This window comes from Emys orbicularis, chromosome 4 (genome assembly GCF_028017835.1).
Source record: "Emys orbicularis isolate rEmyOrb1 chromosome 4, rEmyOrb1.hap1, whole genome shotgun sequence".
Taxonomy (NCBI): Eukaryota; Metazoa; Chordata; order Testudines; family Emydidae; genus Emys; species Emys orbicularis.
In genome coordinates this window covers 48,576,561-48,720,739 of record NC_088686.1, presented here as the reverse complement: position 1 = coordinate 48,720,739, position 144,179 = coordinate 48,576,561, and the positions used below count along the sequence as shown (strand labels likewise).

The 144,179-nt window shown below is 43.4% G+C and overlaps 3 protein-coding genes across 4 annotated transcripts; all 3 read right to left on the bottom strand.

Moving 5' to 3' along the window:
* Nucleotides 1–57,129: 57,129 nt before the first annotated feature.
* SPTSSA (serine palmitoyltransferase small subunit A) lies at nt 57,130–64,807 on the bottom strand. Its single transcript, XM_065402981.1, has 2 exons — nt 64,631–64,807; nt 57,130–58,172 (listed from the first exon to the last, which is right to left on the bottom strand). The coding sequence occupies exons 1-2, from the start codon at nt 64,731–64,733 to the stop codon at nt 58,069–58,071; spliced, it is 207 nt and encodes a 68-aa protein (XP_065259053.1). The 5' UTR covers nt 64,734–64,807; the 3' UTR covers nt 57,130–58,068.
* Nucleotides 64,808–77,259: 12,452 nt separating this feature from the next.
* EAPP (E2F associated phosphoprotein) lies at nt 77,260–85,977 on the bottom strand. 2 transcript variants are annotated; one of them, XM_065402703.1, is made up of 6 exons: nt 85,837–85,977; nt 84,331–84,512; nt 81,774–81,872; nt 80,888–81,011; nt 79,794–79,910; nt 77,260–77,867 (listed from the first exon to the last, which is right to left on the bottom strand). In XM_065402703.1, exons 1-6 carry the CDS (start codon nt 85,908–85,910, stop codon nt 77,591–77,593), a joined length of 873 nt encoding a protein of 290 aa, XP_065258775.1. In that variant the 5' UTR covers nt 85,911–85,977; the 3' UTR covers nt 77,260–77,590. The 2 variants fall into 2 exon arrangements, with proteins under 2 accessions (XP_065258775.1, XP_065258774.1); XM_065402702.1 differs by lacking the exon at nt 85,837–85,977 and adding an exon at nt 85,622–85,823.
* Nucleotides 85,978–93,333: 7,356 nt separating this feature from the next.
* On the bottom strand, nt 93,334–139,021 carry SNX6 (sorting nexin 6). Its single transcript, XM_065402617.1, has 14 exons — nt 138,977–139,021; nt 138,841–138,888; nt 131,767–131,871; nt 131,007–131,117; nt 124,845–124,966; nt 122,076–122,199; nt 120,326–120,421; nt 117,577–117,682; nt 112,585–112,660; nt 111,873–111,912; nt 110,369–110,455; nt 109,286–109,445; nt 106,086–106,171; nt 93,334–94,026 (listed from the first exon to the last, which is right to left on the bottom strand). The coding sequence occupies exons 1-14, from the start codon at nt 138,980–138,982 to the stop codon at nt 93,973–93,975; spliced, it is 1,221 nt and encodes a 406-aa protein (XP_065258689.1). The 5' UTR covers nt 138,983–139,021; the 3' UTR covers nt 93,334–93,972.
* Between the last annotated feature and the right edge of the window lie 5,158 nt (nt 139,022–144,179).

Below are 144,179 nucleotides of genomic sequence, written 5' to 3'. Positions count from 1 at the left end.
TAGCCCCCCTCTTCCTTCCCTCCCCCCAACACAGCAAGCAGGAGTCTCAGGGAGCAGCTCTAAGGCAGAGGGCAGGAGCAGCACATGGCAGTGGGGGGAGGGACAGCTGAACTGCAGGCAGCTGCTGCACAGGGAACTTAGGGGAATGGGGAGCTGATAGGGGAGCTGCCGGTCCACCCTGGTTCCAAGCCCTCACCAGCTCGTTCCTACGGGCTGCTCTTCCTGCAAGCAGTAGACAAAGCAGGCGGCTGCCAAATGACGTTAGAAGGGAGCATTGCACAACTTTAAATGAGCATGTTCTCTAATTGATCAGCAACGTAACAACGAAACAACGTTAACCAGGACGACTAAGTGAGGAGTTACTGTACAGAAAATAGTTGCCCAATGCTAGGGCAACTATTCAAGCAGAATCTTAGAATTTAGAAGTGGGATCAAGCCACAAACCTTGGTTCTAAAAATCAAATTTCTCCAAAATGTGGGGGGAATCAAATCCCAAGTTATGATTTGGACCCATCTCTGTCTGGAAACAAGATAATCTAATGATCTTGAGAGAATTAAATCCGTTTATGAGTCACTGTGTCTGTAATCTCAATTTGTCTAAGATGATGTGCTGCATAGGACAAGCTCATAAGGGACACCAGATTTAAATTAAAGCTAGAAAATTGACAGAGGGGAACCTCGCGTTCCTTATGCTGTGGAGTAACTAGGGAAGCCTTATGGTGGATATTGCTTCAGATCATAAGCCTTTGCTGCGACAGATCATATTACATGACAACTACTAGCGACACTCTGGGCAGTAGTTAATTTTAGGTTTTGTACTCTCCTGATAGCTTATTGTTTGCATATGTCATAATTTTGAATTATAACACTAGAACACAAGAAAGCACTAGCACTGGAATAACACAAGCAACTTCTACACAAGCTTCTCTGCAGAACTCTACACTGCCCCTCCATCTCAGGCTGAAATTCCCCTGCTGTTCCTGAGCAGAGGCTGCCAATTTCATACAACTTCCTGCTGTTTATGTGACCTTTCAAAGATGTTACAATTGAAGTGAATTACAGAATAGTTCACTATGCCTCAAAGATTCAGTGGGAAGAAAGCACAGTTGTGTGGGTTGTTCAGGCTAGAGGAAAGGACTATTACATAGCTGCCTTGCTGGAAACCATCCCCTCATTTTTCTTTAACAACAGGACCTCCTATTCTGTGTTCACTTCTGTAAGGAGTATTCATTTTGATTGATAACTCCTGTATAAATAGAAAAAAAATCCTTCTTTAGTTTTGTTTTGTTTTTTTCTGCCAGTGCCTTTTGTGTGTGTGGCTTTGTTCCTCTGTTGCCTTAAATCAATTTTAGTACTATGTCATTTAATCAAAGAAGTGCTGAGCCTGATGGGGCTCCATAGCAGGTTATCTAGTCCACAGACTTTTTTTTTCCAGATATCTAATAAGTACCTAAAAACAGAGTACAGGCAGGAGGATTCCTTTTTCCTTTAAAGGACTCAACCTTTCTACTGTATTAGTTTTCTATATATTCTATGTATTGCCTTTCACCTGCTAATAAAGGTACCACTGCAAAGTCTGATGGTAAACGGGGACTATGCTATTATGAAAAATGCTGGAAAATGCATTCCTCTCTTCCCAGAAATGTATATTTGTACCTACTCCACCACAGAGAATATGTGATGATGTGATTAGGGTGCTTTGCCAGTCCACTACAGAGTACGCATCACAGCTAAATAAAGTCTTTGTATGTTTAGGCATCTCTTATGCATGTGTGTTGCTAAGGATAGAACTATGGTATAGGTCAGGGGTCGGCAATCTTTGGCACACGGCTCACCAGGGTAAGCACCCTGGCGGGCCGGGCCAGTTTGTTTACCTGCCTCGTCCGCAGGTTCGGCGGATCGCGGCTCCCACTGGCCGCGGTTCGCCACTCCAGGCCAATGGGGGCGGCAGGAAGTGGTGGCCAGCACATCCCTCGGTGTTTTCAATTACTGTATTTTTACATTTGTAGGGTGGCATACGCTGCAGATATGCAGACTATATAGATTAAAGGGAAAAGATTTTTGGGAAAATATCAAAATATGTTTTAAGAATGGGATTTGTTAAATAATTTGCTAAACACTTTTAGGTCAGTTAAGGATTGGATTGTCACTACTTACAGGAATTTCCCACATGTGCACACCAGAGGGCTGTCTAGGGCTTAGCAGAGGTTGGAGTTACAAGAAACAGACTTCTGTATAGTTTCCAGTTGATGGATGAGAATTTAATGCTGCTGGAAGAAAATGATCTTGAATGCTTATGGCTCAATGTCCTAATAGATAAAATATAACATGGGGTATTAGTGTCTGCTACAGACTACCACATCACACTATGGATTGAATGACCAGCTCCTTGTGAACTTACCAATAATGGAGGGAAAAAAGCTGTGTGATCATGGGGGACTTCAAGTTGACATATTTGAGGTCTCATGCTGCCAGTACTAACACATCCTTGGCATGTCTAACAATTATAGATGACAATTTTCTGACTCAATAAGTTTTGCAAGCAGCAAGGGGAAATTCTATATTAAACATCATCTTGATAGATCAAGAGAAACTGATCACAGAACTAAAAATTAATAGTAGCTTATGTACAAGTGATCATGACTTGATCACACTTATGTGCAAGCAGAATAAAGTCCAAACCCTTAATATATACAGTTGATGCCTTAAAAGGGCTAATTTCACAAAGCTAAAAACAATTGTGAAACAAATCAGCTGGGAGGAAGAATTAATTAGAAAAATGTGAATGATAATTGGGAATTGTTTAAGAACACTTTACTAGAGGCCCAAAAAGTAACTATCAAGGAAGAAGTCCTTACGTATTTTTTTTTTTTTAATGGTTTACAGGGGAAGTGAAGGCAGGTATAAAAAAAAAGATTAACAAAATGAAAGAAAGGGAAAGGGAAAGCTGATAGTAATGAATATAAATCAGACACTAGGAATTGTAGAAAATAGATAGGGGAAGCCAAGGAACACAAGGTTCTATGGCTATGTGATGGGGCATCTGCCCCACACGGGCCCATAAGGAGTTAGGTTAATAGAGCCCTAGGGAGGCTGCGCAGGAGGCAGCCAATCAGAGGCTGAAGGGAGAAGACAATCAGGCCCATATAAAAAGGGATCTGCAGGGCAAAGGAAGGCAGTTCTCCCCTGGGAGTTTAGGGAGGAAGGACAGTGTCTCTGGAGGGCTGAGAGAACTGCCAGCACCCTGGAAAGAGCAATGCTGCTAGCAGGAACTGGGGGAGTGAGAGACAGCTCATGGCTAGCTGCTGGGGTTTGCAGGCTGAGACCCTGAGGCAAGGGCAAAGAGGATGCTGGGGCCATGAGGAGGTGGCCAGACAATTCGCTGCACTAGCCACTAAGGGAAGTGGCTGAACAGTGGACTGCAGGTCCCCCGGAAGGGGGGAGCACAGTGTGTGGCATGGCTGAAGAGCTGTCACTGAAGAGGACGCCACGGTCCTTGAGAGACATGGGTCCTAGAGCAGGAGTGATGGCAGTGAGGCGCCACCGAAAGAGGGCGCACTAACATGCAGAGCTAATTCCCAAGACAGCCAGCAGGAGGCGTCAGAGTGGTGAGTCACGCTCCATTATAGGCTATTAGAGTTAAGGACAATAAGAAGGAAGTTTTTCAAGTATATTAGAAACAAAAATAATCCTGATAATGGTACTGGTCCATTGCTAGATGGAAATGGTAGAATTATCAATAATAATGCAAAAAACGCATAATTGGTGCAACTGCTGCCAGAATACTACGTCCACAATTCAAGAAGGATGTTGATAAACTGGAGAGATACAGAGAAGAGCCACAAAAAAGATTAGAAAACTCCCAGTAAGAATTATGGGGGCAATCAACTTAATTAGTTTTAAGAGAGAGCTGGACAAATTTGAGCGTAATTGTATGATGGGGTTGCCTATGATGATAGGGGGCAGGGCTCAACAGCCCTGGGGCTCACTTCCAGTTTGTCCTATTTTCCTAAAAGTTCAAGCTTCAGGGTTTCAGTTGGTCAACTGCAGGGATCAGGAACCCAATGTGTTCTGGGAGGGTGTTTTTTAATCTCCTTAGTCCTTCCTCTGAAGCATTAGGGAAGGTCATGGTTAGAGATGGGACAGTGGACCAGGTGGACCAGGGCTCTGAGGTGGCCTGAAAATTCTCTCTCAGGTGCTTGGTTGGCTAGTTCTTGCTCACATGCTCAGGGTCTAACTGATCACCATGTTTGGGTTTGGGAAGGAATTATCACTCAGATCAGTTTTCAGCATGGAGAGAGGTAAATAGTGGTGTCCCCCAGGGGTCTGTACTGGGACCAGCACTATTCACCATATTCATAAATGATCTGGAAAAAGGGGTAAACAGTGAGGTGGCAAAATTTGCAGATGATACGAAACTACTCAAGATAGTTAAGTCCAAAGCAGACTGCAAAGGGCTACAAACGGATCTCACAAAACTGGGTGACTGGGCAACAAAACGGCAGATGAGATTCAATGTTAATAAACACAAAGTAATGCATATGGGAAAATATAATCCCAACTATACATATAAAATGATGGGGTCTAAATTAGCTGTTACCACTCAAGAAAGAGATCTTGGAGTCATTGTGAATAGTTCTCTGAAAACATCCACTCAATGTGCAGCAGCAGTCAAAAAAGCAAACAGAATGCTTGGAATAATTAAGAAAGGGATAGATAATATGACAGAAAGTATCATATTGCCTCTATATAAATCCATGGCACACCCACATCTTGAATACTGTGCAGATGTGGTCGCCCCATCTCAAAAAAGATATATTGGACTTGGAAAAGATTCAAAAAAGGGCAACAAAAATGATTAGGGGTATGGAACGGCTGCCGTATGAGGAGAGATTAACAAGATTGAGACTTTTCAGGTTGGAAAAGAGACAACTAAGGGGGGATATGATAGAGGTCTATAAAATCATGACTGGTGTGGAGAAAGTAAATAAGGAAGTGTTATTTACTCCTTCTCATAACACAAGAACTAGAGGTCACCAAATGAAATTAATAGGCAGCAGGTTTAAAACAAACAAAGGAAGTATTTTTTCACACAATGCACAGTCAACCTTTGGAACTCTTTGACAGAGGATGTTGTGAAATCCAAGACTATAACAGGTTTAAAAAAAAACTAGATAAATTAATGGAAAATAGGTTCATCCATGGCTATTAGCCAGGATGGGCAGGGATGGTGTCCCTAGCATCTGTTTGCCAGAAGCTGGGAATGGGCGACAAGAGATGGATCACCTGATGATTACCTGTTCTGTTCATTTCCTCTGGGGCACCTGGCATTGGCCACTATCGGAAAACAGGATACTGGGCTAGATGGGCTTTTGTTCTGACCCAATACAGCCATTCTGATGTTATCAGATTAGCAGTGACCTTGGGTGGTTTTCTCCTTCCTCTGCAGCATGTGGGTGTGGGTCACTTGTCAGGATTACCTGGGTATATCTCATTTAAATAATTTCCCCACCATTGTAGGGCCTCAAGCACTAGTGCACCTGTCATAACTATAAAGGGAAGGGTAACAGCTCTCCTGTGTACAGTACTATAAAATCCCTCCTGGCCAGAGACTCCAAAATCCTTTTACCTGTAAAGGGTTAAGAAGCTCGGGTAACCTGTCTGACACCTGACCCAAAGGACCAATAAGGGGACAAGATACTTTCAAATCTTGGGGGGGGGAAGGCTTTTGTTTGTGCTCTTTGTTTAGGGGGTTGTTCGCTCTTGGGACAGAGAGGGACCAGACATCAATCCAGGTTCTCCCCATCTTTCTAAACAAGTCTCTCATATTTCAAACTTGTAAGTAAAAGCCAGGCAAGGCGTCTTAGTTTTACTTTGTTTTCTCAACTTGTAAATGTACCTTTTACTAGAGTGTTTATCTTTGTTTGCTGTACTTTGAACCTAAGAGTAGAGGGGAGTCCTCTGAGCTCTTTAAGTTTGATTACCCTGTAAAGTTATTTTCCATACTGATTTTACAGAGATGATTTTTACCTTTTTTCTTTAATTAAAAGCCTTCTTTTTAAGAACCTGATTGATTTTTCCTTGTTTTAGATCCAAGGGGGTTGGATCTGTATTCACCAGAAGTTGGTGGGAGAAAGGAGGGGGATGGTTAATTTCTCCTTGTCTTAAAATCCAAGGGGGTTGGATCTGTATTCACCAGGAGTTGGTGGGAGAAAGGAGGGGGATGGTCAGTTTCTCCTTGTTTTAAGATCCAAGGGGTTTGGATCTGTATTCACCAGGGAATTGGTGAAAGGTTTCTCAAGGCTTCCCAGGGAAGGGAATTAGTTTTGGGAATGGTGGCAGCAGACCAGATCTAAGCTGGTAGTTAAGCTTAGAAGTCTTCATGCAGGCCCCCACAGTTGTACCCTAAAGTTCAAAGTGGGGATACAGCCTTGACATGGTGGCATAGCGGTGGGAAACATTTTAAACTCAAAAGCCAGTAAGATTTTTTTTTCCTTCTAGCTGCTTGGAAAGCAGAGCTGAAGGTGGATGCATATCTTATCTCTCCTTGCCTGAAGGCAGAGGTGTTAAGTTTTTTTAACAAGGGCCTTTGTTAAGAGAAGGGTTCAATTAATGAGCAAACGACTGGTAAAAGGAATTTACAAGCTGAATTGTTTTTTTTCTTTTTACATCCTCGGGAGTAGCTAGTTAGAAAGTCTCTGTTAACTCAGCAGCAGCCTGAGCTGAGTACATCCCAGTTTCAGTCAACTGCAGAGGGGTGTGACCCAGCACAAGAAAACAGGAAAATGACTACCAAAGAAGTAGCTAACAAAATAGAACTGGCCAGACTAGAAGCAGAAGAAAATGAAAAAAAAACATCAGAGACTGCTTCAATTAAAAAAACTCGAGATAGAGCAGAGAGAAAAAGAAGAGAAAGCCAAAGAGGAGGCTCACAAGAGAGCTATGGAGCTAGAAAAAGCCAAAGAGGAGGCTCACAAGAGAGCTATGGAGCTAGAAAAAGCCAAAGAGGAGGCCCACAAGAGAGAGATGGAGCTGAAAGAAAAAGAGATGGAGGAGAGAGAAAAAGAAAGGAAGCATGAACTGGAAGTAGCAAAGGCTAGGCCGGAAACACCAGCCAATCCTAGCAACTCCTCTCCAGGTACCACTTCCCATCCCAGAAAATTCCCCACCTACAAGGCAGGCGATGATACTGAGGCCTTCTTAGAAAATTTTGAAAGGGCCTGCCTTGGATACAGCATCACTCCAGACCAGTACATGGTAGAGCTGAGGCCGCAGCTCAGTGGACCCTTAGCAGAGGTGGCGGCTGAAATGCCTAAGGAACACATGAACAGTTATGAACTTTTTAACAACAAGGCCAGAATCAGAATGGGGCTAACACCTGAGCATGCCCGTCGGCGGTTCAGAGCCCTAAGGTGGAAACCCGCTGTGTCATTTACCCGACATGCCTACCACATTGGGAAAAATTGGGATGCCTGGATATCAGGAGCAAATGTTAAATCTACGGAAGAGTTGCCCTTCCTAATGCAAATGGAGCAGTTTTTAGAGGGTGTTCCTGAGGAAATAGAAAGGTACATCCTAGATGGGAAGCCCAAAACTGTAACTGAGGCGGGGGAGATTGGAGCCAAATGGGTGGAGGTGACAGAAAAGAAAAAAACTAATAGCAGTTGGAGCGAATATCAGAAGGGGCAAGCCGAAACAAAACCTTACCACCGGGGACAACCCAAGGCCCCACCCACATCCCAAGGGAAACCCCAGACGCCTTCTCACCCCACCACACCAGTCTCCACCAACCAACATCGCCCCGGTGATACCTTAGCAGGGCGATGTTTTAAATGTAATGAACTGGGACATATAAAGGCTCACTGCCCCAAGAACCCCAACCGATTACAGTTCATTACACCCCAATCACACCAAAGATCCCCAGACCCAGATGCCTCTCTCATACCCTCGGAGCGAAGGGAAACTTTGAGAGTGGGCGGAAAGAAGGTTATCGCTTGGAGGGACACTGGGGCACAAGTGTCAACTATCCACCAATCCCTAGTGGACCCCAAACTCATCAACCCGGAGGCTCCAGTGACAATTCAACCCTTCGTGTCACAGTCTGTAACCTTGCCTACAGCCAAGTTGCATGTCCAGTACAAGGGCTGGTCAGGAATGTGGACTTTTGCAGTCTATGACAATTATCCCATTCCCATGCTGCTGGGGGAAGACTTGGCCAACCATGTGAAGCTAGCCAAGAGGGTGGGAATAGTCACCCGCAGCCAGGCTAAGCAAGCTTTCACCCCCATCCCTGTTCCTGAGCCGTCCACCAGGGCCCCGTCTGTGTTACCAGAGACCCAAACAAAGGTGGTGGAACCGGATCCCCTGCCAACGACTGCAACAGCCGTAGTGGATCCAATCCCAGAGACCCAGCCAAAGCCAGTCCCAGAACCGGAACTGGCAACGCAACCAGCACCAGAACCATTGCCAGCACTGAGTCCAGCGCTTGCCAACCCGTCTACAACTCCAATGCCAGAGGGCACCAGCGAGCCTGAACTGGCGGGAGCAGCAGATAACCCTACCCAAGAGGCCCAGCCAGAGCCTGAAATACCACATAGTGCACCAGCGGACAGCGGTTCACAGTCAATGGAAACAGCCCCAGCACCTGCATCGCTTCCAGAGGGACCAAGCCCCAGTCCACAGTCCAAGGAGGAACTGATGTCTCCAGCCTCAAGGGAACAGTTCCAGGCCGAGCAGGAAGCAGATGACAGCCTTCAGAAAGCTTGGGCGGCGGCACGGAGCACCCCACCGCCTCTCAGCTCTTCTAACCGATCCCGGTTTGTTGTAGAACAAGGACTTTTATACAAGGAGACTCTTTCTGGTGGACACCAGGAAGACTGGCATCCTCAAAGACAGTTGGTAGTTCCCACTAAGTATCGGGTAAAGCTCTTGAGCTTAGCCCATGATCATCCCAGTGGCCATTCTGGGGTGAACAGAACCAAAGACCGGTTGGGGAAGTCCTTCCACTGGGAGGGAATGGGCAAGGACGTTGCTAATTATGTCCGGTCTTGTGAGGTGTGCCAACGAGTGGGAAAGCCCCAAGACCAGGTTAAAGCCCCTCTCCAGCCACAACCCATAATTGAGGTCCCATTTCAGCAAGTAGCTGTGGATATTCTGGGTCCTTTCCCAAAGAAGACACCCAGAGGAAAGCAGTACGTACTGACTTTCATGGATTTTGCTACCCGATGGCCGGAAGCAGTACCCTTAAGCAACACCAGGGCTAAAAGTGTGTGCCAGGCATTAGCAGACATTTTTGCCAGGGTAGGGTGGCCCTCCGACATCCTTACAGATTCGGGAACTAATTTCCTGGCAGGGACCATAAAAAACCTGTGGAAAGCTCATGGGGTGAATCACTTGGTTGCCACCCCTTACCACCATCAAACCAATGGCCTGGTGGAGAGGTTTAATGGAACTTTGGGGGCCATGATACGTAAATTCGTAAATGAACACTCCAATGATTGGGACCTAGTGTTGCAGCAGTTGCTTTTTGCCTACAGGGCTGTACCACATCCCAGTTTAGGGTTTTCACCATTTGAACTTGTGTATGGCCGCGAGGTTAAGGGGCCATTACAGTTGGTGAAGCAGCAATGGGAGGGGTTTACGCCTTCTCCAGGAACTAACATTCTAGACTTTGTAAGCAACCTACAAAGCACCCTCCGACACTCTTTAGCCCTTGCTAAAGAAAACCTAAAGGATGCTCAGGAAGAGCAAAAGGCTTGGTATGATAAACATTCCAGAGAACGGTCCTTCAAAGTAGGAGACCAAGTCATGGTCTTAAAGGCGCTCCAGGCCCATAAAATGGAAGCATCGTGGGAAGGACCATTCACGGTCCAGGAATGCCTAGGAGCTGTTAACTATCTCATAGCCTCCCCCACCTCCAACATAAAGCCTAAGATATACCATGTTAATTCTCTTAAGCCCTTTTATTCCAGAGAATTAAATGTTTGCCAGTTTACAGCCCAGGAAACAGATGACGCGGAGTGGCCGGAAGAGGTCTACTACGAAGGAAAAAAGGATGGTGGCGTGGAAGAGGTGAACCTCTCCACGACCCTTGGACGTCTGCAGCGACAGCAGATCAAGGAGCTGTGCACAAGCTTTGCACCAATTTTCTCAGCCATTCCAGGACGGACCGAACGGGCATACCACTCCATTGACACAGGTAATGCTCACCCAATTAGAACCCCACCCTACCGGGAGTCACCTCATGCCCAAACTGCTATACAAAGGGAGATCCAGGACATGCTACAGATGGGTATAATCCGCCCCTCTAACAGTGCATGGGCATCTCCAGTGGTTCTAGTTCCCAAACCAGATGGGGAAATACGCTTTTGCGTGGACTACCGTAAGCTAAATGCTGTAACTCATCCTGACAACTATCCAATGCCACGCACAGATGAGCTATTGGAGAAATTGGGACATGCCCAATTCATCTCTACTTTAGACTTAACCAAGGGGTACTGGCAAGTACCACTAGATGAACCCGCTAAGGAAAGGTCAGCCTTCGTCACCCAGGCAGGGGTGTATGAATTCAATGTACTCCCTTTCGGGTTGTGAAATGCACCCGCCACCTTCCAAAGACTTGTAGATGGTCTCCTAGCGGGATTGGGAGAATCTGCAGTTGCCTACCTCGATGATGTGGACATTTTTTCTGATTCATGGACAGAACACCTGGAGCACCTGGAAAAAGTCTTCGAGCGCATCCGGCAGGCAGGACTAACTGTTAAGGCTAAAAAGTGTCAAATAGGCCAAAACAGAGTGACTTACCTGGGGCACCAGGTGGGTCAAGGAACTATAAATCCCCTACAGGCCAAAGTGGATGCTATCCAAAAGTGGCCGGTTCCAAAGTCAAAGAAACAGGTCCAATCCTTCTTAGGCTTGGCCGAATATTTTAGGCGATTTGTACCACACTACAGCCAAATCGCCGCCCCGCTGACAGACCTAACCAGAAAGAAACAGCCAAATGCAGTTCAGTGGACTAATGAGTGTCAAAAAGCCTTGAACCAGCTTAAGGCGACACTCATGTCTGACCCTGTGCTAAGGGCCCCAGACTTTGACAAACCATTCCTAGTAACCACAGATGAGTCCGAGCGGGGCGTGGGAGCAGTTTTAATGCAGGAAGGACCGGATCAAGAATTCCATCCTGTCGTGTTTCTCAGCAAGAAACTGTCTGAGAGGGAAAGCCACTGGTCAATCAGCGAAAAGGAATGCTACGCCATTGTGTACGCGCTGGAAAAGCTACGCCCATATGTTTGGGGACGGCGTTTCCAACTACAAACAGACCATGCTGCGCTACAGTGGCTTCATACCGCCAAGGGGAATAACAAAAAACTTCTTCGGTGGAGTTTAGCTCTCCAAGATTTTGATTTTGAAATACAACACATTTCAGGAGCTTCTAACAAAGTGGCTGATGCACTCTCCCGGGAAAGTTTCCCAGAGTCAACTGGTTAAAAATTGTTCTTGGACTGGAACATATTGTTAGTTTTTATATAATCAGTAGTATGTCTAAAAGTACATGTGTCTTATTAACTCTGTTTTCTCCTAGAGCTCCAGGAAGAAATCACAGCCAGTGTGGAACCGGACGTCCAACACTATCTGTGATTTGGGGGGCGTGTCATAACTATAAAGGGAAGGGTAACGGCTCTCCTGTGTACAGTACTATAAAATCCCTCCTGGCCAGAGACTCCAAAATCCTTTTACCTGTAAAGGGTTAAGAAGCTCGGGTAACCTGTCTGACACCTGACCCAAAGGACCAATAAGGGGACAAGATACTTTCAAATCTTGGCGGGGGGGGGAGGCTTTTGTTTGTGCTCTTTGTTTAGGGGGTTGTTCGCTCTTGGGACTGAGAGGGACCAGACATCAATCCAGGTTCTCCCCATCTTTCTAAACAAGTCTCTCATATTTCAAACTTGTAAGTAAAAGCCAGGCAAGGCGTCTTAGTTTTACTTTGTTTTCTCAACTTGTAAATGTACCTTTTACTAGAGTGTTTATCTTTGTTTGCTGTACTTTGAACCTAAGACTAGAGGGGAGTCCTCTGAGCTCCTTAAGTTTGATTACCCTGTAAAGTTATTTTCCATACTGATTTTACAGAGATGATTTTTACCTTTTTTCTTTAATTAAAAGCCTTCTTTTTAAGAACCTGATTGATTTTTCCTTGTTTTAGATCCAAGGGGGTTGGATCTGTATTCACCAGGAGTTGGTGGGAGAAAGGAGGGGGATGGTCAATTTCTCCTTGTTTTAAGATCCAAGGGGTTTGGATCTGTATTCACCAGGAGTTGGTGGGAGAAAGGAGGGGGATGGTCAATTTCTCCTTGTCTTAAAAATCCAAGGGGGTCGGATCTGTATTCCCCAGGAGTTGGTGGGAGAAAGGAGGGGGATGGTCAATTTCTCCTTGTTTTAAGATCCAAGGGGTTTGGATCTGTATTCACCAGGAGTTGGTGGGAGAAAGGAGGGGGATGGTTAATTTCTCCTTGTCTTAAGATCCAAGGGGTTTGGATCTGTATTCACCAGGGAATTGGTGAAAGGTTTCTCAAGGCTTCCCAGGGAAGGGAATTAGTTTTGGGAATGGTGGCAGCGGACCAGATCTAAGCTGGTAGTTAAGCTTAGAAGTCTTCATGCAGGCCCCCACAGTTGTACCCTAAAGTTCAAAGTGGGGATACAGCCTTGACAGCACCTCAGTTCCTCCTATTTTCTACCTGTGGCACATAAGAGTCTAGTTTTCTGTGGGCTGTAATACTTTGGTCTAATTTTGGTTGTTGGATTTAGTGTGTGGGTGCTGGTATACAGGAGGTCAGACCAGATGACCTAGTGATCCCTTCTGGCCTTAAACTCTATGAGAAAACTTGCCTTATAGTTATAGACTCAGAGAGCTCAATCTATTTAGCTTAATAAAGAGGAGGTTAAGAGGTGACTTGATTAAAGTCTATGAGTACCTACCAAATATTGAATAATGAGCTCTTCAATTTTGCAGAGCAAAATATAACACTATCCAATGGTTGGAAGTTAAAGCTAGACAAATTCAGACTGGAAATAAGGCGCATGTTTTAACAGTGAGAGTAGTTAACCACTGGAACAATTTACCAAGGGTCGTGGTAGATTCTCCATCACTGACAATCCATCGCTTAATTTTTAAATCAGGATTGGATGTTCTTCTACCAGATCGGCTCTAGGAATTATTTTGACGAAGTTATATAGCCTGTGTTGTATAGGAGATTAGACTAGATGACCACAATGGTCCCTTCATAAATTCCAAGGGCAGAATGGATCATTTAAAGACTGATCATTGGTACTAATGAAGTTAAACTAAATTAACTGCTCTTAGTGCATCTGGGACCCATAAGCCCCTCAATGCCAAATGGCAAGGGAGTTACAAGAATATCCTGATATGTACATTCTTATTCACCAAAGAATATCATGTGAGGTGTTATGTCACTTTTGAAATTTAAAAAATAATCCTTGCTATTATAACTCTGGGTATTCTCATTATACATAGAAATGTCCAATCTTTTTTTGAACTCTGCTAAACTGTTGGCCTGAATGGGCGTCTTGAAGGGGCAGCTGGCGGTGACAGTGCTAAACCATATTTTTGTATAGATGAGAGATGATGAGTAGGGCAGAGAGGGACAGACAGGAGAGAATGGTGGTCTGAAGAAATTCTGAGACAATAGAATGGTTTGAGGAAAGAGAAAGGGATAAGAATTCAGGCCCACTGCTACAAATATATATATATATAGTTGGAGAGAAAATAAAGGAAGAAGGAGAAACCTAAGGTTAAAGAAAGGATGTGTGATGGGAAAGAGCTTTTACCGAGAACACATGCAGTTCATTTCTCACTGTAAGGAAAGCAAGACCTCTTTCCTGGCAACATCATCTCCAATTTCCTAGTGGAAATGTGTGGGGTTTCCCGTCAATACTGGACTTAATTTTCAGTAGCCCTAAGCCTACACGCAAGGGAGTAGGGGGATATAAGGAATTGCCTTGCTTCCTTGTGTAGGCTACCCACTGCATGGCGTGGCAGAGCTGGCGGGGAAGCAGGCTCCACAGAGCCACTACTAACCCCCTCTCATATAGCCAGTGTGGGATACACCAGTTATAGGCCTGGCACAGTTTATTTCGTCCCTGGTGGAGCTAAGAGGTGGGAAGGAGATTGACACACTCTGACAGTCACAAGCTGCTTCCCCAGCTCCATCTTGCTAAGATAGATTGTAAAGTGACCATCTAGACCAGGGGTCGGCAACCTTTCAGAAGTGGTGGGCCGTGTCTTCATTTATTCACTCTAATTTAAGGTTTCGCGTGCCAGTAATACATTTTAACATTTTTAGAAGGTCTCTTTCTATAAGTCTACAATATATAACTAAACTATTGTTGTATGTAAAGTAAATAAGGTTTTTAAAATGTTTAAGAAGCGTCATTTAAAATTAAATTAAAATGCAGAGCCCCCCGGACCAGTGGCCAGGACCCGGGCAGTGTCAGTGCCACTGAAAATCAGCTCATCTGCCGCCTTTGGCACGCGTGCCATAGGTTGCCTACCCCTGATCTAGACCACAGTATGGGTGAGATTTTGAAAAATGCTCTATGTTGACCTAACTCTGCTTCCATTGAAGTAAAATGGGAGTGTTATTGACTCCAATGGGAGTACAGTTAGGCCAGCTCTGACCTTATAAGTACAGTCAAGCCCATTTCACTGCTTAAACTATTCTGAACACCAGTCCTTCTTGTATTGCCCCAAGGCTATTGCATCCATTTAATGAGTTGACATTGCATCGTTTCCCACCTAATGTCACGTGAAAGCACAGCTAAGCTCACTCAAACAGCACTATTGTCAATTGTCATATGGAGCTTGAGTGAGATTTTCAGTATTTTGTAGCAAGGAATGTGGCTAAAGCCTGTTCTGTCATTTGAATTCAGTGTTTTATGTTTATATGTGAACTTTCAAACCTGAGTTGATGAAGTGAATGAATGCTACTGTGGCTTGCTTTGGATGCAGTCAGTCAGGAAATACTGCTCATCCACTTGTGTATCCTGGCAGGAGCAGACAGAATTGTGCTAAGCCAAAATGTTTCAAGAGTCATTGCACTGGCATCTGTTCATTCTCTCCAACAGGTTGGACAAGTTCCAAAGGCAGGGCTGGCTAAAATATTGGTTCAGCCTTGTGGGTAAACAGCCATCCTACAGTTTGCTAGAGGCCTCTTAACTAGTCCACAAATTCTGAAGTGGGAGGTGGGAAATTGTGTGTCCTCCCCTCCATTTTATTTCCTAAATGACAATAGCACTAATAATAAGCAGAATCCTGCCATTGAAGCGAATGAAGAGTCCTTTTAAAACTCCAATGCATGACAGCCCCATTTGCTTGCAGATCACTGGGTTTCCTTCCAAGTATGGGAATGACTCTCAGCCTTGGACAGCTTCTCCACCAATGCTTTCCTATGGTTCTCACCCTCCTTTTCAGGACTTGCTTGTGCAACAGTGCCATTCTGCCTCTCCTCAGCACTTAGGCCTTGGAATATGACATTTTAAAATGTCCAAAAAGACATTGGAATGCAACTTTCCCACCGTACCTTGTTCGCTCCCCAGCCCAACCTCACGTCTACCATTATAACTTTTGTAGCTCCACTCTTCCCACCTCTCCTCAAAAATGTTTCCTGCCCGCCTTGGCTTCTGCTCTCTTAGGTCCCACATCTCCTGGCACTAGGACCTCTTGGCTCATAGTAGTAGTAAATGGTATAAATGCCAAATATATGGTGAATGATTTGTTCATATGCATGAAGCAGTAGAGAGTACACTGTAAGGCAGTGTGATGAACAGAATGACTTTTCATTATGTTGCAAAAATAATTTTAGCAAAACCCGGCAAAGTAGCAAATAGTAAGATTTGCTGTTAATAAAGCAACATAGTAGTTTGTTTTATATGGCTTAGATAGGAAGCTGTGCTGAGCTGAAGAGTTTAGCTCTTTTTAGGTACCTCCGACATCCAGATTTTCTACATTAATTTTTATATGATGCTCTATTCTGAAGCTACACCACCTCCAGGATTATGTAATAGGTCTACTATCACTTACACATTATAAGGAAGGTGTTGCTGTGTCTGGTGTTGGATAATATTCCTGGGTGGTGATATTTTTAAAACATAAACACATGTGACTATACCATAACAAGATCAGCAACCTGCCCCCAGGATTGTCTTCTTGTGACACATGTAGAGTAGGAAGGAAAGCCATTTTCATTGCGTGGGTTTAATTAGCACTTTGCTAATCCTTCCTAGAAGCCTGTCTGCATGTTTTTTCTCCCATTAAATCTAGTTTGCAGGCTATACAATTTAAAAAAGTGAGCATAAGCACCAATTATTTGGGCAGAACAAGCTCAGATTTTACATGTTTGAATTTCATTGTAAACCCATAAATACATACAGGTCAAGTGTGCAGGCTACAGCACCTCACAGTTTTTTGGTCCATGCTCTAGTACAGGGGTCGGCAACGTTTGGCACGCAGCTCGCCAGGGTAAGCACCCTGGCGGGCCGGGCCAGTTTTATTTACCTGCTGACGCGGCAGGTTCGGCCGATCGCGGCCCCCACTGGCCGCGGTTCGCTGTCCCGGGCCAATGGGGGCGGCGAGAAGCCGTGGCCAGCACATCGCTCGCCCGCGCCGCTTCCCACCGCCCCCATTGGCCCGGGACGACAAACCGCGGCCAGTGGGGGCAGGTTCGGCCAGTGGGGGCCACGATCGTCTGAACCTGCCGCGTCAGCAGGTAAATAAAACTGGCCCGGCCCGCCAGGGTGCTTACCCTGGCGAGCCGCGTGCCGAACGTTGCCGACCCCTGCTCTAGTAGTTTTTCCCTCCTCATATGGCATTCCTATGCATATCTCCTCACTTTCTGGCCTGCTATGGCCCCTCTACATAGAAAGAAATACACAAAGACACAACTCGCCCTCTATTGTCAGTTACAAGCATCTTAAGCCTGTCCTCTTTACTAGTTTCTGAACCTCTCTACAGCCCATCAGTGACAAACTCTTCATTCCCCTAAGTTCCTAAACACTTCCAGTCCCCAGAAATATACTACATGGCTTGCAAAAGTCTGTGGGCCCTCGGCACATCTTACTAGGGCCAAACTGGCATGAGCTAGAACTGCTGTGCTCTCCATTGCCTCTGGGGTTTGCATGCATTTGCACATGTTCAGACAGAATTTATTTATATAGTAAGTCACTACCAGCAAGATACACCATGACTCTCAGATGTACTCTCTGTGTGGAGCTGCTGCACATGAGAATTCAGGGAAATTTTGTCTTCTAAAGCTATAATACTAATATATGGTATGCAGCTAAAATGGTTTTCACTGATTGAACTGATAATTATTTCCATAATAAAGGGAAATTAAGGTGCTGTGCCTTTAAATCCTTCATTTCTATTCATCACTACATGATTGTGGTGCTCAGTGCTCCAGTGAGTGCTACATCCTGTCAGCAGCTGCCTCTTCCACTGTTGTCAATTGTAGTGATTTTTATCCTAAGTCTTGTGATATTTGGTGTTTTTCTTAAAGTCTCTGGTCCTGGAGTCCTGTGATTTTTGTGAGTATCTCAGCTTTCATTTTTAAAAAGTAAGTTTTTAGTTCTCATGATAGTAGAGAAAAGCCTGAAAATGTGACCCTTAAAGGCTCAAAAACCAGAAGGCAAAAAAAATATATTAAAAAAATGTTATCTTTGGGGGGGTCTGACTCATGATTTTTTAACGCTTGGGGCTGACAGTACTTCTCTTCTGCTCTTCCCCTGCCACAGCATTGCTGTTCTGCTCTTCTCCCATCTGCACTTCACCTTTCTCTTCTCTTTCAGCTTCCCATCTTGGCCTCCTCAGTTTGTTCCACCATGATCGTTTCCCTCTTGGCTCCACCAAAACTCCCTGGTTCATCCTATCCCCAAACCTTGGGGTTGCGTCTCACTATAACTGCCCCCTTCTCCACTGCCCCATGCCCATCCACACATTTCTTTCAATTTCCCATACCTGCTGCTCAGCTGTCACTTAGGTCCCCTTGCTTCCCATTCCCTCCCCCCCATATGCCTCTGACTCCAACTATCTCCCTTCTCAATTGTCACTAATTCTTCATTTTGCCTCTTGCTCCATCCACACACTCCCCACACCACATCCATTCCTCCAGGTAGCAACAACATGGAGTCATCTTTTGCTAAAGTAATTTAGGCAGAAGACTCAGAAGGCTTGCAGGCATGAAACAACATGAACTGGGGCTGAGGGAGAGAGATGGCAGCCATTTTCTGGGAGCAAGTTTTTAGCTCACATTCAGCTGAGCCGCTGCTGTAAACAATTGTTTATCCCCACTGTGAAAAATCCCAGAAAATACTCAGACTAGAGCAGTTGGAAAGTGTGCTGTGCATGGATGACTTCAGTGGGGCTCCACATGGGTCGAATATCATGATCAGTGAAACTGGGGTCAGAGGGCCCATGTTCACTCGAGGGACTGTTGTTGAGGGGACACCAGGAAAACATGGAATGTGAGGAGTTGGGCTGGAAGTGACACAGCCAGACACAGACAGAGCAGCACACAGGGTTTAATAAAGTTCCACTTGTTCAACTTAACCTGCATTCCATTTCACTCTTTGTTAGTAAACCATGGTGGCATTGTCGGAGCAGTAAGTTCTCTGAAGTGCAGCAGCTGGCAACATGAGCCGCAGAACTTGATCTGAAGAGCCTCCTACCCTGGAGCCCTGAATTTTGCAGACACAAACCTAACCAAGCAATGGACTGCTGGAAGTAGTAGTTCCATCTGTACGCAGACCTGACTGAGCAGGAGGTCAACAACAGCAGGATAGTAATATTGTTATTTTATCTTATCAAATAACAAGGCAGAGAGGTCTGCACCACTTTGAAGCTCACCACTGCCTCACGCCTCACAGCTGTCCTAGGACCCCTGGGGACCTATTGATCCCAAAAGCAGAATTAAACTGGAGTGACACAGGTTTTTCACTAGAGACCGTTCTGAAGGGGAGGGGACAGACCCCTATGTTACTACCTTACGCATTGGCTGCTACATGCAATTTTGGGGACTTGACAGACTCCCTGATTTGGGACAGGATAGTCTGTGGCACTTGGGATCCCCACTTGTGGGAGCAGCTGCTCCGAGAAGGTGATATCACAGTAGACAGATGCTTAGACATGGCAGGTGCAGCAGAAGCCTCAAGAGAGAGGATGAAAGCCCTGGGAGGAACACATCTCCAGAAGTACATGCAGTGAGACCACAGCAAAGAAAAGCAGGTGGCCAAGGTTCCAGACCCATAGTGAGATGCATTCACTGTGGGAGTGGGTAAAGGAGAAGTTCCCCACATATGGGGGGTATTGCAAAGAATGGGGCAAGTTGAATCATTTTAGCAGGGCCCTCAAGAGCAGAGGAAGGTCCCAGAAAAATTCAATCAGACTTATACAAGAAGAGGATGACACCCTGACTCTCTCCTGGAATCTGAGAGCATATCAGTTTCAGGCTGTTGGAATAGGAAAACAACACCACAATACCAACTTTTGTGCTCACAACACTATTATTAGGGAAACACCCTGTGCAATTTCAGTTTGATAGTGCGACCTCCTGCAATGTGATTCACTGGGGGGTGAACTGGACTCGAACATTGTCATTGCAAAGAACAATCAGAATCTATTAACGTACAATGAGAGCATAATACAGCCCATAGGAAAATGTGACCTCATAGTAATTAAGCTGAAAAATAACAGACAATTGAAGTTTGCGGTGGTGGATGGTAAGTACCTGTGGTGGGTTTTGTACCTCGTCGACCCCTTGAGTCGGGGGAAGCGAGAGGTTAACCCCGCCTCTCTACGCCTACGTCTGTTTTTACACCACCACCCCCGGTAGTCAGCACAGTGTGGCCCAATGGTCAGGGTCTGTATACTGCCTCTCCCTGAGTGGGGTAATGCGGCCTAGGGGCCGGAGTCCATGCAATATGCCCCAGGGCAGGGCGGCCCAATGTCCAGAGTCTGCCTAATTCCCCCTCCCTTAGTGGGATAGCACGGCCTAGCGGCTGGAGTCCATTCAGTGTGCCCCTAGGGCAGTGCAGCCCAATGGCCGGAGTCCGTCTAATTCCCCCTTCCCTAGTGGGATAGCACGGCCTAGCGGCCGGAGTCCACGCTGCCCCCTTTGGAGGCAAAACAGGGGATCAGGTAACTGGGGGCCATCGAAAGGGGCGGCGGCCCCTGGTAGGGGGGCCCGGGCCCACCCAACTCCACCGGGCCCCGACCCAGGACCCTGCCAGTGGCGGAGCAGTCCGCCATGGGGTCAGCGGGAAATTCTCCTGAAACATGCTGACCTCATCATGGTGGGAGGTACCACTCCCCTACCTTCCCTGGATCACTTCCTACCAGTTCTCCGGCAGCAGTAGTCCATATGGCATTGGGGTCTCCAGGTTCCCCAGCACCAGACACTCCCTGGGGTTCCGATAGCTGCAGGCCTCTGATCCAGGTTTCTGGCTCTTCAGCTCCAGGATCTCTCTCCAGGCTCTTCAGCACCTGACACTCCCTGGGATTCTGATAGCAACAAGCCTTTGGTCCAGGTTCCTGGCTCTTCAGCCCTCGTAGGTAAGGGCTGTAGCGGCTCCTGGGCTGGAGCCTCTGCCGAGCGTCTTTCCTCCTCAGCAGCCAACCCTGACTGAGAAGCTCTGCAGGCTTTTATACCTGACTTCCAGTTGGAGCACGCCCAGCAGAGCCTCAGGGGCGGGGCTTCCTCTGCTCGGAGGGAAGGGTTAACCTCCTCAGTACCAGTGCGGGGCCGATCCGCCCTGTCACACACCCTCCCCCTTAAAACGGTCACCGGAGCTTCCACAGAACCGCCCTCCTCCCGGTCTTCCTCTTCCCCCACCTGGGAGAAAAAGTCTGCATTTCTGTGGGCCTTACCTGGCCTATGCAGCACTTGAAAGGAATAGGGCTGGAGGCACAGGTACCACTGCATGATTTGGTCATTCGTCTCTTTCATGTTGATCCAGCGAAGGGGGAGGCGTGGTCACTAAGAAAAAGTGGTTCCCCAATAAGTAGTACCGCAATGTGTCGACTGCCCATTTAACCACGAGGGCCTCCCGTTCTATGGTAGAGTAGTGCGTCTCGTGTGGGAACAGCTTCTGGCTGAGGTACAAAATGGGTTGTCCCCCCCCTTCTCTTGTGACAATACGGCTCCTATTCCTACTCCTGACCCGTCAGTCTGGATAATGAAGGACTTCGTAAAGTTGGGTTGGCCTAACACAGGCTCCTGGGTCAGTTGTTCTCGGAGTGCGTGGAAAGCGTCCTCGCATTCTTCCATCCATTGGACCTTCTGGGGCTGTGTTTTCTTCATTAGGTCTGTCAGGGGGGCGACCAGTGTCGAAAAATTAGGGACAAACCGCCAATAATATCCCGCCAGCCCTAAAAACTGCCATACTTGCTTTTTTGTTTTAGGGGTGGGGTAGTCCCTTAAAGCCTGTACCTTATCTATCATGGGGCGTAATTTCCCCCGCCCTACCGTATAGCCTAGATAAGTGACTTCTCGTTGCCCTAAATTGCACTTGGCTGGATTCGCCTTGAGACCTGTGTCGCCTAGGGCCTTGGTTAGATGCCATATGTAGTCTTCCCAGCTGGCGCTATAGACAACGATGTCATCAATGTATGCTGCGGCATATGAATTGTGGGGGCTCAATACCTGGTTCATGAGCCGCTGGAATGTAGCTGCAGCCGCATGTAAACCAAAACACATCACTGGAAATTGGAAGAGGCCAAACGGCGTGGGAAAGGCTGTCTTTGCTTGTGAGGTAGGTGTCAGGGAGATCTGCCAGTATCCCTTGGTCAAGTCCAGGGTGTAGATAAATTCTGCGTGGCCTAGTCTCGCCAGTAACTCATCCACCCGTGGCATGGGATAGGCATCAAAGCAGGAGATGGCGTTCACTTTACAGAAGTCGATGCAAAATCTGTACCGCTGCAGGCTTTTATACCTGACTTCCAGTTGGAGCATGCCCAGGAGAGCCTCAGGGGTGGGGCTTCCTCTGCTAGGAGGGAAGGGTTAACCCCCTCGGTACCAGTGCGGGGCCGATCCGCCCTGTCACAGTATCACAGACACCTCTTGGGGAATATAGCCACGCAAGTCACGGATCTGATCAGAGTGCAGCATCAGAATTTTATAGCTACAGGGCATGAAGCAAAAAGAGGAGTCTTGTGGACAATGGAACATATGGGGATGTTTTCAAAAGCAATGGATGCCTCAAAGGAAATCTCAGACTGGAAGTAGACCCAGAATGGAACCTGAGTGCTTACCAAGAAGGAAAATTCCAGTGGCATTATGTAATCCGGTATGCAACGAGCTTGAAAGTCTGCAGCGCAGGAATATTATAGCACCTGTAGAGGCCAGTACAGTCTGGGTAAGCAGCATGGTGTTGGTAAAGAAACCATGAGGCAAATTATGCATCTGCATAGACTCGAAGCCACTGACTGGGGCATTGAAAAGATGCCACTATCCACTGCCCACAATTGATGACTTCCTGCCAGAACTCTCCAAAGCCAGAATTTGTATTGTCTGTGACATGAGACATGGTGTCAAGGCTGTATCCCTACTTTGAACTTTAGGGTACAAATGTAGGGGCCTGCATGAAAACTTCTAAGCTTATCTACCAGCTTAGCTCTGGTCCGCTGCCACCATCTTAAGAATTCCCTCCCTGGGAAGCCTTGAGAAACCTTTCACCAATTCCCTGGTGAATACAGATCCAAACTCCTTGGATCTTAAACAAGGAGAAATTGACCCTTCCCCCCTCCTTCCTTTCACCAACTCCTGGTGAATACAGATCCAAACCCCCTTTGGATCTTAAAACAAGGAGAAATCAATCAGGTTCTTAAAAAGAAGGCTTTTAATTAAAGCAAAAGGTAAAAATCATCTCTGCAAAATCAGTATGGAAACTAACTCTACAGGGTAATCAAACTTAAAGAGCTCAGAGGAATCCCCTCTGTCTTAGGTTCAAAGTATAGCAAACAAGATAAGCACTCTAGTAAAAGGTACATTTACAAGTTGAGAAAAACAAAGTAAATCTAAGACGCCTTGCCTGGCTTTTACTTACAATTGAAATAAGAGAGACTTGTTTAGAAAGATGGGGAGAACCTGGATTGATGTCTGGTCCCTCTCAGTCCCAAGAGCGAACAACCCCTTAAACAAAGGACACACACAAAAGCCTTTCCCCCCCCCCAAGATTTGAAAGTATCTTGTCCCCTTATTGGTCCTTGGGGTCAGGTGTCAGCCAGGTTACCCGAGCTTCTTAACCCTTTACAGGTAAAAGGATTTGGAGTCTCTGGCTAGGAGGGATTCCATAGCACTGTACACAGGAGAGCTGTCACCCTTCCCTTTATAGTTATGACACATGGCTTTTGGCACATAAGCCTGGATAAAGAATCCAGCATGGTGACAACCTTTGCAAAATCATTTGATCACTACAGATGGCTGTGAATGCCGGTGGGCATAGGCATAGTTCCAGGGAAGACTCACCCAAGTGTTGGAAAAACTGTCTGGGGTGAAAATAATTGTAGATGACATTCTCATTGTTGAAGGGTGCAATGATACAGAAGCTGAACAAGACCATGACAGAAAACTAAAAGCTTTTCTACAGCAATGCAGGGACAACAACATAAAAAACAACCCAAAAAACATATGATTCAAACAGTGTAAGGTCACATTGGACATCTGCTCAAGGTAAAGGGACAGAAAGCAGATCCCAACAAGATCATGCCAGCTCCAGTGGATGAGAATGGAGTACATTTCATAGGGATGATAAATTTTCTGTCCTCACCTACTTGCTATAGCAAAACCCACAAGTCAGCTCAGAAGGCAGGATGTTGAATGGGACTGGGCAAGTTCCCAACAGCAAGTATTTGACACTCTGACACAAATGACAATGAATGCCCTGGTCCTGAAGTACTACTAGCCAGGAGAGCCACTGACATGGGGGTGCATCGGAGAAAGGACTGGGTGGGTAGCTCTTTTGAAGGAGCAACCAGTCACTTAAGCCAGAAAAGCCCTGTCAGAGACTGAAGAGGGGTATCCCAACATAGAAAAAGACTTTCTGGTTGTGGTATTTGCAGTAAAGAGAGTCCATTGGTACACCTATGGCCACCCAGTAATAGTGCAATCAAACTACACACTCTTTCAGATAATCACTGCAAAGCCCCTCTTTAGTGCTCCAATGAGATCACAGCTTGTGTTGATACAGCTCTAGCACTACCAGGCAGAGATCAGATATTGTCCAGGATGATTACTGGTGTTATTGTTGTGAGCAGTCCAGAAGAGGTGAGTTTTCAGGAGGGACTTAAATGAGGTGAGGATACGCATTTGGCAGACCAGAGCAGGGAGGACATTCAGTGCATAGGCACCAGCATGGAAAAGGCACAGAGTTGCTTATGGGAAGGCAGGACAAATGTTGTGTCAAAGTTAGTATCATTAGTTGAGTAGAGGAGGCAAAAGGGTGACACAATACGAGATTACATTGGATAAATACAGGAGATGAGTTCTACGGGGTCTTGAAAGCAAAGGTGAGAAATGTTTTGTTGAAATATTTCCCTTGGTTTTAGATTGCTGAGTCTTGCTGGAGGGTAGTGGACACAAGTTGGTGGATCCATTACAAGCAATTCCGTGACAGTAGTGCAGATTGCAATCAGACCCATCAGCAGCTCCATACTCTTCCTGGGCAGCTTGCTAGCGATGCGCTGATTGTGAGGCCTACTTTAATCAAGATAATATATGCCATCACTCTTGGTTTCTTTTTTACAATATTAAGAGAGAGAAAAGGGAAATAGGATGGCTCAGCTAATCAGTAATGGGATACATGGACTTTCACTTCTAGGTCACTGATTCAAGTCCACAACAAATCAAAAGTAGAGCGGATTGGGAATTTTTCAACAATATGTTTTTCCATCAGAAAATGCCAATTCAAAAATACTTACGCAAACAAATTTCAGTCTATGACTAGCTTGCTTTAGCTATTCACTGTTTGTTATGTGATTTAGTTATCTAAGTCATATGATATTGTTTCAGACTGGATCACAAATTTTCTAAACAGGAGAATAATTAAATAATATAAACAAATAGTGAATATTTCTATTTGTATGTGAAGATAAGGTATTCATACAAAGAATAGCCCCAAACTCTTGTGCAAATACCCATTCACTGAAGTGTTCATGAATAGTGAATAATAATCTTATCCTGGAGGAATCTTTAGAAGACAAAGGCATAAGATCCAATGTCTGAAATTTGACAGAGTAAAATCCAAACAGGAATGAAGATGTACATTTTAACAGGGAGGGTAATTAACCACTGGAATATATCAAGGAATGTGGTAAATACTCCGTAACGTGGGGTTTTTAAATAAAAAAATGGATGTTTTCTTAAAAGGTCTGGGATAAAATTTTCAAACACACTTAAGTGACTTAACAGTCTAAGTTTTCAAACAGATTTAGGCACTTAAGAACCTTAGTCTTAATGAAAGTCAGTAAGAGCCTATGTCACTTAGGTACTTTTGAAAAATTATCCATCCTATAGTTCAACCACAAGTTAATGTGTTAGATGCAGGAATCACTGGGTGAATTTCTATGGCCTGTGTGATTCAGAAGATCAGACTAGATTATCATTTTGGCCTTAATCTACAAATACGGTGAAACCAAACAGTCATCTGGAATCAGAAACAGTGTTCATAAGCACTATTTTTGCCATACTCAACCAGGCCTACTAACAAATTTGGAAGCTAAATAATTAAAGTAGCTTCTTACAAATTTAAAATCCCATCTGAAATCTATAATTAGCTATAACAAGTTATGATGTGCCCTTTTCTGTGGCTTCATGCAAGAGCACAGAATAAGATTAGATTCAAAGCTGTGATAATTGTGTGGAACAGGATTTGAAATTTTAGGACTTATGCTAGATGAAATATTTGCTTTGCATACAAAGGTTTTAAACAAAATTCTAGCAGAATAAAAAGTTAATTTATCCAGCCTCTGCACACACTACATAATACTATCAAGGGTGAAAGTAGGCTGGTACGGCGTACCGGTAAGAAGTGACTGCCGGTACCGGCCCATATGCAGCCAACGCTAAAGCGCTGCCGCAGCTTTAACATCACTGCCCCTTTTGCCCTCCCCCTCCCCCTGCTAGCAGCCCTGATGGGGGTAAAAGGGGCAGCTGCCCCAGGGCACGGTGATTTAAAAGGGCCCTGGGCTCCTGGAGCAGCAGCGGCCGGAGCCCCGGGTGGCGTGGGCCAGGCAGCACAGATGGGCTGGCTGGGGGAGGCTGACCCCCCCCCTGCAGCCCCGCCTCTTCTGCCTGAGGCTCTGCCCCTTCTGGGGGCCCGGAGCTGGGCCCCCGTACCAGTAAGTCATCTGTGTTACTTTCACCTCTGAATACTATACAACATCATCCATCTGTGGGAATTGGCTTCTAAGACCAAGTTATCTCCTAATAGTAACAACATGCTTGGTCTGCTATCCAGCTAGGCAATGATCGCACGAATGGCAGTTAGTGGAAATTGCCACATCTCTGGCCCTGTAGACAGAAGACAGGCGGCAATGAAAATATTAGTTATATATCTCCTCTCTTTATTTTACTGAATGGAGACTACAAGCCTGGTTCGCCCTTATGCTGGAGGGAATCCATATTGTCCAGGGATTCACCTCTGGGGGAGGGCAGGTAGTTACCCTGAATCATTTTCCCCAAAGGGTCGCCTCTCCCCCACCCCCCAAGGAAAGAGGTTTTAAATCTCCACCACCCGTGGAAACTCCAAAAAGGAAGAACTGAGTTGGTACATCCACAATTGCTCTGACCAGTCCCCTCCCCAGGCAATGCCACCCACTTTTGGAGCTTTGTTGATCTGCTCTATGCTCTGTACAGAGAGAAGATTGTGGACACCTTGTATTTTAGGCCCTCACCCCTTGGGCAGATTTTTCACTATCAAGAGCCTTGCAATAGGGTCTGCACTAGCTTCAGAAGGCATTTGGGTACAAAGGCTAGGCTAGAGCACATGACTATAAATCCAGAGACCTGAGTTCTATTCCAAGCTCTGCCACTGACTTGTATGATCTTGGGCAAGTCACTATAGACCATATCCTCAGCTAGTGTAAGTTGTTATAGCTCTATTGACTTACATTGAACTATAAGAGCTTCAGCTTGTGTAAATTGTTGTCATTAACCACTATATGCTACCCTTTCTGCGTCTGTAACATGAGGCTAGCGATACTTGTCTTCCTTTGCAAAATGCTGACATCCACAGATGAAAAGATCTATGTAAGTGCGAAGTATTTTTTTTTTTCTTGCTGATGCAGATTCAGGACTGAATCTGACTCTACATATAAAGATAACCTAAGCCCTTTATAAAAATCAATTATTTTACCCCACTGTGGCGGTGTACGCACACCCCATGTCCTTTTTTGGCGATAGTGGGTGTGCAGACACCGCGGTTACTGTCTACCCAACTGTCTTGGGCCTCACCACGCTGAGGTCCAAGGATCAGAGTCAAGCAGCAGGTGTTGGGAAAGAATTTCAGTTATGGTTTCCATGTTGGTCATATTGGATTTAAACTTGTTGTTGGACTCCATGTTTAGCCCCTTCTTCATGCCACAAGTGGCACCTTTTTCAGAAAGAGCAGGAAAAGGGAGTGGTCATGTGACTAAAATCTGCCCAGCAACAGCAAAGTTATTTAAGGGGTGTTCACCCACCCTTCGGAGTATTTACCTCTCTGGACTGCCAGATGCAATAGACAGGCCATGATCCCTACCTCTGTGGTGCTTGATGTTCAGTGTTCGCCCACCAGAGAGAGAGAGTTTGGTACGACCAGCAGGTAGTAGGAGTAGCCCACATAGAGCACAGCTGCTGGGATAAAGCCAGAGTAGATCAGGGTTGTAGACAGGGATTGCACTATTCCACCTGATTTTTGGATCATACACACACCTGTAATATCACTTGACTCATCCGCACATCCCGCACACGACAACATGTCAAGAGCATAAGAAAGGAAGAGAGAAGACAGACCATCATCTACTTACCAAGGTCCTGAGAGTTTGATCTCCGATTCCTGGTCCTGCATCCTGTAATCCTGCTCTGAGTCCTCTATCTGATTCCTGATCCCCGTGGCATCCATCCACCTGTTTTTCTGCCATCAAGATATGGTAGTGTGGTTAATGTTGTTCCTTGTTGTATTTTCCCTAGTGTTTCTGTAAGGACTTTTGGGCTCTGGCTTCAAGCCAATTCTGTCTGTTGACAACCAAGTTTGTTTCGTCATTGTAGTTAAGTTGGGGTCCTTATCATCTGCACACGTGTGTTTTGTTAAATAAACTTACCTGTTTACACCTCACTATTCAGTCACGTCTCCTAAACCTAACTAAGTAGGCCCGTGACTAGATATGGGCAGGGGTGGAGAACCTGAGTTTGGGGCCTTCTGATATACACACACACTGTCTAGGGCTGACTGAGTCAGTCCTTACCCCAGCTCAGGGCTGCGTGGCCTAATGGTCGGAATCAATACAGCGGCCTTTGAGTTCAGGGCAGCATGGCCTAGTGACCGGCGTCAATACTGCGGCCCTCGAGTACAGGGTAGTGTGGCCTAGTGGCCAGTCAATGTGGCAGCCCTCAGGTACGCGGCAGGGTGGCCTAGCTGCCAGAATCAATATAACAGCCCTCAGATACAGAGCAGTGTGGCCTACTGGCCAATACCTGAGCAGGTTGGAGGGCCCAGGGCCACACAACTCCTGGTCCCTAACAGTGGTGGAGTGGTACACCACTGGGTCAGCAGGAAATCCCACTGAAACACGCAGACCTCACACAGATGGGAGATACCATTTGCCCTCCCTGGGTCACTTCCAACCATGCTTCCTGAAGCTGCAGTCCATTGGGAATCAGGGTCTCCGGGCTCCTCAGTACGGGTAATTCCCTGGGCTCCATTGGCCACAGATCTCCAGTCCAGATCTCGAGATCTCTGGCTCCTGCTGGCAAGGGCTGTGATGGCTCCTCTGCTGGAGCCTCCATCAAAAGTCCATCCTCTCCAGTTGTCCACCCAGACTGAGCCGGGCTGCTCCCTTTTATACTAGCATAGCACTTGGAGCATGCCCAGTATGGTCTGAGGGGTGGGACTTCCTCCACCCATAGTGTGGGGTTAACCCTTTTCAACCCAGTGCAGGGTATGCACACCCCATCACACCCAGGCAAAATCATGTGAGAATTTCAGAAACCATATTGACATCCGTTTGGTTAAATTTAAGAAGAAATCATCATCATCATCAAAACACTTAGGCCCTAGCTAAATAAGTCCCTCAAAATGCAACAAGGCAAGATTGCTGACAAGGCTTTCTAATGATTTACAAGCATGAAACACTAAAAATCTTTAACAAAAGTCCCAAAAACCCATGTTTGGAAAAAGTAGGAAGATGGAGACGTTAAGGCATGGTATTGCCCTATACTTTCCTACTAAAATGAGAAAAATAAAATTGTGACCCAGGGAGCCCCTCAATGCCAACTGGCTAAGGGCACACCACACCATAACTCACATCAGGCCTGACACACTCATTGCCCAAACACACTGTTGTCATAATCTGTATCTAAAAGCAGGGCCGGCTCCAGGGTTTTTGCCGCTCCAAGCGGCAAAAAAAAAAAAAAAAAAAAAGCTGCGATCCCGATCGCGATCTGCGGCGGCAATTCGGCGGGAGGTCGTTCGCTCCAAGCGGGAGTGAGGGACCGTCCGCCGAATTGCCGCCGAATAGCTGGACGTGCCGCTCCTCTCCAGAGTGGCCGCCCCAAGTACCTGCTTGGCAAGCTGGTGCCTGGAGCCGGCCCTGTCTAAAAGGTATCATGTGCCAACTGGTATCACACTGGTCATTAATATTATTGTGTGATGTGTATAAAGAATTATAGCTTTGCAATGGAAATATGTGCTTAAAAGGTGTTTTACAAGCAGTGCCTGCCCTAAACCCAGCTTATCCTAGACAAAGGAGTGTTGTTTTGCTTGTTTTCCTATGTTTCCAGTGTAAACTGAGCCAAGTAACACCTCAGAAGACAATGAAAAGTACTTCTACATAGAAGGTAAAAAACCCATCAAGATAAGCAAGAGAGAGGGAAAGACCACTTATCACTATGGGAGATGAAGCCCACATCCCCAGAAGCCTTCCTGGCTCTTGAAACAGAGACAACAGACTTTGGAAAATATAAGCAAAGGCAGAAAGCCATTTTGACATCCATCACTGGGCAGAGGAAAGAGACCAGAACTCTTGAAATCTGAGAACTGTGGATCCTTCAACTAAGGGGGTTGAAGTCTCTGGGAATTGACTATAGGTGAGAAACCTGCTTAGATCAAGATTTGAACTTGCTGAGGTTAAGTTTTAGTCACTAGAAAGTGTATTTTGTTTTATTTCACATGTAGCTATATCTGTCCTCTATTCTTACTTATCACTTAGATATATGTTCTTTGTTAATAAACTTACTCTTGTTTTATTATTACAAAATCCCATCTCTGTGCTGTGTGTTAAACTGAAGGGGGAAGTCCTCAGCTAAACTAACAAGCTGGTGTGTGCTCTATCTCTTTGGAGGCAGCAAACTTAATAACTTCTGTGAGTATCCAGTGAGAGGGACTGGACACTGCAGGGGAGACTTGGAGAACACTGGCCAGAGACTGAGATGACCATCATGAAGTGAAGGGACTCCTGTACCCTGGAACTTGGTCCCCTACCAGTTCGGTCCTATTGTCTGTAATATGTATATGATCAGAAATTATAAATGACAGTGATTCTGTCTGAAAATTCATAACTAAAGGCAAAAAAATGATTAAGCCTAAATTGGATGGACATGTGCCTCAGTTTCCCGTTTTAAATATCTTTGCTCCGCAGATACTGAGCCTCACAGTTGACTTGCCTTGTCCTGCTCACAATTTCAGATCTTCCACCAAAACATTCAACTTCAAGAAATTTGCTCTTTTCAAGTTCCATAGCAAACAGCCTCAAAACTAAATAAATTAGTAAAAATTAGATTCTTTTTTCTTTTTCCTTCCTGAGCTGAACCTTCATAGGAAATGGAAAAGGGTATCCAATTTCTTCATCACTGCGTCATTCATGGTTGGTGATGTGGTAAATATCATCTACAGAAGTCCTTGGGCGTGGATAATAATGATTTAAACTTCAGCCTCATTTGTCTAAATGCATGGGAAGGTTTCAACATATACATTTCAAGGCTAAAGAGTCATTATGCTGCCTGCCAGCCAAGAAAAAAAAAAGGGGGGGGGAGGGTACATAGGAAATCCACACTATAAACAATGAGGTTAGTGAGAAGGAAAGGAATTCTTTTCCTAAATCAAATAACTCCATTTTATAGACAGAGTAGATTGCCTTTTATTGCTTTTATAGCAGTGGGTCTCAAACTTTTTTACTGGTGACCCCTTTCACACAGCAAGCCTCTGAGTGAGACCCCCCCTAATAAATTAAACACACTTTTTTATATATTTAACACCATTATAAATGCTGGAGGCAAGCGGGGTTTGGGGTGGAGGTTGACAGCTCACGACCCCCCATGTAATAACCTTGCGACCCCCTGCGGGGTCCCGACCCCCAGTTTGAGAACCCCTGTTTTATAGTAACTACGATCTACACTTTTCTTAACTATTTTCTAATTACCCAAGCTCAGCAGATAGTTAAACAAGACATGTGACAGTATGAAAATATAAAGTACTCAAGTTTTAATTATGTTAATTTTAATTCATCTATAACGGAACCTTGTTATAGAGGATCTAGAATTATCAGTTATTATTGGTGCATGCCTCAGAGATATCATCACTTTACACAGCCAACAAATGAGAGACAAGCAAACTCTCTCTGGTCCTTGAGAAAACAAAAGTTATTCCCCAATCCTACCTGTCATTCAGGTTCACAACCTTGGGATTATGTTTAAACTTCCCTTGCCTTCTCTTCTCACAACTGGCTCTTGCAAAACCTTGTTGTTTCCCCCCCATCTTGCTAAAATCTTCCCCTTTCCCTTAGTCACCATTGAATCATACCATGGCTCTATCCTGCCGGGACTATTCTATCATCCTGGTGTCAGGCATCCCCAACTCTCCCCTCTTCATTCTAATCATCATGCAGCAGCTACAATTTTCTTCTGTTGCTACTTGAGCCACTTGACACTCTCCCCATCCCCACTCTCAATTCCCCGCACTGGCTCCCAGACTCCATATCAAATTCAAACTCCTTGTCCTCATTTTTAGGGTTCTGCGCCGCTCTGTTTACATCTCATGTTGCGCCCCATCTTGTCTGCTGCCCACTCTTTTTCACCTGCTGTTCCTGTCTCCCTCATCCCACTCTCACCTTCATGCCCTCTCTCATGCTGCTTTCTGCACCTGGTACAACGTGCCCATTCCTGTATATCAAGCATCCTCATTCTCCTCTTCCAGCGCACTCATGAAAACAATCCTGTTGATCCTTGCTTTCTGCCGGTATGGGTTCTTCAAGAGTTCATACTCCTTTCCCCCTGCCAGTCTCAGTCTCTATTAAAAGTGTCAGAACTTACATGATACTCTAATATGATCCATATTAATTTTGTTTGTTTTATTTTTGTCCCTCCTTTCCCTACTCTATGTTCCATACCTTTAAAAGCTGTATGCTACTTGAGGCAGAGTCTGTTTATTAGTTTCTCTAAAGCACCATGCAAAGTAGAGGAACTGTATAAATGTTTATTATTAATAGTAAGAATAACTGCAACATCCCTGGTCCTCCATGGATCAGAGTTTAGGATGCAAGCTTTGTACTTCACACTGTTTCTATCTCTCTGATATTTATAGAACACCAATCAATATATTTTCTAACCTCCCCAGATGGGATGTGTCAGCCCAAGGAACAAGAAACAAAGTTGAACCTCTGTCTCTTCATGTCTGCACAAAGCATAAGGACTAAGTTACTGAGCCATCCCAAGCCACTAGCATTGGAGTCAGTTTCTACTATCTTTGTACCAGAGGTAGTAGAAGGGACAGTAAATTAAAATAAATATTGCACAATAGGACAAAAGTTATGAGACAAAGTACCACCATTCAAGTCTTCCTGAAATTAAATATAGTTACAATGAAATTTAATTACTTAATTCATGTGCTGGCTTACTAAAAAAAAAATAGAGTCCAGGGATGAAAATAGCTTCATAAATCCATTAAAGTAATTATAATACTTTTGATATGCATAGTAGCTTTCATATGATCAAAAAGAGCAGGTAATGATCCCTCAACAAGCAATAGCCTAAGTTCCATTTCTTAAAAAGAAATTCTCACAGACTACTACAAATTTCCAAATCCAATGATGAATGTATTTCTTATTTGAACCAGCTGAAAAATAGTTTCACAAAAAATGGAAATTTCAGTTTTCATTTTGAAGGGATTGAATGGCCACATTTTTCAAAATTTGTATCAAAAACATTATTGAAATAGTTATCACTTTTTGTTTGTGCTTTTGACAAACAAAAATTTGATAAGCGTTTCAATAATGTTTTCAACTATATTTTGAACAAATTCATGCAAAATTTAACAATTTTTCACAAAATACGTTGACAACTTTTTGTGGAAAATTTTGTTTTTAAAGAAAGGCCATTTAATGATTTTAAAAATCCTTTTGGTACAAATGCCCACCAGTTTAAATGTGGGGAATTATCTGATAATTCTGGCTACAATTCAGTAAATATTTCCAAGCTATGGTATCCCTTCAGGCACTGGATTCATTATACCAAGTTGCTTGACTGTCTATCACTTTTGACCTGGTAATTATTTATTATTTTTGTTACCTTAGTGACTAGATGCCCTCTAGTCATAGACCAGGACCCCCTTGTGTTAGGCACTATACAAACAAACACCCACATGACTATGAACTTCTGTACATCCCTGGTATTATACCCACACAATCAAATTCAGAAAAAAGTGCGGATTTAAATAGCAGGTCATCTGAGGGGCTAGCACAACCCGACTATGTCAGCAAGTGTATTATGCAAATTTACATTTTCCACTGCAGTTTTACACACGGCTGGTCTGCAATTAATGAGACATGGAAAGTTGTGTGTTCTGAGCCATCAACCTTGTACTTATGGAAAACAGATTAAGCTAGAATAACGAGAGTGGGTGGGGGGGGGGGCCTTCAAAAGCTGTGGATGGAAAAGTAATAGCTACCCACTAAGGAAGAAGCAGACTGACAATTCTGACCCTGGGATTTTTTTAAATCACCAAAAAATGCTCCTAAATGGCCCCAAATCACACAGGAAATACTCCTAAACAGGAAGTACCCTTAAATTGTCAAAAAGGGACAAGAACAAACAACTTCAGGCTGATTTATTGTCCGGAGAACCTTCTGGTTCTCAAGTTATAACAACTCCTCTTCTAGGCCTCTTCTCCATTAGTAGATATTGGGATGATCTTTAGTAACAGAACCAACACATAAAAAAAAGATAGGCACGTTAAGAGTTTATTTATATTGTGTGAGGTTAATAACAACAACAACAATTTTAGTTGGTTTATGGATCAATACCACTTAGTTTCCAAAACTGAAGAAATAAGAATTAAAAAAAGAAAAAAAAAAAACCACACAACCTGCCATTGTTTACATTAAACATTCCCAAACCAGTCTGATCAAAAGTTACTGTGGAGACAGAGCAATATGGCATGTACCCTTGTGAAGGTTAATGAATGGCAACAAAGAAAAAAGAGACTCCTCAGTTAACCCATAAGACAGATGTGAGCCAACAACACAGTTCAAAACAAAACCACCCTTTTGGTGTTGCCATCACAAATATGCAGAAAATAAGGCTTGAGGGCTGTTCCCTGAGCAGTGTCTTTTCTTAGCTCCTTGATGTTTAGGGTGTGCCAATAACAGATCTACTATGCAATCTCAAATTCAGCTGTTTGTGCCTCACACGGTTATCAGACTAGCCTAAAAGTAGTATCAAGGGGTTCCAAAGAATGATTTTTACTGCCCTGCTCTACAAGAGTGATCGTTGACAGGGCTGGCTCCAGGCACCAGGCAACCAAGCTGGTGCTTGGGGCGGCACCTGGAGGGGGGCGGCGCGGCGCTCGGGCCGCCGGGGAGAGCGGGGCCACAGCCGGGCTCGCCGCCCTCCCCCCGGCGCTCTGGCCGCCCTCCCCCCCCCCCCCCCCCGCGCCCTCCCCCCGGCTGCCGGGGGGAGAGCGGCGAGCCCCTGCCGGGGCTCGCCACCCTCTCGCCGCCCTGCCCCCGCCGGGGCTCGCCGCCCTCCTCCCAGGGCTCCGGCCGCCCTCCCCTCCGGTGCCCTCCCCCCGGCGCCCTGCCCCCGCCGGGGCTCGCCGCCCTGCCCCCGGCGCTCTGGCCGCCTGGGGGGGGAAGCCGAGCCCCCGCCGGGGCTCGCCGCCCTCCTCCCAGGGCTCCGGCCGCCCTCCCCTCCGGCGCCCTCCCCCCGGCCGCCGGGGGGCGCCGCCCTCCCCCCCGGCGCCCTGCCCCCGGCCGCCGGGGGGAGAGCAGAGCCCTCGCCCCGGGGCTCCGGCCGCCCTCCCCCCGGTGGGGGCTCGGGGGCGGGGCGGCCGGAGGCTTTTTTGCCTGGGGCGGCAAAAAAGCCAGGGCCGGCCCTGATCGTTGATCTAATGTGGGACTGAAATAACAGCACTCTTAGTGTTTCATTCACTTCAACTGCACCATAATTTACACAACTTGAGGATCAGGTCCATAATGTGTTGAATTTCAACAAGTGTGTGTGGTTTTTTTCTCTCTCTCTCCTCTTGCTTCTTCCCATTAGAGAGATGAAGTTTGGATCCAGGTCTGGAATATGATTCCAGGGTTTTGATTCTTGCCCTTGTCTATTCAAACATATAATCATTACACAAAGGGCAGAGTGATCATTGTCTGCAGATACAAAGCTTACAGTGAAGAGATGAATATAACAATCCATTCGTGAGAGAATATGAAATACATGGAATGATGTAAAACAAAGTGGCATGGGGTAAAATGAGAGGGGAAACTTTCCCCCCACATTTGCAGTTCTAAATAATGTACCAATCAATCTAGCACACCCACACTGTACTGAGAAGAGCAATGTAGTGAGCCTACCTTTTAGAAATAACTAACTAATATAATGCACATGCCAGTAGTTCTAACAGCTCCACAGTAACATACACAATGACACTTTCAAATGGGGAGATCAGCACAAAGCTGCCTGTGTGTGTCCCACCTATGGAAATATGGATACGTCATTCTACAGATTCTCAAAAAGAACAGGAGTACTTGTGGCACCTTAGAGACTAACAAACTAACACGGCTGCTACTCTGAAATCTACAGATTCTATGATTTACCACTGGTGACAGTGAATGGGTTGAACCATAGCTACCATGTTATCACACAGTCCTATTAGTAAAGCTCCAACATCAAGAAATGGGAGACTGACTGCCAGCTACAAAACAACAAACAGAAACCAAAAATAAACACAGTGCTTTTACATCTGTTGGTCAAAATTAAAGAGTTCAAACCCTTCACACATTTGGTTAGTATTGTCTCCCTGAAATAATCATGAAAGGCTAAGATGCCTGCTTTAGTGGAAAATAAATGAGTGCAGTCAAGAAAAGGATGGCAAATGTGACAAGAAAAGGTATGTTCAACAGAAGGTGAATTTGTGCTTCGCTACAGATGACCACAGAGAATGAAAAATGACTTCATTAATCCCATTTTAAATGTCTCTGCGAGGTTAGGGAGAAAAGCAAGCCACAACAGGTCTCCATCACATTAAACGGATCTGTCAATCCAAGGTAGGGTTCAGAGAGGTATATCCAGTCACAGCTGATGTCAGATAAATCATGATCATAACAGCTATTGCCCTACAGTAGGGTCTTTTGCCTCAGCTGAATGGCAATCAGTGGTTCTATCTTATTATAGCAAGGTCAGCATAACTAGTCAGAAAATGAAGTTAGATAAATTCACTGACTACAGTCAAACAATAGTGCTGTAGACACAGAAAACAGCGTTGCAGAATCCAAAATTCATGGTGGACTTGCTAGTGGAGACTACTGTGTAATAGCAGGCTGTGCTGGTCAAGACACCTGTAGTTAAGATTACTAGAGCATTTTCATTGTATCTACCTAATTCCCACTGCTCACAATTTCCTGACATTTTCATTGCATGGGCTGAAATTGTTCAGGCCCTGGCCTCTGCCTGAAGGTAGAGATTTCTGAAAAGGTTGAGCAGATATGGTTGAATTGCTTGTAGAACAGGGAGGGTGAAAAAAAATGCCAGCCCACATTGCCCATTATAGGAAAATTGGGGTGACTTTCTTTTTTAAAGACATCCCTGGCACCAAACTGGCTGTGTGTAGAATGTTGATATTTGGCAGGGAAACAGCACTCACTATGGGGAAGTGCCTTCAGGGCATTCTCATTAAAGTAATTTTTTATTTAGCTGATTTACGATGTTTTGAAAGTTACTATTATGTAGGTGCAGTTGTTGAAGAAACTAGTTAAAGCACTTTTTAGCAGAGGAAAAAATAGGGTGAGAGGTTTTGTGGGGGGAAGAGGAGAGATTGGTATGTGGGTGGGAGTGGCAGGGCATGGTCTGCTCCTGTCTTCTTGCTCCACAGAAACCTGCTCAGATTCCACTGGCTGCATAGCCACACTGTGCTGTTTATTAGGTTCCACTCACCAATACCTTTCCAATCCCATGCAGCTATTTACAGTGTCCTCTGTGCTTTTCCCCAGGGCCTGAGAGAAGCAAAGGTTCCCTTTGCTGAGAACTCTGTGAGCAGGGCCGGCTCCAGGGTTTTTGCCGCCCCAAGCAGCTCTCCCCCCGCCCAAAAAAAGCCACGATCGCGATCTGCGGCACTTCGGCGGGAGGTCCTTCGCTCCGAGCTGGAGTGAGGGACCCACTGCCGAATTGCCGCGGAAGGGTCGGACGTGCCGCCCCTCTCCGGTGTGGCCGCCCCAAGCACCTGCTTGGTAAGCTGGTGCCTGGAGCCAGCCCTGTCTGTGAGATAGCTCAGCTAGCCACATTCCCCACCCCAGTCCATGCTTCCTTCCTGTGCCCTTCTTATCAGTGTTGAGCTGATAGGCTAATTGGCTCTTTAGCTCACCCACCCCTGCCTCACACCTGATTAGATAATTAACTCCAATTACCCCATTCAGCCTTTCCAGGCTACCAGTAGCAGAATCACAATCCTGGACAAATCCCCATGGTAGGAGGGACACAGTCCACTCCTGCCTTCTTGCCAGGGCCGTCCTTACCCATACGCAAAGTACACAGCTGCTGGGGGGGTGCATAGGGCACCAAAATAGCTAGGGTAGGGATGGGCCTGGCCAACACCCTTGTGCCCCCCCAACTCTACCCATGGGCTCAGGGCTTCTGACCGTGGGAAGCGTTGGGACTCGGGGGTTCAGTCCCATGCGGTTCGCAGCTTTAGCTGGTGGGGAGGGCTCCCAGCTTCTGGGGAGGGGCCAGCCGACTTCAGCCCCACAGGGGGGAGCCAGGACTCCCCGCTTCAGCACCACAGGGGGCGCCGGGGCTCGGGGCACTGGGTTTCTGATGTGAACCGCTGCTTTAGCTCCACCCTCCCCACCTGATTAGATAATTAACTTCAATTACCTCAATCAGCCTTGGGGGAGGAGAGGGAACTAATCAGTGGCAGAGTGATCAGAACGCAGCCTTACCTGTTAACTCAGGGAAAGGGTCTTGGGAGAGAGAAGAAACATTGCTGGGATTTCTGGGAAGTAGGAGACAGTTAAGATTTCACACAGACAGAAGTCAGGATGGAAGAAAAAGAGACTGAAGGATGGGGGGGGAGGTAGGATGGAAACTAGGTACAGTATGCTGTCTCAAGACTGCTGGTGAAGCACTTTTTGGAAGCTAAAGATTTCACCATAGCCTCCATAGGAGAGAAAAAATGAGATCACGGTGCAGGGAGAGTGTAGGAGAGACTGAAATGAAATGTGAAAAAGAACTTGTGAAGTTGGAAACGAGTTGTGGATGCTCTTGCAGCACTTCAGGGAGGTATCCCTACTCCCGACAACTCTGTGGGCACTGCACTAGGCCCTAGTGTTAGTCCCTGCAAGGCACGTGCCATTCCTCTTTCCTTGAGTCCTCTTTCCTATTGTGCAATAAGGAAGCCTTCACCCCCTCTATGTATATATGATGCACCTGTCAGCACAGTGCCTGAGTGAAATAGCACACTATTTCAACACACCACTTATGTCAATCTACAGTAATACAATGCAGTTCTCCCTATCATGCAACCCTGGTTAAACCTTACAAGCCCAAGTTCCTCATATTTTTATTTCTTTTCCTGTTTGAATGGCTACACAAAATGTGCATTTAACAAACTTTTTTCTTGTCCAATTTCACTAAGTTTGACCAAGAGATATTCGCATTAAAATTCATGGTGTTTTCTATCCCAAAACACCTTAAGAAACCAGCAAATGAAAATAGCCTCTATTTCCAGGCAGGCTATATGATATAATATATAGAATACAATATTAAAGTCTGTCAAGATTTATATAGCAAGAACAATTAATACCTGACAAAAAAGACTCTAACCATCCCAATCCCCAAAGACATTACAATTGGATATTGCTACAGTTCTGATCCTATTTAAGTAGAGAAGCATCCGTGTTTGAAGAAGGAATTAAAAGAAAAAATACTGGTCAATCTTTAAGTTTTCTGAGATCAAAGACTAAGCCATTCAAGTCGCAGATAGACAATAAAATGTAATTTTAAGGAGAAGAGAGGCCAGTTGTTATAACAATATATGTTGTGAAAATATATACAATATGAGAATATTTTAATTTAGTGTATATGTATGTTTCTTTCATTAAAAAACAGTATCAATAAAAGATCACAGTTCAGTTCCTGGCTCTGTACAGAATTCCTGTCTGGCCTTGGACAAGTCATTTAGTCTCTTTGTGGCTCAGTTCCCCATCTGTAAAATGGTGATAACGGCACTTCTCATCTCCCACCCTTGTTCTGTCTTTATTAAGTCTATAAAATCTTTGGAGTAGGGATTAGCTCTGTGTGTTTGGACAGCGCCCAGCACAATGGAGCCCTGATCTCATTTGGGACCTGTAGGCTTTACTGTGATACAAATAATAATCACATTTTAAATCTTTTTTTTTACTGGTGTAATCTGGTGATTGAGGCTAAACCCTAGAAGCTGTTACTATTAAAAGGCTAGTTGTGGGCAGTGGCGGATTTAGAGTTAGTGGGGCCCTAAGCGCAGCTTCATTGTCGGGGGGGCCCCCTGGGGACTCAGCCAAGAAAAAGAACATTCTCTCTTATCCACCCCACCTGCCATTTTTCATTCTTTTTTTCTTCACTCTCCTCCTATATTAATAGGAAGTAAATGAAAATAAAGTGAGGTACCTTGATTGGGGCAGCTTTGACTTCAAGCTTATTAGCATATACCTCAGTTAGTTACCCTGGCATTCTTGTGGTCGAACATCTGCTGATGTTCCTAATTTAAAATATCTGAAGCTATCAATTGGCATCTTGTGGTTACCTGTCAACAATTTTGTCATATTATTTATTACAGCATTCTATCTTGTGATATCTTATGATCTAGGGTTACTCCTGTGTAGCAGCTTATGCTAAGGCCTTTTTGGCCTTAAGCCTTGATTTGTTTAGCTAAACTATAGTCTTATAGGCCTTGAGGCTTGTAGGCTCATTGCATTACTGCCTTAATTTATACCTATGCCTTACCTAACAAATACATATACCTATAAGTTGCAATATTACCTGTGCATACATCTCCCAATGATTATGAATCTTGACAAGTTACAAGCTTACTGCAAATACCTTACCTGCTACTCTTTAAGGATAAATACCCTGCAAGACACGTGTTTGATGTAGTGCGTTTGTCAGGTTTGAAATGAGAGTTGTTTGCAAAGAACAGGGAACCCTTTGCCAGGGACCCTGTGTCACAACATTGCTGCAGACAGTCAGAACATGACAGGGACTCTGACCCTGTTTTGCAGGATTTTGGAACAAAGATAGGGAAAAATTTGGAAGAAATTATTCTAAAGAACTATGTAATGCTTGGATCTCTCATTAGCCACATACAGCAATAAGTTATTAGCATTCACACCTCTCTGTGTGTGTTTAATGTCTTGGAGATGTGCATGTGCTCCCTTTGGACGTAAGGAAATGTTCATTAACCTGCTAAAAATGAATATTCAACATTGATCTAGCTTGGCAATAATCTTTTTACTGCTGGGGGGCAGTAAAAACTAAACCTTTCAGCATCTGAACAGTCTGTCTAAGCAGAAACCCAAGTCATCTACTTCTTCTTTGAATGGAAAGGTCAGACACATGGGAGTTCTGGGTGGGAGAGTACCACCTTCACAGCATCATCCTCCATTTCCCTGAACTTGTGCAAGCCCTTCCTAAAGCAGAACACATGCAGCTAGGTAACTATCTTTAAGATGTATCAGAAGGAAGGAACCTGACAGTGCTAGCAGCCTTTCTACTGGCTCCCTGACCTACTGGGGTGCACTGTCCTAGCTCATGCAAAATTGACACAAACAGATGATTGCAGTCAGAAAGCACCATTTTTCTTCCTGGGAAATATATAGTAAATGCAAAAAAAACCTATTCCAACTTGTCCCCTGCACAGACAGGAGAGAAACAAATGAACAAATACCTGCCTGGGGAGGCTTCAAAAGGGTGTGTGCACTTAAGAGACATTCACCCGACCTGACATAGCCACTCTGTCAGGTAGAACAGCTTTCTCTGCACCCCAAACAAAACTGCAAGGATTCCGCACCTAGCTGCTCTCACTCTCTCCACTAAGTGAAGGTCCTGCAGCCAACGCAGGAATCCCTAACAACACAGCTTGATAAAAAGGAACCAGCTATCCAGTCAGAGGGGGCCAAGGGAGCAGCTGGAAGGAATACAGAAGCACAGGGTCTCCCATGCAGATAGTACTGGTAATAGGGTTACCATATTTCAGCAAGCAAAAAAGAGGACGGGAGGAGTCCCGCCCTAGCCCTGCCCCTGCCCCTCCCACTTCCCGCCCCCCTCAGAACCCCCAACCCTCCCCCCGTTCCTTGTCCCCTGACTGCCCCCTCCTGGGACCCCTGCCCCTAACTGCCCCCCAGGACTCCACCCCCTACCTAAGCCTCCCTGCCTCTTGTCCCCTGACTGCCCCCTCCTGAGACCCTCCCCCCATCCTAACTGGCCCCCTAGGACCCTACCCCCTACCTGTACCCTGATTGCCCCAACCCTTATCCACACCCCCACCCCCAGACAGACCCCTGGGACTCCCACACCCCATCCAACCACTCCCCACCCCCTGACAGCCGCCCCCAGAACTCCCGACCCATCTAAACCCCTCTGCTCCCTGTCCCCTGACTGCTCCGATCCCTCTCCCCACCCCTGCCCCCAGAACTCCCAACCCCCCCCCGCTCCTTGTCCCCTGACTGCCCCCTCCTGGGACCCCTGCTCCTAACTGCCCTCCAGAACCCCACCCCCTATTTATGTACAGGCGTGACTACCTGCCCTTTCCTGGTTATTATACGCGGCCAGTCCGCATCCACATCCAGTAATTAAATAAACTAATAATTTAAATTGGAATTTCATCCATTAATAAGTATTTATTATATAATTAAAACCATTCTATTGAAGGACAGATATTAAATAACACTAAATAAATTAATGTTCAAAACAATATTAAAAATTTGAAAATTTAGAGCATGGAAACCAAAATAGCTAAAATTTAGTTTTGGCAAGATACACGGAATGGAAACTCCGGGATCTTTACCTGTCACTGAATATAGCCATCATACCAATAGTGGAATATAAAACAAGTCTACATATACTCTCCTTAAAATTTTTACTTCTGTCCATTCCCAATAATTGTAACAAATCATTATTACCTTCACTCCACTTGCCACGCGCCCCAAGCACAAAACCAAAGAAGTGAATATTTTTACCTCCCGTTAAGTTTTTAATTTCTTCCTCTAACTCAAGATAATAAGCCACCTTCTCACTGTGGGCTTGTTCCAAACTTCCGGCATTATCCTCCCATCGCACTGTAACATCAACCACCACTGCTGTATCTCCTTTTATAAATATAATATCCGGCTTTCTTAACTCACCCTTACTATTTCTCAAATGGGGCTCTATCATTGCCTTCCACCCTAATTTACCAACCTTATCCACAACTGCAGACACTACTCTATTATGCCTTTTTATCCTAGCATTCTTAGTCTTATAACATTGTCCTGAGATATGGGGAACAGTCTCCCGCACTTTACCGCACCATCTACAAAGAGCATTCATACCTCCTCTTCCTCTTGCTAATGTCTCCCTAGTAGGATAAATATTTGCCCTAAGCTGCAATGCTGCGATATACGCTGACGATTTAACTTTACTAGAGTTTCTAAAAATCGAATTACTAATTAAATCATTTTAAAAATATTTTATCCCTATTCCCTGACATCTCAGTTCCGACCATCTTAAAAATTCCTCTTCCCTCCATTTCTTGGGATGAGATGTTACTGCACTAAATGACAATATTTTATCCACAAGATTTTCTCCTGCATATAGATAAGATAGGTCCATCCAATCATCTCTCGAGACAATATGTCTCCTCCATTTACGAATTAACATATTTGGGATTTGCACACTAAACTTAGTGAGAGCTAAACCACCATCCCTACCTCTAGAATAAAATATCCCATCTGTGGTACACTGAGGTAAATGTAAAATCTCTTTAACTACTTTTCTAACTAACACATCAAGATCATCTAAAAGATTAAAAGGGGGTTCTATTAAAAGAAGATTATAAAATAGCTTCGGTAAAATATATGTCTGTAAAATTAATATTTTTTGGGCCGGTTTTAATGGGGCCTTAATTAAATTCTCACTCCAATCTTTCAATTTTTCTTTAAGTACCGGTCCCCCTACACCTATCCAGGGATCTATTCTAGCTCCTAAATATTTTTCAAAATCCCCTGGTTGAACATATTCAATCTCCTCTGACCCTATCTGCCAATTATCCTTAGGATTAACTACATAGGTTTTATGTTTAGTTAAAATATGAAAGCCTTTCGTTTTCTTCACATTAACAGAGAGATTAGTATTTTTACAAAACTCCTCTAAGATACCCAAATTTTTAATCATTCCTTTATATGAGCTACTTAAAATTGCCACATCATCGGCAAAAGCCAATGACGTGACACCATTGCCCTTAACATAAAAACCACTTCCTTCTAATCTAGTTAAAAGGGGATCCATAGCAATATTAAACAAAATTGGGGACAACGGGTCACCCTGCTTGACCCCCCTCCTAATTAAAATAGACTCAGTAACTTCATCACCCACCCATACCCTAGTTGTGCAATTATCATAAAGGTCCCTAATAATATCTATAAAATGTTCATCTATACCAAATCTTCTCAACCCGGCTATTATATGTCCGTGACCCACAGAATCAAAAGCTTTAGCCAGATCTACGAACACTATTGCAATTTCATTCCCATTTCGTTTAGCCCCTTTAATCAAATTATCTAATATAGCAATATTTTCCTCACACCCAGGGGCGGATATAAACCCTTTTTGTCTACTACATATCTTAACTGTTTCCACCAGTCTTTTTGCTAATATTTTGGTATAGATTCTAATCCAAACTGACCCAATTGTCAATGGTCTCCAAGATGTTAACTTCTTCATTTCCTCCTCATCTTGTGTCTTTGGTATTAAAATCGTTCTATTTTTCTTAAATTCATCTGGTACCTGTCTATTTAGAAACCATATATTAAAATTTTTTGTAAGTATTAAGGAGTCTAAATTAAAAATATCCCACAAATTGCTCACTTTTACTTTATCTGGGCCAGGAGCACTATCTTTTCTTATTTCTCTTAAAGCTATTCTAATCTCATCCACAGAGATCGGACTCATTAATATATCATTATCCGCATTCTCTGTGGATGATGGCCACCCTATCATATTACCATGTCCAATTGTTCCCAAAATATTCACATAGTATTCCTCAATTTCTTTCATAGGGATAGCACACTTAGCCTTATCTGGCTCTCCCATTATAATGCGAGTCAATCTTCTTCTATCCTTATCAAATAATTGTTGATAGAATTTATACTTAGCTTTCTTTGTAGCATATCTCCTAATTGCATTAAATTGCTTCCTTCTCCCCTCTTTTCTCATCTTCCCTTTTCCTTTATTCCTCAACTCTATTTGACTTTCATTTCTAGGGTCCTTTCCCTCTACTAATGAATAACATAATTTTTCCAACATTGCCCATCCGAGAGCTTTTGTTAAATCCTCCTTTAATAATCCTTCAATTTCCCCTAAACTATTTATTATTTCTCTTCCCTCCCTACTTTGTTTTCCCCGTTTACATATTTTCTCCACTAAATCCACTTCTGGATGTCCTTTTAGTGGGAAAATCCTCTCTCTTGGGGGCGGAATTTCTAATATATTTACTCTAATGTCCTCTACCTCAGTCACTTCCTCCCTATCTCCTGTTACCACTAACTTCTTCTTTGCTAATTCTCGTCTTTTATCTGATATTTGTTTATTCGTTTTGGTCCTCATCTCGCTCTCAATACATTTATTTATATTCCTTTTCCCAATATATTTCCTTTCCAACTGTATAAGCTGCGCAACCTCATCTTTGGTCCATATACGAGATCTAGTCGATCCCTCTTTGATCTTACTTTTAGCAGCCATATCTTCTTTTCTTTGCTCATTCCTCACAGCAGGGTGTCTATGTCTACAGTGTTGGCTCAATCCAGATCTAGTATGAAAACCAAGCCCACAGACCGAGCACGTATGGCTCTTCATTGGGGTATCCTCCTTCTTGGGTATGCACTTGGGGTAGTGGCAAGCTATATTATGATATTGAGAAGATTTTCCACATTTACTACATACAACTCGTATGGCTTTACTTTTATGAACCACATTAATGTGTTTGGCCCATTTACCAAATGTTGGTAATATCTGGGGACATATTGGACAATTAAAACTATCAACGGGATACTCTAAATAAAAAACCCCATCCTTCCACGAACTACTTTCTAATATATTTATATTACTACCAGTACTGTTAAGATCCTTATTACGATCCCTATTAAAATCAGTACTTGGTCTAAAACTATTTAATAAACTAGACCCATTAACTAAATGAGCATTAAGATATCCCGATTCACTAACATATGGATCATCAAATGTACTTAAATACTTAAAATCTGGATTAAAACTTTCCATAGTTAAATCATTAAAAGTGTCCCTTGTAAAAACCATCGGTAAGATAGATAAAATCTCCTCACCATGATCATCACAAACAGTCTCCTCTACCTCCTCTCCATGCTCCACTGGGAGGACTTGATTCTCACTCTCATGCTCATGAGACTTCATTATAGTCCACACCATTTTATCCATTGGTCCAGCGACCCTAATCACACCCCTAATATATTTAACACTGTCAGCCGGGGCATCAAAGCCAACAGCGGGGGCGTTATTAACCCGGTCCAGCGCCAATCCGGTATAAAAATATAAATTACTTTTTTCCATAGCTAAAAGATTTACCCTTCTCAGGGGGAAGCTAACCCTTTCCAGGGGGAAACTAACCCGTACCTGGGGGAAACTTACCCTTTCCAGGGGGAAACTAACCCGTGCCTGGGGGAAACTACCCTTACCAGGGGGAATCTAGCCCTTACCAGGGGGAGTCAACCCGTACCTGGGGGAGGCTACCCTTACCAGGGGGGCATCCATGTGGCACCATATGGGGCTGCCCAACCCCGTCCCACACCCCACTGAATGTGGGATGTGGGTTCGTCCTCCGCAATCCGCCTGGCTATCCAAGCCAGTTACCGACTCTCACCACGAGGAGGTAGCGGTTGGACTTGCAATCCAGAGGCTTTCCTCGAAGAGGGGTCCCAAACAGCATAATGTCGAGCTCTAACGGGCGTGTGAGAAAAGGCTCAGATCTTGGTAGGGGTTGCCCCTATTGACCGGGCTCACGCCCACCCCCACCTCACCGATAACCCATTCTCTCACTACCCTCAGGCAATGTTTCCGTCCAAGCCCGACAGCTGAGAGGGTCCAGAGACGCATGGAGAGCCATTAAGAGAGCCTAAGCCTCCCTGTTCCTTGTCCCCTAACTGCCCCCTCCTGAGACCCCCCCACCCTAACTGCCCCCCAGGACCCTACCCCCTACCTGTACCCTGACTGCCCAAAACCTTCTCCACCCCCCCCAAAAAAGCCCCCCCCGAACTTCCGACACCCCCCCCCCCCCGACTGCCTCCTCCAAAATCTCCCTGCCCCTTCTCCTGCCCCCTGGCCCCCTTACTCTGCCGCTCAGAACACGGTGTTGGGCTCTGTGCGGAGCCGGACACGTGGCTGCGCTCCCCAGCGCAACACACAACCCGGTCCCACCCCACCCAGTGCTGCCGGAGCGGGGCGCTGGGCAGCAGGGGAGGAGGAGCTGCCGAGGCCCGATGCGATCGGCCCGGCAGGCCGGCCGGCTCAGAGTGCGGGGGAGGGGGGGCGGGGAGGAGGAGCTCTACAGCTGCTCCGGAGTCCAGCCCGGCAAGCTGCGGGGGAAGGGCTCTGGCTGCCAGAGCCCCATGCGAGCGGCTGAATTTCCTGCAGCCCTCCCAGCCGCGCCTCGCTCTGCCTGGGGGGGAAATCCGGGACATTTTTAGTGATTTACAAATTCCCCCCCGACGCTATTTTTAACACAAAAAGGAGGACATGTCCGGGTAAATCCGGACGAATGGTAACCCTAACTGGTAACTGGTGGCTTCCTAAAAATCCATCCAATTCTAGCAGGTACAATCCCTGCTTCCAACCTGGGAATGATCCAGTGGAAAAACTCTACAAAAACCTCATTGTTTCCTGTCCCCATTTACCATCAGTATAACAGTGCTTGATACCCTCATTCAGTTGGGACTAGTCTCATGAGTAAGAGGTGTAAAACTGGGCCTAAAAACCAGGAAATGCAGAGTTTAGTTACCAAAGCGATGTAGCCATGAGTATTCTACATACAAACCTTCAGTGCAGCATTATGACAGTGCAACTGGGTCTTGATCCTGCAAGATGCTGAGCGCTCTCAGCTCCCGTTGAAGCCAATGGGAAATGAAAGCACTGATCACCTCAAGGAACTGACTGGCACTTTATGGGATTGAGTCATTTGGACACACAAATTATATAATGTTGAGTTACGGTTGAGCAACCTTAACTCTGATGCCTTGATCATATACATCCCAAAACAGCATCTGTGCTCCTCATTCACCATATTATGTTGAGAAATAGTCTGAGTATAAAAAAAGCATTCAGGGTTATTTTTATTTATTTGCACCACCTCAGGTATACATATAACACGTTGCAATTGTATTGTAAATGTATTCTACATCTGTTTTCATAGTGACATTGCCCAATTCTGACTTGATATATTGCTTCTGCAAAATGGTTGAATATTTTTAATTACATAAGAACATTCTTTGCACACACAAGATTGTAAATTCTAAAATGTACAGGGGTAAGCCTTTAGAATTTTTTTAAACTGAATTATACCGCCAAAAAAAGGGGGGGTGGGAGTGTTATCATATGCCCTTTCTGATGTAGCGGATTAATTTCAATTTTTGATGTGCTTTCTCCTAAAATGGTATTAAAGTTCATAAATTATTTTTATATCAAATGTGATGTTCTTTTTCTGAAAGGTATTAAAATGGTTTATTTAAGTAAAACAGTCACGTGAGGAATTACACTGCTGTAAAATATTGATCTGAAGCTCAATTTATTTCTGACCGCCTTTAAAACAAAATTTCTCGTATGATGCATAATTTACATTCACAAGTGCTAAATATCTAATTATGTTAAAATTATAGCACATGCACAGTAAGCTACAAAACAGAACTGAAAATGCTGTAGTCTATTCTGCTTAATAGTTCATAATACTATTGCATGAATCCACATATGGAGGGTCTGATTCTAATCTCACACCAGTGTAATTAGCTGTTATATAGGGTTACCATCCGTATTTCCCCAGATATGTCCGGCTTTTGCGTTCCTAAATAGCCGTCCGGGAGGAATTGGTAACAAGGTTAAAAGGTCCGGGATTTTTCCCCCTCGCTTCCCTCCCTCCCTTCCATGCAGAGTGCGGCTGCTGATTGGGTGGCTGGGCCTGATTGAGCCGCTCCCATTGGCCTCCAGCAGCCAGAGCCCCTCCCCTGCTCCCTCCCCCTGCAGCGTGTTTTGCCTACACGTGAACATGGGCATGGTAAGGGGAGTCCCGGGGGGCAGTCAGGGAGCAGGGGGAGGGTTGGATGGGTCCCCGGCCTCCACCTGCCACCCCCCCCTCCGCACGTCATTGTCCCCCATGGGTCTCCCCCCCTCCTTGCTTGTACTGCCAGAGCCAGCAGCAACTGCTGTCTGCTGCCCCCAGGTCCTAGTGCCCCCCATCCACTAATGGCAAGACAGGCTGCCCTTACCCTGCCCTTCCACCCTAGCCCCGAGCCTCTCCAACGCCCCAAACCCCTCATCCCCAGCCCCAGCCCTCATCCACATGCCCTCATCCCCCCGCACCCTAATCCTCTGCCCTAGCCCTGAGCCCCCTCCTGCATCATGAACCTGTCATCCTCAGCCCCAACCCTCATCCCCCTGCACCCTAATCCTGTGCTCCATCCCTGAGCCCCCTCCTGCATCATGAACCCCTCATCCCCCCACACCCTAATCCTCTGCCCCAGCCCTGAGCCCCCTCCTGCATCATGAACCTCTCATCCTCAGCCCCAACCCTCATCCCCCTGCACCCTAATCCTGTGCTCCATCCCCGAGCCCCCTCCTGCATCATGAACCCCTCATCCTCAGACCCACAGCCCTCACCCTTGCACTCCCTCCTATCCCCAAACTCCCTCCCAAACCCCCTCCCCCTTCCCACACACCCCCTCCTGCCCTCAAACTCCCTCCTAAAGCCTGCACCCCCTCCCTTTGCACCACCTCCCACCCCCAAACTCCATCCCAGAGTCTGCACCCCTCACCCCCTCCTGCACACCTACCCCCTGCCCCAGCCCGGAGCCTGCACCCAGCACCCAAACTCTATCCCAGAGCCTGCACCCTGCACCCCTCCTGCACCCTAATCCCCAGCCCAGGACCTGCACCCCAGACCTCCTCCCCCCACCTAACCCCCCTCCCAGAGCCTTAGGCAGGTGGGGGGGCGGGTTCTGGGCACCACCAACATTTCTACAACCCTGCCACCCATGCGAGTGGATAAGGGTCGGGGCAGTCAGGGGACAGGTAGGGTCCTAGGGGGGCAGTTAGGGTGGGGGGTTCTCAACAGGGGGCAGTCAGGGGACAAGAAGCAGGGGGGGTTGGGAGTTCTGAGGGGGACAGTTGGGGGTGTGAAGTGGGAGGGAGTGGATGGGGCGGGGTGGGGCTAGGGCGGGGCTCCCCCCCGCCAGTGTCCTCTTTTTTGATTGTGGAAATATGGTAACCCTATGTTATACCAGTGTAAAACTGGTTGAAGTGGGATCAGACTCAGACCCATAATTTTCACTTGTATCACACCTTCTGTCCAGTCATCCCAAAGTGCATTATAAATATTAAGGTTCCAATATTTGTTCTTTTGAATTGTTAAGCATGCAAAATGTATTTTGTTTGCACAATTACTGTGACTCAATCAAATCAGGTAATTAAGCACAAACTCAATCAAAACTGCACATTGGCTTCCATTATTTGATTTGCATGTACAATCACGGTAATTGCATGCAATTCTATATCTAACCATTTAAAAAAAATTAAAGCTTAAAAACCTCTCCATTTTCATAATGGAAATTTGTAAGAGTCAGGCTACAGCTCCGTTCTCATGAGACCTAGTCTTATTGCTTAACCACAAGAAGCCAAGCTACAAGTTTTCCTGTCGCTCTTTCATTGTAGTGCGTTTGTAGGACATAGCAGAATTATTTTTATTGTGTCATTTTTATGTAAATAGACCATTCTTTCAGTTATAAGCATCTACAATATTATATAAACATGGAGACTGTTCTAGTATCTACCGATAAAACGTTAGCTATATTACCGTATTTGAAAAAAATAGTATGCTACCACATAACTAAGCACATAACATAATTCAATGGCAAAAAAAGTATGTTAACACAGAGTTAAGGTTGCTTGGTGGTATATTGTCCCCTCACAGAACTTAAAGTTGAGCGAAACTCAAACTTCTGAAAACCAGGAACTGCAGAATTGTGTACCTGGTATAATTAGCAGGGCACAGGGGTTTTATTGCAAAGGATATTATCAGTAGTGAGCTGGTCTATGAGAGCAGGCTAAGCATTTAGACTCCTCCCAAGAGGAAGAGAAGGGTAATGGCGGTCGGGGACTCCCTCCTAAGGGGGAGAGTCATCCATCTGCCATCCAAGCCAGGAATCCCGAGCTGCGTGCTGATTGCCTGGAGCTAGAATTCAGGATGTGACTGAGAGTCCGCTGAGACTCATCAAACCCTCAGACCACTACCCCTCCCTACTTATCCACGTGGGCACCAACGATACTGCCAAGAGTGACCTTGAGCGGATCACTGAAAAGGTGGCTCTGAGAAGAAGGATAAAAGAGTTTGGGGCACAAGTGGTGTTCTCATCCATCCTCCCTGTTGAAGTAAAAGGCCCAGGCAGGGACTATTGAATCATGGAAGTTAACGAGTGACTATGAAGGTGGTGTTGGAGAGAGGGCTTTGGCTTCTTCGACAATGAGCTGATGTTCCAGGAAAGAGGATTACTGTGCTAGGATGGGCTCCATCTATCAAATACTGGGAAGAGCATCTTTGGGCATTGTCTGGCTAATCTGATAAGGAAAGTTTTAAACTAGGGGGATGGTGACAAAAATCTGGCCAATGCCCATCTAGGTTTAAGTAAAGAAGATAGGAGGGGCTAATTTCTGAGAAGGATCTAGAAATCACAACTGCATGAAAAAGGCAAAAAAAAAAGCAATAGGGCAGTCTGCAAGATATCTCGATGCCTGTATAAAAATGCAAAGAGTATGGGGAACAAGCAGGATGAACTGGAAGTCATAGTATATGAAGAAAATTATGAATTAATTGGCATCACAGAGAGTTGGTGGGACAACTCCCATGAGTGGAGTACCAGCATTGAGAGAGCGAGCTTGTTCCAAAAGGATAGGTATAGGGAAAAAAGGAGGTATTTGAGCTGTATGTCAAGAATGTATACACTTGCTCTGAGGTCCAAGGGGAAGTGAGCAACAGACCTACTGAGAATCTCTGGATGAGGATAGCAAGGGGAAAGAACAGTAGCGATGTTTCGGTGAGGATCTATTATACACTACCAAATCAGGAAGAGGAAGTGGTTGAATCATTCTACAAGCAGATAACAAGATTAACTAACACATGACCTAGTATTAATGGGGGATTTTAATTTCCCTGTTATCTGTTGGAAGACTATTGTAGCAAAACATGTGTCCTGCAAATTCTTAGCATGTGTAGGGGACAGCTTTCTGATTCAGAAAGTTGAGGAAACAACTAGGGGGGTCATCCATTTTGGATCTGGTTTTAACCAACGGGGTGAATTAGTTGCGAATGTGAAGGTGGTCAGGAACTTGGGGGAAGTGATCATGAGCTGATGGAATTCAAGATCCTATGGAAAGGAGGACATGGGAACATCAAAACAAGGACACTGGACTTCAAAAAGGCAGATTTCAACCAACTCAGAGAAATAGTACGCAAGGTCCCATGGAAAGACCAATTAGGAAGAAAAGGAGCCAAAGGGGGCTGGCAGTTCTTAAAAGATGTAATAAGAGAGGCTCAACATCAAGCAACACAGAGGAAAGATAAGACGAGCCACAGGAGGCCAATGTGGCTGCACAAGGAGCTTTTTAACTATCTACAAACCAAAAGGGATACATACAGGAAATGGAAGGAGGGGCATATCACCAAGGAAGTATACATGGGAATAGTGCGAGTGCGTAGGGACAAAATCAGGAAAGCCAAGGCAAAGAATGAGTTACAGCTGGAAAAAATGTTAGAGACAACAAGAAGGGGTCATGGGCAGTGGGTGAACCCCCCCTTTGGGAAGGCCAGCCCAGCAGCCCTGCCCCTTCTGCCTGAGGCCCCACCCACCAGACCCTCACAGGCCCCCCACAGCCAGAGGAGCCCCGAGACACCCATACACACTTAGCTGGAGGAGCTCTGGCCAGTCCTCCCCTCCCCCTTGCCCAGCACCAGGCCAGCCTCAGCACCCCCTCATGCCAAACTCCCCCCAGCCCACTAGCCCAACTCTGCCCCCACCCCGGGCACAAACGCTGCCCTGGTCTGCCAACGGGCCCGCGCTCTAGGCCACTAGATGCAGCTCAGCCCCCACCAGCTTCATGGTAGATTGGGATGGAGTATGGGGTCTCCCAGTGGAACATGGGCAGGGCCACAGCCTGGGTCAGGGGAGGCTTAGCTGTGCTTCAGCTAGCATGCTAAAAATAGCAGTGTAGCCAGGGTTGCACAGGCTGCAGGTCAAGCTAGCCACCGGCGTATAAACCCACCCAGACCCCCCAGATATGTACTAGGGCAACTAGTCCGAGCCACCATCCACACTACCACGGCTACACTGATTTTTTAGTGCACTAGATCAAACAGAGTTAGCATGGATATATCTATGCAAGCTGGGAATCACACCTCTTAACTCAAATGTAGCTGCAGCCTCAGGGTAAGGGAGCTGTATAAGTCCATTAAGTGGTTCTTAAATTGTACAGTATGGTATTCTTTCTGGTGAGTTGGCTAGCTGTACGTGTGCCAGGATCTGGAACCTCCTGAATCTTATGCCAGACCACCAGTGTATATGCACATTGAGGCACTACTCAAAGAGGATAGAGGGAAGGAGGCATGGGCAACATTTCTCCACCCCACCCGTTAAATAGTGTTAGATGGAATCTTGTAGATGACCTCACCAGGAGCACTTCTGTCGACTGAAAAGGGGCAGTGTGGGGGGGCTGAGAGCCTGGGCTCTCAGCTCCACCCGGGCTTCTCACCTCCTCACCAGGAGCAAGGGGCCAGTTGCCCGGGCTTCCCGTCTCCCTGAACATGGAGCCAGGGGGGAGCAGTCTGGCTGGAAGTGGGGATCTTGGCTCTAGCTCCCGTTTTCTTGTCAAGTCCACGGCTCCAGCATGGAGCCCTGAAATTGACAAGACAGGCATCAGCCGATGTTAAGTAATGCAATGTCTACACATACACACACACAGTTGCCCTAACTACATCGACATAAGCCCTATGCCGGTCATGGAGGTGGAGTGATGTTGGTATAGTAGGGCACTTACATCAGCAGGACAAGGCTGTAGTGTGTACACTGACATAATTAAGTCGACATAAGCTGCGTTACATCAACCTAACTGTAGCGTAGACCAGGCCTGAGTAGACTTTTGGAGTTTAGAGCACTTACAAGTCAAGTTTAAAGCATATAAAATGATGGAAAGGAAAACGCTCTAACCATGTTTCTGTATTAGCACGCACACAGTGTAAAAAATGTACATTTTCTTAAATACTGTTCTCAGTTTACGGTCCCCAAAGACCTACTGGGTGCCATGTGTTACCTTGGGTAAAACTTCACAGATAGAGACCATTTTGAGTTGCAGCTCATCAGCAGTTTGATCTCTAGCTCTCCACAAGGGGGGAGGGGGAAGCCACACCTAGAAACATTTTTTTTTAAATGGTTAATTTTTTCAGGGCTTCTCTGCAGAATCTCATACTCAAAATGATTCAAAATTTGGGTCCCAAACTTTACTAGGCACCCTCCTGGGATAGTTGGATTTCTTTGAAATTTGGTGTAAGAATATTAATTTTAGAGGACTTAGAATGGTCGACCTTTAAACAGATGTCATGCCATGCCACTATAATAGTGATCCACAAGGGACGTAGTTAAGGTTATGAGGCATTGTTGAATGCTTGTGCAGTTCCTGAGCTTTAGGTGCTTAAGTGCATAGCCTCCATGTTACACTAATATAAGTCTGTGTGAAATTTCCTGTACAGCCATAAACTATTTAATCCTCACAACATGCCTGTTTTACCCCCATTATATAGATGGGGAAACTGATCCATAGGAATGATGGCAAGAAAGCTATTAAACCTAGATAACAGTAGGTAAAATCCTGGGTCCACCAAAGCAAATAGCAAAACTCCCGCTGACTTCAGTGGGCCCAAGATTACACCCTCAGTCTTCACAATGAACCAATCTAAACAAGGTACATTGTCAGTGTGCCTCAGGGAAATAAGAGTACTTTAAAGCACCTCTCTCTCCAAGGAGTTGCACCTTAATGAAAATGTGACCCATAGCTTTCAGTGTTCTAGGATAACTTCTTTAAAGATGTTGTTTAATAGTCCTGCCATTTTTGGAACATTGTTAATGTATATTAATTCTAGCTATCCACGTGATTTGGTAGTTATTGGTGCCTTGGTAAACTTATTTCTATGTTCAGTGGTCCCACAGGTTTGATAGTGGGGACATTCAGCCCATACTTCTGAGATTAAATCAGTTTTCCTTTGCTGAATCCTGTGGTCTTCTCTCTCAGTGAACTACCAATTTTATATCATAGAATATTTCTGGCATGTGATAACAGAAGATCCATGGGGGGGGAAAAGCACATTTGTCTAGCTGAAAATCTCACCATCACACTTTTTCAACTTTATGTCAAGACATTTAACATACTGAATTTTGTTATGCATCAGCTTTCTCCTTACAACCACGTTTAAAATAGCTTTCTCCAACTCTAACAATTTTAAATTGCCTTTTAAATCTGGGTTTCACAGAAAAGCTGAGCAGTTATACAGTATACAAGATTTGACTGCTGAACTGACAATGGCTGTAAAATGACCACAGCAAAGTGGGAAAACGCTAAACTTGATCTTCTTAGGTAATTAGTGTATTATTTAAACTTACTGATGTTAGCCACCTACTGGTTTCCTTTGTAAAACTGAACCAACTCCTTATTAAATCATCACCTTTGACTATCTATCCTCCAGATTAGCGTTGGGAAATGTGTGTCATAAGCACTTCAGTCATATTAAAATAGAAGAACCTTTTTCATCCTTTAACATCTTAAATTCTGACAAGATGATTCAGGGCCTTTATAACACTTACTTTAAGAAAATACAAGAACACACAAATCCGCAAATGTGTGCTAATTAGTACTGCTAGACTCAAGTCCTCTGCAACTCCACTTATACTGTAGATGTTGACATGGTTGCATTTTCCTCACCATTAAAATAAATTGCTTTGAGAAAACTCGTGCATCATCAAAACCCATTTACAAATGCTTTCCCACTTAAAGCCATTTTTACATGCACAGTATTCTGCAGCATTTCAGTCACAGAATAAAAGAGTTCCCAAACATAGCTCATTCCATCTTAAAGTAATTGCTAATTGGCAATGAGAAATGCCTCACAGCAAAAAAGTGTATGGCGGAGTTCCCCCCCACCCCACCCAGCCCTCTATTCAGTTAAAAAAATGGCCATATAAAGACTAAAGACAATTCTGCACCAGTTCTCTCTGTATTCCCATATCAGTGATACTAATGCATTAGCCTATTGTGCAACCAGACAATATGTCCCAAAAGAAATTTTTTCTCGGATGCCAAAGCTTTCGTTAGCTTTTGGGATTGTGAAAATTATTAATCTGCTGCCTTCTGAGGCACTAATCTAGCCTCACTTTGGATACCAGAGGTGACAGCCTTATGTAATATCTGCAAATCAGATAAAAGTTAAGCCAACTAAAGATTACAAAAATAGTTTTTATAGAACAAGTTATACTCAGTTAAACTGAAAATAAAATGCATACACTATTTTATTTTAAATATGGAAAAAGCATCTTACCGTTCCTCACTGGAATGCAAATTTAAGGGAATTAAACCTTATTGTCATGTTGCATATTGTCCAACTGCTGTGCATTAATTAGGCATAATGCATTATGAACTACCTGTGCAACTTCCATTAGCATCAACAGCAGCTGCATATCTTAGGACATAATTTGGCCCACAGTACCTATTTTTACTGGGTCAAGAAGTCAGATTCTTTGGTTAACATCATTCCCTGGCCCCATCACCTGTGTCAGTTTTGAGCAGAATGCATAAAACATTAATGTCTAAAAATAAAGGAAAAGAGTTTTGCATCAACTCTGCTTTTAGTTTTTATTTTTAAAAACAAAAAATATATCCTCCACCTTAGAAAGTCAGGTTGTTGCCATCTTACATTTCAGAATACAAATCTGAAAAAAGTTAAGAACAAAGATAGGACTTCAGCCAAGTATTCAGCTTCTTATTGTTGTAGTTTTAACTTAAATCCACTTAGAATCCTATGTTTTGGTCATTTGTAACAAGAATATGTTCAAATGCGTTTGGAACACTAACTGCAATAAAGCAGTTTAAAACTAGACAATTACACTGTTGACAATGAGCACAGGAAAAAAACTCCTCTCCATCTGCAGAGAAACATAATCCTTGGAAGACCAGCATTATGTACAAGTACAGTTTAGTTAGAAGTTAGAACATTAAATTATCACAAAATCTTGAGGGCCTAGATGCAGTTCATGAAAGAATATAAGTCCATTAGTCCTTTTGCTCTAACTTTGGAAAGACTGCATCTATAGTCTTATCCCAAACATAATGAATGAAGTGTTAACTCTGTCTCATCCACCCCCTTCCTCCATAAGCTGGAATACAGAAGACTTTTTTGTTGCTAAAGCCAAATATAGTTATGCACAAATATTTTGTTGGACAAAGTCTGGACAGCAGACAGTACACCTGAGTTGATGTTTACAAACTACTTTTCACAAAGTTAAGAAAATACTGGTATCAAAGTACAAACAATGTTAAAATAGGCAAAACTACTATACAAGGGCATCTTGTAAAATTAAAGTGAATGAACACAACACACGAGGCACGTTGTGTCCCTGCTCTACACATCTGGTTTCCTAGTCTTCAGAGTCATAGTTGTGTGTTTCTTGTTCTGACATCTGTAGAAGTCTCGTTAAAACTAGGCGGTTGGATCTTCTTTGCAAGATGAATCTTGAATCACTATTACTTCTTGAATATACTTTCTTCATCACTGCACAATTTCAAAGTAGTGTAATATCGCCATTATGTGCTGAGGCATGAACACATAGCCAGTGTACAGCGCCATTCCAACAATAGAAACCAGCATAGAATCTGAGCGATAGCTAAGGAAAGCTGCAGTTTGGAATTCTATTAAATCACAAAACAAGAATGTTTTAACATTAGCCTTCAAAACTATTATAAAACTTGTATAATTCTAAATTGTATATGCTCAACTGTATTCATGTATAACAGCTGTAGGAAGAAATCCACTGTAAATGTGAAAACTAGAAGACTGGTAATAATGACCAACTATATTATGAGAATGCCTTCCAGATTCTCTATTTTATTGCCACATATTTTGGACATAAAAACAAAGTCCTTTATTTTATTTTATTTTTTTTTTGGGGGGGGGGGGGGGGAGAGATGAGGAGGAGAAACACATTAATGGGAAATAACCAGATTCCCTAAAAGCCAACAACTTCTGCAGGTTCTGAGTTTTACCCTGTCAGCAAGAGCTATATATTTATGCTAATTCATAGATATCTTTAAAAGTCTCTCTCTCATATATATATATATATATATATATATATATATATATATATATATATATATATATATATATACACACACACACACACTATATATATATTTGAAGAAACTAGTCTTTCGATGCTGATCTCAAGGATTCTCTTGGAACAGAGTGGCCCAAATAAACTAAACCTTAATTTGTGTGTACACATTACTGGAGGGAGAATGGTCGTTGGTATAAAACAGGGAGTCCCGAGACCTGGGTTCCATTCCCAGCTGCCTGTAGGCTTTGGGCAGGTCACAACTCTAAAAGGAGACATTGAAGAAAGACCAAGTTGGGCTTGTAAAGAGCTGCTCTCATGGGAACACATGTCTCTCCTGCCCCAAGACCTGAAATATGCATTGCTACAAAAACCACCACTGACCCATTTTGGAGTGTTGAATCTTGTTGTCCCCTCTCTCCCCCCAAACCCTCCAAAAACAAAATCAAACCAAACTGCAGTCTTGAAAGATGACTTTAATAGACTCTTTGGAATATTATAACTGAAAAATGAAGAGTCTGTTCAATTAGGGCAGGTCTACACTTACTTCCTGGTCCTGCCGTAAGCAATCGATCTTCTGGGATCGATTTATCGCGTCTTGTCTAGACGCGATAAATCGATCCCGGATCGATCCCAGAAGTGCTCGCCGTCGACGCCGGTACTCCAGCTCGGCGAGGAGTACGCGGCATCGACGGGGGAGCCTGCCTGCCGCGTCTGGACCCACGGTAAGTTCGAACTAAGGTACTTCGAATTCAGCTACGTTATTAACGTAGCTGAATTTGCGTACCTTAGTTCGAAGTGCGGGGTTAGTGTGGACCAGGCCTTAGTGTTCTTTATTTCTGTGTTCAAATACACCTCTACCCCGATATAACGCAGTCCGCAGGAGCCAAAAAAATCTTACCGCGTTATATTGAACTTGCTTTGATCCACTGGAGTGCGCAGCCCCGCCCCCCTCCGCGAGCACTGCTTTACCACGTTATATCCGAATTCATGTTATATCGGGCCGCGTTATATCAGGGTAGAGGTGTATATTGACTTAATTTGTATTGCCAGGTTTGTTAATAAATATGAGCATTATTGATCCTTTGGGGGGGGGGGGGGGGGAGAAAAGGGTTGTGAGGCTCAATTTATTTTTCAAGAGCACTTCAATAGAAGGAACTATGGTATTAGTATTAATTTCCTTAGACAGCTGATCAATATCTTATCAGTAGAACCAATCTAGATGTTTCACTCAAATCATAATACCTCAAAGCACAGCCTATGTTTTAATTCAAGCTGTGTTTGTAAACCATTCATTAACATTTTATTGGAAGTGGCTGCAGCTCTCTGAAAACTTTTTTGTAGTATCTGGCAATCCACAAACCATTCTCAGGCTATAGTTTCACTAGCTTATTTCAAATATGAGCAGTGATCACTTGGAAAATTCACATAAGACACATTACCTGTATTTGCTAATATTATTACTAGTCCTATGTCCAGTTCCAGGAAACCCAAGCCCAGCCTACAGAAATGCAATGGGATTGTAGTCATTGGAGATTAGATTGACTCAAACCTGAACGTTTCTGGACACACACAAATAAATTTAAATTTTTTTACAAACCCTTTTCAAATCAGACTACCTGCAATTTCCTCAAACCATAACTTTAAAATTAAGTTTAATAAGCCTAATAAAAAGACAGCACTATAAACAGAGCATTAGGTATTAAAGGGCCTGGCAGAAGTATCCAGTTACCACAGCTTCAACAGGAGCTGCAAGTGCTCATCAGCACCTCCAAAAATGAGGTCTAAACTGTGTATATTTAACAACAAAGGCTATATGACTGTTTGGCATACCTGTTAGAGAACAAACATAGAAGTTGTACTCATTAACTAGAGTACTTTTTAGTCATGGCAAGTCATGAAATATTGCAATTTAAAAGCACTAGGGGAGGGTCACCTCATAAATCTCTAAACTTTGACATGAGTGCTTAGTCACAACCCTGGGATTCCAAGCTATCAGACAATATACCACACCGATACTAGATCTACTTGGACTGTAAGCTCGTTGGGCCATCTTTTGTTCTGTGTTTGTACAGTGCCTAGCACAATAGTGTCCCATCCGTGACAGGGGCTCCTAGGTACTACCAAAATAAAAAAATAAATAATCTAAGGCCTTCTACCCTAGGATAATGGCCCGTCATTGCCAGTGCTAGTGGCAAGTGCTCCAGCCACGCTTCCTGTAGCAATCCTCTCTAAAGTTGAGCTATTTTCATCCACAAGGAGAGACAAGTGGGAATTAGTTGCTCAACTGTTTTCAGCAGTAGATCCTAGTATCGACAAACTAGATCCTAGAATCAGATTTGAACTTATATTGAGAAAAAATGGCTATATGGTGATCAGGATGTTACCATCACTGAAACGAGCACACTTCTGTCTATTACCCTCCGACACCCCGCAAATGATACCCAAGATTACAACAACCAAAAAGTTTAGTTTTTCAGTTAGATTATTTTATGCATTTTACAGAACTTCATATGTAGTCAGTTTCACTGTTTCCCCTTTAGAGTTAGTTTCCTCTGTGTTATGCTTATAAGAAGCACATGGAATTTTTTTTAAAGGGGATAAGGCAATACACTGTTTATTGAGACTACAGTTTAAGCATTGAAATTAACATATGCTTTTATTTATTATTTTTTTATTCATGCGTTTTTTTTTAATTGCTTGACAGCCCTAAAAAAAAAAAAAGCCACACACATGACAGCAATATTTTAAAACATATATAAATAAAATAGGCAAAGGGACTCAGGGTGTACTACCTGAAACTACTTTTAACTTTTTTTTTTTTTTTAAAGATGACCAAGTTTCAAGATGATAATAGTATATACTAACATCCAATGGAAATCTGACATTCCCAGCTTTCAAGTAGCTAAGAGTATTCTAATAAACATAGTGGTTCACAAAATAGGAGTATTCATATTGCATTGTGCTAGGCACTGTACAGACACATAACAGAGAGCTTACATTCTAAGTATAAGAACAGACAGAAACAGGGGAGTAAACAGAAACAATAAGACAATACTGGTTGCATGATAGACAGTGATACCCAGATAAAGCCTTTATAAAAGTGACTGATTCCCTTAGACCAGCAATACTATATTTAGCACTGGTCAAGGTCATTTTAGCAAATCTTGGACTTTAACTCAGTATGAACTTCAAAGCCTTAAAGAGATGCTGGTTCAAATTCAAACCAGATCAATGTTAATAGCCATCTAACAGCTGTTCAGTGGCTTACATGAGGTAAGTTATTAGTATCAGTTCAGTATCTAGTGGTATCTACCACAATCAGCAAACTCACTGAAGGACTCAGCAGGGAGTTCTTCAAGGACCGAATAGGCATGAAGACCAAAATAATGTTCTCAAAGGACCCTAAATGGCTTTCGTCTTTTAAAGACATCTTTGTATTCAAATGTAGAGTTCATACTTCTCAAAATGCTTAACACATTACATCCTGTTCACACTTGCCAGCAAACTTAGTCATTGTAAAAATATAATTAAAAGTTACCAGCAATTGCAATTTAGCATACATAGCAATTACTTCAATACATATGCATCCGAAGAAGTGGGTTGTAGCCCACGAAAGCTTATGCTCTAATAAATTTGTTAGTCTCTAAGGTGCCACAAGTACTCCTGTTATTTTCAATACAATAAGTAACCTGAAAGTTATACATGTCAAATTAATTTTAAGCTATAACGCTATAACTTACAGGAACAAAAGTTGTTTGAATTTGTCAACAAAATATGAAGAGACAACTGTACACACACCCTTAAATTACTTATATGTTTTGCCAAAATCAGAAGATTGCTTAGCTGATATAAAGAAGTCAATGTTCAAGCCTAACTACTCTGACAAAATAGAATGCTCATGAAGCATAGAAAACAAAGATCTTTCTTCACTGACACTAGACCTGGCATAAATAGAGCCAGGTACCATTGCTAAGGAATAGGATACCTCCACTGAGAGGAAAAAAGGGAAAGTAATTAAACATATACAATGTGGATGTATGAGAACATAGCTATCAAGTCCATCCCATGTTCACGCATTTCTATTTTATATGCTCTCCATTTTGGAGCTTTACATAGAAAAAAAATCTACATGATTATGCACCTGTAACTTGGGCAAACAACAGTCCCTACTTTTACTAATGGCAGATATTTTCTTTACAACTGACCACCACCCCTATAAAGGCACCCTTATTATTACTATCACCATATCCTGTTTGTTACTGGTTAGATTAGTTTATCTCCTCACCTCTCTCAGTACTCCTTGGAGGTACTTTTAAAAGGTCATCCATCAGAGAGTGGCTGCAAATACGAAGTACTGAGGTACCGTTTTAACAAAGGATGAAGCAACCATCACATTCAGAATAGAAAGAGACATTATATTACCCTCTAGAAAAAGCTGCTCAAAAACCCACAATAATCTAGAATCTAGATACAGGTCTCTACAACTGAACCTTCATGTTAGAAACAGAGGGTCCTGGTCTGAATCTGTAAAAAGCAACAGAGGGTCCTGTTAGAAGACTATTATAGTGAAATACATAAAACAAGCAAATTCACCAACTACAGGTTCAGTAAACACCAATTAGAAAAAGACACAGGGAGGCAAACCAAAATGGAAACCTAGAGTTGCATGACTATGCAACATACATAAATTACTTGTTATATGAAATACACATTTTCCTTTCCAATGTGCAAAGTATGAAGGCATGCATTAAAGGTATTTCTGACTAATGGAAACAATTCTTCAAGTTAACAGAGAAAAAATTGCATAATTCTAGGGAAGGAAAGTGAAAGGAGAAATTGCATCAAGGCACAACAACCTGCCTCTGACTCAGAAATTAACTACATTGCTAAATGGCCAGAAGGGATACTTGGTACCTTACAGTTCTGAAAGATAATCTGTGTTGCTTTCTCTTAAACATTGGCAACACTTATTATAGTTTGTTGTAACAATACAGATTGTGAATCTGAATGTGATTTAACAAGCAAGGAGTGAGTGGATTAACAGATTCCTCACACATGGGTGAAAGGGTTTCTTCTTTGTTCACACAATAAACTTAACCTGTGGAACTAGGAAATAGTGCCACATTATACACTTTGCAACACTGACCCCCCACCAAGGCCAATGTAGCTATAGACTGCTACTATATATCAGTGTTATTTTATCTAAATAGTCATATAGCCAGTTAGAATTGAACCTTGGGTTTTTAAACCACCAACATAGCTACACTGGGATGGCTAACAACCCTCAATGTAAACAAGGGCTAAGCACCTCCCAAGCATCAATTAAATGCATACACCATATGCCTGCCAGTAAAGTGTTATTGGGCCCATTTTACAGATAGGAAGGGGCACATTAAGCACCCATGATCAGAGAAGTGCTCAAAGACATTCTCAAAGTCTGGAAACGCCAAGAATCGAACCCAGATCTCCCAAGTCCCAGTCTAGTGCCTTAATCATAAGCGCATCCTTCAGAACAGGGGCTGAAGGGATAGCAGGGCAGCTTGCTCAGGACAAAGGTCAGACCTCGCCTCCAAAAGCACCTCTCGCAGCTGGGCTGAGCCTGAACCACATCCCACACAGTCCACACCACAGGGTGGGCAGAGATGCACTCGAAGGAGTTAGAGGAGCTTGGGGAGCAGAGCAACGCACTAGAGTCCAGCCCCCTCCCTCATGCCGAAAGCGGGGCGGCAGCCCTAGACAATCCACCGCTGCCCCGGCCCCTACCTTCCACTTCTCCAAGCTCGGCCATGAACTCCAGCCCTCCCCGCCCCCCTTCGAGTCCAGCCACGTGCTCCAGCCCCCAACCTCCCACTTCCCCAAGGCTGGCTGTGGCCTCCCCCGCACCGGCCCCGCGCACCATCCTCCGGCATGCGTCGCCGGCGGCCGCTTAATTAACAGAACCCGGCCCCGCGGCCTCTGCATCCCTCCCGCCCGCCCTGCCCGGCCGCGGGAGGATACTGAAGACCGTCCGCTCCCAGGGCTCCAGCATGTAGAGCGCGGTGACCAGCAGGTACTGGTAATAGAGCCACGACACCCGCCCCCAGGCCGAGCCCAGCGCCATCGCCGGACCTGTCTGCGTGCGGCGTGCGCGGCCCCCGCAAACTGACTGAGCCAGGCCTGACCGCGCGGGGAACGCCCTCCACTGAGCCCCGCCTCGCCCCTGGGCCTGCTCTGTTGGTAGGGAGCATGCGCTTGAGGACTGAGCATGCTCAGTAACACCAGCCGACGCCGCTGCCCGGACTCTGCCCTCTCTTGTGGTGACCACGTGCGCCCTGCTGGTTGCGGGGGCCGGAGGGGGAAGAGGGGCGGGGCTGACAGTTACCCAGGTGGGCTGAGCCATCTGCAGTGGCTGCAAAAGAAAAGTGGTGTTGGAGGCGGATGCTCCCCACTCCCGCATCTCACCACCTGCTTCCCAGGGCTGTGCCCTTAAGGGTATAGTGCGGTGCGCCCTAATGTATCTGGTGCCACCTATTGAGCTGCTAAAGGACACTTAATTGATTCAGTGAAATATTTTACATACGCCCTCCTGTCCAAAAATGATAATTATCAACGTTTAAAAGAATCGCTTATCATTTTATATGTCCCTGTAACAACTCATAGCAGGAAACATATTTGGCTTGCCTTTTATTCGGATAGCCTGGACTGGACTGTATTTTTCTTGTAATCCACTGTTAAATGGAGTTTCACTCCTTTATTTACTTTTTGAAATTACATTTTTATTACTCTTAGCACTTCATTTACCGTTGTTAACACTGTGCAGATGAATGTCATGCTAGTTAATAGATATCTTAATAGCAATATTGGAAATATTAATAGTTGCTAGTAGTTTCTGCAATCACATCTCACAGTAATTCTGCTACAGCTCCTAGTACTGGATATTAGGTTTTAGTTCTATTTTTTTTTTCATATTTTATGTAAAAGTTTATTCTCTGGGATCACATGACTTCAAGGCTGACAAGTCTGGTTTAATGTCAAAACAGTTTTCTTTGAGCCTTCAATGGGGATTGTCTTTGGCAACTGTTATTTTGCCCCTCAGTGCATTTTCATATGTCACCACTTGTGTTCCCAAATATTCACCACAGGCCAGATTTTTAAAGTTTAAAAGCACCTAGATGCTTTTGAAAATCCCACTACTTGCCTAAATATCTTTAAAAATCTGGCCCTAAGGGCACTATAATATCTTTCATGAAATCCTTCTCAAAAGCAAATTTCTTCTGTAATTTTTACTAAATATAGGTATACAACCCCAAGATAGATTGACAACCACCAGTATTCAAAAATCATGAGATATACACCCAAAAGTTATGAAATTAAAATAAATAAACATATACATACATACCTTTGGGGTTCTTTTAATTTTCCTTTTTGTTTCTGAGCCTTTAGAGCACATTAGCGTCATATTTATGCTGTTACCTCTCCCAAAGAATCCATATATTTGAAACAGTTGTACATTCCTATAACATTCAATACCGTTTTGGACTTCCAGTATAATGATTCCCCACTCCCTTTGTAATTGAAAACTTATTAAAAATCCTTATTTTTGTAAGTAATTCCTCACCCTGCAAACACTGAAATTCACACTTGACTCTTCTATTACTTCATTTGTTCCATACATAAATGTTGATTTTTCTACTGAATTGTTTATACTTCTAATTGCATATTTTAATTTCATTGCCTTTTATGTATGCTACATATTTGGTTATCAAGTAATCAGCCGACAATGATCTTCAGGGCGTAGCTTCAAAAGGCTGGGATTTTGCATAACTGGAGATGAGAAATTTGCATTCACCTCCCCCTAGAGATTCCCCAGGGAAACCACTTGACAGTATCAAAGGGGTAGTATCCGAAGAAGTGGGTATTCACCCACGAAAGCTCATGCTCCAATACGTCTGTTAGTCTATAAGGTGCCACAGGACTCTTTGCTGCTTTCACTTGACAGTGTTTGTCCCAAAGGTCCATTCTTATCTGGCAAATTGTTCAGTTAAATATTAGATAAGTTCATGAAAGATTGGTCCATCAATGGCTATTAGCCAAGATGGTCAGAGACAGAACCCCATGCTCTGGGTTCCCTAAGCCTCTGACTGCTAGAAGCTAGCAATGAACCACTGGGTGCATCACTCAATAAATTGTCGTGTTCTGTTCACTTCCTCTGAAGCATCTGGCACTGGCCACTGTCAGAAGACAATATACCAGGCTAGATGGACCATTGGTCTAACCCACTATGGCCATTCTTATGTTCTCCATACAGTCCTCTGAAGTCACAACACTTCCCTGGGTTCACCTCACATCTCCCCCTAAAGAGAGGTTACATACAATTCCAGCCCACAATAATACATAAACCATTAATTTAATACAATGGACTCCAAAGATAGTTAAATTTAATTCAATAAAGTTTATCAAGGATCCTGCAGGAAATTGTCCTATCTGTCACAGCTCCCTCTTCATACAGTCAAAGCTGAAGGACCAGTGAAATTATTTGGACAGTAGTAACCATTGCGCCTATCCCCAGTGGATTTACTGGAGTGTTGTGGTACCAACCTTTGTTCTGATACAGTCCTTGGTAGCACTATGGTGCACCACAACTCAGACAAGCATTTTAAGGTGATTCATTTGCTAGGTCCTAAGGCCCTCACACCGTGTGGCCTAATGAGCACTCTGTCAACTACATCCATTATCAATTCCACTTTGTCAACATTTAGGGTTACCATATTTTAATTTTAAAAAAGGAGGACACTCCACGGGGCCCCGGCCCCACCCCTTCCCCACCCCCAGCCCCGCCCCAACTCCGCCCCTTCCCGGCCCCCGCCCCTTCCCCAAAGTCCCTGCCCCAACTCTGCCCCCTGCCCTGAACGCTCCGCCCCCTGCTCCTCCCCCTCCCCTGCTTCCCGCGAATCAAATGTTCGCGGGAAGCCTGAAACAGGGAGGCAGCAGGTAAGCTGGGGCTGGGGTGGGGCGCGGCCCAGTGGCTCCCTCTGGCGTCCGGCCGGCCCAGGCCAAGAGGCTCTGGCCCCGGCGTCTCCCGCCCGGCTCGGCTCGGGCCCTGGGGTGCCGGCCCCCGGCCGAGCACCCCCGGCCGAGCACCGCCGGCCCCGGCCCCCGGCCGAGCACCACCGGCCCCAGCCCCGGCCCCCAGCCGAGCACCGCCGGCCCCGGGCCAGCCCCCGGCCTCCGGCCGAGCACCGCCGGCCCCGGCCTGGCCCCCGGCTCCCGGCCAAGCACCGCCAGCCCCGGCCCGGCCCCTGGCCCCTGGCCCCCGGCTGAGCACGGCTGGCCCCGGCCTGGCCCCCGGCTCCCGGCCCCCGGCCGAACACCGCCGGCCCCGGCCCAGCCCCCGGCCGAGCACCGCCGGCCCCCGGCTGAGCACCACCGGCCCTGGCCCAGCCCCCAGCCCCACACCGCCAGCCCCGGCCAAGCACCCCCGGCCCCGCACCGCCGGCCGAGCACCGCCGGCCCTGGCCCTGGCCCCCGGCCGAGCACCCCCGGCCCCGGCCCCAGCGGCCCCAGCCGAGCACCCCCTCCCTCCCTATTTTCCCGGACATGTCCGGCTTTTTGGGATTTCCTCCCGGACGGGGATTTGAGGCCCAAAAAGCCGGACATGTCCGGGAAAATCCGGACGTATGGTAACCCTATCAACATTCCTCCCAGAGTCCCCTACCTCATTCCCTCATCAGTCCACCTCCCCACTGTGCCAGAACCTTCTCTTTCCTACCGACCCATCACTCCTCCAATCAGGAGAGAGAAGAGCAGCAGATTCACTTCCTGGCAGACTTATCACACGCTGCCCTCTGCTGACCTATGACCACTCAGCCGATTCATCACACTGCTCCCGTCTATGAAAAACAAGCATCCTCCTTTCCATCATTAGTCCACATGAAAGCGTTGGTATCAACAAGAAACTCTGTGCTTTCTTTGTGGTCTCTGTTATCCCTTCTTAGCTCTGGGTTCACTTTCTTCTGCACCCATATGTTAATTTCAACTCAGACTAGAAGTCTCCTCACATATTGGATCTTCTACCTGCTCAATAGGTTCACCGCCACCCTTTGGATCAAGTTCCATAAGTGGGGTTACTCTCAGAGGTTCTGCCTCATGGTCTGACGCAATTCCCTCCAATAAGTTTTACTCCAGGATATTGTGTATCAGAGCCTGGCTTGTCACGCTGGAGCACATACCAGTGCTGTTCCTTGCTTGGTCCCTTTTACTGACCAGGGGCTCAGCCCTCATGATGACCAGGATACTCCCACAGTCATTGGCCTGGTTTGGTTGTGGTGCATTGGCCAGAGTTTTGGCTCAGTCAGAACATAGGGGGGAGGGATAGCTCAGTGGTTTGAGCATTGGCCTGCTAAACCCAGGGTAGTGAGTTCAATCCTTGAGGGGGCCACTTGGGGATCTGGGGCAAAATCAGTACTTGGTCCTGCTAGTGAAGGCAGGGGGCTGGACTTGATGACCTTTCAAGGTCCCTTCCAGTTCTAGGAGATGGGATATCTCCTATATTATATTATATTATAGGTAGGGCTATATCCTGCTGTAATGCAGAGCAAAGCAACTTCTACCAGGCTAGAAGTCAGTATGCAGATGAATTCTGACATCCATCTGACCCACCCCATATGGACTTTTGTACAGGAACTCCTCACTTAACGTTGTAGTTATGTTCCTGAAAAATGCAACTTTAAGCAAAACGATGTTAAGCTAATCCAATTTCCCCATAAGAATTAATGTAAATGGGGGGGTTAGGTTCCAGAGAAAATTTTTTCACCAGACAAAAGACTATATTATATACATATATATATATATATATATACACACACACACACAGAGTATACGTTTTAAACAAACAATGTAATACTGGTACACAATGATGATGATTGTGAAGCTTGGTTGAGGTGGAGGAGTTAGAGGGTGGGATATTTTCCAGGGAATGCCTCACTGCTAAATGAACTAGCAATTGACTGAGCTCTCAAGGGTTAACTCTCAGATTCTACCAGGCAGCAGGAAAGGAGGGAGGGCAGCCAGAGACACACACCTTGTGTGTGAGAGAAAAAATGCGCATTTCCCCTTTAAGTAGCTGACCCCAGGCTTAAGGACACTGCCCTGTTAATTAAATCAGCTTGCTGAGACCACCTTCTGAGACCGCAGCTACTGCCTAGAAGCTCCCTCCGTAGTGTGCCCCCCCCCCATGGATGGAAGATGGGGTAAGCAGGGTGCAGGAGCAGGGGGGAGGGGGAGACACCCTGACATTAGCCCTCCTCTTCCTCCTCCCCCCCTACAGCAAGCGGGAGTTTCTGGGAGCACCTCCAAGGCAGAGGGCAGGAGCAGCACATGGCAGTGTGGGGAGGGACACAGCTGAAATGCAGGCAGCTGCTGCACAGAGAACTTAGGGCAGTGGGGAGCTGATGGGGGAGCTGATATGGGGGCTGCTGGTCCACCCTGGTTCCAACCACCCACCCGCTAGCTGCAATGGGCTGCTCTTCCTGCAAGCAGTGGACAAAACAGGCGGTTGCCAAACAACGTTAGAAGGAAGCATTTCACAACTTTAAACAAGCATGTTTCCTAATTGATCAGCAACTTAACATCGAAACAAGGTTAACCGGGACAACTTTAAGTGAGGAGTTACTGTACTTCCTGTAACAACTTAGCACTCAAGCTCCTTTTCCTTTTGTGATTCCTAACCCAAACCAGTTAACACTCCTGATACACCCGAGCAGACATATTCTTAAGTCAGTGTGTGTTCCTTCTGGGATAGTGGCCTTACTCCAGTGATGTTTCGCTGCTTGTCTGACAGTACTGAGAACACCTGCCACCTGGGTTACATACCTAGGGATTAGTATACCCTTCAGTAACATCAGCCCCATCCAGTAATTTTAGCAGATGATCTCATACCTGAACTTCATATGTGGCATGTACACCATGGATAACCGTACACTAGTTCTATAGGCTATCCTGCCTAAGGGAGGCAGGACATCCTAGTTCTATCAACTGGGTGTCTACAAAAAAATGCCAACACATCTGATAGTATATGGTGAAGACTTTGCAACAGTTTGTCCTACTATGGGTGGTAATGGTGGGATGCAGATCTTATTTATCTCCGGCAGGTCACAAGCCTCTCAAAACAACTCAAAGTTTTGACCCTAGTTGATACACAAGAAGTGAGGCATACCATACTGGCAAACAAATTGCTCAACAAGTATCTTAGCAATTGTTTGTATTTCTTGATTGGGTAGTGAATAAGCTTCTGCCAACTTGGAGAAGTAATCAGCTATTACAAACACATACAGACTGCTCTTCTAAGATACCAGGATACCTATAGTCACTCTGTTGAGAGGACAGATCCCAAAAATGGAAAACATATTGCTTGGGGTGTAGCACTAGCCATTTTATGGACCCTGCTGGCATAGAACTTCACCTACTCTTTAACAGACCTGCACCAACTGGGCCAGTAGTACTGACTCTGGACCCTTTGGACTAGCTTCACTATTCCCAAGTTGTGACCCGGTGGTGCCTAGGGCAGTCCTCACTAGAAATGACAAGGTCAGGGCAGGCTGCAAAAGTGAGAGCAGGTACTCCCAAGACTTGTAGGTAACACTGAAGTTAAACTCAGGACTGAAGACAAAATGGAGATGATGCAGCAGGCCTTTATAGTCCTTCTGCCATGTTTCTGGTACTTCCTTTGTTCCAAACACAAACTCATAGCATATGGCATTGAAAAGCCTTAGAGGTCTCTCCATAGGCAGGCCCAAGAGCTAATACTGATAGCATATGTGCTATGCCAACCTACTAAATGTCAATATTGTATTTTGACTTAAGTAAGCTCCACAGACAACAGTCCTGAAAACCTGTTAGACCTTTCAGAATGGGTAGACAGATGCAGAGGGGTATGTTGATACAAAGATGCCTCACTGGACCTACACCTGGAGCAAGAGTTATTGATTTGGAAGTTGAGGGCATTGGAGTAGAAGGGCAATCACACTTAATTAGTGGTCTGAAAGGGACTGGGACCTGTCATTTTGAAGATATTACATAGTAACAAGATTGGGGGACACTTGTGTGATGCTGTATGGACTATGTGGGACACTTTATGATATTGTTCATGCCAATATTATAAAACTGCAAGGAATCTAACCAAATATGTCATGTGAGGTATCTGCGAAAATGTTATAATCGGCCAGGTATGATAATCTTGTTTATATGTTTGTATCACCTTTGTATTATGACATAGATATGTATGGTATATCTGTATTCCAAACTTGGCCTGTGTTTCTGGGTGACACCACCGGATAGATTGGCATCAGCACTAGGCCTGCTTGATGGACCATCGAGGGACATCCGATGTACAATGATCCTATTGAAGGAGCCAAGGACTACAACTTATGACTAAGGCTACGTTTTAGTCATGGGTATTTTTAGTAGAAGTCACAGACAGGTCACAGGCAGTAAACAGCCCAAAAGTGTCCGTGACTTTTACTATATACCCCTAGCTAAAACTTGGGCAGGGGTCCGTGGGTGCTCTGGGGGGTGGCTGGGGGGCACTGTGGGTGCTGGGAGGGTGGCCTGGGACCCCTGCTTGTGCTGGGGGGAGGTGGGCAGGGGTGGGCAGCGCCACACGGCCTGGGACCCCCGCTGGTGTTGAGGGGAGGGAGGGTTGGCAGGGCTGGCAGACTCCCTACCCAGCTCCACATGTCCCTGCAGCTCCTAGGGGAAGGGATGCCTGGGGGGCTCTGTGCACTGCTCCTACCACAAGCCACAAGCGCAGGCTCCGCAGCTCCCACTGGCCTGCAACACCAGTGGGGGTCCCGGGCTGTGTGGTGCCACCCCCCCCCCCCAGCACCAATGGGGATCCTGGGCCATGCGCTGCCTGCCTCCCCCCAGCATAAGCTGGGGTCCCAGACCACCCCCCCCCCCCCGAGCACCCACAGTGCCCAAACAGGACAAGTTTGGAATACAGATTTCTGGTAGACAGCCCTATTTTAGGCCTTGTCTACATCACACAGTTTTGTCAACAAAAGTCAGCTTTTATCGACAAAACAGTTGAGGTGTGCACACTGAAATGCTCCTGCCACCAATGTAACTTCCCTGCTATGCCGATATAATAAAACCACCTCGATGAGACACATAGGGCATATGTCCGCAGGAGCCATGAAATTGACAAGAAAGCCGACTCCCAGCTCCCCAGCCAGGCTCTGCTGGGTTTCTGCTCCAAGCCGGGCTAACACCCAAGTTCCTGGCTTGGACTGCCTCGCGGGCTCCTCACTCCTGCGTGGAGGAGCCCTGGGCTGGCCGAAGCCGCACGCCCGAAGGAGCCCCAGGCTGGCTGAAGCCACCCACCTGGAGGAGCCCCAAGCTCCCCCCTCCATGCCTGTAGGAGTCCCGGGCTAGCTGAAGCTACACGGTGCCTCCCCTCCCCGGACCCAACCCGCACAGGGGAAAAGCGTCTGTTAGAAGACACTTTTGATATGCCCCATGCAGGTTCCGGGTCGGCTGAGGAGGCAGGTATGTGCCTCCTCAGCCACCCCGTAACCTGCATGGGGCATAATAAAGCAAAAACTTCAGCACCAACCCCCACAACCGGGGGTCTGGTGGCCACGGCCTATTATACCCGCCGCCCATGCGGATTCTGGGTGTGGCTCTCCCTGCCAGAGCAAAGAAGCCCCTGGTGGCTCCTGGCTGGGAGCGCGGAGGTGAGAATCCCCGCGCCGCTGCCCCTGGCTGGGAGTGGGGAGGCAAGAAGCCCCAGTGGGCAGCTGGGCTCTCAATTGGCTCTTCAGTTGGTGGAAGAGCTCCTGGTGAGAGCACACACCACCGACAGAAGGAGGGTAGTGTGGACATCAGCCATTGCAGTAATTAATGCGGTGGCTGTAAGTTGACCTAACATAGGTCAACTTAAGATTGTAGTATAGACATAGCCTGTATCTCATGCACATATTTCACATCTTGTTTACCACTGAGATGGATTTGGATTTTACTCTTACATTTTTCACAGTTAAACTCAAGACGTTAGCAAAAGTCTACATATTCTGCATTGAGAGGACAGCAATTACACCGCTACCTCAATATAACGTGACCCAATATAACACGAATTTGGATATAATGCGGTAAAGCAGTGCTCCGGGGGGGTGGGGCTGCACACTCCGGTGGATCAAAGCAAGTTCAATATAACACGGTTTCACCTATAATGCGGTAAGATTTTTTGGCTCCCGAGGACAGCGTTATATCGAGGTAGAGGTGTACAAGAAGAATCAGAATTACACTGCTTAAGATCTTCAACTGCTCCTCTGCCAACAAGATTTACTCTTCCCTCCAAGACTCAAACTGTCATAATTCTTTTCCAGCTGGAATTCTGCTATTATAAATCAATCAGTGTTGCTATTTAGCAAAATAGATTTCTAACACTTCCAGAGACTACTAGAAAGTGATGAATTTTACTGGAAACTGCCAAATGATTGCTGCTGGTCTGCATTTCACAAAAAGCTTGCAATAATACACATCTTTGCAGTCCAGTAAATAGAGACTATAAGAATTGTTGGTTCATATTTCCACCATCAGCTGCAAGTAGTTTCCCTAAAATTCGTAGGATAAAAGGGTGACTATTACTGAAACATGTGTTAAATTATCTTCCCCTAAGGTTGAATGAATTCTTTTTTTTATAAATGTTAAATTTATTTACAAAATAAAAAGTTAGTCAATAGTACACAAAAATTAATTTCATCGTCTGTATGAATACCTTCATATATAGGGATAGCTCTATGCACAATGTCAAGCCAAACCATGGTATATTTTTTTTTTTTTTTAATAGCAGCAGCTGCAGTTGTGACATACACAGTACAATTTGATGTGGAACACCATTTGATATTTTAATATTATGAAGATAATGCCATTACACAACACTCTGCACTATATTTTAGCTAGTTACTTTAAAAGGTTCCCTATGTCACTCTAGCCAGTCTGTGTGCTCAAATTCAGCTAGACTTTTGAATATAGCTGTAAGGTTATTTCCATCTTTTGATTGCCATTTGCCAAAGTATTTACACTCCTGACATATGGAATTTCCCCCCCTTTAGATTGTGTTTTATACAATTCAAACTCTGAAGATGTGCTTCTTTGCACACAGGCCCTAATGTCCCAAAATACATATACTCAATCAGGAGGGATTTGGGTGACTCTAAGAATACTTCCACCACCACATCCATTCCCCCACCCCAGAAAAAGTTTAGGAGAACAGATGAGCCTTGCATTGAGCTGAAGTTGAACAGATTGAGTCTCTGCTGAATTAATGGGGAAAGCAAGTTCTACAGTCAATGACACCTATCTGAAAATGGCCTGACTGAACCCCTTTATGATTAACCAAGGAACTGAGAGCTTGAGTGCCTGAGATGATCTCAGCTGGCACGGTATTATAAAGGGGGACAGAGAGAACCTGAGGTAACCAGACCCAACCCCATTAAGGGTTTTATAGATTAAAACCAGCACCTTATATTGCTCTCAGCAATGTTGCCTTCTGTACCAGCTGAAGTACGAGTGCTCTTAGTTTAGAGAGGCAAGATAGGTGAGGTAATACCTTTTATTGGACCAACTTCTGTTGGTGAGAGATAAGCTTTCAAGATCCGTGTAAGCTCAAAAACTTGTCTCTCTCACCAACAGAAATTGGCCCAAAAGATATTATCTCACCCACCTTGTCTCTCTAATATCCTAGGACCAGCATGGTTACAACACTGCTCTTAGTTTAGCAGTTTAATTCTGTGCAAGCAAATTACAGTAATCCCAAAATGACAAAGCTATGGATCACTGTGGCAAGATCCACATCCAGAAGAAACAGCAGCAACCTTCTGGACAAGCATAGATAATACTCTTGGTCACTGCCACTGTGCTGGTACCTGGTTGTCAAAAAATCAGCAAAGGATCCAAAAGAACTCTGTAGGGGAGTGGCTTACCTTTCAAGTGTCAGTCATACATCTGCACCTCAGTTTCCCTACTAGTCCAGCCTTGTAGGCTGTCATGATGCTTTTGACCCAGTGGTTAAAAGTTCAAAATCCACCAAAAACACAATCTTTCAGTCTTCTCTGCACTCAATAGCTAGCTCTTCACTCCTAATTATGCAGGGCTCTCTCTCAAGGCTATACAGTAGCTGAGGCGGTGTGAAAATACAACGCAGACTTTTTGGTGACCTTTCTGTGTTAAAGTAGTCCATTTTGCCCCTCGTCAGGCTCTGTAGTTTGTTAGCCCTTTCCTGGGCTCAACAATTCCTTTGCCCTATTGGAGCAGGGCTAAGGGATGGTGGAAGGAAATCCTGGGACTCAGCCCCTAGCTAAATGCACGTGTCACACCCCAATGCCACTCTGCTTATGCCTGCCTGTGTCTCTTCCTTCTCACATCACCCCTTCTCTGGCTCTTTCTACATCTTGTCCTGCTCTTAGGCTGCACCTGGCTCCACTCCACTGCCACCACCCTTGTAGCTGTTTCCCAACTTTACGTCTGTCACTGTGGAAAGACCAAACTAGGTCTTATTTCCATCCCAGCCTGCTTCAAACTCAGTCCCAGGCTCACCGTATGTAGTCCCAGCAGAGACATGATTTCTCTCTGGAACTACGTTTCCTAGAGTGCCTCTGCCTTTGAGGGCCAAATCCCCACCAGCTGGGCTCATGGCACCCATTCTTAAAAGGGTCAGCATGCTTCAATACAAAATTCCAGATTACTCATTTGGTTACTAGGTTTGCTTATTTGATTTGATGAAGCATTGGATAGCTATACCGGTGTTTCTCAAACAGTGGGTTGTGGGCCCCAGGGGAATCACAAAAGGCAATCTGGGAGGTTGAGGCACTGAAAATATTATTAGTCATGCAAAGAAAATCTCACTCCTTGTCCACCTTTATCCTTCAAAGTCAAGTATTCTCTGTCAACTTCTCGAAATACATACACTAATTATATAGGCTTATAACTGATACTTTTTACTCTCACTTTCCTAAGTAAATACAAGGAGATAATGAAAATATTTTACTTTGAATAAGTCGTCACCAATCTGAAAAGTCTGAGAAATACTGAGAACCACAGCAACAGAAAAAGTGCTCTTAGGTAATCAAAACAAAGAGGCTAGCTTCTGTGAGTATGCTTTGTCAAGCAGATTAATGGATCAACCATTAACTTGACAGTGACTTTGTATTCTGGTTGACAAAAAGTCCAAACTACCAGATAAGAAAAGCGATTCATTGCTGCCATAAAAAAAAAAAAGTCAGTCTACTAAACAAAGAGGAAAAATAAACAAGCTATTTCCATGACAATAGAATTGATTGTATACACATCTTTTTCTTAAGACATGTCCATCAGTCACCACAAATGGGAAAAAATGTAACAGAAAACACAAAAAAGCCTATCTTACTTACCTACAATCTATAATTAAAGCTCAGGGATTTTTTAACTCTAAGTTTAAATATTTTTGCTTAAATGAGACGTGCAGGGAACAAAGCAAAAAGAAGAATACAAAACCTTCCAATGTGCATAAATAAAAACATCCATATTTAGACACTTTAGTGGGGTCAGTATCCAAATACATCAACATAATCAGCACCCTAAAATCGCTCAATCCAAGTATGGAGAAGATCTCTAGTTTACAGCGTTTTTATTCTAAGCAACAGTTTAACACACATCAACATATTGCATATGTACATGAGCAATGGTTCTAATACACAAAAATATTGCATGCTATGTACATGAATTTAAACTGTCTATGCTTTTATCATTATCTGAGGGATTGACAGAATATTGCTCCCAAATATGATCAGTTAACTATATCTCTTCCATGAAGTTTTGAAAGAATCTTTGTAATCTTTTCAAATGATACAAAAGGGTTTTTTTTTTTTAAAAAAAGGATAAAATATTGTCCACATTTTTGAGATTTCATACAGTCTTAAACAGTACAGCTGTTTTTCCACATTAACAGTGGCTTGCTAGAACATTGAAGAAATGGAAAACTTCATCTTTATCCAAGACTGCCACTTCAGTTGAACATTCGGTACATTTGACTGGATGATATACTTCCTCCTCTTCCTGATTTGCTTGCACAGTGGTGATCTCGTTGCTGTGTTTCATTTTCTTATGCCCTTTCTTTATCTTCTTGTTCACTGGGCCTTTGTATTTTAGAACCTCTTCTTTGTTAACTGAGCAGTTCATCACAAACATTGCTCTGTACTGCGTTTTGTAGGATTCATGTCTAGGAAGAAGAGAAGAAAATGCAATGGTCATATTCTCTGATAGAATTCTGCTTCCACAAAACTGGTTAACACTGCTGAAGGTAGGATTGAAGGCAGGAAACACCAAATCAAAGGACTAGCAGCCTGTCAAAAGTGAAGTCTTATAAACAAAATAAAAATCACAACTACAAAAGCCAGGAAAATGTAGCGTTTCTTTAGTTTTGAAGTTAAGCTGTTTAAAAATAAATAAATGCTTATTTTGATAAGCATCCCTGAACTACATAGCTATATTACTATGGAATCATGAATGGTGATTTATGGCTAAAAATGGGACAAAGATTAGAAGCCAGAATTTGAACCATCATTTGCCCCCCAACATGAAATATTCAAAATCATTTTAAGCCTGTCATTTCTCATGATTCAGATCAGTCCAAAACTAATTTTGTTTTTCAGAAAAATGTTTATGAACTGCAAATCTCATGCCAATTTAAATTTAGTATCTTAAATGTTAAATTTTTGAGCTAATATATTTACCCTAGAAAGATCAATTCAGATCCAACCTTCAGGACAGCTTTCAAGGAAGGGGTGACTATATATGACATACATACATATTTAATTTTATTTATTTATATTTGTAGTTTGCTTGTTTCCATCCTAATAAAATTCTGTTTTACTGTTCCTCAATTCATCTCCATGCTGTATGTTCCCAACTCTTTCCTGCTTAGATGATCCCAAATCCTTGCATCCGTTATTCAACCATGAACCTGACCCAGACATACCTCGCTTCTCTCATTCAGTTTTGGCTTTCAAAGACCTTCTCAGTATGAACAGTGACTTCCTCCATTTTAGCCAAGCAGTCCTTTCAAAGCCTGAAACACCAGGCAACTGCCATTAAGGTAAAAGGATAAGAGAGCTCAACACTTCTCAGGACTGGGCCTTTGTGAACATCATTATACAGTCTCTAAAATCTACATCTCAAGAAGAGTGTGGAACTTTTGTATGCAGCACAGAGCCCAAAAGGAGACCAAGTGAGAAGTACAAAGTGTAGCAGATGACAGCCAACAGTTCAGAGAGGAAGGTGTTAATTCCCCCCCCTCTCAAATTTGTGTTTTTGTTAAGATTTCTCTCTTCAAAATCTTGGATAAGGTGGGTACCAACTCAGTTACAATATTAAGAAAATTAACTCCTAGTGTCAAGGACATAAGACTAGGCACCAAAGATCATTATAAAGCTTAGGATAGTGAAGTCCAGATGAGTTAAAAATCATTTGAATACTCCAGGAAATTGTTTTGGGCAAGAGCAGAGGCATTTTCCTGCAACTAGTCAAACATGAACCCAGTACCTTCATCTCAATGTTCTGTATTCACTCTGGAATACTAGTTCACTGTGACCCAATATTCTTTCATAATATCAACATATTGCTAGGGATATTTACTAATCTGCCTGTGACTACCACTTCCCCCCCATACTCAAACTCTTGCTTAGCTGAAAAACTATCAACGTACCACAAAGACTGAGTATCATTTGAGTATTTGATCATTTATTCATTCAGAGGTTGAGCCAAGCCACTAACAAATTGACTGAAAATACAGCTGACTGACTGGTTTGCAAAACAGACAGGATCTTTAAGATTAACACTTCTGAAAAGCATTAGATATAGTGCAAATCACGGTCTCATAAATATTCAGTGAATCTGCAAAACACTCTTCTACATATTGCTTATTTCCATACTGGTCCCACCCCGATCTCTCTACAGAAAAATTCTAGATTTGCTACTGCTGAGCCAAGGTGAAATATAATTGCATGCCTGTGTTGAATCACACCTTTACTTCCATAACGATACATCTGCTCTGTTTAAAACTAATAAGTGTAAATTACATATTTCACTGCAGCTGAAAATAAGACATTACAGAAAGATCACTTCATGTTTATGGTTCAGTAATTACCTCTGACAGTCAAAGCACAACGTAGTCATGCAAGCAGGGCAGTTCAAAACAGCATCACTGTTTGGAATGGCTGGAGGTTTGGACTGCTGCTGCTGAGTTCTTCTTATATTTTGGTACCTACCAAGAGGTAAACAAACAGGTGAAAGCATCCATCCCTACAGGTTAGGCATCTAGACTGAACCTTAAAGCTGTATTTACAACCAAACCCCCGCCTCCCCACAGCAAATGTTTGATACCTCCTGGAACCCTGCTCTCCCAATCCAAATTTGCTCAGGAGTTTGAATCTTAACTGAGTGTGGATTTTTGGATCATGATCCTTTGCTCTGTGTGAAGTAGGGTGCATTTTTTCTAGGTATAATCACCACAAGTCATTTAATTCTGCTTTCATCAGTTCTTGTTAAGCTGCAGAATCTAGTTTTCCTGCAGTCCAAGGGATTTTTACTTCATACACACCCCCAAAATCCCACAGAAAAGAAGCTCCAGGCTCTTTCCATTTTATCCAAACACTCTTTTTCTGCCTCACTAAATTCCAAGCCTGTCAAAAACAAAAATGCATTCACACTAAACAATGACCTATAGCTAAACAATCTGGTGATCAAAATAGGCCAGGACATAAAAAAATATTAGATGTCACCTAATCCTGCAAGGTCGCTGCATGTGGAACGCCCTTTGACTTCAATAGGAGTTCTACACATGGGTGACTTGCAGGATCAGGCTTTTTTTTTTATAAAAAGAATAAAAATATAAAGCAAATGGGGTGGTAATAAAGAAGCACTTATAATCATTAATTTCTCTGGTGAAATTTGCAGGGTCAAATCCTACTAGAACTCCCATTAAAGTCAGTGGGAAGTTCATGTGGAGTAGGATTTGGCCCCAAGTAAGTACCTACAGGTTCAGAGCATCACAAAAAGGGACCTGTAAATGTGGATAAGTGAACACTGTATTAAAACAAGCTTTTTTATTTCATATACTTCAAATGAAGCTCTGAATCAACAAAACAACATTTAGACATACTGCCTTTATAGCACAGTCTTTTAAGTTACTTGGCATATTCAAGAATATTTTCAAGGGTTAAAATGTTTACAGCTGCTTACCCTCGTCTCTGAGAGTCCACCCACTCTTGGTCTCGATCATCTTCTTCTGGATCATAGAGTAGCTCATCGTTAGTAGGAATCCGGCGCTGCTGATGTCTCTTTTTTTTCCTGGCCGCCTGTGTACCTGGGAGATTTGTGCGAACATAGTTGAACTCTACCTCCCAAATAATATCATCCATTAAACCGAGAACTACTGTATTTCAGGGGTCCACAACCTTTTTCTTTCTGAGCCCCCCCACTCTCCAACATGCTATAAAAATTCCATGGCCCACCTGTGCCACAGCAACTTTTTTTCTGCAAATCCAGTAGATTAAAAGCCGCCAGCAATAGGGACAGCATGCAGGGCAGTTGCCCAGGGCCCCATACCACAGAGGGACCCCACGAAGCTAAGTTGCTCGGGCTTCGGCTTCAGCCCTGGGTAGTGGGGCTTAGGCTTTGGCTTTCTGCCCTGGGGCCCAGTGAGTCTAACGCCGGCCCCTCTCTGGTTTATTTTGGTGGATCCCCTGAAACCTGCTTGCAGCCCCACAGGGGGCCTGGGACCTGATTGAGAACCACTGATCTATTTAGCTAATTAACCAAAGTGACAGTTTCTACTTCATTTTTGCTGTGCTACAATCACAAATAATCCCCATTAAAACAAAGACTTGGATCACTCTCTTCTGCAGAACACTGCCAGAGAAGGATTAATGCAGCACCAGGCTATATAAATTACCACCTCTTTTTCAGAATTTTGGTGGTGGTGTGAGATGACGTACATGCCCCCAACCTAACCACCTGCCCTCAAGACCCTCTCCAGCCACAATCCCTGGCTCTAGAGAGGACTCTTCAACGTCTGGAGCAGGGTATATTGCTGTAGAGATGGCCAACTCTTTCCTCAGTCATTTACCTACTTTATCTTCATCCTCCGAATCAGAGTCAAAATAAATGTCGTCATAGTACTTTGTAGTGGTGACTGTTCCAGCTTGTCCAGTACTTGAGGAAGTACCTATTTATGAAATTATAACCAAACAAAATAAGAAAGCACCAGAATTAGCCATCATGAGCCCAATATACAGAAACAGACTATATCTCCAAGAGTGAATTCAGGAAGAGGGATCACCAAAGGCACATTCTCTGTAACTGTTTGAAAAAGCAACTGGGATCCCATTCTTATGCACATGTGTAACTTTACCCTGTGAGTAGTCCCACTGAAATCAATGCATGGATAATGATATGGTTAGTTTAATATTTAGGAGATTTAATAGCACTTACATAACACTTTATTTAGAGGTAAATTTAGACACATTAGTTGAGAACCTGTCTAAATTGAGACATATCAGTTTACACCAGTAACCCACTAGCTGATGTGTCTAACTTTATCTTGAAAATAAAGTGTTATGTAAATGCTATTAAATCTCCTAAATATTAAACTGATTGTACTGTGCTCCATGCACTGGCTTCGATGTGACTCTACACACTGCATAAAGTTACACACACTGAAGTCTTTGCAGGATTGGGGCCTAATTTATAAAATGTACCTACATCATCTTCTCTAGGCACAGATATACCAATCATAAAGCAACTAATGGACATAATGTCAGCTCAAAAGGATGGTCAGAGTATAGTCTGGGGTGAGCCATCATTTGCAAATTATGGAACTCTACCCAGGAAAGTGTTACATGGCCTCTTTAGTAATACAAAGATAATTAACTGGAAACTATGCACAGGTTCACATCTGTCCAGTTAACTGGAAAAACAAGATTTACCTTGCTGAAATGTCTGCAAATCAAAGATCCTGTTTAAAATGGACCTTTTAATAGGTGACTTGGGAAGGTAATTAAGAATGCCTCACTATGCATTTTGTAACAGGAACAAAGAAACACATGTTCTCCTCAACAGTAAGAAACTAATCCCCCTGGTCATTATGTCACTCTGAATCAAAAAGAACAGAAATATATCTGAGGGAAGCATTCTGGAGATGGACAGCTTTGGCTATTCAGAAGCAGCTTTTAGTCCTGCTGTGAGAGAGGTAATTATACTCCCAGTTCATAGACTAGCTTTCGAAATATTTTTTATCAGTGTTCTGTCAAGAGGCTAAGGTTTAAAATCTTTTTTTGGCCTGTTAACCCATTTTGATTTTAACTAGTTTCAATCTGATAGCTTTTTGAGAAAATAATGACACTGTTTGAAGTGTATGTTATTCACCCTAATTGACTACATTCAAATATACTCCTCCTAACAGTACCAATTTCCCTTATAAAAGCACAAAATGGAACTGAACATTGTTTGCTATATAATGATACATTAACCAATACCAACACTTTAAAATTGTGGCACACCCAGGGACTGAGGTTTACCAAGTTCAACACATCAAACACTATTCCTTTCCGTCTGAGAAGGGAATCCTTGTAGCTGCTTTGGATGCCTTAAAAAGCACCTGATTTTCACTTAAGAAGTCTTCTGAACATTACAAGTGCTCAGAGAGAAAGCAAAGCTTTAAAGCCTACAAAAGCAGCTGTGAAAATTGTTCAAAGCCACTAAGGTTAGACCAGCACCACTAAGCTTAAAAAGTGGCTGTGTTATCTAAAATGCTAGTCAAAGACTAGAAACATTTATTCTATGACAGCTATGGTAAACCACAGATGTGTGTGTCTTGGAACAAATATTTGTAGTATGTCCAGATTAGCATTTGCAATTCTGTTAGTTAACACAATTTAATCAGCAATCAATTCACTCAAGTTAAAATAGAATCACAAACTCTACTCTAGAAAAACCCTTTAGTGTAGCTCTACTCTCCAATTAAACTCTTCTAGCTCTGGGAGCTCCTGGGCAGTAAGCAATTTCTTTTTCACTTTGTAACATAAGTAGTATTTTATTTTTACTTCTTTCCTCTCAATTGCCAGTAGGTGACCACTTCGTAGAGCCCCATGTCATAGGGGCTAAGTCCCATATGTCAGAAGTGGCGGCTGACAGCTCTCAAGATGATCTGCAGCAGATGGAGGGAATCTGCTGCCTGTTGTCCCTTCTATGAGCAGGTGATCCAAATCCTGGCAACATCAGGGAGCCACTGGAGGCAGGGGGAGAAATACAGCCACAGCCCCCCCATGTACATAGAGGAAGGGCAGGCTGAGAACAGGACTGGAGACCCCCTAAAAAGGAGCAGTGGACCAAGGAAGGTAAGCCACTAAATGAAAGAGCAGAAGCTCAGCAAGACCACGAAAGGAAGAAAAGTCCTGGAAAGTGTGAAATGCCCCATTCATCTAAATGAGCATTGGGATATTGATAGTAGTTTAAATTTAAATGGCTAGGTGAACTATTTAATTGCTGATTTAGCACAGATGTCCACCTATGATTATCAGTGCACACACCCGTAATCAAACTGAAGGGTCAAATAATGCATTAACTCAGCCACCCTATAATTGACTATTGTATAGAAGAGCAGATACTAAAACAGATATATTTACCTGTTTCTAGTGACTTCCACTTGCCCTCCATAGTTTTCATGGTGCAGTTTAGTTCCGCCTCCATTTCCTTTTGGAACTCATCTTCACTTGAAGATTCACTTTCTCCAGTAAGGCACTCCCTTATCAGTTTGCGCTTCTGATCGGGAGTGCCATATAAAAGCACATCCACTTCATCTTCTGAGCTATAGGATATTTAAGTATTAAAATCCATTATTATTGGTTTAAAATATTAACCTTTCTATTCATGCAATAAAGATATCTTTTGAATTGTTCTGAAGTATTGGAACAACTTATCTGTCTAATGACTGGACATATTTTACCATTTTAGTTGGACTACTGCTCCATTTTGACCTATATACTAAGGCCACAATCCTGCAATTGACAGTGAAGTCAGTGGGTCTGTGGGTAAGCACAACAATCTACCTATGCATTGTCAACTGCAGGACTGGAGTCTTAAATATTTCAGTTTAAACAAAAAGCTACTCTGATTGTAAGTTTAAAAACAAAAAACAAAACAGCAGCAAGCTTTGAAAAAAAGTCCTAGAAAATTATGTTTCCTTTAAAGAAGGAAATTGCATTTGAGTGAAATCGTATACTGTTCACCATAAATTACAGCCTGCCTCCCTTCCACCATATGCCCCTTGTAATTCATTTCTTAGCAATGCACAGCAGCGGTACAATAAGACACAGTGTGGGAATGAAGGAGTCAACAGTGCACAAGACCATTTTTAAAAAGTCTTTATGAGAATGTAAGATTTGTGTTCCTGTCGTGTTCTTGCAATGAACCATGTATGCTTACTTACACTGATGCAATCACAATGCCGATAAACCTATAATTTTAGTTTTCATGGTGTTACAAGGCACTAGAATAACCCAAAACAAACACTGAAAATAAAACAAAGTAGGACTAGAAACTGAAATGGGAATATAGATAAGCTTGGCGGAATTCTATTTTTAAAAGAAATAATTCAACAGCTAATACGGATATGTACTTTTAAACATTTTTCAAAGGAGACATTCACAGTTGTGCAAAACTATAGATTTTAAGGGTTTATTATCAATTTAAATTTTTACAGTGGCAAGAAATGATGGAGGGATCAGATCTTAGATTGAAAGAGGTAAAGCGTCATAAGCAGGTTGTTTCAGCAGAGCTGTAAACAAGAACTTTACGCAGCATTTGTTACATCACGTTTTATGCTCATTAAAGTGGGACTCTAAGAAGTTCTCCTGCAGCAGCTCGCTCACTTTGCCTGCCTGTACAGTCCGGCTATTATCAATGTTAATACTTTACGCTGGGCGTGTGGGTGCCGAAGTCATTTCTAGCCCTTGCGGGCCGCAGTCTGGAACTTTATTAGAAGAGGAGAGTAAAGAAGCAGAGTCTTCGCGTGACACCTCCGAGTCCTGCCCGGGCACTGGCGTGTCTCTGCCTGCGTCAGTCATGGGGACGCCAGGCCCAGTCAGGCTCTGCGGGGGACTCTCTCAGCCCCTCCCCTGGTCGCTCGGTACCTGCTCTGCCCCGGCTCCTCATCGCTGGGCTCCTCGATCACGTAGGGATCATCGTCCTCCTGCAGGCGGCTCATGGCGACACCCAACTAGCTCCCTCTCTGCTCCGGCCGCTCCGCTCCGCTCGGTGCAGCGGCAAACTCGGTCCCCAGGCCCGGTCCGCCCGGAAACCTGCTCCGCCGCCCGCTTCCGCTCCTGCGCCCCGGCCCGTCCCGGTCTTGCTAGGCCCCCGCGAGCGCTGCGGCCGCGCCCAACAAGCCACCGAGCTCCTTCCTGGGGCCCGATCCCCGGATCAAGAAGGCCACCCACCTCCGCCTGCCTTTTATCCCAAGCGCACGAGCCAGCACGGGAGAGCCACGCACTGATAGTGGCCAGTGCACGGGGGGAAGGTGCAAGCCCAGTGCCAGCTAGTGCCATAAACTGCCCTTTACAACGGCGCAACATCCCCTCCTCCCTAAATCCCTCAGCGCTGTGAAAAACGTCACTGGAGTTAGGCCGATTTAACCCGCTGTAACGGGCAGAATTCTTCCCTATCAACCTACCTACCAACCACCTCTTGGAGGAAATGGATTAACTACAGTGATGGAACAAACACTGCTGGTCCTAGTTTAACTATTTACTTTGTTGTTAACACTATATGCTTTCAGAGTAGCAGCCGTGTTAGTCTGTATCCGCAAAAATAACAGGAGTACTTGTGGCACCTTAGAGACTAACAAATTTATTAGAGCATAAGCTTTCGTGGGCTACAACCCACTTCTTCGGATGCATCCGAAGAAGTGGGTTGTAGCCCACGAAAGCTTATGCTCTAATAAATTTGTTAGTCTCTAAGGTGCCACAAGTACTCCTGTTATTTTTACTATATGCTTTGTACTCCTTTCCTCCTATAGTCTGATTATAATTATGAGCGCCTCAGAATACATACATAAAAGGCATGATCCCTAAAATGAATAGCATATTATTATAGACACAACTGGAAATAATTATATGCACCAGTAGTCACTGGAAATGTTGATTTTCAAACTTGGAAGCTAAACAATCCAATACATGATGCAAACAGCATTTTCAGCATCAGCTCCTCTTTAAGGGCTTGTCTATATCAGGAATTTATACCTGTGTAGCTACATATCTGTACAATCCCCCAGTGTAAATGGCTGCATCAGAGTAAAGGAAGGCTTGCACTGTGCATCTTACCCAAGTTTGAAACCACTTCTGTCATGAGACCCAAAAATGGTATATCAGTGTGAACCCATGTAGGAGATCTAGTTATTGGCATATTAACTCACTTCTGTCTGGATCTCCAACACAAAACCCCACTTATCCAAATCCCTGCTGCGCTGCCAATTGTCCACAAAGCAACACAAGCAGCAATTCCAAGACTTAATGGGAGTCATGAAGCAGACCAGTGGTTCTCAAACTTTCCCCCCCCCCCCCCCCCCCAGACCACTTGAAAATTGCTGAGGGTCTCGACCAACCACTTAATGATCTTTCCAAATGTTGTTTGTACTGTTAGCTAACTATTGTAAAGTGCTTTGGATAAAAACGCTATATAAAAAAAATTAACATTTTTTTGTTCTACAAATATTATCAGTAGTCTTAAATTTCTAATGCGATGGATGTGCCCTCTCTCCCCCGCGGCAGCAGCCCCCGAGCTGGGGCTGGGAAGGACGGGGGTCTCTTCCTGGCAACTGCAGTCTTGGAGCTGGGGAAAGTCACCTTTCTCTGGCCGCCATAGCCCTGCACGTCCTAAATTCCCCCAACCCCCTCTTCTCACTCTACTGCCCCCTCTCACCTACCTCCTAAGGCCACCAGCTCACCTTACATGTGCATCTTCTCCAGAGTTCAGGCACCAGGCACCTAATAAGAGGACCCACGCCTGCACACACCGTAGAATGGAACTTGCGGGCCACAGTTTGAGAACCTCTGGTATAGACACTTCTGCACAGGTGCTTTGGAATTACATAACAGAACCACAGCTCTGGAAAAAGACTCATGGTTCAAATCACTAACCAAAGACTCAGGCCTTGTCTACACTGGCAAGTTTCTGCGCAGTAAAGCAGCTTCTGCAGTGTAACTGCCAATGTGTACACACTGCCAAGCCACTTAGTGCGCAGAAACTGCACAGTTGCAGCGCTTTAAAAAACCACCCCCATGAGAGGCGTACAGCTTTCTGCGCTGGGGCTACACGCTGGTCGATTACAGCGCTGCAGTTAGCCCCCCGGAGGGGTCCCCATTACAGCGCTGCAATTGGCCCCCCGGAGGGGTCCCACTGTGACACATGGTTAGAAAGGGTTAAACATCCTGCACAATAACCCTCAAAAGACATGTGGGGAGATGTTTGTGTTTTTGTGTATTTACATATGTATGAGTATGGTCGACAATGTAGACAGGGACTTGATTATGCTGTATTCTGATAATTCAGAGATCAAAAGAACATCCTAGCACAGGGGTCAGCAACCTTTCAGAAGTGGTGTGCCGAGTCTTCATTTATTCACTCTAATTTAAGGTTTCGCGTGCCAGTAATACATTTTAACGTTTTTAGGTCTCTTTCTAGAAATCTATAATATGTAACTAAACTATTGTTGTATGTAAAGTAAATAAGGTTTTTAAAATGTTTAAGAAGATTTATTTAAAATTAAATTAAAATGCAGAGCCCCCCGGCCTGGTGGCCAGAACCCGGGCAGTATGAGTGCCACTGAAAATCAGCACGCGTGCCATAGGTTGCCTACCCCTGTCCTAGCATTTAAATAAATTGTAAACACGGGATATCTCTGTATTCATCTCTTTTTGAAATGTATAGCAAATAATCTGTGAATGGTGCAGGAACAAGCAAAATTGCCTTAAGTTAATTCTATAGCTAAGTACCAGTGAGGACCTCTTTCAATGTCATCCTAATTACCTTTTGTTCCCAGAGGAACTCCCAACTTGTCAAAGAGGACATGAAATTGTATAAAAGATCCTTGGGTTCTGATTCTGTCATCTCAGATTTGCTTAAGCTTCATCAAGGGACATTTGAGTCGCAAGACTGAGGTCTTAGTTAGGGTGGTACGCCCGGACTATGATATTTGGCTTTGGCCTATAACCTATGAAGTGAATTCTAAAGGAACTCTTTGCAAATACAAAGCTCACCATCTCTGCTATGAATCTAAACCTCAATGAATTGAACTCATGGTTGTATGTATATTGATCTTTTAACCATTCTCTCTTTTTTGTTTTTTAATAAACTTTAATTTAGTTAATAAGAATTGGCTGGAGCGTGTATTTGGGTAAGATCTGAAACATTCATTAACCTGGGAGGTAATGTGTCTAAGCCTTTGGGACGGGTAGAACCTTTTCTTTTATATGATGAAATAAGACTTTCAGAAATCATCATATTTGACTTAGTTCCCTTAAAGTGATCCAGCCTCAGGCCTCCATCCAGATACCTGTGTTTGGATTTCTGAGTAACCAGTAAGGTAATAAAGAAGCTGTTGTATGGTGGCTTAGTAAATCTAAGTATTGGAATATCCACCAGCTTTATGCGGAGTGTCTTCCCCATTCTTTGGGGTTTACCCTAATTGAGTGACCTCAGCTGGCCCCAGCTGGGACCCCAATCACATGCACAATGCCTGTTCTTGCCTTTCTGGTCATCGGTCTCAGCACATCTTTCCAGGTGACCATGCCTGCTCCATGCACCAGGCGATCCTCCGTAGCTGCTGGACCTCATCAGCATTTGGGGAAAGGAGGCTGTCCAGGGCCAGCTGCGCTCCAGCCGTTGGAATTATGATACCTATGGCCAGAATTCACGATTCAGGACAGAAAGGGGCCATGACTGGGACACACTGCAATGCAGGGTCAAAGTGAAGGAGCTGCAGCATGGCATGGGCGGCAAACTGTTCCACGCCTATGAGCTGCCGGTTATACAAAGATCTGGATGTGATACTCGCTGGCGACCCCACCTCCACTGCGAAGGTCACTGTGGATACTTCAGTGGCTCACGCGCCAGTCAAGAGTGGACCGAGCCAGGAGGAAATCTTGAACAAGGATTGGGACCCAGAGGCAGAAGACGACTCGGAGGTCAGAGATGCATGCAGCCAGGAGCTCTTCTCTGCCTTAGAGGAAATGCAAACAGGAGAGGAGGCCCCTGGGAAAGTGGCTTTGATTTTAGGAAATCGCTAAAGCGAGTTGTTGGGAGCATGAAGGTTGCAGAAAGCAGGCTTGTGTCTGTATGATGTTGCTTGACTCCCTCACTTCATAGGAATCTGCCTCAGAGATCTCCACAAAACTCTCATGGAGACACTGGGCAATCCGCTACCACAGATTCTTTGGCAGAGCTGCTTTGTTTCTTGCACCATTAAGAGTAACTTTCCTGCACCACTCTGCCGTCATGGAGAGGGGGAAAGGGAGACCATTGCTGCACACAGGCGAGACGCATAAGGGCCAGGGCGGAAGCCGCAGTCTTAGAGAAGACCCTCCCTTGATTCCCTGCTCACCCTCAGCAGCAAGATATCTTCCATAATGAACACAGCCTGTGGAAAATACAGTAATGATTTTAAGGCCCCCCCTACAGTGCTGGCTCTCCCCAAGAGCCACGTGCCCAGTGTACAGTACGGTCCTGGAACCTGATTTTCCCTGCCGCTGTGGTTACTCACCATTTAGGGGGTCTTGTGGCTCATGTGTGCTTGCCTGGGGTCAGCCAGTTAGTGACAGGTATGTGAACAGTGGCTGTGTTTTAAAATCACTGAATCAGTGGTCTCTGTGTTGCAAACAATACTGCTTCTGTAAAATGCTGCATTTTGGCTTCACAGATATGACCTTGGGAGCCCAGCCTCCCTCTTTATCGCTGGCTGAACCGCTGTGCAGAATTAGAAAGCGTCCACGAAGAACTAAAGAGGACTTTCTGCATGATGTCATGATGCACTCCGCGGCCAAAAAACAAAAATTGAAGGAGAGGTGGGACAGCAAGAAGAGGGACCGACACGAGAACGCAACACACCAGAACGAAGCCACGGAGCAGCTCTTAAATTTTATGGAGTGCCAAGTGGACACGCTCCAGACACTATAGCACTGCAAACCGAGCAGCTCCACGCCAGTCTCCCCCTGCAGCCACTGTTGCAAAACTCTTTCCCAGGGCCCCCCCAAGACACCGCCTCCTCCTGGGGCCCTCCCTTTCCCCATCCCCCTCAGTGCTGATGTGTTGTTTTGTTTGTCTCTCTCCTCCAGTTGTTTTTTAATAAAAGAATTGTTTTGGTTTGAAAGCAATCTTTATTCCATTAATTGAAAGCAAACAGAGGCCTTTCAAAGCAACAGGCAATTTTCATAAACCTTCATAGAGCATTGTTTGCACCAATCACAATCACCTCCTACCATTACAAGCACTGGACTCCCGAGCATAGCAACAATTAGTGGCTTTCAGCTTCAAATTGCTGCCTCAAGGCACCCCTGATCCTTATGAGATCCTGTTCTGTGCCCCTCTAATAGTCCTGGTGTCTCACTGTTCAAACTCAGCCTCCAGGTGCTGAGCCTCAGCGGTCCAGCCCTGAGTGAAGCTTTCACCCTTCTCGTTACAAATATTATGGAGCATACAGCACACAGCTATAAGCATAGGAATATTGCCATCGGCCAGGTCCAGCCTCCCATATAGGCAGCGCCAGTGGGCCTTTAAACGGCCAAAAGCACAGAACAGTCATTCTGCACTTGCTCAGCCTGTTGCTGAACCGCTCCTTGCTGCTGTCAAGGTTCCCTGTGTATGGCTTCATAAGCCACAGCATTAAGGGGTAGGCAGGGTCTCCCAGGATCACAATGAGCATTTCGACTTCCCCTAAGGTGATCTTCTGGTCCGGGAAGAAAGTCCCTGCTTGCAGCTTCCTGAACAGGCCAGTGTTCCGAAAGATGTGTGTGTCATGCACCTTTCCAGACCAGCCTGCGTTAATGTCCATGAAACGCCCACAGTGATCCACAAGCGCCTGGAGAACCATAGAGAAATACCCCTTCCGATTAATGTACTCGGTGGCTAGGTGTTCTGGTGCCAGAATTGGAATATGCGTGCCATCTATCACCCCTTCACAGTTAGGGAAGCCCGTTTTTTCAAAGCCATCCACGATGTTACGGACGTTACCCAGAGTCACAGTCTTTCGGAGCAGGATGCGATTAATGGCCCTGCACACTTCCGTCAACACGAGTCCAACGGACGACTTTCCCACTCCGAACTGGTTAGCGACCCATCAGTAGCAGTCTGGGGTAGCCAGCTTCCACAGTGCAATCACCATGTGCTTCTCCAATGGCAGGGCAGCTCTCAGTCTCGTGTCCTTGCGCCACAGGGCTGAGGCGAGCTCACACAGTCCCATGAATGTGGCTTTCCTCATCCGAAAGTTCTGCAGCCACTGCTCATCATCCCAGACGTGCATGATGATGTGATCCCACCACTCAGTGCTTGTTTCCCGAGCCCAAAAGCGGCGTTCCACTGTGGTCAACACCTCCGTGAATGCCACAATCTCGTACCGTAGCTATTACACGTGGCGAGATCAATGTCAAACTCCTCTTGTCTTTGTAGTTTAAGGAATAACTCCACTGCCACGTGTGACGTGTTAGAGAGAGTGAGCAGCATATTGGTCAACAGTGCGGGATCCATTCCTGCAGACCGAAGAGGCAGGACGCGCAGTACACAAACCGTTGAAAGATGATGCCAAATGTGGAAGGAAGCACAGGGATTTCTGGGATGTGAAGCAATGCATTATGAGGCATTGCGACAGGACCCAGGAGGCCCCACGACCCCCTCCGTCTTTCCACAACTCTTAGCAGCAGAAGAGGAAGAGATGCTCTGTGGGATAGCTGCCCAGAGTGCACCGCTCCGAATACCGATGGAAGTGCCGCAAGTATGAACACGCTATTGCGCAGGCAGCTGACAGCATGAACACACATCAGCGGTTTCCCTTCAGCACTCCCTGAGTGGCGATGTAACTCTGCCAGTGTAGACATACCCTAAGGATCCAAAGTCAGTAAGAGTCACAGCCCAAAATTTTGGTCAGGGGAACGTGGCCCTCCTCTGTCATTCCTGCCACTCCTTCATGTCCAAATCGTTGTTTTTGGGGTTGTTTTTTGTTTGTTTTTTTGAGACAGAGCTACTTGTGTTTAACCAAGAAGGGGCGAATTACAACACTGTCTCTTTGACTGCCTCCCCTGCTTTCTAAACTCATGCTTTTGTCACTCCTCTTCCTCTTTCCTACTAAAAAAAACAAACTCTTTTTAAAAATTACTTTCCTCTAGAATGGTAACCAAGTCTGAAACAATGTCTAAGTGAACTAGACGGTACCAGTAGATAGATAAGCTAATAAACCTTCAAATTTAAGTGAGAAGAGTTATTGGAAGAGTCTAGCAGGAAGCAGGGTCAGTCCAATCCAACACTATTCAACAATTTGCTTCAGAGGACGAGTGGAGAAAATGCTGATCAAATTAACCAGATTTGCTACAAATGCCTATTTAAATTATTATAGATGATACAATGACTGCATAGTTTTAGAAAAAAATCACTGATTTCACAGTTTATTTTACAATAATTGGGATTAGTCTACAAGTTAAGGCAAACATACTAATGCATTTGCTTTTCCTTTTAAATCATAATTATAAAGATTACATAAAGTTCTCCAAAATTTCTAAGAAATGTTCATTATTTGGAAAAAATCATTAAGATGCTTGACACCAGGACATGGAAAAACTAAGACAATGCATACAATGCTTTATAATAACAATATTCAAACATCTAATGGCAATATTTAATCAATTTGAACAATGCATTCAAATGGGCAACTTCAGAAATTACTTACAAAGGTAAATAAGATTGGCAGCCATACCATAATACTATTCATAACATGAACATAATTATATTGGCTACTTTCACAAAGAAACAGGACATTTGATTTCTGAACAATGAAAGCGTACAATGATTAAATAAACGTGTGTGTGAATACATGTGCATAAATGAGTATGCTGTTGCTTCATATAGTCTGGAACTGCTTTCAGGAGTCTTCACTTTTTCAGAGAAGAGGAGCTTATTTATGCATACTTTGCCAACTGATTTCTCCGGTGAGATGTAAATCCCTATTAAAAGTCATGAAAACAAAATCCAGAAGAAGGCAGCCCTTGTTAGTGGATGGACAGAGTGTTTTATGTGTCTCCATTTAACACTGCCAGGCAGCTCTGCAGCAGCTGCAAGTTACCCTGTAGAAATAAAGAAAACGATGACCACATTTCCCGTTTTTCTGAGGTATAAAATATTTTTAAAAGAAGATAAAATTAATTACTTATTAAGCAGCATGGATAGTTATAAAACATTTGTAAAATATTTTTGTTTAAGCAATTTTCATCTTTTAGGAAGATCTGTTGAACACAGAAAGCCGATCTCAAGGAACCGCTAAACAGAAATTTTGAGATCTAGTACACTTTCTGAATTTGGTTACTTTAAATAACTTCTCCACTACATCTCATATCCTTCCCATACATATCTCAACAAAAGTCTATTTGTGATACAAAACACAACAAATTCACCATAGAATTCTGTCGTCCTCCTTTCTTTTACAGTTAAATTCTCAGTTGTAAAAGGATGACTGAGATTTGTGTGGAAGATATTCTTTCAGGTACCCCTCACTCAAAAAAGATAGTAATACTACTATTGTCAGATTATTCCCATAACAAAATTATTCAAGTAATACATTGTATATAAGTAAAAATAAGCTAGACAGGAATTTCTTTGATATATTTATCTTGGAGCAATGCAGGAAAACAGAATCAATGAAATGCCCTAAGCCAATGATTTAAAGGGTGGTCCTATCCTGAAAAATTACAAAAAGTGGCACCTTATTCCTCAGACATGTTCCATGTGTGTTATCACTTTGGTAGTGACAAAATAAAAAACTAACTTGTTAGCACTGCAGAGAGAGCAGCTATCGGAGAGTGGTTATAAGAACCGTTAATCAAGTTTCAACTGCAAGGCCAAATCTATCCCTAGTTGTACAGATGTAAATAAAAACAAATTGGCGTGCAAAATCTTCATTACTAGTGATGTAGAAAGCAACAAACAACTTGAGTTTGTACTCCAATCTAAAGCTGAAGAGTATCGGCAAGAAACAGGAATTGGTAAGAATGAACATTCTAATATTCCATCTAGTCCAATGCAAGATGGACAGACAAAACCCCATAATGCACAATTATACCATGGAAAATGCTTCTTGATCCTAGTTAATAATGAACATATACCCTATCAAGCATGTGAACTGATAAATTTTATAGTTTTAAATTCTGTTCTTAGTCAAATCCAGGTCTTTCTTGGTAACTATTTGCTTCTGTAACCTGTAGCAGTGAGTTCCATCACTTTATGTATGATCTTAATTTCAAATTTGATTTTTAATATAAAGAAGCTTTTGATATGTAAAAAAAAAGAAGCTCTACTGCTTCTGTTTAACCTATACAATGACTAAGATTCTTGCACCTCTCCAAAGTAAGCAGTTCAATTATGTATAAAAGACTTCATATAAAAAAAAAATAATCTCACAGCCATCCCCCACTGTTTATTTTGTTTCCTTTGCCCTTCTTTGGAGAAATGGAACAATCATGTCAGTTAAAACTCCAAACACCAATCTTGTCTGATCCTTTACCCCATCCATCCTCCACTCACTGGCAGCAGTCACCAGTACTCCACAAGAGAAACTAAGTTTTTCCTGTTGTATATATGAATTACACCAACACGGTGTTTTCTTATATCCACCCTTCCAACCCATGCAAGGTGCAGGGGGAAATCACCTATGTTGCTAGGTCAGACGGACCCAGGAGTCTGAGGCCCATGTTAGTAGACTGATCATGGCAAAGGTTGATCTTTGCCCAATGCTGGAAAGGTGAAAGAGGTAGAGTGGAGCCTATAGTATGCTGGAAGAATAGACAAAATGTGTGTGTACTGTATATGGATGGCAATATATGAGAGATTGTGGTCTCTGGCCTGCAACAGGAGGCTCTAGTTGCCAGCCAGGTATATGTAAAACATGTAAAAATAGAGGATTTTGGATTCCAGCCATTCTACTGAATAATTAACAGGCAATCTCTCATCAACATGTGGAAATTATGTAGGAAACTCATTAGCATTAATGTTAATTAAATCCATGCATCAGTGGGAAAACAGATCCATTCAAGTTTAAGGAAATTCCAACATTGCCATATTAGAATGCATAAGTCACTTCTGACAAGTGGTACACCACTTAACTTTTCTGATCTGTGGTGATGGGCATTTTTTCCCCTTTAAGAATAGAACAAGTTTCATATACTAAGAACAGAACAAGTTTCATATACTAAATCTTTCAGATACTGGGTGGCAGTTGAGGAACACATCCCTCATAACCCCTATGTTTGGAGAAGACAACAAAAACCTGTATTATTGTAAGGCATACATGTCAAAACTGGGTTTTGTCCCACCTTACATCCACATTTGAGTATCTAAATTTAATTGCCAGATCAGGATTCTGTAATGAGTTGTTGATTGAACTATGTAAGCTGCACTTAAGTTGCACTGTTTATCCTCACCAATTCCAGAGTATGATCACCATCTTGTTTATAAACTGTAGTTCAAGTTCAACATTACAGAACTAAGATGGTTTTAAAGTGGTAACCAGGTTTACATGTGATTTTCACATGAGATAGCCAAACATTAAATACAGACTTCCACACTTGCAGCTCAAGAGCGTCTATATGCATAATATATTGAACTTGCGAACCAAGTGAGTTGCGAGAGTTGCGAATCGAGTGAGCTGCAAGCAGAGGGAGTTTGCCTAGGAACCGAGCTATGGTGAGTGTTGCATTGGGGGGCTGCGTTGTGAGATGGTGGGGTGAATATCTGAGTGTTTGTCTGCTGTGACCATTTGTCTGACTGGTGCTAGTTGCAGGGACTGTTTGGCTGGGTGTTTGTTTAAAAAGTGTGACTGTTTGACCATGTGGATTGTTTGTTTGAACAGTTTGAACAGCATTTCACTATCACTATCACTGTCCTGGTCAGGTGGTCGATAATAGATCCCTACTGTTATATTCTTATTAGAACATGGAATTACTATCCATGAGATTCTATGGAACATGTGGATTCATTTAAGATTTTTACTTCATTTGATTTTGATTCTACATTTTCTTTCACGTATAGTGCCACTCCCCCCCCCCCCCCCCCCGGCACGACCTGTTCTGTCCTTCAGATATATTTTATACCCTGGAATGATTGTGTCCCATTGATTGTCCTCACTCCACCAGGTTTCTATGATGCCTATTATATCAATATCCTCCTTTAACACGAGGCACTCTAGTTCATCCATCTTATTATTTAGACTTCTAGCATTTGTGTACAAGCACTTTAAAAACTTGTCACTGTTTATTTGCCTGCCCTTTTCTGATGTGTCAGATTCTTTTTTATGTCATCCATCTGCCATCCAGATCTGGAAACTCGAGAAGTGTGCTGCTTGGCTGGAGCTAGAATTCAGGATGTGACAGAGTGTCTGCCAAGACTGATCAAGCCCTTGGACCACTACCCCTTCCTACTTCTCCACGTGGGCACCAATGATACTGCCAAGAATGACCTTGAGCGGGTCACTGCACACTATGCGGCTCTGGGAAGGAGGATAAAGGAGTTTGAAGCGCAAGTCGTGTTCTTGTCCATCCTCCCTGTTGAAGGAAAAGGCCCAGGTAGGGACCATCAAATTGTGGAGGTAAATGCGTGGTTGTGCAGGTGGTGTCGGAGAGAGGGCTTTGGATTCTTCGACCATGGGATGTTGTTCCAGGAAGAAGGATTGCTAAGAAGAGATAGGATCCACCTAACGAAGAGAGGGAAGAGCATCTTTGCAGGCAGGCTTGTTAACCTTGTGAGGAGGGCTTTAAATTAGGCTCACCGGGGGATGGAGACCTAAGCCCTGAGGGAAGTGGGATATTGGGAGGAAACACAAGGAGGAGGGTGCAACAGGGGAGGCCTTCCTGATTCATACTGAGAAAGTAGGGCAATCGGCTAGTTATCTTACGTGCCTGTACACGAACGCAAGAAGCCTGGGAAACAAGCAGGAAGAATTGGAAGTCCTGGCACAGTCAAGGAATTATGATGTGATTGGAATAACAGAGACTTGGTGAGGTAACTCACATGACTGGAGCACTGTCATGGATGGGTATAAACTGTTCAGGAAGGACAGGCAGGGGAGAAAAGGTGGAGGAGTTGCACTGTACGTAAGTGAGCAGTATGATTGCTCAAGCTCCAGTATGAAACTGGAGAAAGGCCTGTTGAGAGTCTTTGGGTTAAGTTTAGAGGTGAGAGCAACAAGGGTGATGTCATGGTGGGCGTCTGCTATAGACCACCAGACCAGGAGGATGAGGTAGACGAGGCTTTCTTCAGACAACTAACAGAAGTTTCCAGATCACAGGCCCTGGTTCTCATGGGGGACTTCCATCACCCTGACATCTGCTGGGAGAGCAATACAGCAGTGCACAGACAATCCAGGAAGTTTTTGTAGAGTGTTTAGTACAACTTCCTGGTGCAAGTGCTGGAGGAACCAACTAGGGGCTGTGCTCCTCTTGACCTGCTGCTCATAAACAGGGAAGAATTGGAAGAGGAAGTAGAAATGGGTGGCAACCTGGGCAGCAGTGACCATAAGATGGTCGAGTTCAGGATCCTGACGAAAGGAAGAAAGGAAAGCAGCAGAATACAGACCCTGGACTTCAGAAAAGCAGATTTTGACTCCCTCAGGGAACTGATGGGCAGGATCTCTTGGGAGTCTAACATGAGGGGTAAAGGAGTCCAGGAGAGCTGGCTATATTTTAAAGAAGCCTTATTGAGGGCCCAGGAACAAACCATCCCGATGTGCAGAAAGAATAGCAAATACGGCAGACAACCAGCTTGGCTTAACAGGGAAATCTTCGGTGAGCTCAAACACAAAAAGGAAGCTTACAAGAAGTGGAAACTAGGACAGATGACTAGGGAGCAGTATAAAAATATTGCTCAAGCATGCAGGGGTGTAATCAGGAAGGCCAAAGCACAATTAGAGTTGCAGCTAGCAAGGGTTGTGAAGGGTAACAAGAAGGGTTTCTACTGGTATGTTAGCAACAAGGTGGTGGTCAGGGAAAGCGTGGGATCCTTACTGAATGGGGGAAAGCAACCTAGTGACAGATGATGTGGAAAAAGCTGAAGTACTCAATGCTTTTTTTGGTTTGGTCTTCACAGACAAGGTCAAGATTAGGCTTGATAAGTTTATGGAGGGAATGGTTTGATGGGATAATGTGATTTTAGTCAAATAGGCATTAACGGGCCATCGCGGGTAAAATGAGAGTCCGGCTGTAGAATCTTGCCTGTATGCTCGGGGTTCTGCTGATCGCCATATTTGGGGTCGGGAAGGAATTTTCCTCCAGGGTAGATTGGCAGAGGCCCTGGAGGTTTTTCGCCTTCCTCCGCAGCATAGGGCAGGGGTCGCAGGCTGGAAGATTCTGTTGTGGGTGAGTCAGCTTTTGTGGCCTGCATCATGCGGGAGGTCAGACTAGATGACCATATTGGTCCCTTCTGACCTTAAAGTCTATGAGTCTATGAGTCAACTCCTAGATTGCTGCACTGGTCAGCACTGTATGGGGAGGAGGTGAGCAGCCCTCAGTGGTGAAAGAACAGGTCAAGGACTATTTAGAAATGCTGGACATACACAAGCCCATGGGGCAGGATGCAATGCATCCGAGGGTGCTGAGGGAGTTGGCTGATGTGATTGCAGAGCCATTGGCCATTATCTTTGAAAACTCGTGGCGATCGGGGGAGGTCCCAGACGATTAGAAAAAGGCAAACATAGTGCCCATCTTTAAAAAAGGGAAGAAGGAGAATCTGGGGAACTAGAGACTGGTCAGCCTCACCTCAGTCCCTGGAAAAATCATGGAGCAGGTCCTCAAGGAATCCATTTTGAAGCACTTGGAGGAGAGGAAGATGATCAGGAACAGTCAACATGGATTCACCAAGGGCAAGTTATGCCTGACTAGCTTGATTGCCTTCTATGATGAGATAACTGGTTCTGTGGATATGAGGAAAAGCTGTGGACATGATATCCTTTGACTTTAGCAAAGCTTTTGATACGGTCTCCCACAGTATTCTTGCCAGCAAGTTAAAGAAGTATGCATTGGATGAATGGACTATAAGATGGATAGAAAGCTGACTGGATCATCAGGCTCAATGGGTAGTTATCAATGGCTCAATGTCTAGCTGGCAGCTGGTATCAAGCAAAGTGCCCCAGAGATCAGTCCTGGGGCCGGTTTTGTTCAACTTCTTCATTAATGATCTGGATGATGGGATGGATTGCACCCTCAGCAAGTTCACGGATGACACTAAGCTGGGGGGAGAGGTAGATACGCTGGAGGGTAGGGATAGGGTCCAGAGTGACCTAGACAAATTGGAGAATTGGGCCAAAAGAAATCTGATGAGGTTCAACAAGGACAAGTGCAGAGTCCTGCACTTAGGACGGAAGAATCCCATGCACTGCTACAGGCTGGAGACCGACTGGCTAAGCAGCAGTTCTGCAGAAACGGATCTGGGGATTACAGTGGATGAGAAGCTGGATAGGAGTCAACAGTGTGCTCTTGTTGCCAAGAAGGCTAACGGCATATTGGGCTGCATTAGTAGGAGCATTGCCAGCAGATTGAGGGAAGTGATTATTCCCCTCTATTCGGCACTGGTGATGCCACATCTGGAGTATTGTGTCCAGGGTTTTTTTTGCATACAGATGTGGTCTGCATACAGATGTGGTCTCATCTCAAAACAGATATACTGGCATTAGAAAAGGTTCAGAGAAGGGCAACTAAAATGATTAGGGGTTTGGAACTGGTCCCATATGAGGAGAGATTAAAGAGGCTAGGACTTTTCAGCTTGGAAAAGAGGAGACTAAGGGGGGGATATGAGAGAGGTATATAAAATCATGAGTGTTGTGGAGAAAGTGAATAAGGAACAGTTATTTACTTGTTCCCATAATATAAGAACTAGGGGCCACTAAATGAAATTAATGGGCAGCAGGTTTAACAAATAAAAGGAAGTTGTTCTTCACACAGCGCACAGTTAACCTGTGGAACTCCTTGCCTGAGGAGGTTGTGAAGGCTAGGACTATAACAGGGTTTAAAAAAGAACTAGATAAATTCATATAGGTTAAGTCCATTAATGGCTATTAGCCAGGATGGATAAGGAATGGTGTCCCTAGACTCTGTTTGTTAGAGGGTGGAGATGGATGGCAGGAGAGAGATCACTTGATCATTACCTGTTAGGTTCACTCCCTCTGGGACACCTGGCATTGGTCACTATCGGTAGACACGATACTGGGCTGGATGGACCTTTGGTCTGACCCAGTATGGCCATTCTTATGTTCTGGGCCCCCCCACTACAGAAAGGCTGTGGACAAATTGGAGAGAGTCCAGCGGAGGGCAACAAAAATGATAAGGGGGCTGGGGCACATGCCTTATGAGGAGAGGCTGAGGGAACTGGGCTTATTTAGTCTACAGAAGAGTGAGGGGGGATTTGATAACAGCCTTCAACTACCTGAAGGGGGGGAGGGTCCAAAGAGGATGGAGCTAGGCTGTACTCAGTGATGGCAGATGACAGAACAAGGACCAATGGTCTCAAGTTGCAGTGGGGGAGGTCTAGGTTGGATATTAGGAAAAACTATTTCACTAGGAGGGTGGTGAAGCACTGGAATGGGTTACCTAGGGAGGTGGTGGAATCGCCAACCGTAGAGGTTTTTAAGGCCGGCTTGACAAAGCCCTGGCTGGGATGATTTAGTTGGAGGTTGGTCCTGCTTTGAGTAGGGGGATGGACTAGATGACCTCCTGAGGTCTCTTCCAACCCTAATCTTCTATGATTCTATTAATTTACTTTCTCGCAGTCACAAGCTACACAAACCTGCATAGTTTAGAACTGTCTGGAGGTTTTCACTTGTCTAAAAAGGTACCACAGAAACAGCTTTACCTTCTACTGGCAAAGGAGGGTAACAATAATTTAAAATTCAGTTTTCCCTTTAGATGTGTATCTGGAATTTACATAATCCCCCTTCCAAAAATTCAGTTCCAGAGAGGGGGCACGAGGCCTCAGTCACTCCCCTTCTCACTGACTCTGAGAAAAATGATAAGGCTTTGAGGTACAGTGGACATTATTTACAAATCTACAGAACTTTTCATGAAAATAAGTTCTTATTCATAATTCCAGCATTTGGGAGGAAGGTTTAAACAAACAGCTTCTGGTGTTCAGTCAAATAGTAAGGAGATCGAAAGCCTGCCCCATAATTTTCATAATAGAGTGACATACCCTTAAAGTTTTACTGGTCCCACCACTGACTATCAAAATAAGCCTTAATATCAAAGCCTCCTACCTACTTCATGAAGCGTCATTGCTGGGGTTTGTTTTCTCCCCTCTCCCCCACACCATTTTAACAGTTCCTTAAAATGAAAATCCACCAGAGCCAAAAAAAGGATCTCTTATTAAAAGTGTTATTTGGGGGTCTGAAGCAGGTTTTTACCAGCATTCCATTTTGCCAGTGACTGTATGACGTATGCCTATTATGACCATTCCAGAGATAGCTTGGTCAGAACATTTCCACTTTGAATAAGCATCTCTTGACCACAGCCAAAACTATTCATATGATCATTTTGAAGTTTTAAGTTTCCTTTGGATTGTCCTGAAGTAGTCAACTGCAATCATCTGATTCAACAGATCAGAGGAGTATCTAAAAATTTAAAGGTGGTCAACAGAAGCTTAAAGGTAAATAATATAACTAACTACAGGATCTTGCTACAGCTTTAGTTTCTCTTTCATATTCTGTCACATTATTAAAACAAAATTAGATTATGCAAGGGCATCATGAGTTATAATAATTTCCTGAGATCTAAAAGGAATGCAAAGTGCATTAGCATTTTGTGCCACCAGACAGACCAACAAGCACTAACAAGCTGAATAAAAGAATTGAATTAACTAACTTAATCTAAGAATTGGTTTTATTTCATAACCATAGATCAAGTTGATCAGAATTTTCTATTATGCATTCCCTTGCTCCATTAGCAACGCTGTCTGCAGATCACATCTCTAAAATACAGGTATTATGAGCTTTGCAATATTTGACAAAGCAGGACTTGGATACTATCCAAAGGAGTAAATAGAGTGCTAGAGGTGAGAATGGAAAACAGAGCATTAGGTCAGAGACAAAGTGGAGCCTGAATTTTTCAGTTTTTTCAAAGGTCTGAATCTGTGGCTAGCATTAGCATTACTGTTCCCTGGAAAGAACGAACGGAAGTGAGGAAATCTGGGTAACTAAATCACTGGAGAAGGAAGGAATTTGCAGCATACATTAAAGCAAAGAGTACAAAAGGAAGTACTATAGACTCATGACTATGTACAGATTCCAAGCAAACGGTCTATGCTTAGAATTCTAAGTTCTTATAGACTAAAATAAGAACTCGGTATTTGAACACAGTATTTGGATGCACAATGTCCCCGATTCCCATCTCTGGTAAATTAAAAGCTAAAATTTTACAGCATTCCCAAAATACACCGCATCTTTTGGACAAAGTGAAATGAGGACATTCAGGGCACCCCCTGGGTTTCTCTGTGTGACAGAGGCCCACTGCTGCCAAATGGCTGTTTAATACAAGCAACTCCTGTCTGAGACCTGACAAATTTACCACACCACTCACTAGCACAAGGGTTGGCAACCTTTCAGAAGTGGTGTGCCGAGTCTTCATTTATTCACTCTAATTTAAGGTTTCGCGTGCCAGGAATACATTTTAACGTTTTTAGAAGGTCTCCTTTCTATAAGTCTGTAATATATAACTAAACTATTATTGTATGTAAAGTAAATAAGGTTTTTAAAATGTTTTAAAAGCTTCATTTAAAATTAAATTAAAATGCAGAGCCCCCCGGACTGGTGGCCAGGACCCGGGCAGTGTAAGTGTCACTGAAAAATCAGCTCGCGTGCCGCCTTTGGCACGCGTGCCGTAGGTTGCCTACTCCTGCACTAGCACATCATTTTTCAGAGGTAGTATGTGAAGTCTCTACTGAAAGCTTGTAACCTATCGATAACCATTGCGAGATGTGTGTATGAGTAATATTTAAAGGAATAATGTAACTACATTGAAAGTTATTCCTTACTGTCTTCAAGCAAAAGTGAGTCCCCAGGGAATAACATGCTCTCGGAGGGCCCATTAAAGCAGAAAGGAGCTGTCTCCCTCCCTGGCTAGCAGAGTACGTACTGTATTGCTCAGTTGTCTACCTTTGCACCAACCCAGAAAAGTCAACGGAAAACCATCAAAGAAACTATAATCATGAAAACCACTTGAAGTGAAAAGGAACAACGGGACAGTGAAGGGATTGCCCTCTCTGTGAATAAAGACAAAAGACTGATTCTGTATGGGGGGGGGGCGGGGGGGGGGAAGAGGAGGACACTCTAGACCCATTCACTGAGGAGGTACCTTGATAAGCAGGGTTGCTTCATGAAAGACTGTGTCCTAGATACTTAGGGCTAGCAAGCACTGTAAAAGACTGAACTTTGAAAATCTACTTTATTAGATAGGAAAGGTAACTATTAATAAGTTTAGGCCTTCGTTTGCATTTTATGATTTTGTTTCGTATGTATCCACTTGTTTCCATCGCTCACACTTGTTCCTATTTGAATCGCTATTCTTTCTTAAGTTTCCTTTTGTTTTACTATAATTGGAACTCAAGTGCTATGTGTGATACAGGAGCGGTGGCCTAACATGACACTAGTAAACTGGGGGACACTGTTCCTTTGGGAACAGAGGATCTGGAATTTCTGTGGGTATTCGGTAGTCAGAGGCTAGATACCACAAGGAGACACTTGGAAAGGACTTGGGAGCTGGGGTGCATCTATTGTCAACATGCAGAGCTGGTATAGCCCAGAGGAGAGTGCTTGAGTGGCGGACAGGCTGGCTGTGTGAGGGAACTAACATCCAGCTGGCAGAAGAAAAACTCCCTTGCACTGGAGGCAGAGGGTAACAAGGTGACTCTCAGTCCTGGGTGCCCCAAGAAGCATCACACTCAAACCAATATAAAAAGAATTTTTTTAAAAGGCTAAATGTGAAAGCCATCTGATCCATAAGAATTAAGTGAAGGGTCCCACATATTCTAGTACATAAATACATATTCTGAGTTTAGTTTAAGATGGATGACAAAAGGATAAAGTAATGCAAAGTTTACTTAAAAATTACATTTTAAAAAGCCATTTCCTCTCTCAGCATTAAAAGGGCATCCAAACTAAACTGTTTTACATCAAACTGAAATGTCCAAACCAATTTAAACAAAAGTTGCATGGATGTACATTTTTATAGATCTACACACACTCTTGAATTTCAAGGGTCTATGCCTAATTTCAGCCTAAAATATTCAAAATAGATCCCCTCAGAAATAAGGTTTTAATGGAATCAGTGGCAAGTACAGACAACGGTAACAGTTGAATAATGTGAATTCTGAAGGAACAGATGGTTCAAGATAGCTTTTCTGGAAAATCCCTTGGTATAAGACATTATAGCCACTGTCTGCAGCTTTGTCAAAAGTAGTAAGCTATTATCTCCATAAAGACCAAAAAATAGTTGCTCAAATGCATTTAAATGACATTTAAGGACAGTGCACTTAGGTTCTTTTTGGGAAAAATAATTCACCTCCTTAACACCATTTAGCATGTTCAGTAAATTATCTGCAACTGAAGTTTCTTAGTCAACATCCTATGCTAGTGAACTAAAAGAAACCAAGGCTCAAAGGTATATTCAAGAATCTATACACAGATCTTGCCTCAATGTCTTGCTCAGTGACAGACTTCCTGTATGAGCTTCAGGCATACTTTCATACCTCATTGGGGGGACTGAAAGGATAAAATCCACTAATAATGGAGAAGGAAACTCAGATAATATGCTAATGAGAGTCATACAGGTACCTAGACAGATACTATAGGCAGCGATACTATAGTCAATGCATGAGATTTTCTATGGGATAGAGATGTTCAAAAAGCACCGAAGGCACTTAGGAGCACAAGTCCCATTGAAAGTCTGTGCCTGCACCCCTATTCTCCATAGTTTACAATTTTATAAAAGTTAACCTTTCAGCTGAAGCTGCGCATGCTTCATATCAGCGCCGACTGAACTTTTTGGAGGTGTAGAGTACATTACATTACTCAGAAATGACCAAACTGATCTTATCCAAGTATATACACAACATGGAAAAACGGATTTAAATCAAAACCCATTTTGGTTTGTATTACCTTAGCATGCTTCAGTTCCAATTCTGCAAGTTCCACTAGATTCTTTCGGAATGCAGCAACTCTTCTTGTTTTAAAGTCTACAAGTTCTGTAAAGTATAATTTGGGATTCCATTAAAAACAGTGTCAGTGCATTCAAGCATTACGACACTTTCCTCGGGGAGGGTGGGGGGTGGGAAATCACAAGTTTAAGACTAAGACCACAACTTGGGCTCAGAGCTATTGCAGCACTGTTAGGGTATGTCTATATTGTAATTAAAAACCTGCGGCCAGTCTTCTGTGCCAGCTGGCTCAGGCTCAGAGTGTTCAGAGTAAAGGGCTATTTAATTATGGTGTAGACGTTCAGGCTCAGGCTGGACCCCGGGCTATCCAACCCTATGAAGTGGGAGGCTGCAGCCCGAGCCCGACATCTATTCTGCAATTAAACAGTCCCTTAGCCAAAGCCCCTCGATCCTGCGTCATCTGTCATGAGCCTGCTGTGCGTGTCTAACTGCAGTGTAGACATACCCTTAGAGAAGAAGCTATTTAAAGTGTGATTGTGCTGGCTTCTCTTAACCATAATTTTCATATATGTAAAGCTCTTTTGGAGTCAGACAGCAGTGTGTGTCCCTTTTAAAAAAAATTAAAATATTAAATTTAAAGTAGGGCTGTCGATTAATTGCAGTTAACTCACGCGATTAACTCAAAAAAATTAATTGCGATTAAAAAAATTAATCGCGATTAATCGCAGTTTTAATCGCACTGTTATACAATAGAATACCAATTGAAATTTATTAAATATTTTGGATGTTTTTCTACATTTTCAAATATACTGATTTCTATTACAACACAGAATACAAATTGTACAGTACTCACTTTAAATATTTGTAATAAAAATTATATACACTGTAAAAATGATAAACAAAAGAAATAGTATTTTTCAATTCACCTCATACAAGTACCATAGTGCAATCTCTATCGTGAAAGCGCAGATTTTTTTCTTACATAACTGCACTCAAAAACAAAACAATGTAAAACTTGAGTCTGTAAGTCCACTCAGTCCTACTTCTTGTTCAGCCAATTGCTGTGACAAACAAGTTTGTTTACATTTACGGGAGATAATGCTTCCCTCTTCTTATTTACAATGTCACCTGAAAGTGAGAACAGGCATTCGCATGGCACTTTTGTAGCCAGCATTGCAAGGTATTTACGTGCCAGATATGCTAAGCATTCGTATGCCCCTTCGTGCTTTGGCCACCATTCCAGAGGACATGCTTCCATGCTGATGACGTGCATAAAAAAAAATAATGTGTTAATTAAATTTGTGACAGAACTCCTTGGGGGAGAACTGTATGCCTCCTGCTCTGTTTTACTGCATCTGCCATATATTTCATGTCATAGCAGTCTCGGATGATGACCCAGCATGTTGTTCGTTTTAAGAACGCTTTCACTGCAGATTTGACAAAACGCAAAGAAGGTACCAATATGAGATTTCTGAAGATAGCTACAGCACCTCGACCCAAGATTTAAGAATGTGAAGTGCCTTCCAAAATCCGATCGGGACAGGGTGTGGAGCATGCTTTCAGAGGTCTTAAAAGAGCAACACTCCGATGCGGAAACTACGAACCCGAACCATCAAAAAAGAAAATCAACCTTCTGCTGGTGGCATCTGACTCAGACGATGAAAATGAACATGCATTGGTCTACACTGCTTTGGATCGTTATTGAGCAGAACCCATCATAAGCATGGACACGTCCTCTGGAATGGTGGTTGAAGCATGAAGGGGCATACAAATATTTAGCATATCTGGCACGTAAATACCTTGCAATGCTGGCTACAACAGTGCCATGCGAACGCTGTTCTCACTTTCAGGTCACATTGTAAACTAGAAGCGGGCAGCATTATTTCCTGCAAATGTAAACAAACTTGTTTGAGTGACTGGCTGAACAAGAAGTAGGACTGAATGGACTTGTAGGCTCTAAAGTTTTACATTGTTTTATTTTTGAGTGCAGTTATTTTTTGTACATAATTCTACATTTGTAAGTTCAACTTTCATGATAAAGAGATTGCACTACAGTACTTGTATTAATTGAAAAATACTATATTTTATTTTTACAGTACAAATATTTATAATAAAAAATAAATATAAAGTGAGCACTGTACACTTTGTATTCTGTATTGTAATTGAAATCGATATATTTGAAAAATTGGAAAACATCCAAAAATATATAAGTAGTATTCTATTTTTGTTTAACAGCGCAATTAATCGTGATTAATTTTTTTAATCACTTGACAGCCCTAATTTAAAGATTAAATTCATTCTTCTCTTTTCCCTTCATCACTTGCCCCAGAAATTTGCCTTCACTCATGAGTGAAAGCAGGCATGTGAAGGGTTCTGCAGAGAACACCAGAGCAAAATTAACTTGAAGAACAGATGAGGCAGGTAGCCTAAAGACAATGTGCTTGTCAGAACACTTCAGGGGCTAACAGGATCTTTCTCCAAAGAGCCACCAACTTTGGCAGATTTATAAAGCCAAAGAATTTTAGCGACTGATGCGGATGGGGAAGCAAGGTGGGCTCCAAGGGCTAATTTAGGACAGGGGATGCTGACTGGGTCAGAAGACCACTTCCCTAGGCCAACCTTAACCCAAAGGGGGGGAAAGACTTGCAGAAAGGAGTCAGCACACTGAACAGTCTTCTCCAAAGGAGGAGCACCTTTCACCCACCAAAGCTGCTTCATTTGGGACAGAGCTCCAGTACTAGCATCCCCAGCAAAAAACTCCCCTCACTGGCTCCTCTGTTTCTGACCTATAACCACCTGCAATGAGATGTGGCAGTCAATGAAAATCAGCACTGAAGTGGCTAGGCAGAGTTGTGTAAGGCCATTTCAACAGAGCTTGACAAAATTATATTTGTCTTCACTATCTGCAGTCAGTTACACTTTTGTGCATGTCAAAACAAATGACGACTTAATTATTTGTATCTTGATTTGAGGAAATTCAGCCATTTAAGCATCATACTGGTACCAGAAAGACCATTAGTCTTTAATATTGAAGGAAAATACTGTTAAATGTCCTCAGATAAGTCACAAATAAATACAGATTAAAAGCAGAGAAAATTCAGAGCAGTAAACATTCTAAATGTCTGAAAAATTGAGGCTATTCAAGAAAACAGATTTTTTAAAAGTGCAAATATAATGTGTGATCAAAGATTGCTCAAATACCTTGTTTTGCAGATTCAGATATTTTTTCAAATTTCTGACAACATACTTGCTGAGTGGTTTCAGCTTGCAGCACATCTTTATTTTTTGCTCTTGCTTTATCCAATGCCTTATTAGCATTTTCATAATCCACTAGTGACCTAGATCTTCTATATAGGAGATCCTGCAAAAACGAAGTATAAGACTGTATAAAATCTAGTTACCTACTGTTGGATATCTTCAATTTTAGCCCTCAGATCAGAGCGTAGACTACCTTGTCTCAAGATTTTCATTTTATTCCTGCTTGTTAAGATTATTCTAACTTTAGTCATGTGAATATAGCAAAACAGATCCTTCCACCCCAGCAACAAAAAGGAACATAGAAATTCCCATATCGGATCAGACAAGTGGTCTCATCTAGTCCAATATTCTGTCTGACAGTGGCAAACACTAGAAGCTTCAGAGAATGTTCCAAGAAACTCCGGAGAAGGCAGGTATGGGGAATTCCATGTCCTCCCAGAAGATTAGAATCAAACTATTATTTAGAAATAGTACTAGCCTTCTGTATTAAAAGAATGTAAGCAGCATCCATCATCACCACCACCTTTTTCTGAATGTGGACAATTTTGTAAACTGCTTCTTCAGACTGTTAGAAGGAAAACAGTCTCCTCCAACACAAAGCAAACAGTTTTGGAACCAACTTTACCTATAATAAAGTTTTATTTAAATTTGTTGTTTTAATTTCAATGATTTTAGAGTATATGAAACAGTTGTCAAACTGTATGACTAATTTTCAATTAAGCGCAGTTAGAATAGTTTGTGAATTATAAGTAGTTTACAGAATTTTTCAAAGTCACTCCTTCATTGCTTCTAAATCCACAAATGATATTTAGCCTTGCAGATGGGAGCAAACAAAATTTTAACCACCATTTTCTTAAGACTGAAGATCCAATGTCATACTGGGGGAGGAGGGCAAAAATTAACAGGCTGGAGATTTTAATATTTTTCCTAATCCACTGAATTAGTGTAATTTACATTCACTTAGGTGATCCCGAAATAGTGCACTACTTGAAAGAGTATCTCATTGAACATAAAGCACAAATTCACCTTAGCAGCTTGCGATTCCCTTAAATAATATTTCAGAAGGTCAGAAAGCTTAAGGTCTTCATCAGCAGATACCCGTGCCTCTATTTTCTGGAAGGAAAAAAAAAAAGTGATATGCCCTTCTCAAAACATCTGGACTCCAATTTTTCATTTGTTTGATGCAAGTACAGGTGCAAATACTCGCAAAGCAATAGCGCATGACGCACACAGATATTACCACTTTAAAAAAAAATCAAGGTTTTTAGCATAATGTGCTAGTTATGCCTGTTTATAGGAATGTGCTAGGTATGCCTGTTTGTCTTATAGGACAAACAGGGACGTTGTTCCCACTTTCAATGGCATTTATTGTATACTGAAAAAGGTAGAGAAGTTCAAACAGCTTTAGAGGAAAATACACATTCTCATCATATGATCTCAACAGAACATAAAAATTCTGTCTTAACTTCATATCAGCTATTCAAGTGCAGATACTCTTCAAAGAGACCAATTCCACTGTATGAACTGTCTGGAAAGGTCAACCAGTTCTGTACAGTTGCTGGCACCTACCTTCATCTCCGACATCTATAGTGTTAAAATGTTATTCCCGTAACACATCCAGCTTTGACCAAATCAGTAACTATGTTCAAAAGGTGCACTCATGAAGTTGAATCTCAGTGATGAGAAGGCAATAAACTGATTCAACAGTCTTTGAATAAAATATGTACCTAATACAGTATTGCTGTACCCGTATGTAGTTAACAGAACTGGGTAAATCATTTATCTGAAGAAGCATTCCTGATTCGGAAAGTCTTCATTATTCCATGTCTGCATAAACCAATAGGTTTTAAAATATTCATGTTTACTAGCTATTTACATAACTAATTTGCTGACCTCTCAAATGATTGTTGCTCAAGGTCCCAACTCAATATTTTTTAAATTTCCTTTTCCATTAGTGTCCTTTCCACTCAATCTACTGCACTATACTCGTATTCCTGATAGCTTTCTCATGGGATAGTATAACTTGGAGGTAATCTTCCTGTATGCTCTTTCAAGTGCAAGTCTTTTAAAATCACTTGTGTTGCAGTAAGACAAAAACTTTGAGCACTTCTTAACATTTTGGAGGACTAGCTCCCCTTACCTGGCAAAACTAATGTCAGGCCACAAGGTAGATAAACTATATTCTTTGAAGAGCTCTGTGTAAGCTTGTCCCTTTCACCAACAAGTGGTCCAATAAATATTACCTCGCCCACCTTGACTCCCTTTTACCCTTTCACACAGTCTACAAAGTCATTTTGAATGTAGTTTTATTTAAAGACTAAACATTTACTTTAAAAAGCAGTTTGAAAATCCTAACACACTATCTTCCTCCTCACCACTGCCCAATGCTCAAATACTTATCATAAAAAACTCATAAGCTGATCAAAAGACCACTGACTCCAAGATACTAATTGTCAATATCATGGCACAAACTGGGATATATTATTACAAACAGAAGTTTACATCTAAAAATTGATTTAATGATACATACCCTTGTTTTGTCAAATAACTCTGATACCTTCAGAAAAAACCTGGGAAGGAAACAGATACGTATTATGACTTTAATGGTTTTCAGTTCAATTGCCAAACAATGATCTAAATAACCTGATCACAAAACCAAGATTTGGTACTGCAACTGGTGTATAGTATTACCAGAACTGAGGTGAATTGACAAATCTCTGTACGTTACCTTCATATATAGCTCCTTCCTGCAATAATGCCAAGTACAACTGATATGCTTAAGCCTTCATTTTCACAAGCAAGTTTCATAGAACATTTTTTAAATTGCCTATGTTTAAGTGTGCAGAGTCCAAGAGTACAATTTAGTTCAGGATATCAAAAGACCATTCAACATATTGGACACAATTACCAAAAGCTTGAGTGAGCACAAGTCTCCATATGGATGCATACCTCTTGTTTTCAACTCTAGGGAAAGAATGGGGATCCACAATGATGCCACTTTTCATGATCGCTCTGCTGTGACTATGACAAAGCGTGCATATACCCAGATCTTAGACATGCTCTTGTCACGCTTTACAATCTGCTTGCTATGCATATGGAAATGGTCAGGGAAGAGAAAGAAACCATTCTTTTGGATGTTATTCTTTCTTATGGACTCATTCCATTTTGATAAATGAATAGACATCAACCCTGGGTAGCAATCTGTCCCATAATTTAATCACTTTTAACAATAAAAATCTTACTTGCACATATCTGTGGAGTCCTGCGTTCCTAATGTATATAATGAAGAACCAATTCTATTACAGTCATCTGCAACACCTAGAAAGAAAAAAGGACTTAAGATTGAATATTTCACTCTACTCTTGTATGAATATTATTTCAAGAAGCACAAGTTATTTCTTCAAAACTGGATGCTTTTCTAAAAGGTATGCTCTAGTTCAATCAGGAGTTATGGGCTTGATGCAGGAATTACAAGATGAAATTCTGGGAAGCAGCAGCCCCAGCTCCCTAGCTCCATGCATTGCCTCCACTCTGCTCCAAGCCCCAGTTCTGCAGCTCCATTGGCTGGGAACTGCAGCCAATGGGAGCTGCAGGGGTGGTGCCTGGCTGCCAGCAGAGGCAGCATGTGGAGCTAGGGAAGCTGAGGGAGGGAAGCCCCCTCCAGGTAAGCAGCAGCCCCAACCCCAAGCCCACCCACACCCAAACTCCTGCTGCTGGGCAGCAGGGGGCCCCAAGACTGCCCCAGCAGCAGCCAATGCGACTGACCCAGGGGCTGCCCAAGCTGCTCAAGTGGCTCCTGGGCCAGCCACACGGGGCTGCTGCAGAAGTCACGGAATCCGTGACTTCCGTGACAAACACTATATACACCACGGTGTGGACACAGCCTGCTTTTCACTGCAGCATGTAGCTACACCTACCCTACATGCCCCCACCAGTGGTGTGCCTTTCAGCTTTCAGATATTTCACACAACTGGAAATTTCTTGACTCACTTTACCTTGAGAATATAAGAAAGTTAATATTAGTCTTGTTCTGATGGTACTTCATTACAATAGATTACAAAAAAAGATATAAAAAGTTTGTAGCATAGACCTTGTTTTAACAGATTGTTTTTTGGACCACCTTCCCTCTGACTCATTACTGTATATCAGCCTATAATAGCTTATATAGCAGAGTAATATTCGGAAATTATGTATTTTAATCAATCTAAATCAGTGGTTCTCAAACTTTTTTTTTTTTCACGGACCACTTGAAAATTGCTGAGGGTCTCGGCGGACCACTTAATGATCTTTCCAAATGTTGTTTGTACCATTAGCTAACTATTGTAAAGCGCTTTGGATAAAAGCACTATATAATAAATAATAATAATAATAATAAAGGGTTTTTTTGTTCTACAAATAAAAGCACACAACTCATATTTTAATATCAGTTGTCTTACCTTTCTAATGTGATGGATGTGCCCTCTCTCCTGCCACAGCAGCCCATGAGCTGGGGCTGGGAAGGAGGGCCATCTCTACCTGGCAGCTGCAGCCCTGGAGCTGGGGAAAGTCGCCTCTCTCTGACCGCCGCAGCCCTGCATGTCCCAAATTCTCCCCACCCCCTCTCCTCACCCCACTGCCCCCTCCCACCTGCCCCCTATTCCCCCCAAGGCCACCACCTCACCTTACATGTGCATCTTCTCCAGGGTCCAGGTACCTAATTCGTGGAGCCACGCCTGCGCTTGGTCCATGAATTAGGGGGGTGGCCCTTCATTCTCTCATATGCAGCTGCCCAGGTGTGCACCTTAGAGGGAACTATCTGTGGACCACCTGAATGGAGCTCGCGGACCACAGTTTGAGAACCTCTGGTCTAAATGATATTTTAGTGTAGCTTAACAGCTGGAAGTGAGACACGACAACTCCTTGCGACACTCCAGCTCTCTGGAGATCACTAGTAAGCGCTCCACGGACCACGCTTGAGAATCTCTGCAAGATTCCTGAGGTCCATACTCTACTCCCCTAGAAAGAACTTTGAAGGAACCATCAGTCCCCAGGTTCCATTTGATTGGGCTGGCCACTACAATACTTCAGAGTCTTGGGAGCCATGTGTTTCTCAACCATTAGGATCTATGAACCTTTGATCTCTTGAGTTTGGTCAGTCTCTTGCTACCAGACCCTCATATTTTTGTGCTACATTGGAAATAAAACCAGGAGAGTTACAGATCCTGTCCTGGTCCTAGACAGGTAATAACCACGGGCCTTCTTGATGTCATCTAGTATGGCATCTAACCTCTGCTAGATGTGAGTAAAGTTTAGTGAAAAATACAAGAAAGTTAAGGGTCTGGTTAAAATGGAAACCTGAAACCACTTTAGACAGGAATTTGTAGTCAGGACACAGGGCCATTCTTACGGAACATAAGTCATAAGGGCCTGGATCTCACTAGCAATCTGGGCTCATAATGCAGCTATGCAGAATGCAATCTTCAGAGAAATTGTACGAAGACTGTCTGACAGGAGTTTGAACCAGGGCCTCCATTAGCTTCATAAGTACCGGTTTCAGATCCCATTAACAAAGGTGGTTCACACAGAAGAAGGAATACATGGAGCAAGTCTTTGGCAAACTGCATTACTGCAGGGTCAGCAAAGGTCAACAGTCCATGCACTAGAGAGTGGAAAGTTGAAATGGCAGACAGATGAAGGGTGGTAGCTCATATTTTTGACATATATGTAGCAGAAGACCCAAAATCAGAAGTAATGGAAGGCCATTTTGGATCTACTCTTTTCTGACTTGCTCAGAAGGAAAATCCCTTCCATTTCATCAAGTAGGTTTTCCTGGTCAACGGCTTCCTGTTTTCCAATATAACCTCTTGACTTTGACAAAATACTCAATCTAGTGTTCCCAGAAATCCAGAAGTCTAGCTGTCAGCCTAAGAAGAGAATCAGAATCTGGGTGAAGAATCTTGCCCTAATTCTGAGACAAAAGTTCTGGTAAACTGGGATGCAAGATTTGCAGTTCGGTTCTCAGTTCTAGGACAATGGAGAACTGAAATTACATAACTCAGGCTGGAACTAACAGCACCACCTTGGGTTGCAAGTCTCGAACAGTGTGCTGAGGTAAGCACCTCAACACACTCCACAGATGTCAATTACTATTACCAAGGGAGGCATATGGAATTGTCCTCTGGCAAGAAAGCTTTCATAGCTGTGAAAGCTCGGAAATCCAATCCCCACCTTTGTGCTGGGATTAAAAAGGACTCTGTTTATGTGAATCCCCAAGAATACTGCGCTTTTCTAGGGCAGAAGACACTCCCTATGGAGACCGGACTCTTATAAGCCAATCACAGTTACAGCAAATATAGATGTCCTTTCCCCAGTTCTTCCCTGAGAAAGTGCTACTTTGAGCTACTGCAGAGGTGCGGCTGTCACCAATCTTTACATCTTTAACATGGGCAAAAACAGGGACTTCACCCACTTTTGCCAGGCCCGTAAGCAGTCACTTCTTGCAAAGGGTCTTTGACATTAAAGTGCCCTTTTAATGCAGATTCTGCCAGACCCCACAGCTTGCTCCTTAAGAGTCTCTTCCAACAGCAGTTTAAAGATGACCCTACTAATCTTTTCAGGTTTCATAGGAGAAAGCAAGATAGATCAAACATCTATTCAAATTGTGACCGTCTCCCAGTTACCAGACATTGCACATAACCCTCAGTGACCAGTGTCAAAGTGTTTTATGAAGCGCAAGGCTTGAAAGGCCTGCCTTCCTAGTCACCTCACCATGGTGCCATTGTGTCAGCAGACCCTAACAAAAGGGAAAGAAAAACAAAGATAAAACAGAACCATACTGAAAAAGGATGGTATGGCAGTGCAAAAGAGCTGAACCCCGATGACACTTGAAAAAAATATGCAAACACTGGGGGAAAAGAGCTACTCTTAAAAAAATCCTATTTAATTGTTCACAAACAAAAATACCTAGAGAGGATAAGGACAAACCAACCCAATGAGGGATGCATCAAGAACACTGAGCTGTGCCATCCCACTGCTCTTTTAGCAGTCTGAAGGACACAGGTGGGTCTATGCCTGCTTTTATGCCCTTGGAATTCACTGAGTGGAAGAGGGTGGGTGCACACATGGCCCCAACAGACACTGCTTACTAGAAGTTTCCAAGCTGATTAATACCAATGGCACCTTCCAAGACTGAAGCTGGGCAATTGCAGAAGGAGAAATTTATTTCCTTCTTGAACTTAAGGTCGCCAATAGTCCCCAAATTTTGGCATGCCAAAATTTCCCAAACCTCTCCACTCCCCTGACACATTATGACTGCCACTTTTGGTTGAAGAAGCATAGATGAGTTTGAGGTTGAGTAAAGAAATGTGATTTCTTGTGTGGCACAAATTGAACCCAGGTAACTGCAGGCAGATCTAAAGTTCTCCCCACAGGTTTATGACAGAATTTAATCATGAATGTAGCTGTACCACCCACCTCTGCACTTTAAAATTCATAAAATTTAACTAAAGGTTAAATACATGTTTCAGTTATCCCCAAAAGAGATGGTATGAAGAATCAAACTGTCTCCAGTGCAAAAGCAGATTATTCTAATTCCAACTGATCTAGTACAGCATTAGCCATGGGGAAAATGGCACTCTCGGCAAACTTGTGTTTTGGTGCCCCAGGCCTCCGCTGCCACCCCCGATTCACCATTCATTGCCCCAGCCCCCATGGCTTCCCCCGCCCTACTCCCCATCACCCCTGGCCCCCGCTGCCTCCCCCCACGATTGCCCCAAGTTCCCTTCCAGGACCTTGCACTCCAGGCCGGCTCTGTTCCTTGCCTCTTGACCATGGCGCCCACCCAAGCATTAGTTACACCCAGAGATGTTATTCCAAGATCTGATTAGTCTTTGGTCCACCAATGGCTATTAGCCAGGATGGGCAAGGATGGTATCCCTAGCCTCTGTTTGCCAGAAGCTGGGAATGGGCGACGGAATGGATCACCTAATGATTATGTTCATTCCCTCTGGGGCACCTGGCATTGGCCACTGTTGGGAGGATACTGCCCTAGATGGACCTTTGGTCTGACCCAGTAAGGCCACTCTTATGTTTACTTCTGCTTGCATAAAGACATTTGTACTCCCTGAGAATTTTACTCTTCCTTGCATGTGAGGCAAGTTATCAATGGAAGGTCATTGCCAATCACAAAGAATTAGAAAATTGTCTAGTGTGTGCTACAACTAATGGGGCTCCCCCCTCAGAGAGCAGAAACTCACTTTTGTGTGATCTTGTCATTTTATCAGATTTGCCAGAAGCATCTTTGACTCGGTTATGGTATTCTACAAGGAATGTTCTTTCATGTTCAAAAAAGTCATCTACATCCTAAAAGACAAACAGTATTTAGAACACCGATTCAGCTGTCTATAATAATGACACATAAAATTTAGTATACAATCATGACTGTGTACAATTAAATACTTTATAATACGTGTAAGTGAACTCTGTACTTATTTTGTAAAACACCCTATATGAAAGTCAGTTTCTATTTCACTTACCTGCCAAGTCCCGCAAGATTTGATGTTTGCCTGCAATGTTTTAGGCTTTATGATAATAGGTGTTGCACCTACCTAGAATCCTGGCTTTATGATAATAAGTATTATACCTACCTAGAATCCTGAACACATGGTTAGCAGATAGGTGAAAGAAAAACTGATTTTTAGAGGTGGTGTTTCATAATGCATTTGTAATTTACTAGGGCGGTTGTAATAAGTACCTTCCACCTCTAAGTCACCAGTTCTATTATGACTCAAACCAGCAGCGAAGGAGAAGATTCATTACCATCCATCTGGTTAGTGAAATAGTTAGATATCTGGTCTCAACTGCAGTATTGCATCCAGTTCTGGGGACCACACTTTGGGAAAGACGTGGACAAATCAGACAAAGTCCAGAGAGAGCAACAAAAATGATTAAAGGTCTAGAAAACATTACCTATGAGGAAAGATTAAAAAACTGAGTTTGTTTTGTCTGGAGAAGAGAAGACTGAGGGGGGACACAACAGTCTTCAAGTATGAAAAGGTTGTTATAAAGAGGAGGGTGATAAATTGTTCTCCTTAACCACTAAAGACAGGACAAGAAGTAATGGGCTTAAATTGCAGCTAGGGAGATTTAGAATAGAGGGTAGAAAAAAACTTCCTAACTGTAAGGGTAGTTAAGCGCTGAAACAAGTTGCCTAGGGAAGTTGTGGAATCTCCATGATTGGAGGTTTTTAAGAACAGGTTAGAAAAACACCCATCAAGGATGGTCCAGATCAGTGGTTCTCAACAAGGGGTACGTGTATTCTTGGGGGTATACAGAGGTGTTCCAGGGGATACATCAACTGATCTAGATATTTGCCTAGTTTTACAACAGGCTACATAAAAAGCACTAGCAAAGTCAGTACAAACTAAAATTTCATACGACTTGTTTATACTGTTTTATATACTTTATACACTGAAATGCAAGTATAATATTTATATTCCAATTGATTTATTTTATAATTATATGGTAAACATGAGAAAGTAAGCAATTTTTCAGTAATAGTGTGCTGTGACACTTCGGTATTATGTCTGATTTTGTAAGCAAGTAGTTTTTAAGTGAGGTGAAATTTGGAGTATGCAAGACAAATCAGACTCCTGAAAGGGTAGTCTGGAAAGGTTGAGAACCACTGGTCTAGATCAGTAGTTCCCAAACTGGGGTTCATGAACCCCTGGGGGGGTTCGCGAAATGTTACTGGGGGTTCTCAGGAAAAAAATTCCCTAATGGCGGACAGAGCTGTCCCTAGGGACCCTGGGCAGCACGGGTCACCAGCCCAGAGCTCCTGGACTTCCAAGAGCTAAGCAGATCAAAGCAAGCATCTATCACACTGAGGAGATTTAAACTTCAAGACTCCTTATAAGAAATGGAAAGGGAGGTGGATATTTTTTGCTGTTTTTAAAATTAAATAGACAGCTAGTATTGTTTTTAAAATTATTATGAAGAACAAGTTTACGCTTTGTTGTAACGTGCGTTGTTTGCCTGGACTGCTCAAGACCTGAATGTTTGTGTAGGAGCTGGCTTCTTAAATACCTTCCTGCTGTTTCACATCTGATACTCCTAGATGGACCACTGGTCTGACCCCATATGGTCATTCTTATGTTCTTAACAAAAGCAGGTATCAGAGTTATTCATTGGGGGAGGGAAATGGCCCCTACCCACTCCACCCCCCCCCCACACACACACACACGCCAAAAAAAAAGGCTGGAGAAGGGATAAAACAGTGAATGCCCTCCCTGTGAAGCAGCCAGATAGTTCTGGAAGGTGATTGGGGTAGGGGTGGGAGGAGATCCAAAGCCTCTTTCCAGCAGGTAGACAAGCAACTTTAAGGGCTTGTCTTCAATGCCGGGATAAGTTGACCCAAGTTACGCTACTCCAGCTACGTTATTCACGTAGCTTAGGTCAACTTACCCCGGGGTCTTCACTGCGCTACGTCGTCGGCAGAAGACGCTCTCCAGTTGATTTACGTTATTTTTCTCTGAAGCTGGAGTACCGGGGTCGACTGGAGACCGTGCTGCCATCGATTTAGTGGGTCTTCACTAGACCCACTAAATCGGCACCTGCTGCATCGACTGCAGCAGCGTCAATCTCCCCATAGTGAAGACAAGCCCTAAGATTACAATTCCTACTATCCAGAAGAGAATAATATGAATGATGAAACCTCCAGAAAGGGTCCCAGGACAGCACCCTTCTCAGTAGCTAGTGTTGCAAGGGGCTAGGCATCTCATCAAGTTGCTACACCTGGGCTTTGCTGGTGTGGCCCCAAGTCCCTCCACCGTCACCTCTTTTGTATCTACCTCTAGCAAGTGTATAATAAATTTGTGAAGCCCTGAAATGTACTTGGCATGCATTTGGTATTTGTCTCCTTTTGTAAACATATTTGATTTCAGTTCAAAGAGATACAGTTTCAAAAACTTACTAGACATTTTATTAACATTGCTAGAGATGAATCACCTTTACTCCTGAAACAATGACACCATCTGCTGATTTAACCATGTTTTTAAAGAAGTCTTCAAGTTTCTCTTTCTTGTTTTTCCCACGAACACTCAACTGAAAGACAAGTTCACATCTCAAGTTAGCATGTTCTCTGAAGACAATAAAAGCAGTGAATTCATTTTTGCACTTAGAGGAGCTAGAAATTATACTAGAAACTGCAAGTCTTGTATCAGGTTGATTTCTGTTTGCCTAGCAGTACATTGTATAAATAATGTGGACGATGCACCAAGTATTACTAATATGATATTTTGCATTCTACTAGTTATTGACCAGACTTCCTTTAATATCTAATGTGAGTTTTGGGAAAACATGCAACTCCATAGTATTTGGGAAGAATACTGAATGTATCTGTATCATTTCAACTACATTCATTCTCAAATGTCCTCATTTTTTATACACAATAAAAGGAAGCTACTGACAAGTTAGTTAATGCCACTAGGTTCTGCTCTTCCTTTGCTGCTTACAATAGCAAATTACTTCATCTTCAGGAACTTCTAATCCAATTCCTCTGTGCTTCCATTGAAATCATCCCTCCCACACCATCTCCCCACATCCTTTCTGTCCACCTAACTTTCCAGATCTGTGTGGCCAGAATTCCTGTACCAGCTTTGCTTCTTCTGCAGCAAGTACTGAGTTGACCTTCTATATATCAAAGAACCAAAAGTCATGTTTCAAGTTAACAAAAAAAAATCAATTTCCTGAGGTTTGGTTTTGGTTTTATTTTCAATTTTCAACACTGAAGGTAGTGCAAGATATATACACCTCTACCCCTATATAACGCTGTCTCGGGAGCCAAAAAAAATCTTACTGCGTTATAGGTGAAACCGTGTTATATCAAACTTGCTTTGATCTGCCGGAGTGCGCAGCCCCGCCCCGCCCGGAGCGCTGCTTTACTGCGTTATATCCGAATTCATGTTATATCGGGTCGCGTTATATCGGGGTAGAGGTGTAGTTACAATTAGTTACTTTAAAAAGTAATTGAGGCACCACTATTTAGACAATATACACCATCATCTCAGAAATAGGTTTTTAGGCAAGTTGCAATACATAACAGCGTCCACTTCACTAGCCCAATATTAGGATTCCAACTCCAACACAGTATGAAGACAGCTTGTATTGGTTACTTCTCCATATATTTAACTAGTTTAGTGATCACAAAACTATTCTGCTTCTCAGAAATTTTTGTCATCTTGGCATAATATTTAACAACCATGTTAAGCTACAGATTATTCCTCAGCATAACAGAACCTTTTACCCATCATAATTTTTAATCAAAGAGTTACTGTTGGAATCCTGTCTTGATCAGAACTAATCACAGTCAAGTTTTACAAAACCGTGATACTGGCAGTTTGTTTCATCATGCTCTCTCTTTCAAAACACCTGAAATCAATCAAGAGAATGGGTGAGAAAATATCTTCTTGAGCCATAGCAAATGGTGACTGATTAAAAAGTGTTGCTTGTCTCCCATAAATATTTTTTATGACCGGGCTACAGTTCAAAAACTATAAATTAGGTCCTGAATGCCAATTTCCCAGATGGCAGAAAAATTAACTTTGACAGGGCCAGCTAATTTTTCTAAATCCAAACAGGTTTGGTTAAGGAATCACTGTAAATTATTTTGGGAGATCAAGTGTTCTACCCATTTTCAATCATATCATGAAAGTACATCTTGATTACTTTTGCTACTGAATCAGTTTTCAATACTCACATCCTGATTGTATTCCAAGAAGACATGGAAATTTAAATCTTTTCTCAAGATAGGATGTGCTGCCACACGACACAAGAACACTTCATGCATTGCAACTGTCTTCTTGAATATTGCCAGATACTCACTGGAAACAAAAAACAAGTACAGTGACTACACAATAAAGAATTAAAATTCCACCTGAAACAATTAATTTTTGATTAAGCCGACTGCAGAAATTAGAAACATCCTCGTACACAGACGAAACTAAGGAGTGCTAAAATATTTTACCCTAACCTTTGATGTACTTGATGTTAGTATATTATGTGGTATTTAATGTGTGCACTAAGAAGGTAATGTTAATACATGGAGAAAAATTTAATCCTTTATCATATTACATAAGCAGACATATAGAGATAAATACAACAAATATTACAGGCCCTTTAAATGAGGATACAAATTCCATCTCTGTGTTAGTTCCACTGGAAGTATAACCCCATTTAGCCTTCCCATAAACTATCAAGAACTAACAAGATGCAAAACTGTACCACACAAGCAATCACGTAGCCTATTTCTGAATAGTCCTTCCTCTATCACCATCTTGCCTGTTTGCTCCCCTCAACTCATTTGTCTGTATTTTGTCCATTTAGCTTGCAAGCTCTTTGGATCAGGAATCTTATTCCATGTCTAAAGTGCCTAACACATGTTGGGTTCTATATACACGGATCTTTTGCTTAATTTCACTTTTAGAACTGTCGTAAAATTTAGTACAGTAGAACCTCAGAATTACGAACACCTCGGAATGGAGGCTGTAACTCTGAAATGTTTGTAATTCTGAACAAAACGTTATGGTTGTTCTTTCAAAAGTTTACAACTGAAGAGTGACTTAATACAGCTTTGAAATTTGACTATGCAGAAGAAAAATGCTGCTTTTAACCATCTTAATTTAAACAAAACAACCACAGAAACAGGTTTCCTTATCTTGTCAAATCTTTTTTTTTTATTCTCCCCCCCCCCCTTTTTTTTTTTTGTTTAAAGTAATTTATGTTTAACACAGTACTGTACTGTATTTGCTTTTTGTTTTGTCTCTGCTGCTGCCTGATTGCATACTTCTGGTTTCTAATGAGGTGTGTGGTTGACCAATCAGTTCGTAACTCTAAGGTTTTGCCATATATCATCAAAAGCCAAGTATCATGATAAGTCAGTTGCCCAGTTCAACTAAACTAGATTTTAAGGCAATAATTGGAGCTTAGTTTATGGTGCAAACAAAAGATTAATCAGGAGGAGGAGCATCTACTCTTATCAGTACTAGTTTACTACAGTTTATTTTATTTTGTAAATTCAATTAACTGACATGTTTAGTAAACTGCATTGATTGTACAGAGATAAGAGGAAAGGGGCTTCTTTTATTCCCCCTCAAGTTAACAATGAAATGGCTTAGATACTTGACACACTTGCTTCCACTACGTGCAAGGAGGGATCATAAGATTTACATACCAGCAAACCAGCAGGATCAGTGTTGGGAGGTGTTTGATCTCTGTGAGAGCAGTAGTCATTCAGTCAAGACAAAAAAGAAGGATGCAGAGGATGGAGGTGGCAGTAGAAGAAACCCCAAGGTTTCTGTGTTATCCAACCCCTAACCAGACCACAAAAGAATCATGATCAGGGCCGCTGGAAAATCACAGATTCTTCAATACTTATTGTGCTCTGCTAATTTCCAGTTTTCTGGCGTATGAAGTACAAGTGTATATTTCCTCTGCTGTCAAACCATCTCTTGCACACCAGTCTAATACAGTACTTTTAATACACTAGCTCACAGCAGCTGGACGCTGAGAAGTGCTAATTATTTTCTTGCCAGTTCAGTGCTTTGGAGAGAAGTAATCTAGTAGCAGTGTAAATATACACATGAAAACTGAAATCAGGGAGGGAGGAGAAAGAGCAAAGAGGTCCATGGATGAGATAAAAGAAAGGGGATGGAGTAAGGAAAAAGACTTTCCTATATGACTCAACACAGAGTACTAAACCTTACAACAAATCCTCCAATCGCTATCAACTGCATAACCAGGGAAGTCACTATTTCCAAGAAACTCTCCTACTGTAAAATTATGTATTCCCAATTAAAAAACATGTCAGGCAGTTACCAAATTTCCAGTTCTACAGAACAGAAGTTTGATAATTGCACATTAACAATTAACTACTGTGGTTGTACAAGCTCCTATTACTTCACACAGATGTGAGAGCTCTTCTGCCTCGCCTATGTCTGCCACTAATAGTAACTAAAGCTAGAAAGTAAAATTTGCATTTTTAGTTTTTACTAGGGCACATGCAAAGAAAGCAGCTCAGTCCATATTCATGGTGAAACAAAAGGTTTATACAAGTACATAGTAAAAACAGAAAAGCAGGTTATCAAAGTCTGATTGAAGCTGCCTTCATAAGTGATCTGTAAAGGAAAAGGTTAGTTAAGATCTAATACCTCGCCTTTACAGTTTATTCTTGAAGGATTCTTTGTAAAAACAAAACAAAAAAGCTAACTTTGTTTTCCATTTTCAGTGTGTATTTTTATTACCCCTTTATACAATTCCTACAATTCTGGGCAATAATTTCTACAATTTTCCTGATGGCTCTGATCATGATCATTATGATAACACTGGTTACGTGGTAACTGTGGATGCTCAAACCTGCATCTTCCGGAAGGGATCACTGTTGTGAAATGATTAGAAGTATGGAATAGCAGAGAGCACTAAAAGGTAATTGAAACACACACACACACGGCACTGAATAAAATATACATACGCTTCCAGTTCTTGTTTCATCTTGGTGAACTCTTCCTTAGTCATCGATCCTTCTCCTTCTCCAAGTTTCTGTAGTTTTTCCCTTGACGCATCAAAGTCAGGCCTGGGGGGTGCCGGTGGAATCTGTGAAATGAGTCAGAGTACTTTTGAATTCCTCACCTTCTTAGTCAAAGCTAAAGCCCTTCAAATAAGGGCACAGTAATGCCTTGTCTACACTACACAGTTTTATTGACAAAAGTCGGCTTTTGTCGACAAAACAGTGGAGGTGTACACACTGAAAGGCTCCTCCCACCGATGCAACTCCTCTGCTATGCCGACATAATAAAATCACCTCTATGAGTAGCATAGAGCTTTTTGCGACACAGATGCAGCATCAGTGTAGACACCTCAGTTGGTTATGTCACCTTAATTGGCCTCCAGGTGTCCCACAAAGTCCATCATGACCGCTCTGGCCAGCGGTTCGAACTCTGCTGCCCTGAAGATACACAGATATGTGCCCCTCCCCCGTTTAAAGGCCCAGGAATTAGTGAAATTCCTCTTCCTGTTTGCTCAGTGTGCACAATTCATACAGCATCTTCCCAGCTGACCATGCTGGTTTTATGCAGCAGATGCTCTCCCGCGTGGAGCACACTAGAGCTGTTGGATCTGCTGAGTACATGGGGAGAGGAGGCGTCTATGCAGTCGCAGTTTTGCACCAGTCATAGAAATTTCGAAACCTACGGGCTGATTGCTAGTGGCATGCAGGAGAAGGGGCATGAAAGGGACACACAGCAGTGTCATGCTAAAATCAAGGAGATGAGGCAGGCGTACCAAAAGGCAAGGGAGGCCAACCATCGCTCTATAAGGAGCTGCATGCCTCCTTGGTGGCGACCCCAGCTACATCACCAAGAGCCCCATGGATACTTTGGAGAGCAGCCAGCGGACTCGACCCCGATGAGGAAGTGGAGGACGATGTGGAGCACACAGCAGGGTCGTCCAGTGGTGCAGCAAGTCAGGACCTCTCCGCCACTCCAGAGAGGTCTAGCCAGTCCTAGCACTCCAGCTCTGCATCCTGCATGCCAGGAGAGGGGAGCTCCAGTAAGTGCTCATTTTGCTTTGATACTGCATGGTGAGAGGAGATTGAGCTCTCATGTACTTTTTTATATGGTAGGGATGGATAAGAGAGAAATTAACAACAGAGCCCCATCTACGCAGTGGGGTCACAGCAGAAAAGTTTGTTAATGTACACAGGGATGTCCTGGGAATCCTTCATAGAAATCTCTAGGAAGCTTTCCTGTAGGTATTCTGCATTCCTCTGCCAAAGGTTCCTTGGGAGACCTGCCTTGTTTCTCTCCCTGCTATACGAAATTTTGCCATGCAACCCAGCAATTATTTCTGCAGGGAACAGAGCGGCACACAGGCGAGCAGCAAACAGAGCTGGTTTGAAGCCACACGCATGCAGGAGATATAAGGTTCGATTACGCTAGCCTGTGGAAAAGGGTACAAATATTCAGAATAGGCTCCCTGGACACTTACAGTAATCCACTTCGCAAACCACCCTTTGTCCCTTCTTGCCCATTCTCCCATCCCCACCCCACCCCATAATTGGGACTCGTGCTGACCTCTGTGTTAGCCAAGGGACAGTGAGTAAGAGGTGTGTGTACTTTTTGTGATTCATGGCTGGAAGCGCATTCATAATACTGTGTCTGTTCATTGTTTCTTTGGCTTCTGCAGATGTGCCCTTGAGGACCCACTACTCCAAACCAGCAGAGCGCCTCCATCAGATAAGGCAGCAACCCAGGAAGAGTAAGGAGGATATGTTTCACAAAGTGCTGGAGTCAACAGATGCAGCACATAGCCAAACCAGAGCATGGAGGGAGACAATCAATGAAAGACTCAGGCTGGATAGCCATGAAAGGACACAGGGGCAGGAGCAGATGATAAAGCTCCTGAAGGACCAGACAGAGATGTTGAAGTCCCTTATTAACCTGCAATCTGAGCATATTTGTGCCCGACTCTCCCTCCAGCCACTACAGAACTCCAGTCCATGCCCTCCCCAAACTTCCCCACCACATTCCTCGCGTGTTCCCGGTCCCTCACAGTACTCCATGCATTCCACACGTAGGGACTGATTGATTTTCCAACGAAAGCTGGAGTTACACCCAGCTGTGAGAGCTCTACTGTGAGACTGTTCCTCATTTTCATATCCCCTATTTGATCAAAAGTTTGTTTTATCCCATTATTAAAGTTGAGTCTTTATTTGTGATATACATACATCGCTCAAACACAGTGGCTATAAGTAGCAATATTTGCTCCTTGCAATTAATGATCAGGAAGAAAGCACTACAGGCAGCAAGTAAACATTGCCTGGCCAAATGCATCACATAAAGATACATTACTGGGAATCACTGTCAAAATGCTCCTTCAAAGCCTCCCTGATTCAAATAGCCTCCCGCTGCACCTCTCTAATTGCCTTTGTATCTGGCTGCTCAAAATCAGCAGCCAGGCGCTTGGCCTCACTGGTCCACCTCTGGGGAAATTCCCCCCCGCCCCCACTTCACAAGTATTATGCAGAGTACAGCAGGCCGCAATGACCATCAGAATATTTTCCTCATTGAGGTCTAGCCGGCCAACAAGACAGTGCCAGAAACCTTTTAACCGGCAAAAGGCCTATTCAATGGTCATTGAGCACCTGCTGAGCCTGTTGTTAAAGTGCTCCTTGCTGTTGTCTAGGTTCCCAGTGTAAGGCTTCATGAACCACGGGAGCAAGAGGCAGGCGGGTCTCCAAGGATCACTATGGGCATTTCCACATCCCCCATTAGAATCTTCTGATCTGGAAAGAAAGTCCCAGCACGCAGCTTTCTATACAGTCCAGTGTTCCGAAAGATGCATGCATCATGCACGTTTCCTGACCATCCCACATTTATGACAGTGAAACAGCCATGGTGATCCACCAGCGCCTGCAGGATCATGGAGTAGTATCCCTTTCGGTTGTTGTACTCCATCACAAAATGGTCGCGGGCCAAATTTGGGATATGTCTTCCATCTATTGCCCTGCCGCAGCTAAGGAATCCCATTGCCTCAAAGCCATTTATTATTTCCTGCACATTACCAAGAGTCACAGTCCTTCATAGCAGGAGGCAATGAATGGCCCTCCACACTTGCATCACCAACCTCCCCCCCGGTGGATTTTCCAATTCCAAACTGATTTGTGACTGACTGGTAGCAGTCTAGAGTTGCCAGCTTCCACACAGCAATCACCACTCCCTTTTCCACAGTGAGGGCAGCTCTCATTCTGGTGTCCTTGCACCACAGTGTTAGGGCGAGCTCCACACACAGTTCCAGGAAGGTGGCTTTGCGCATCCAAAAGTTCTGAGGCCACCGCTCGTCATCCCATGCATGCATCATGATGCAATCACATCACCCAGTGCTTGTTTCCTGAGCCCAGTACCAACACTCCACTGTGGCAAACTGTTCCGTGAATACCAGCAGCAATCTTGAGTTATTTGTTTCCCTGGCAGACAGCAGGACAGACACCACTGATTCACTCTGTTTCGCAGCCCATGAAATACTGCAGTACCAGCCACGTTGCGTTCATAATGCTCATCACCAGAATGGTCAGCAGCTCAGGATCTATGCTGTCAGGCAGAGACAGCAGGCACAGAGTTTACAAAGGCTGTTGAAAAATGGCACAAAACGAAGTAGGAAGCCCATGGAATGATGGAACGGAAAGAACTGCATCACAGGATGGCGAGCATGTCCCCATGATTCACCGCGATCGGTTCCTAGAACTCCCAGTGGCAAAGGGTGACAAGTTGTACAGTGGGATAGCTACCCATGATGCAATGCTCTCTCTGTCGATGCAAGAGCAACAACTGTGGACGCACTCAAGCCAACACAAAGAAGACTATGTGGACGTGTTCCACCGATGTTATTAAAGTGATTTATGATCGTCGACTTAATGCTGTAGTGTAGACATGGCCTAAGTTGCTTAAAACTTTTTAGACCTGAACTCCTGCTGTTCTCCTCCCTGCTCATCGTTAACACCCTTATGGCCAAAAAAGTCACCCAATGAACAATTTATGGAGCATACTAGCCCAATGCCCCATTTTCAAGTCATGGTTTCCTTTCATATTACTAAAATGTTATTTTCTGGTTCCAATAATCTACTTACAGCTGGCCTTATGAAAATTAAACACCATTTCTGATTCACTTAATTAACTTCTGTTAACTATTCTGATGTTTCTTTTAAACAAAGGGGACATTGTCAAGGTATTTTCAAAAATTGTTTTAATGCCCTCCATTCATATTTTCTGAAAAGCATGAAATTGGAGTCATTTTTCTACCATTCATTGCACACTAAGTTGTTATTGCTAGGCTGCTGGCATTAAAAAATACATTTGTTGGAAAAGAGATACGAACTTCACATACAGTAAATAAAGATACAGTAGGTAAAATTTTGGGCCATTTAACCTTTTAATTATTTTATAATATGGTGCACTATAAGTTAAAACAATTCATCTAAACTGTTCCTGAATTACTAAGGTTATGTCTACACTACAAGCACTATAGCAGCACAGCTGCAGCTATCCTGCTGTAGCATAGACACTTTCCACAGAGACAGAAGGAGTTTTTCTGTCGCTGTAGTAAATCCACACCCGTGAGAATTCTTCCACCCACCCAAAGGTGTCGATACCAGGGCTTAGGTCAGTTTAACTACATTTCTCAGGGGTGTGAATTTTTCAACTAGACTGTACAGCAGGAAGCAAAATTATGCTGAAGTCTAAACATGTTAATATAAACTGTTTAAGAACAGTTTATATTATTTCACTTCTCATTTCACTTTAAGCCCTTACTATGCAACTCAGAAAAATTAATCTCAAAGCATTAACAAACCAGCAACCAGCTGACAAAGGGCTGGTCTACACTGAAAATTTACATCTGAATAGCTAAGTCTCTCAGGAGCATGAAAAATCCACACCCTTAACAGATGTAGCAAGGTCAACCTAACTCCAAGTGTAGACTGCGCTAATTCTTCCATTGACCTAGCTACCACCTCTCAGAGATATGGATTAACTACAGAGACAGGAGAACCCCTCTTGTCGCTGTGGTGAGTGTCTACACTAAAGCGCTGCTGGTGTGCCTCTATCATTTTAAGTATAGACATAGCCTAGGATAACAGGTTTGTTCTTCTCAAGTACCTCTCACCTCTTCCATTTCAGGATTAAAAATTAATATGATCAGATTTGTGATCAACTAAAATGGTGCATCAGGATGGACAATGTGCATAAAAGTACTAAACAAAGATTTTTTTTTCCCCCTAAAAAACCCCAATATTTTAGTTTTGAATGCTTTTAAAAAACCTTCAATTAAATGTGTAAAAGATATTATTTTGACATTAACATCAAAAAGATAAACGTCAAATATTTCCATTTTAAATCAATGTATTGATGTTAACGCTAGCTGCATTTACAATTACTTCTTTCATCATGTAACTAACTACTTCGGAGACATCCATTCCCCGAAGGCCTGAAATAAGTCCAAAGGGGGAAGTCCTCTAAATTATGTATTATGTTTTCTTTGTCCTACTTTTAACCACATTTACTATTTTCTTTGAATTAATCCAAAGTGAAAATTGATTCTACTCCTCCTAGAGTAGAAAATGGATTCTACTCCTCCTCCTCCAATTAGTAATGGAACAAAATTCCAAGAGCACTGATGACTTTACAGCTTAATACTGAACTCTTGCCATTCCAGCTACAAAGGAAACAAAAAACTCAACTCAGCAAACAAGTTAAACATTAATTCCTGAAAACAGGAATGCCAAGTTTCACAGTTCACGTGTCTTCTATGTTTTAATACGTTTTAGACTAAACGACACAGATGCAACATTAAGCCACTCAAAATTCTTGGAGCAAAGAAGAGACAGGCAAAATGCAAAAAAACATGTTATAACAAAGATTACACTGGCTCACCTAAGAATTTGTTTCAACATCTGACTTTGTGAAACTGCCTAATGCAATGTAGTAAAACTTCAGGGCCTGATTTTGAGAGAGGAAGAGCACCTATAGCACCTATTAGCTTTAAATGATATAGTGCTCAGTACATGTGATACTCAAGTCCTCAGTCGACAGCTTTTTATAAAAGAACAAGACAAATAAAATGAAAGGTTTAGAATACTTACGATGTATCCTGCATAGTCTTCATTTTCAACAAAGGAATCATGAAGCCAGATAAACTCCTCGTGTTGCCGAACAACAGAAAATTCATTTTGTTTAAAATTTGGTAAAGAACTCTGCAAAGAAGGGGGCTTTTTTCAGATTTAAGTATTCAAATGTTTACACTACTATATCATGTTCTATAATCTCAATGCTGAAAAGTAGTCTAAACTAGAAGAACAGTAAAACAACCTTAAATTCTACTAAAAGTAAGCTGCATCCTGAGTAACAATTTATCTTCTAAATGTTTTGTAAAATAAAAGTAATCTATTTTATAGTACTAACATCATGAAACGACAGTACCAATATACCATCAAATCAAGGTATAAGTTACTTAGAATATTAAAAAGTAAACCTGAGGCAGAACATACTACTAGCCTGAAGTACATTGTTCAAGTCTGTAGTGAATAATGGAGAAAACAATGTACACCACACTGAGGAATACAAGAGTGTATAGAAAGGCTCCAACAGCAAGCCTGCCACTAATTTAACAAAGTAAGTGTGGGAATCACAAGGCAGAATACAATAATCTATAGAGAATCTCAAGTAAGTTCTTGTAAGTAAGTTATGGTTTTAACTTTTAAATCAACATTTTTTGAATGTTGAATTTTCTTTGTTGATTTTACTTGAGGCTGACAATGTATCTTGAATGACAAACTATTACTTTGTAATAAATTAACTAAAAAATGAGAATTATACATCATCCAGATACAAGGCTGGGTTTACCTTGGTATGAACAGTGAATTTCACTTTGTCCCTCTCGCTAAGAGCATCTGAAATATCCACTTGCAGGGCAGCATCAGTCTGGAGATCTACATTTATTGCTCTAAGCTAAACAAAGAACATCAGTTCAGACTTAATAAAAACTAAATGAAAATAGCACTTCATTTCTCATTCAGCACGAGCTGATACTGCACTGATGGGCACCCTTATAACACAACAGATGGAAAGAACAAAACTACAAAATGTAAAAAATATAGCCACTGAGAAAACAAATCCCAACCCACATTTCTTGCAGTGCACAACCATGCATGGCCATTTCATCTACTATGCTTCCTTGTTTGTGCACTATTATTAGTATTTGCATTTCTCATTGTATATTGTTTGTTAACTTGCTCACAATTCAGAAAAGCAAAATACACTGTAAATTTTAAAGATTTTGAATTCTAAACAGACAGATGGATTTTTTTCCGAATTTTTACATTATTTTATTATTTACACACAACTCTAAAGAGCATGTGATATGAATGGATAACTTTAAAGGTGCCCTCAGGAGGGAGAGGGACAGTTTATGCTTTTTCTTTCTTTATGATATTCAAAGGAATGATTTATTTTTAAAAAGTCTTTTCAATTTTTTTTTTTTTATTAGAAACTCTCATCTTGTCTACCTTAGAGAATATGGATGGCCAGAGATGTGTTATGATTATCACAAATACTATCCATCTCATTAACTGACAGGATAATATTTTTATTCAGACTGCATTAAAACGCCTTTTGTTTCTGACATCTATTTTTAACTAAACACCCCAGGCCTTTAGTTATGGGCTGAGAAAGCTAAAAAAATTACCTAAGAAATCCTCCAAATTGCCAGGAAAGGCCAGACTTTACATTACTGATACTGGTAAGGTAAAACAAGCTGAGAATTTTGAAACCGTACGCTTTCAGACCTTTGTATAGAAGCAAAATGGGCACAAACTCAAAATTTTATTTATGTCTACTGTAGGTCATGCATAGAGTGGCTCTAATTTGAGGTTTCAATAAGTCAGCCTGAAGATTCTCACAATCTACTAAGAGGAAGTGGATCTAAAGATTCAATTTAATCCAAATTTTTCAATAGTTAAGTCTGGACCCACAAAGACAAAATTCACAGTCATGGCAGAAACTGCGGATCAGGTGCTTCACTCGTTCTAGGGAAAAACTAAAGCCAGAAGAACTAGATGGGGGACTTCAACTTGAGTGCTGTGGCTAACAGCTCTCCCTCCACCAACTAAGTCTCTCAGTAGGTGCCAAAAAAAAGAAGTCTGGGCTCCGAAGACAAGAAGGGGGTGAACAATGGCTGCTGCCTTGCCTCTGGATTGTATACTCCCCCACCCACAATGGCAGAAATCTGATAAAAAAAAAAAAAAATCTTCCAAGAGTTACTGCTGTTCCTCATCTGGTAGTGGTAGAATAAAGAGGTAAGAAGGAGATCAAAGGAGAAGCAGGATCTAAATCAGGGGTGGGCAATAATTTTCACAGGGGGGGCCACTCCATGAATTTTGGTAAGTCGTCACGGGCCGCACATTTCTACTCTATTAATGGAGGGGGTGTGGGGTCTGAGAGGGAGTTTGGGTGCAGGAGGGAGCTCCGGGCTGGTGAAGAGTGTTGGGGTGCAGGAGAGGGTGAAGGGTGTGGGCTCTGGGAGGGAGTTTGGTGCAGGAGGGGGCTCTGGGCTTGGGCAGGGGATTGGGGTGCAGGAGGGGGTGCAAGTTCTGTGAGGGAGTTTGGGTGCAGGAGGGGGTTCTGATCTGGGACAGGGGTTGGGGTGCAGGAGGGGGTGCGAGGTGCAGGCTCTGGCTGGGAGGTGCTTACCACAGGCAGCTCCCAACCAGTAGCGCAGCCGTATTTTGCCCACCCCTGTTCTAAATGCTACTACCCAACATAGTTGAAGTTGCACTCTAGTTTCTCCAGGAAAACCCAGATTTCCAGGTTACAGTCCCATCCATCAGTGTGAGGTTGGAAGTCCAATCGCACTGAAGAGAAAATGAAGGGAACTCTGAGATGAGCACTCTATACCTTTTCAATGAGAGTGGATAATCTAGAGTTATATCTTTAATTCACCCTGTAGATCATTCATAGAATAAAGTAATTTAACACAAAATCTCTCCTCTAGTCCCTGCATGTGCAGGATATTTCTTGAATATGCTGGAGTATCTGGAGGACTGGGGCATTAGTATCCTTTTTCTTTAGAGATATAGGTCTCATGAAACTTATAAAAATTAAAAAGATTTATATATAAGCAATGCTAATATCTACTTAGATGTAAGTCTCACCTTGTGCAATTCTGCAAAGCACAGGAGACTTGATTAAATAGTATTTATTACTGCTGTAAATTCACATTGAGGTCTGAATCAGAGTTCTCATTCAAGGTTTCAGTTCCTTAATTATTGCAAGGAACAAACAGGCACCCAAACATTTTAAAAGTATGAAGGTTACTTTGAAACCTTCTCATGCATCATTATCTAATTACACCATTGATAATTTTTAGTTAATTGCAGTTTTATATTTGTGATATTCATTTTTAGCTATGAGACAATTGGCTATTTTGTTTTTGTAGTTTCTGCTGAAGTGTCAGGTTTTGTAGCAAAACATCCTTTCATACTATACCCACACAGCAGCTTTTTCATAGAAAACTATAAAGACTGCAAGTCAAGTGGCAAAGTCCAAATTTCAAAATGGTTATGAAAATACTATCTCATGCTGTGTCACTACCAACTCTGTAGCATGTAAAAACAAGTGTATAATTTTCTATGGTAGTCTCCTTAATGCTATTAATAGTTAATTTGCAGTACAGTGGGTAAAAGACAAGTTTGGGTTATTCAAATAATACTTCTGTAAACTGACTTGCATGATGACAGAATGAAGAAAAATCTGTTTTGTATAGTTTAATGCCAGAAGGGACCATCAGATTATCTATTTTAATCTGACCTCCTGCATATCACAGGCCATTAAATTTTACCTAGATACTCATATTTTGAGTCCAGTGACTTTAGCTGAACTAAATTTAGTTCTCAGGAGACTAAACTGTTGTGTGCTATAGGCAGAGCACAAGAGAGACCAAGGGCTTGTCTTCACTACAGGGGTAAATCGACCTAAATTACGCTATTCCAGCTATGTGAATAACGTAGCTGTAGTCAACATAGCTTAGGTCATTTTACCCAGGTGTCTTCACTGCACTGTGTCGATGGGAGACGCTCTCCGGTCGACTTCCCTTACTCTTCTCAGAGCTAGAGTACCGGAGTCGACCAGAGAGCACTCTGCCATCGATTTAGCAGGTCTTCACTAGACCGTCTAAATCGCCCTGAGGTGCCACCAATCTCTGAGGCCTCTGCAATGGCAGGGAATTGATTAGGCAAAACATGCCCAGATGATCCTAGCAGGTGATCTACACCCTATCCTATGACAAAGGCAGAAAAAAAGCCAAAGTCCCTGCCAATCTGTACTAACTTGCTTTGTTTTCTTTCACCATCTTTCCAAAGAGTCACACAAAACTAAAAAGGGTGCAGTGTAGACTTCTAAGGTTCAGTACAACAGTGCTTTATACAATGCTTGGAATACCAAAGCAATTTTACTTTTATATTTTTTCCACGACATTAATGTCAAATGTAACTTTCTCAACACAAGCCACTATTTTAAGGACAAAAGTAAATAGGACAAAACAGTAAGTAAGAAAACACTGTTGAGATGGATGGCTTGCCCAACAGATACAAATGTACTTCCTCTATAAACCTTGGAGAGTTTAACAATATGTTAAGTTATGCTACGTTGCTTGCCTGGCAACAGGACCATTTTCATTTGCAAAGGTAATGAAGCATTCTATAAATGGTATCAAAGACAATCAGAAAGCTGAAGGAACTTTGTGAGCCACTGTGCAACAAGAATAAATTCTTTGTATTTTTGGGTATTGACTCAAAAACAATGCTGTCATGCCACAATAGTGAAGAAATTGCCCTTCTCCATACATCACTACCTGAAAGAAAAACTTACTATCAACAGATGGCTTATTGATAGAGAGGGGAAGGAGAAAGAAAAACCTGGGCTATACTGCAGACTTTCACAGACATGCGGAAAGTCTAAACCAACAGGTTGTGAAAAGCACTGGCAGCCTGATTTTAGGGTGGGCATGCAATTATGCCAAGCTGCACATAATGTTTCTATACATCAATTCATACTTTATGGCCACCTAGTAGAACTTCTTGTAAAGCAACTAAAATCAGTTACAGAATCACAAAATAAAAGCTATTTTCTCTACTTTGAGCACAAAAAAACCCAGCTTTTATTTAAAGTAACTGGAATACGTTGTGGAGACTGAAAATAAGAGTAACTGCTCTTGGGGTACCTCAGAGAGAAGGAACCTGACCTCAGAAGAGGTTGGGTCAAGAGTAAAGTATCATCTTGGGCGGTCTCTCAAGGTCAAAGTAGGTTTCAAACACTACTGTGAGGAAGCTGGCACAGTCGAGTCAAACTACTTGCGGAATGCCAGGTCTCGTTATGTCATATCATTTACAGTAACATCTACACATCCATTGTTAAAAAATTAAGAGCACTGTTGACATGACAGTGTCTGAACTCTAGAGAGGGAAGGGGGTGGAGATACACAGTGAGGAAGTCAATTAACTTAATCAAAGGCTGGTGTATAGTCCTTCACTAGGGAGTGTGGGATGACCTGTGCAAACACAGGAAGGTGATCAAAAAGAAAAAAGGCCAGGGAAATACCAACTTACAAAAGAGCACTTGTTTTTACTATTGCCACAGAAAAGGGCTGCTATGGTTTTTAAGACTCAAATAGCTGAATCTGAGGCCAGGTCTACACTACAGACCTATATCGCTATAACTATGTCACTCAGGGGTATGAAAAATCCACACTCCTGAGCAATGTAGTTATACCAATCTAACCCACCGTGTAGACAGCGTTTTGTCAATAGGAGAGCTTCTCCCATCGACATAGCTACCACCTCTCAGGGAGGTGGATTAACTACACCAATGTGAGAAGCTCTCCCATTGCTGCTGTACATGACGACAAGCCCTTCGGAATAGCTTGCCTGTGCTCCTTTCATTTATGTTTACATTATGATCAACTACCGAGAACCTGCAAAGAGGCCTGGTAGTTAATGCTGGGAATTTAGATTCAGAATAAATGGGCAATAAAAAACGGGGTCTGAAAGTAACATCAGCTGAAAAGTTAAGGGAAGGGATGGTGATTATGTTGTTCTGTAATAATTATTTAGCACCGGATGTGAAAGGAAGAGAAAGAAGAGAGGCTCCTACTGGCCACTTCAAAAGGTATACTTGAAGAGCTGCTTAGTCAAGACCCTTGACTAACATATTTTTAAACGGGACAGTACTATGAACTCATTACTACAGGAGCTTGTAGCAGTAGTGGGAGGGAAAATATAGGATTTTCCAAACAAGATCAGTCTACTGATATACAAAGACCTGCAACTATGGCCATTATCTAATGCTTCAGCTAAGGGCAACCTATCTATTTCTAGAAATATCACACACATTCACTCTCTCTTGCTTCTGCAGTGACTGGCATTATAATGCTCACTGATCATTCTCCCCACCCTCCCTCTCTTATTTACTCTGCATTTTTCAGTAGGAATACTAACAAAGGCTCTACAATACACTTGCCAAACAGTGCAAGTCCACAAGAGTAATAGTCCTTCCTGACCTCTTATTAATTACATTTTATGCTTCATGACCAAAATCAATTAAATCTTAACATATATGCCTACACACTGTTATTGGTCAAAATTACCTGTCGCCCTTTAAAAATCCAGCCACAGTACTTAACTTTATGCCAGATGTGTCAAATATATGATGTGCATGATGTATTTTTGTGGTCTACATGGCAGTTTCAGAATCTCAGCTTTCATTTTAAGAAGTTCCTAATTTTTATGGGGTTGTCTAGATTAGCTATCACATGCTAGCTAACCCCAAACCAAGCATGACTTTTCCCCCCTCAATCTGGCTGGTCAAGGTTGATTCTTCCTAAGATACTGACTTAAGCCAAAACAATATGAACAATGGTTACACCAGTTTAAGTGCATCTACATTGCATTTTTCAATCAATCTAGTTAAACTGGTACATTTTTCTAGTATAGAGAAGGTCCAAACAGGGAAGAGGAAGAGAAACAAAGGGCAGAAATAGGTGCAAGCCCAATGGTTAGAATATTTTCCAACTGATAGTGAACACAACAATGAGGTACTAAACTAATCGTAAATAATTAAATAACAAAAATTCTGTTACTAAAAGTCCTAGTTGCACACATACTGTGGCACGAACCTCCCATTGTTATCAGTGGGAGGTCTGCTGTAGACTGAAAAAAGAAGATAGTGTTAATTTATTACCTAGGCCCTGGCCTATGATTAAAGATGGAATTCAGTGCTCTCCATCAAATCTGTCACCCCTGCTCAATGCAATAGAAGATTTAAGAAGCATATATAGGAGAGAAGAAAAGATCTGAGTGAGAACTATAGAGATGCAAAATATGAATCTCCTAAAATACAAATAAACCTGGATTAAGCTACTTTTTAAAAAAAGCTATTTAAAAAAAAAACCATGTGAGTGGAGGGAATAGAGGAATATAAACAACAGGCTAAAGTATACTCGTAAAACTGTGTTGTTTCTATCCTGACAAGAGAACAATCCCAAACCATAATTGCATTTAAAAACCATCAAAACAAATCAGTGTCCGTAATGACATTTAGACTCCCGGACCGTTATGGAGGAGAGGAGTCATGACCAGGGTGTACAACTGGAACTAAGATTAAGGTAAAATGCACACAGCAGCCCAAGAGAAAAACGCCGCCGCCACCATATACCCACCCCATACCCCCGTGTGAGGGGCCCAGGAACTCGCAGATCAGACCCCACAACCCAGCCACAGGGGCCCCGGATCCTGCAAAACTGAACCGCCCCCACCCCGCCAGGGACCCTCAGGACAGAGCCGCCGCCCTCCCCCCGGTTGCCAGGCGCCGGCAGGGCCCGGTCCCAGGTGCCAGCGGCCCGGGAGCCCCCGGGACAGGTGCACTTACTCCTCTGTCCTCTTCGGAGAGGAAATCTGGGCCGTCGTCCGAGCCTTCCTGCTCCGGGGGGGAGACAAAGCGCACAGGTTAGTGACCCGACCACACGCCCCTCCCGCCCGACTCCCAGCGGCGCCCAGACACCCACCATCATGGCTGCTCCCAGCGCTCCCTCCCTCCGCAAGCGCAGGCCCAGCCCGCCAGGCAGCCCGGAGCCGAGGGGAGGGGCCGGGCGGAGCTAAAGCGGGAGGCGGAGGCTGCTGCTGAGCCAGTGCGCTCCTCGGCCGGCCCCTCCGTCACGCTGCAAAGGGGGGACGGACCCGGCGCTCCCGCGGAGAGCAGCAGGGACGCTGAGAGAGTCCTTGGGGTATGGAGCTGGGGCTGGGTTTAGGTCTAGGGAGCGCTGAGGCGAGGCTAAGGCCTCCATAGCCAGATAGGCGGCACTCCTGCACGCTGCATCCTTACTGCTTACCATCACTGTAAAAATGTACACCTTAGGTCCAGTCTGGATTTGTCTAACTTTAACTTTGGATCATATTCGACCTTTCTCTGCTGGACTGACAAGCTTATTATTAAATATTTGTTCCTCCTGTTGACTATAAGTAAGTCATCATTAGCCTTCTCTTTGTTAAACTGAATAGATTAAGATCCTTGAGTCTGTCACCATAAAGCGGGTTTTCTAATCCTTTACTTTGGCTCTTCCTTGAACCATCTCCAATTTAGCAACGTTCTTCTTGAATACTGAGCACCAGAATTGAACAGAGTATTTCAGCACCAGTGCCAAATATAGAGGTAAAATAAACTCTGTTTTTTACTTGAGATACCCCTTTTTATGCATCCCAGGATTGCATTAGGTGTTTTGGCCACAGCATCACAATGGGAAATCATGTTCAGCTGATAATGCACCACAACCCCCAAATCTTTTTCAGAGTCACTGCTTCCTAGGATAGCATCCCCCATCCTGTAAATATGGCCTACATTCTTTGTTCTTCAGGTCATGTTCTCCCTCCACCCCAAGTCTTCTTTTCTCAAGATTAAACATGCCCAGTTTGTTTAACCTTTCCTCATAGGTCAAGTTTTCTAAACCTTTAATCATTTTTGTCCCTCTGGACTCTCTCCAATTTGCCAACATTTTTTTCAAAAGTATGGCACCCGGAATTGGACACAGTACTTCATCTGAGCCCACACCAGTGCCAAGTAGCGTGGGACAATTATCTAGAATGTCTTGCATACAACACTGGACTTAGTACACTGCAGAATGATGCAACCTTTTTCACAGCTGCATCAGATTGTTGACATATTCAAATAGTATATGATCAAGTATTTAAAGACTGAATCATAATACTCTTCACAAAAGGCAGAGTTAAGGTGGCTCAGAGAACTTCAACTGGCATTTCCTGACTTTTGAGGGCTTAAATGTGTAATCTTAACTTTCTGTTCTGTTCAGGTTCATGTACTGTGCTCAGCGCTGTGTAGGGTGACCAGATGTCCTGATTTTATAGGGACAGTCCCAATATTTGGGGTTTTGGCTTACATAGGTGCCTATTACCCCCACCCCACCCCCTGTCTGGTCACCCTAGCACTGTGGTACCTGAGGTAACAGAGGCCTGATTTTCTGAAGTGCTGAGCACTTGCTACCCCTACTGAAGTCAATAGCAGCTATGGGTAGTTTTTATTAATAGAATATCCAAGTTTTTAAAAGAATAAAGAAATTATATAAACTCAAACTGTTGCCTAGCACTTGCAGAGCATCCTGTTTTTTGTAAGGTTCATACACAATGGGGAAGTTTTACATGACATGAACATATCTGCACCAAGTGCATCAACTTTTTATATAATTTCCTACATTTCTTCAAATGAAAAATGAAGAAACAAAGACATTTATCTATTTGTTGGACAGTACCAGAATGTTTTGTACTGTGCAAAATGTGAAATATGAGACAAGAATCCTTGCCTCAATCCATGCAATATCAGATGGAAAGAGGCAGTACTGCAAGGAAATACTGCCTCCTTCCCTGGCACCTTCACTCAGTGAGGGAAAGGAGCTGGACTCACTATGTATTTTCCCTTGCCCTGTTGACCGGCAGAAGACTGCAATGGACAACTTCCACCCAGGGTGCTAATGTTTAACCAAAAACTCCCACCCACAGGTGCTGGCTTCCTCCACGGCCTGGGAGTGCTCAAGCGCCCGCTCTGCCCCCAGCCCCTGCCCCAAACCCCCACCCTGCCTTTTTCCACCTTTCTATTGATATCTTACATGACACCTTTTAGATACAAATTATGATGTTAGTGAGTTGGGGTACACTGACCTGGTAAGGCCAGCTGAAACTCACTACCAGCTACCGATAAGCCCCTTTCCCTCTTGCATTGGAATGCTGTAGGGTCATACCTACCCCTCAGCCCCCACATTATTTCTGCCCCCCCCAAACATACATTCTCCCCTTGCTCCTCAGTGCACCGATGCACTTCACTCCACTCCAAGGCATGGGTGACAGCTGCAGAGTTCTCCCCCTTTCCATGTCTGGTGTTCCAAGATGGATGAGGGAGGAGCAGAGAGCAGCCTGACCCATTTTTCAGAAGAAAGGAGGGAGGGAGCAGAACTGCCAGTCTGCCAGGCTCTTTCTGTTCCCTCTACCCACCCTTGTGAAAATGGCATCAGCTCCTTCCTTTCCTCCCCTCCCTCCCCAAAAACTCCTGCCGGGAGAGCTCTGCCTGCATCCTGCAACAGTTCTGATTGGCTGCTCTTCCCCAGAAGGTGAGGAAATGCGACAAGCAGCAGCCTGTCCATTAGCCTGCCCCTGCCGTGTTACACTTGTGCCGGGTGTTGGACATTATAGGTATGGTGACCATATTTCCTTAAACTAAAAATGGAACACTGGGTAAGAGATGGTCAGTGCTCTGGGGAGGTTATTTACAGTACACAAAAAAAGATAAGGTAGTTTCAGATATTTTATATACAATTTATCCGGCATGTGGGAATCGGGGTGTGGGGGGTGCTGGTTAGTCAAATATTCTGGTTTACTAAGAGTTATGCTTACCAATGGAATACCAATTTTCAAAAAAATAGAATATAATAAAATGAATAAAGTATAAAATAGTATAGAGGTACTCACTAATCCAGTAGTAGTAGTGCACTGCAGAGTGGTTGGTTTCTTGAAGCACTTAGGTGTATACAGGTAAAGTTTTCTATACAGTAGGTTATCTTATGACACTACATATCACTATGGGCAGCGCATGACGTACACCCAGATCACTAAAAATACACTTAACAATAAAACTATACTGAACATAATTTAATCTTTCTTTGATGATTCAGAAGGCACTTCACAATCTTGCAGTGCCTTGGGGTCATCATTATCAACATCAATTATCATTGTAGATGTAGAGGTGTAGGAGATTGGGCTGAATCTGTACTGACCCTATGACACACCCTGGAAGCTGCTTTTTTGAATAAATCCCTGATATCAGCTTGCTTAATTGTCTTCTGCCTCTTTTGCATAAAAGTAGAGTGCAGAACATGCAATTGCATAACCTCCTGGCAGTATAACATGGCTGCTTTTCTGCAAATTTAATTATTGAATCAAAAACTGAAGAAGCCTTTCCCCAAGTTCTTTTGTCCTCTTCACTAAAATCTTCTTCTTCACTGTCTCTATCTGTGTCCTTTGACTTTTCAGGATTTAAAACATTCTCTATTATTTCTGTATCAGTAACAGTATGTATCACTTCAACCTCCTTGTCAGCCTCAATCCATTCTTATATCTCACTTTCATGACGTTTGTTGATGGGGTGTGAAGAAGGAGTATCCTTCACCATTTCAAGAATTTGTGCTAATGTATTTTTTCTAACTCTTACTTTAAAGCCTTCAAATTCCTCCTAATCAGAAGACACTTCTGTAAATATAACACTAGGCCACAATTTTCTCCAAGCTCTCCTTTAATGTTTCACTTTTAACAGAATTCCAGGCACAAGCAACATTAAAAATTGCATCTTTTATGTTATAATGAGATTGAAAGTCCTGTATCGTGCCTTCATGATTGAAAAACTTTCTCAGGAAATCTCTTCTGTAATAACATTTCATATTCTGGATAATGCCCTGGTCCATAGGTTGAATCAATGAAGTAACATTGGCAGGCAGGAAGATGGTAAAAATATTACCGGACACTAACTGTGTTTCATGAGGGTGAGCTCTACAATTGTCTAGCAGTAGAATAGCTTTGCTATCTTCAGGTAAGCCTATTTTTCTAAAATGTTCTTTCACACTATGATGAAACCAATCATAAAAAAATTCTTTGTCCATCCATGAATTACCTTGCGCTTTGTAAACAGGTAAATGTGCAACACCTTTGAAAGCTCTAAAACAATTATATTTTCCAATCACCAAAAGTTTTATTTTATGCGAGCCTGCTGCATTAGCACATGTAAGAACAGTTAGTCTGTCTTTATTCTGCTTAAAACCAGCAGCACTAGATTCACGTGCACCTGCTAGGATAGAATTTGGCAAGCATCACCAAAATAGGCCAGTTTCATCAGCATTATAAATTTGTTCAGGGGGTAGATCATGTTCAGCAATTAAATTTCTAAAAAATTCACAAGATTTTTCTGCAGCTTCATGGTCAGCCGATTTATGTTCACCAGATACAGGTAGCTTTCTAATGCCGTGACCAAAGTTCAATACATGAAAGCCATCCATCAGAAAATGCACATGGCTCAGACAATTGCATTTGCTTATAAAAATCTTTTGCCTTTTCAACGAGCATTGGGCCAGAGATAGGGGCACCCTCCGATCGTTTCAATGAAAACCATTAATATAAAACACTGTCTAGCTGCTCTAATTTAGGCATACGCAGAGAACAGGTTGTTCAACAGCTTTATTTGACTCATAACTAGCAAAAAATTTGAGCAATTTTCCTTTCTGAGCCTTGATGTCGTATATCGTGGATGAGCCAACATTGTACTCTTGCATCAAAACATTCCTATTCTCGCCCTCTTCAAGATGTGTACAAATATCTATTTTCTGTTTTAATGTCAACACAACTCTCTTATGCATCTCTCCTTTGCTTTTTGTTGGTATTTTGGATGCCATAATGGTAGGGTGGCATTGATACTTTACGATAAACACAGGACAATACACTGAGTAATAACCGGACCGATCACAATGGCAGATACAAAGAGAAAGAACAGCATTCAGCTCTTCTCGGCTAACTCAAGCGTAGTCCGACTGCTCTGGGAAATACTGAGGTCCCAAATAGCTTCGGCATCGATTCCAGTTAGCTTCACCATCGGTCCTGGTTACTAGATTGAAGATTAGGGTTGCCAACTTTCTAATAGCACAAAACCAAACATCCTTGCTC

What these genes read in the sequence shown, in the direction of transcription:
- SPTSSA (XM_065402981.1), bottom strand. Translation starts at nt 64,733, where the DNA reads ATGGCGCTGGGCTCGGCCTGGGGGCGGGTGTCGTGGCTCTATTACCAG. An exon ending in CTGGGAGCGGACGGTCTTCA is followed by an intron (nt 58,173 to 64,630) that starts GTATCCTCCCGC and finishes GCTATCGCTCAG; the next exon opens with ATTCTATGCTGGTTTCTATT.
- EAPP (XM_065402702.1), bottom strand. Translation starts at nt 85,770, where the DNA reads ATGACTGACGCAGGCAGAGACACGCCAGTGCCCGGGCAGGACTCGGAG. An exon ending in GGAGGATGAAGATAAAGTAG is followed by an intron (nt 81,012 to 81,773) that starts GTAAATGACTGA and finishes CAAATCTCCCAG; the next exon opens with GTACACAGGCGGCCAGGAAA. An exon ending in TTGTGCTTTGACTGTCAGAG is followed by an intron (nt 77,868 to 79,793) that starts GTAATTACTGAA and finishes TCTTCTTCCTAG; the next exon opens with ACATGAATCCTACAAAACGC.
- SNX6 (XM_065402617.1), bottom strand. An exon ending in ATGAAACAAGAACTGGAAGC is followed by an intron (nt 122,200 to 124,844) that starts GTATGTATATTT and finishes TTTTGTTTCCAG; the next exon opens with TGAGTATCTGGCAATATTCA. An exon ending in TCATTGTTTCAGGAGTAAAG is followed by an intron (nt 117,683 to 120,325) that starts GTGATTCATCTC and finishes TTTGTCTTTTAG; the next exon opens with GATGTAGATGACTTTTTTGA.